Source organism: Argopecten irradians, chromosome 7, assembly GCF_041381155.1.
Source record: "Argopecten irradians isolate NY chromosome 7, Ai_NY, whole genome shotgun sequence".
Taxonomy (NCBI): Eukaryota; Metazoa; Mollusca; class Bivalvia; order Pectinida; family Pectinidae; genus Argopecten; species Argopecten irradians.
Window position 1 is genome coordinate 949664 of NC_091140.1, and position 121896 is coordinate 1071559.

The following is a 121896-nucleotide window of genomic DNA, read 5'->3' on the forward strand; positions in this document are numbered from 1 at the left end:
AGATATCTTATATAATTACCGGGTATACCACACACTAGGTGATACGTTTGACACGCCGTACATCGTCTACCATTGTCCTGTTTTTACATAGATATCTTATATAATTACCGGTATACCACACACTAGGTGATACGTTTGACACGCCGTACATCGTCTACCATTGTCCTGTTTTACATAGATATCATATATAATTACCGGGTAAACAACACACTAGGTGATACGTTTGACACGCCGTACATCGTCTACCATTGTCCTGTTTTACATAGATATCATATATAATTACCGGGTATACCACACACTAGGTGATACGTTTGACACGCCGTACATCGTCTACCATTGTCCTGTTTTACATAGATATCATATATAATTACCGGGTATACCACACACTAGGTGATACGTTTGACACGCCGTACATCGTCTACCATTGTCCTGTTTTACATAGATATCATATATAATTACCGGGTATACCACACACTAGGTGATACGTTTGACACGCCGTACATCGTCTACCATTGTCCTGTTTTACATAGATATCTTATATAATTACCGGGTATACCACACACTAGGTGATACGTTTGACACGCCGTACATCGTCTACCATTGTCCTGTTTTACATAGATATCATATATAATTACCGGGTATACCACACACTAGGTGATACGTTTGACACGCCGTACATCGTCTACCATTGTCCTGTTTTACATAGATATCTTATATAATTTACCGGGTAAACGCCTACACACTAGGTGATACGTTTGACACACGCCGTACATCGTCTACCATTGTCCTGTTTTACATAGATATCTTATATAATTACCGGGTAATACCACACACTAGGTGATACGTTTGACACGCCGTACATCGTCTACCATTGTCCTGTTTTACATAGATATCTTATATAATTACCGGGTATACCACACACTAGGTGATACGTTTGACACGCCGTACATCGTCTACCATTGTCCTGTTTTACATAGATATCTTATATAATTACCGGGTATACCACACACTAGGTGATACGTTTGACACGCCGTGCATCGTCTACCATTGTCCTGTTTTACATAGATATCATATATAATTACCGGGTATACCACACACTAGGTGATACGTTTGACACGCCGTACATCGTCTACCATTGTCCTGTTTTACATAGATATCATATATAATTACCGGGTATACCACACACTAGGTGATACGTTTGACACGCCGTACATCGTCTACCATTGTCCTGTTTTACATAGATATCTTATATAATTACCGGGTATACCACACACTAGGTGATACGTTTGACACGCCGTACATCGTCTACCATTGTCCTGTTTTACATAGATATCTTATATAATTACCGGGTATACCACACACTAGGTGATACGTTTGACACGCCGTACATCGTCTACCATTGTCCTGTTTTACATAGATATCATATATAATTACCGGGTATACCACACACTAGGTGATACGTTTGACACGCCGTACATCGTCTACCATTGTCCTGTTTTACATAGATATCATATATAATTACCGGGTATACCACACACTAGGTGATACGTTTGACACGCCGTGCATCGTCTACCATTGTCCTGTTTTACATAGATATCTTATATAATTACCGGGTATACCACACACTAGGTGATACGTTTGACACGCCGTACATCGTCTACCATTGTCCTGTTTTACATAGATATCATATATAATTACCGGGTATACCACACACTAGGTGATACGTTTGACACGCCGTGCATCGTCTACCATTGTCCTGTTTTACATAGATATCATATATAATTACCGGGTATACCACACACTAGGTGATACGTTTGACACGCCGTACATCGTCTACCATTGTCCTGTTTTACATAGATATCATATATAATTACCGGGTATACCACACACTAGGTGATACGTTTGACACGCCGTACATCGTCTACCATTGTCCTGTTTTACATAGATATCTTATATAATTAATTACCGGGTATACCACACACTAGGTGATACGTTTGACACGCCGTACATCGTCTACCATTGTCCTGTTTTACATAGATATCATATATAAATTACCGGATATACCACACACTAGGTGATACGTTTGACACGCCGTACATCGTCTACCATTGTCCTGTTTTACATAGATATCTTATATAATTACCGGTATACCACACACTAGGGTGATACGTTTGACACGCCGTACATCGTCTACCATTGTCCTGTTTTTACATAGATATCATATATAATTACCGGGTATACCACACACTAGGTGATACGTTTGACACGCCGTGCATCGTCTACCATTGTCCTGTTTTACATAGATATCATTATATAATTACCGGGTATACCACACACTAGGTGATACGTTTGACACTCCGTGCATCGTCTACCATTGTCCTGTTTTACATAGATATCATATATAATTACCGGGTATACCACACACTAGGTGATACGTTTGACACGCCGTGCATCGTCTACCATTGTCCTGTTTTACATAGATATCATATATAATTACCGGGTATACCACACACTAGGTGATACGTTTGACACGCCGTGCATCGTCTACCATTGTCCTGTTTTACATAGATATCATATATAATTACCGGGTATACCACACACTAGGTGATACGTTTGACACGCCGTGCATCGTCTACCATTGTCCTGTTTTACATAGATATCATATATAATTACCGGGTAACCACACACACTAGGTGATACGTTTGACACGCCGTGCATCGTCTACCATTGTCCTGTTTTACATAGATATCATATATAATTACCGGGTAATACCACACACTAGGTGATACGTTTTGACACGCCGTGCACATCGTCTACCATTGTCCTGTTTTACATAGATATCATATATAATTACCGGGATATACCACACACTAGGTGATACGTTTGAAACGCCACATCACTACCATTGTCCTGTTTTACATAGATATCTTATATAATTACCGGGTATACCACACACTAGGTGATACGTTTGACAACGCCGTACATCGTCTACCATTGTCCTGTTTTACATAGATATCATATATAATTACCCGGGTATACCACACACTAGGTGATACGTTTTGACACGCCGTGCATCGTCTACCATTGTCCTGTTTTACATAGATATCTTATATAATTACCGGGTATACCACACACTAGTATACGTGACATACGTCATCGTCTACCATTGTCCTGTTTTACCCGTACACGTATATGATCGTCTACCATTGTCCTGTTTACATAGTATCATAGATCATATATATAATTTACCGGATATACCACACACTAGGTGATACGTTTGACACGCCGTACATCGTCTACCATTGTCCTGTTTTACATAGATATCTTATATAATTACCGGGTATACCACACACTAGGTGATACGTTTGACACGCCGTACATCGTCTACCATTGTCCTGTTTTACATAGATATCATATATAATTACCGGGTATACCACACACTAGGTGATACGTTTGACACGCCGTGCATCGTCTACCATTGTCCTGTTTTACATAGATATCATATATAATTACCGGATATACCACACACTAGGTGATACGTTTGACACGCCGTACATCGTCTACCATTGTCCTGTTTTACATAGATATCATATATAATTACCGGGTATACCACACACTAGGTGATACGTTTGACACGCCGTACATCGTCTACCATTGTCCTGTTTTACATAGATATCATATATAATTACCGGGTATACCACACACTAGGTGATACGTTTGACAACGCCGTACATCGTCTACCATTGTCCTGTTTTTACATAGATATCTATATATAATTACCGGATATACCACACACTAGGTGATACGTTTGACACGCCGTAGCATCGTCTACCATTGTCCTGTTTTTACATAGATATCTTATATAATTACCGGGTATACCACACACTAGGTGATACGTTTGACACGCCGTGCATCGTCTACCATTGTCCTGTTTTACATAGATATCATATATAATTACCGGGTATACCACACACTAGGTGATACGTTTGACACGCCGTGCATCGTCTACCATTGTCCTGTTTTACATAGATATCATATATAATTACCGTGGGTATACCACACACTAGGTGATACGTTTGAACAACGCCGTACATCGTCTACCATTGTCCTGTTTTACATAGATATCATATATAATTACCGAGTATACACACACTAGGTGATACGTTTGACACGCCGTACATCGTCCTACCATTGTCCTGTTTTACATAGATATCATATATAATTACCGGGTAAACCACACACTAGTGTGATACGTTTTGACACGCCGTACATCGTCTACCATGTGTACCCTGTTTTACATAGATATCATATATAAATTACCGGATATACCACACACTAGGTGATACGTTTTGACACGCCGTACATCGTCTACCATTGTCCTGTTTTACATAGATAGATCATATATATATAATTACCTAGGTGATACGTTTGACACGCGATGCAAACGTCACACTGGTGTTACATAGATAGTCTTTTATGATACGGGTAGATTTGACACAGGTGTGCTACGTTTGAAGACTCGCAGGTGCATCGTCCTACCATTGTCTCCTGTTTTACATAGATATCATCATATAATTACCGTGGTATATCCACACACTAGGTGATACGTTGTTTGACACGCCGTACATCGTCTACCATTGTCCTGTTTTACATAGATATCATATATAATTACCGGAAGTATACCAACACACTAGGTGATACGTTTGACTCGCCGTACATCGTCTACCAATTGTCCTGTTTTTACATAGATAGTCATAATTTGATTACCGGGTATACACACACACTAGGTGAGTAGCGTTGACACGCCGTACATCGTCTACCATATTGTCCTGGTTTGTACATAGTATCTTTTAGTATGATACCGGTTTTACCACAGACTAGGTGATACGTTCTTACACTTCGTATCATTACCGGGTATACCATAGATATCTAGTATATAATAACCGGTAAACAACACATAGGTGATACGTTTGACACGCCGTGCATACGTCACATTGTCCTGTTTTTTACATAGATATATACTTATTTATATAATTACCGGGTATTACCACACACTAGGTGATACGTTTGACACGCCGTACATCGTCTACCATTGTCCTGTTTTACATAGATATCATTATATAATATTACGGGTAATATACCACACACTAGGTTGATACGTTTGACACGCCGTGCATCGTCTACCATTGTCCTGTTTTACATAGATATCATATATAATTACCGGGTATACCACACACTAGGTGATACGTTTGACACGCCGTACATCGTCTACCATTGTCCTGTTTTACATAGATATCTTATATAATTACCGGGTATACCACACACTAGGTGATACGTTTGGAACACCGCCGTGCATCGTCTACTCATTGTCCTGGTATTTACATAGATAATCTTATATACATTACCAGGTATACGTATACGTACACACACTTGGATGATACGTTTAGACACGGCCGTGCATCGTTACGTCCGTACCATTGTCCTGTTTTACATAGATAGTCATTAGATAATTAACGGGTATACGCAACACACTATGGTGATACGTTTGACACGCCGTTGCATCGTCTACCATTGTCCTGTTTTACATAGATATCATATATAATTACCGGGTATTGACACGCCGTAACATCGTCTCCCACACACTAGGTGATACGATTTGACACGCCGTACATCGTCTATACCATTGTCCTGTTTTACATAGATATCATATATAATAATTACCGTGGGTATACAACACACTAGGTGATACGTTTGACACGCGCCGTACATCGTCTACCATTGTCCTGTTTTACATAGATATCATATTATTAATTACCGTGTATACCACACACACTACCATAGGTGATACGATATTCAAATATTTGAGTGTAAACGCCGTAGTGAGATACATCGTCTACCATTGTCCTGTTTTACATAGATATCGTCTTATATAATTACCGGGTATACAAACACACTACGGTGATACGTCGTTGACATTGTCCGCCGATACATACTAAAATTCGTATACCACACACATTGTCCTGTCATCGTTTACCATTGATATTTTACATAATTATCCTTATATAATACCAGGGGGTATACCACACACAAGGTGGTGATACGTTTGACACGCCGTACATCGTCTACCCATTGTCCTGTTTTACATAGATATCATATATAATTACCGGGTATACCACACACTAGGTGATACGTTTGACACGCCGTGCATCGTCTACCATTGTCCTGTTTTACATAGATATCTTATATAATACTTATATACACGTACTTAGGTCGTAACGTATAGTATACAACGGGTCCTTCGGCCCGTGCATCACACTAGTGATACGATTGGGACACGCCGTACATTCGTCTACCACGTGTCCTGTTTTAACTATAGAATATCCTATATAATTAACCGGGTAACAAATACCACAACACTAGTGAACATGAATAGCGTTATGACCACGCCGTGCAATCGTCTACCATTGTCCTGTTTTACATAGATAAGTATCTTAATAGTAATTACCGGGTATACCACACACTAAGTGATAGTTTTGACACGCCGTAGTCTCTCATCGTAGCTACACATTGTCCTGATTTTACATAGATACTCTAATACATAATTACCCGGAGTACCACACACGTAGGTGATACGCTTTTGACTACGCCGATGCATCGTCTACCATTGTCCTGTTTTTACATAGTATCTTATAATTATACTTAATATCGTACTTTAGTCCAACTGTTAGTAGCTACACGTGTCTTTTTTCTGATAGTATATGAGTACAACTCTTCAGTAGCTACATCGTGCTTTTCTGATAGTTCTAGTAGAAGTCCACTCTTCAGTAGCTACACGTGTCTTTTTCTGATAGTTATAGTCCACTCTTCAGTAGCTACACGTGTCTTTTTCTGATAGTTATAGTCCACTCTTCAGTAGCTACACGTGTCTTTTTCTGATAGTTATAGTCCACTCTTCAGTAGCTACACGTGTCTTTTTCTGATAGTTATAGTCCACTCTTCAGTAGCTACACGTGTCTTTTTCTGATAGTTATAGTCCACTCTTCAGTAGCTACACGTGTCTTTTTCTGATAGTTATAGTCCACTCTTCAGTAGCTACACGTGTCTTTTTCTGATAGTTATAGTCCACTCTTCAGTAGCTACACGTGTCTTTTTCTGATAGTTATAGTCCACTCTTCAGTAGCTACACGTGTCTTTTTCTGATAGTTATAGTCCACTCTTCAGTAGCTACACGTGTCTTTTTCTGATAGTTATAGTCCACTCTTCAGTAGCTACACGTGTCTTTTTCTGATAGTTATAGTCCACTCTTCGGTAGCTACACGTGTCTTTTCTGATATAGTTATAGTCCACTCTTCAGTAGCTACACGTGTCTTTTTCTGATAGTTATAGTCCACTCTTCAGTAGCTACATGTGTCTTTTTCTGATAGTTATATAGTCCACTCTTCAGTAGCTACACGTGTCTTTTTCTGATAGTTATAGTCCACTCTTCAGTAGCTACACGTGTCTTATTCTGATAGTTATAGTCCACTCTTCAGTAGCTACACGTGTCTTTTTCTGATAGTTATAGTCCACTCTTCAGTAGCTACACGTGTCTTTTTCTGATAGTTATAGTCCACTCTTCAGTAGCTACACGTGTCTTTTTCTGATAGTTATAGTCCACTCTTCAGTAGCTACACGTGTCTTTTTCTGATAGTTATAGTCCACTCTTCAGTAGCTACACGTGTCTTTTTCTGATAGTTATAGTCCACTCTTCAGTAGCTACACGTGTCTTTTTCTGATAGTTATAGTCCACTCTTCAGTAGCTACACGTGTCTTTTTCTGATAGTTATAGTCCACTCTTCAGTAGCTACACGTGTCTTTTTTCTGATAGTTATAGTCCACTCTTCAGTAGCTACACGTGTCTTTTTCTGATAGTTATAGTCCACTCTTCAGTAGCTACAGTGTCTTTTTCTGATAGTTATAGTCCACTCTTCAGTAGCTACACGTGTCTTTTTCTGATAGTTATAGTCCACTCTTCAGTAGCTACACGTGTCTTTTTCTGATAGTTATAGTCCACTCTTCAGTAGCTACACGTGTCTTTTTCTGATAGTTATAGTCCACTCTTCAGTAGCTACACATGTCTTTTTCTGATAGTTATAGTCCACTCTTCAGTAGCTACACGTGTCTTTTTCTGATAGTTATAGTCCACTCTTCAGTAGCTACACGTGTCTTTTTCTGATAGTTATAGTCCACTCTTCAGTAGCTACACGTGTCTTTTTCTGATAGTTATAGTCCACTCTTCAGTAGCTACACGTGTCTTTTTCTGATAGTTATAGACAACTCTTCAGTAGCTACACGTGTCTTTTTCTGATAGTTATAGTCCACTCTTCATTAGCTACACGTGTCTTTTTCTGATAGTTATAGTCCACTCTTCAGTAGCTACACGTGTCTTTTTCTGATAGTTTATAGTCCACTCTTCAGTAGCTACACGTGTCTTTTTCTGATAGTTATAGTCCACTCTTCAGTAGCTACACGTGTCTTTTTCTGATAGTTATAGTCCACTCTTCAGTAGCTACACGTGTCTTTTTGTGATAGTTATAGTCCACTCTTCAGTAGCTACACGTGTCTTTTTCTGATAGTTATAGTCCACTCTTCAGTAGCTACACGTGTCTTTTTCTGATAGTTATAGTCCACTCTTCAGTAGCTACACGTGTCTTTTTCTGATAGTTATAGTCCACTCTTCAGTAGCTACACGTGTCTTTTTCTGATAGTTATAGTCCACTCTTCAGTAGCTACACGTGTCTTTTTCTGATAGTTATAGTCCACTCTTCAGTAGCTACACGTGTCTTTTTCTGATAGTTATAGTCCACTCTTCAGTAGCTACACGTGTCTTTTTCTGATAGTTATAGTCCACTCTTCAGTAGCTACACGTGTCTTTTTCTGATAGTTATAGTCCACTCTTCAGTAGCTACACGTGTCTTTTTCTGATAGTTATAGTCCACTCTTCAGTAGCTACACGTGTCTTTTTCACGTGTCTTTTTCTGATAGTTATAGTCCACTCTTCAGTAGCTACACGTGTCTTTTTCTGATAGTTATAGTCCACTCTTCAGTAGCTACACGTGTCTTTTTCTGATAGTTATAGTCCACTCTTCATTAGCTACACGTGTCTTATTCTGATAGTTATAGTCCACTCTTCAGTAGCTACACGTGTCTTTTTCTGATAGTTATAGTCCACTCTTCAGTAGCTACACGTGTCTTTTTCTGATAGTTATAGTCCACTCTTCAGTAGCTACACGTGTCTTTTTCTGATAGTTATAGTCCACTCTTCAGTAGCTACACGTGTCTTTTTCTGATAGTTATAGTCCACTCTTCAGTAGCTACACGTGTCTTTTTCTGATAGTTATAGTCCACTCTTCATTAGCTACACGTGTCTTTTTCTGATAGTTATAGTCCACTCTTCATTAGCTACACGTGTCTTTTTCTGATAGTTATAGTCCACTCTTCAGTAGCTACACGTGTCTTATTCTGATAGTTATAGTCCACTCTTCAGTAGCTACACGTGTCTTTTTCTGATAGTTATAGTCCACTCTTCAGTAGCTACACGTGTCTTTTTCTGATAGTTATAGTCCACTCTTCAGTAGCTACACGTGTCTTTTTTCTGATAGTTATAGTCCACTCTTCAGTAGCTACACGTGTCTTTTTCTGATAGTTATAGTCAACACTCTTCAGTAGCTACACGTGTCTTTTTCTGATAGTTATAGTCCACTCTTCATTAGCTACACGTGTCTTTTTCTGATAGTTATAGTCCACTCTTCAGTAGCTACACGTGTCTTTTTCTGATAGTTATAGTCCACTCTTCGGTAGCTACACGTGTCTTTTTCTGATAGTTATAGTCCACTCTTCAGTAGCTACACGTGTCTTTTTCTGATAGTTATAGTCCACTCTTCAGTAGCTACACGTGTCTTTTTCTGATAGTTATAGTCCACTCTTCAGTAGCTACACGTGTCTTTTTCTGATAGTTATAGTCCACTCTTCAGTAGCTACACGTGTCTTTTTCTGATAGTTATAGTCCACTCGTCAGTAGCTACACGTGTCTTATTCTGATAGTTATAGTCCACTCTTCAGTAGCTACACGTCGTAATTATAATGAGACATACTGAGAGAACATAGTAAGCCGTAATTACTAGATAATATATAACTCTATTTTATGAAGTTCTCTCCTACACCAAGTTAAACTAAATGGTCAAATTATGTAAAGTTTTAAACCAAATAGGATGGGGACAAAGGCATGTAAATACTTCGTAAGTTGATAATACGTGATAAGGGGAATAACTCCACTTATTTAAACAAAGAACGAGCTGTGAGATAAGTCTTCAAGTATATCAGGGTACACGTATAAAAAACGCTATTAATCATGGCATAAGAAACAATCAAAAACGTTGTGACTCTGAAAAAAAATATAACTCTTCCCAACATACCAATAAACCTCAAATTAATTCTAAGCTGTAAAAAAGTTGTTCAAAATATATATACTGTTTTAATTAAAAATGAAGTTATACCTGCTGCTCAAAATAAATGGAATCAAAATTTTGAAATTGATCGAGATGGATGGGGAAATATTTATAAACCTCCTTTTAATGATACTACTAACTCCAAGCTTCGATGGTTACGATTCCGAATAAATCACAGATTACTAAATACAAAAACTTTTCTATTAAGAATTGGTAAATCAAACAACAATCTATGTACATTTTGTAAAACACATCCAGAAACAATCACTCATATGTTTTGGGACTGTGAAAATGTATCAAATTTCATTGCACAATTAATAATTTCTATTATTATTAATAATTTAAGTCTTAGATTTGAACAACAGGATTTTATTTTCGACAAACATCAATCTGATGAAAACACAGATTCTTATAACCACTCCGTTCAATATAGGATCTGAAAATATCCCATAAGGGGTCACGTCCATATGACCTTTATACCACGTGTACTTCAGAACAAATGCAGTTTCTACACCTTACAACATCAATTGAAAACGTCTTTTCGCCCCAGTATACTTATACAATTAGCTTTGTTGTGCACTTCGGGCGATATGACTGCATAAACGAAAATAATTTAGACAGCTTTTTCAAACTATTTCGTCCCCAGTCAAGATTCTGGCAGTGCAAATTTGATTGGCCATTTCATAATGTCATCTTGACGTGACCCCTAATGGGATGTTCTCAGATCCTCTTATCCAACGTAGTGATAATAAGGATCTGTATTTTAATCAGATTGGACAAACATGATAGTACAAAAACAAATTTTCATATTGAAAATTTAATACTGCTTCTAGTAAAACAATAGATTTACAACTGCAAATATCTAGAAAAAGAACTCAATTTAAACAGTCTAAAAATCATATTTTTGAACTAAAAGCTCACAGGATTATAATATCCAACAGTAGTTTAAAGCGGAAAACACAAACACTTGCAGAATTACAAAATTGGTTAAATGTATACTTGAAAGATGTGTGACCTAGGTTTACATACGTTGAAATATGCTATTTAAAATAATTCTTCAAATGTAACTTCTATTATACTTGTCTTTCATGTATCTTCTGTACATGTTGTGTTGTGTATATTTTTTGAAAAAAAATGAATAAAAAATAAATTTTAAAAAAAATCGCTAAAGTTGTCCGAGTATTTATCCGTTAATAAAGGTAATTTCACTGTTGACCGAAAATTGGCGAAAACTTTATATTTTGACCACAAAAAAAATTACATAACATTTTTATATGCTGCTCAACTGCAACAAATAAAAATTATGGAAAGGAATTTTTGAATTTTTCGATATTTTTGAACATTTCATCCAGGAAGGCCGCCAAAGTTGTAATAGAAATTGATAAAAGTATATTGCGAATATTATCTCAACCTGCTCTCATTTGAATAACTAATCAGCAACTCCCCAATGTTCTCACGTATTATCAAGGTGGTAGTCATATTGAAATTAACCACACATATTAAATTGACACAGTTTTCTTAAATATGGATCAAATGATAGATGAGGTATCAAAATGACACGAAAGACTGTGAGGATGTTACGATAGATACTATATACAGTGTATATCCTAGATAAAAGGCAAAATAATAGCCATACAATTTGTTTATATGTTAGATAATTTGATACGTTGGACACCTTCCTATGGTTAATTATGACAAAAGCGTTTTCATTTTTGTTAAGAATCAGTAGGTGAAACTATCCAGATGAATGACTAAAAATGATCAACATTAAATCATTCACATTCATGCATTGAAACTTACATGGATCCGTAGACTTTACACAATAGAAAGAAAGTGGAAAATATTGTGTATGTATAGGATAAACCACGGTGTAGAATAGGTTAGAGAAAACACACTCAGGTCATGACAATGAATACTAGGAAAACAACAATGAAAAAATGGTATAAAAATACACACAACACAGGTAAGGCGTTATAAGATTTCACAATTAGCAGATGACACCACTCTATTTTTAAAGTCCAAACAAGATATTCAAAAAGCACTAAATATTATTGAAACATTTGGAACACATTCTGGTTTGATCTTAAAAAGGGAAAAATCAAAAGGCCTCAGATTAGGAAACCAAAATATGATTGAAAATAATTTTGAAGACATTGACTGGTCAGAGACTTAAATTAAAGCCCTTGGGGTATATTTTGGATTAAATACAGAAGACATGATGGGAAAAAATCTGGCAAGAAAAAATAAAAAAAAAGTTAAAAAGACAATAAATATATGGAAAAAAAGAAATTTAACATTCATCGGGAGAATACAAATAGTAAAATCACTACTACTGCCACAACTAATTTATCTTTATTCAGTCATTTATATTCCCGCACATATTATTACAATTATTGAAAAGTTAATCTATGAATATGTTTGGGAAGGAAAGAGAGAAAAGATCAAAAGAAAAACAATGATAAGAAGCTATATTGAAGGTGGATTAAATATAATTGACATAAAATCACACATAAACACAATCAGAATTAGTTGGATTAAAAAATACATGACAGATAATAATGCTCCATGGAAATTGATCCCTAAATTGCAATTTGACAAAGTTGGTGAAGATTTGCTTGCATGTAAAATGAACTTGGACAACCTTAAAGATTAAAAAAAGGATGTGATATCACCCTTCTATTATGAAATATCGTCATCATTCATTCTAGTTAAAGAGAACAATAGTTCACCAAAAGACTACAAAGATATTCTATCCCAAATAATTTGGGGAAATAAGTATATAAAATTCAGAGGAAAATATTTATGTTTTAGAAAATGGATACAAGCTGATATCATAACTATAAAAGACATTTTAGATAACCATGGAAATATAAGCGAACAGATAATACTTGAAAAATTGAAATATAAAACCCAAGTGGATGAGCGAGATCAGTCAGATAAAGAAATCAATACCTACAATTTTGATAAAGAAAATTAAAGACAACAGTATTAGATTAGAAAACATACATATAAAAGAAGACAAGAAAATTACACTCTCTTACCAAAACATTTTAACTTGGACATCACAAAAAGCAAAAATATTAATAGAGGGAGCCATTTCATACATATTCTACCAGTAAAACCAATAGCATATCTGTACTGGATAAAGCCTTGGCATTACACAAAATCATCTTAAAAATGCCTGCGTATTTATCTTTAAAAAATTAAAAGACAACAAACTAAAATAATTTAGATGGAAGTTATTGAATAAAATATTGACAACAAAACAATTACTGTTGGATAGTTGAATAGAAATTCATTGGTTACAGAGGTAAATCATATTCATTCTATGCTATAATGAACACAAAAAGGTAAGGTTTATATATAGGTGCACGTGCATTCCATTCGTCATATCACAGTTACATTGTCATCGAATCAGAATGGATTGAACATGCAGCACTCATTCGTTACACACAATGATCCAAAAACGTTTATGTGATTTTTTTCTCGTTGATATCAAATGAAGATTTTAACACAGGAACACCATATTTTCAGCGATATATATAATGAAGAAATTATAAATTCCAAGGGAACAAAAGTGTTCATGGAATCTATTTTATGTTTGGAAGAAAACACAACTTTAAAGAAGAGTTCCAAAAGATAACCCTAAAATTGGATATAATTCGAAACCTTTACAACCCACTTATGGTGAAGTGAGGTGTGATACAGACACAAAGGAAATTGTGAAAGGATTCTAAAACCTGGATTATATTGTATGTAAAAATAGAAATCAATATTAACTTCATATTGAAATCAGTGATTTTCCAAACAAAAATATTTTGGATTTGTACTCAGTGTTCATTGTGCTTGAAGAATTATTTTCATATTTATTTATCACTTTTATTTATTTATTTATTTATTTTTTTTGCAAAAGTCTTCTTTTTTTTCTAACACGATATCTATACGTATATGTACAAGTATTGTATATTATAATAACATGTCTATCACAGTACAAGAATTCCACAGAAGTGGATGTGTCGCCTGCACAGCATCACAAAAAATAGTTATTTACAGTTGAAAATATTGTTAATAATTAGGTGAAGTCATCAAGTTATCAATAAATATTTCAAATATTGAGCATATTCCATTAATTTATCTGTTTTGACGACTTTAAAGTCTCATTACTCTTGTAAATATTAACATATTTTGACCAGTATCGAACTCATTCGAGATCTTATTGATATAAAGCAATAAACCAAATTTGGTTGAAATCGGACAATAAATATCTAAGTTATCGCACGGAAACCATTTCCCGGACGCCGCCGACGCCGACATAGTGATACTTAAGTGTCGCCCTTGCGTTGCAGGCGACACAAAAATTAACCTTTGTTTCAGTTTCTTTTATTGTTCCCAATGCTTAAAAATCATACTTATTCATCACTAGATCGGATCTGTTGGATATTGGACTATATTTGATATATAGTAAATCAAGGCATTACCACAGTAATAAGAACTTACCTCTCTCCTTATATATCCAACACAGTACTAAGCTATCCATATATACCTAAAAATTAAGAAATTCCTCTGAAGCATTTGTAAACCTGGTTCAATAGTTTTAAAAAGGAAAATTAACAACCAGTAAAAAATTTCAATACGTCGAAAACTTCAATTCATACATGGCTTTGTAAGTAATGTTATATAGTGAAGAATTCCGGGACCAAGTTCGATACTGCGAGAAAATCGATTCATCGAAGTTCGAATCATCGAAATTTGACTGTATACAATGTGTGTCAGGTGTATATTGTGTATTAGACTGACTATGACCGAATATAATGTATGTATGAGTCGAGATTATGAATATTTGGATGAAAGTGATTAGTTATGATGTCACGGTTAAGAGTAATTTTAAAAGACAACATTGGTGATGGTTAGGTCTAACTCTAAAATGTCTACAAATGTCACACAAACAATTGCTAGGAGGCTAAATATATATATATATATTCGTCATTTCACGTTTGTATTCAAATATTTATCTGCTTCCGTTGTATATTTTAAATGTTTATTTATTGGTGAAGTTCTTATAAAATGTGTCCAGCGGGCCGTCTTCATTGTAACAACAGCCATACCAGTATGATGATATATTCTTTAGTTGGAAACAGAAGTTAACTTGTTGAATATATATGAACGTCGTTATGCCTTAGTAATGTCACTGGAAAGGCGGAAATATATCATTGAACACAAGTTATATCTACAGAAAGCAGCAAAAAGATTTATTGAAAATGATTATACACAACAACTCATTTTTTATCAATTATAAAAGAAACGCAATGTAGATTTTTACATGTAAATAGACAAAAAACATGGCAAAATTGTAAGAAATTTGGCACCAGACTTTTTATTAAATCTTATCAAAATAAATTCTACAAATTATAAGTTTAGACAACGGCAGACTGCCACCATACCAAGGGTAAAGACGGAGAACTTTCAGGTTTGAGGCGGCCCGGGTGTGGAACAGTCTAACGAATTTCATGATCTTCGTTGTGCTAAAAACTAAAGGAATGTTCCGCAGACTGATCCGCAGCTTGGCTGGGACGGTAACCTGTATAATTGTAGGATCTGTACCCAGAAGTTTGTCTGTGTAGGACAAGTCTTGTACGTAGGAGCTGTCCAATCACTAGTTTGTCCTGTCCTTTGTGTGCCACATTACTAGCAAGGGAGAAAACCATTTTCATATTATTCATATTTTACTTGGGTTCTCTCCCCTCTGCTTTAGTTTGCCTTTTTCATTTCTTATTTTTGCTATTATATAATGTGCTCTTTTCTGATTTTGTTATCTTTTAGCTTATTAATCTTTGTTTTGTATATGTTTTGATATATCAGTTTTGATATTATGCTACATATATTATTTAATACTTCCCAGCTTCAATATAGATCCTGTCAGGTTTTACACTTTGCTATACATATATGTACAATAAACTCTCTAAGTGTTTTTTTATCTTTTGTTCAGAAATACATGTTTGATAACTAGTATTCTTTATTAACCTAAAAAATTAACCTATTTACTTTTCTATGATATTCATTATATGCGATGCTTCATTTTAGTCCGTTTTTTTGTCTTTAAACAACCTATACTTTATAATGTTTTATTAGTAATCTTACTTTGTTTGTGGCAATAATAGCTCTACAGAATTAATGTTGTTCTGTTATACAATATGCGACGTTAAATAACAATTTTTGTAACTTGTATAATCTTACATCTAACTTATAACTACAAACGCTCTATCCATTACAATTTACTACACATATTTCATCATTATTTTGTAACAATCAATCTTATGTACATGGTCTGCTCTGGTGAGGTTTTAGTCTCTGGTCCACAGCATACAAGCAAGTCATTCCAGGACTCTGGTCCTCAGAATACAAACAAGTTATTTCTGGACTCTGGTCCACAGAATACAAGCAAGTCATTCCAGGACTCTGGTCCACAGAATACAAGCAAGTCATTCCAGGACTCTGGTCCACAGAATACAAGCAAGTCATTCCAGGACTCTGGTCCACAGAATACAAGCAAGTCATTCCAGGACTGGCCAGAATGGTCTTCAGGACCTGTCCTCAGAATACAAGCAAGTCATTCCAGGACTCTGGTCCAGAATACAAGCAAGTCATTCCAGGACTCTGGTCCACAGAATACAAGCAAGTCATTCCAGGACTCTGGTCCCAGAATACAAGCAAGTCATTGGACCTGGTCCCAGAATACAAGCAAGTCATTCCAGGACTCTGGTCCTCAGAATACAAGCAAGTCATTCCAGGACTCTGGTCCACAGAATACAAGCAAGTCATTCCAGGACTCTGGTCCTCAGAATACAAGCAAGTCATTCCAGGACTCTGGTCCTTAGAATACAAGCAAGTCATTCCAGGACTCTGGTCCTTAGAATACAAGCAAGTCATTCCAGGACTCTGGTCCACAGAATACAAGCAAGTCATTCCAGGACGCTGGTCCTCAGAATACAAGCAATTCATTCCAGGACTCTGGTCCTCAGAATACAAGCAAGTCATTCACGGACTCTGGTCCACAGAATACAAGCAAGTCGTTCCAGGACTCTGGTCCACAGAATACAAGCAAGTCATTCCAGGACTCTGGTCCTCAGAATACAAGCAAGTCATTCCAGGACTCTGGTCCACAGAATACAAGCAAGTCATTCCAGGACTCTGGTCCCAGAATACAAGCAAGTCATTCCAGGACTCTGGTCCACAGAATACAAGCAAGTCATTCCAGGACTCTGGTCCTCAGAATACAAGCAAGTCATTCACGGACTCTGGTCCACAGAATACAAGCAAGTCATTCCAGGACTCTGGTCCTCAGAATACAAGCAAGTCATTCCAGGACTCTCTGGTCCTCAGAATACAAGCAAGTCATTCCAGGACTCTGGTCCTCAGAATACAAGCAAGTCATTCCAGGACTCTGGTCCACAGAATACAAGCAAGTCATTCCAGGACTCTGGTCCACAGAATACAAGCAAGTCATTCCAGGACTCTGTCCAGAATACAAGCAAGTCATTCCGGACTCTGGTCCACAGAATACAAGCAAGTCATTCCAGGACTCTGGTCCACAAAATACAAGCAAGTCATTCCAGGACTCTGGTCCTCAGAATACAAGCAAGTCATTCCAGGACTCTGGTCCACAAAATACAAGCAAGTCATTCCAGGACTCTGGTCCTTAGAATACAAGCAAGTCATTCCAGGACTCTGGTCCACAGAATACAAGCAAGTCATTCCAGGACTCTGGTCCACAGAATACAAGCAAGTCATTCCAGGACTCTGGTCCACAGAATACAAGCAAGTCATTCCAGGACTCTGGTCCACAGAATACAAGCAAGTCATTCCAGGACTCTGGTCCACAGAATACAAGCAAGTCATTCCAGGACTCTGGTCCACAGAATACAAGCAAGTCATTCCAGGACTCTTATCCTCAGAATACAAGCAAGTCATTCCAGGACTCTGGTCCACAGAATACAAGCAAGTCATTCCAGGACTCTGGTCCACAGAATACAAGCAAGTCATTCCAGGACTCTGGTCCTTAGAATACAAGCAAGTCATTCCAGGACTCTGGTCCTCAGAATACAAGCAAGTCATTCCAGGACTCTGGTCCACAGAATACAAGCAAGTCATTCCAGGACTCTGGTCCTTAGAATACAAGCAAGTCATTCCAGGACTCTGGTCCACAGAATACAAGCAAGTCATTCCAGGACTCTGGTCCTCAGAATACAAGCAAGTCATTCCAGGACTCTGGTCCACAGAATACAAGCAAGTCATTCCAGGACTCTGGTCCTTAGAATACAAGCAAGTCATTCCAGGACGCTGGTCCTCAGAATACAAGCAAGTCATTCCAGGACTCTGGTCCTCAGAATACAAGCAAGTCATTCCAGGACTCTGGTCCACAGAATACAAGCAAGTCATTCCAGGACTCTGGTCCACAGAATACAAGCAAGTCATTCCAGGACTCTGGTCCTCAGAATACAAGCAAGTCATTCCAGGACTCTGGTCCTCAGAATACAAGCAAGTCATTCACGGACTCTGGTCCACAGAATACAAGCAAGTCATTCACGGACTATGGTCCACAGAATACAAGCAAGTCATTCCAGGACTCTGGTCCTCAGAATACAAGCAAGTCATTCCAGGACTCTGGTCCACAGAATACAAGCAAGTCATTCCAGGACTCTGGTCCACAGAATACAAGCAAGTCATTCCAGGACTCTGGTCCTCAGAATACAAGCAAGTCATTCACGGACTCTGGTCCACAGAATACAAGCAAGTCATTCCAGGACTCTGGTCCACAGAATACACGCAAGTCATTCCAGGACTCTTATCCTCAGAATACAAGCAAGTCATTCACGGACTCTGGTCCACAGAATACAAGCAAGTCATTCACGGACTATGGTCCACAGAATACAAGCAAGTCATTCCAGGACTCTGGTCCTCAGAATACAAGCAAGTCATTCCAGGACTCTGGTCCACAGAATACAAGCAAGTCATTCCAGGACTCTGGTCCACAGAATACAAGCAAGTCATTCCAGGACTCTGGTCCTTAGAATACAAGCAAGTCATTCCAGGACTCTGGTCCACAGAATACAAGCAAGTCATTCCAGGACTCTGGTCCTTAGAATACAAGCAAGTCATTCCAGGACTCTGGTCCTCAGAATACAAGCAAGTCATTCCAGGACTCTGGTCCACAGAATACAAGCAAGTCATTCCAGGACTCTGGTCCACAGAATACAAGCAAGTCATTCCAGGACTCTGGTCCTCAGAATACAAGCAAGTCATTCCAGGACTCTTGGTCCACAGAATACAAGCAAGTCATTCCAGGACTCTGGTCCACAGAATACAAGCAAGTCATTCCAGGACTCTGGTCCTCAGAATACAAGCAAGTCATTCCAGGACTCTGGTCCACAGAATACAAGCAAGTCATTCAGGACTCTGGTCCACAGAATACAAGCAAGTCATTCCAGGACTCTGGTCCACAGAATACAAGCAAGTCATTCCAGGACTCTGGTCCACAGAATACAAGCAAGTCATTCACGGACTCTGGTCCACAGAATACAAGCAAGTCATTCCAGGACTCTGGTCCACAGAATACAAGCAAGTCATTCCAGGACTCTGGTCCTCAGAATACAAGCAAGTCATTCCAGGACTCTGGTCCACAGAATACAAGCAAGTCATTCAAGGACTCTGGTCCTTAGAATACAAGCAAGTCATTCCAGGACTCTGGTCCACAGAATACAAGCAAGTCGTTCCAGGACTCTGGTCCTTAGAATACAAGCAAGTCATTCCAGGACTCTGGTCCACAGAATACAAGCAAGTCATTCCAGGACTCTGGTCCTTAGAATACAAGCAAGTCATTCCAGGACTCTGGTCCACAGAATACAAGCAAGTCATTCCAGGACTCTGGTCCTCAGAATACAAGCAAGTCATTCCAGGACTCTGGTCCTCAGAATACAAGCAAGTCATTCACGGACTCTGGTCCACAGAATACAAGCAAGTCATTCCAGGACTCTGGTCCACAGAATACAAGCAAGTCATTCCAGGACTCTGGTCCACAGAATACAAGCAAGTCATTCACGGACTCTGGTCCACAGAATACAAGCAAGTCATTCCAGGACTCTGGTCCTTAGAATACAAGCAAGTCATTCCAGGACTCTGGTCCTCAGAATACAAGCAAGTCGTTCCAGGACTCTGGTCCACAGAATACAAGCAAGTCATTCCAGGACTCTGGTCCAGAATACAAGCAAGTCATTCAGGACTCTGGTCCACAGAATACAAGCAAGTCATTCCAGGACTCTGGTCCACAGAATACAAGCAAGTCATTCCAGGACTCTGGTCCACAGAATACAAGCAAGTCATTCCAGGACTCTGGTCCACAGAATACAAGCAAGTCATTCCAGGACTCTGGTCCACAGAATACAAGCAAGTCATTCCAGGACTCTGGTCCTTAGAATACAAGCAAGTCATTCCAGGACTCTGGTCCACAGAATACAAGCAAGTCATTCCAGGACTCTGGTCCACAAAATACAAGCAAGTCATTCCAGGACTCTGGTCCTCAGAATACAAGCAAGTCGTTCCAGGACTCTGGTCCACAGAATACAAGCAAGTCATTCCAGGACTCTGGTCACAGAATACAAGCAAGTCATTCCAGGATCTCAGAATACAAGCAAGTCTCAAGCAGAATACAAGCAAGTCATTCCAGGACTCTGGTCCACAGAATACAAGCAAGTCATTCCAGGACTCTGGTCCACAGAATACAAGCAAGTCATTCCAGGACTCTGGTCCACAGAATACAAGCAAGTCTTCAGTCATTCACAGGACTCTGGTCCACAGAATACAAGCAAGTCATTCAGGGACTCTGGTCCACAGAATACAAGCAAGTCATTCCAGGACTCTGGTCCACAGAATACAAGCAAGTCATTCCAGGACTCTGGTCCTTAGAATACAAGCAAGTCATTCCAGGACTCTGGTCCACAGAATACAAGCAAGTCATTCCAGGACTCTGGTCCACAGAATACAAGCAAGTCATTCCAGGACTCTGGTCCACAGAATACAAGCAAGTCATTCCAGGACTCTGGTCCACAGAATACAAGCAAGTCATTCCAGGACTCTGGTCCACAGAATACAAGCAAGTCATTCCAGGACTCTGGTCCACAGAATACAAGCAAGTCATTCCAGGACTCTGGTCCACAGAATACAAGCAAGTCATTCCAGGACTCTGGTCCACAGAATACAAGCAAGTCATTCCAGGACTCTGGTCCTCAGAATACAAGCAAGTCATTCACGGACTCTGGTCCACAGAATACAAGCAAGTCATTCCAGGACTCTGGTCCACAGAATACAAGCAAGTCATTCCAGGACTCTGGTCCACAGAATACAAGCAAGTCATTCCAGGACTCTGGTCCACAGAATACAAGCAAGTCATTCCAGGACTCTGGTCCTCAGAATACAAGCAAGTCATTCCAGGACTCTGGTCCTCAGAATACAAGCAAGTCATTCACGGACTCTGGTCCACAGAATACAAGCAAGTCATTCACGGACTCTGGTCCACAGAATACAAGCAAGTCATTCACGGACTCTGGTCCACAGAATACAAGCAAGTCATTCAAGGACTCTGGTCCTTAGAATACAAGCAAGTCATTCCAGGACTCTGGTCCACAGAATACAAGCAAGTCGTTCCAGGACTCTGGTCCACAGAATACAAGCAAGTCATTCACGGACTCTGGTCCACAGAATACAAGCAAGTCATTCACGGACTATGGTCCACAGAATACAAGCAAGTCATTCCAGGACTCTGGTCCTCAGAATACAAGCAAGTCATTCCAGGACTCTGGTCCACAGAATACAAGCAAGTCATTCCAGGACTCTGGTCCTCAGAATACAAGCAAGTCGTTCCAGGACTCTGGTCCACAGAATACAAGCAAGTCATTCCAGGACTCTGGTCCTTAGAAAACAAGCAAGTCATTCACGGACTCTGGTCCACAGAATACAAGCAAGTCATTCCAGGACTCTGGTCCACAGAATACAAGCAAGTCATTCCAGGACTCTGGTCCTCAGAATACAAGCAAGTCATTCCAGGACTCTGGTCCACAGAATACAAGCAAGTCATTCCAGGACTCTGGTCCTCAGAATACAAGCAAGTCATTCCAGGACTCTGGTCCTCAGAATACAAGCAAGTCATTCACGGACTCTGGTCCACAGAATACAAGCAAGTCATTCCAGGACTCTGGTCCACAGAATACAAGCAAGTCATTCCAGGACTCTTATCCTCAGAATACAAGCAAGTCATTCCAGGACTCTGGTCCACAGAATACAAGCAAGTCATTCCAGGACTCTGGTCCTTAGAATACAAGCAAGTCATTCCAGGACTCTGGTCCACAGAATACAAGCAAGTCATTCCAGGACTCTGGTCCTCAGAATACAAGCAAGTCATTCCAGGACTCTGGTCCACAGAATACAAGCAAGTCATTCCAGGACTCTGGTCCACAGAATACAAGCAAGTCATTCCAGGACTCTTATCCTCAGAATACAAGCAAGTCATTCCAGGACTCTGGTCCACAGAATACAAGCAAGTCATTCCAGGACTCTGGTCCACAGAATACAAGCAAGTCATTCCAGGACTCTGGTCCACAGAATACAAGCAAGTCATTCCAGGACTCTGGTCCACAGAATACAAGCAAGTCATTCCAGGACTCTGGTCCACAGAATACAAGCAAGTCATTCAAGGACTCTGGTCCTTAGAAAACAAGCAAGTCATTCACGGACTCTGGTCCACAGAATACAAGCAAGTCATTCCAGGACTCTGGTCCACAGAATACAAGCAAGTCATTCCAGGACTCTTATCCTCAGAATACAAGCAAGTCATTCACGGACTCTGGTCCACAGAATACAAGCAAGTCATTCAAGGACTCTGGTCCTTAGAATACAAGCAAGTCATTCCAGGACTCTGGTCCACAGAATACAAGCAAGTCATTCCAGGACTCTGGTCCTTAGAATACAAGCAAGTCATTCCAGGACTCTGGTCCTTAGAATACAAGCAAGTCATTCCAGGACTCTGGTCCTCAGAATACAAGCAAGTCATTCCAGGACTCTGGTCCACAGAATACAAGCAAGTCATTCCAGGACTCTGGTCCTCAGAATACAAGCAAGTCATTCCAGGACTCTGGTCCTCAGAATACAAGCAAGTCATTCACGGACTCTGGTCCACAGAATACAAGCAAGTCATTCCAGGACTCTGGTCCACAGAATACAAGCAAGTCATTCCAGGACTCTGGTCCTCAGAATACAAGCAAGTCATTCCAGGACTCTGGTCCTCAGAATACAAGCAAGTTATTCACGGACTCTGGTCCACAGAATACAAGCAAATCATTCACGGACTATGGTCCACAGAATACAAGCAAGTCATTCCAGGACTCTTATCCTCAGAATACAAGCAAGTCATTCCAGGACTCTGGTCCACAGAATACAAGCAAGTCATTCCAGGACTCTGGTCCACAGAATACAAGCAAGTCATTCCAGGACTCTGGTCCTCAGAATACAAGCAAGTCATTCCAGGACTCTGGTCCACAGAATACAAGCAAGTCATTCCAGGACTCTGGTCCTCAGAATACAAGCAAGTCATTCCAGGACTCTGGTCCACAGAATACAAGCAAGTCATTCCAGGACTCTGGTCCTCAGAATACAAGCAAGTCATTCCAGGACTCTGGTCCACAGAATACAAGCAAGTCATTCCAGGACTCTGGTCCACAGAATACAAGCAAGTCATTCCAGGACTCTGGTCCACAGAATACAAGCAAGTCATTCCAGGACTCTGGTCCTCAGAATACAAGCAATTCATTCCAGGACTCTGGTCCTCAGAATACAAGCAAGTCATTCCAGGACTCTGGTCCACAGAATACAAGCAAGTCATTCCAGGACTCTGGTCCTAGAATACAAGCAAGTCATTCCAGGACTCTGGTCCACAGAATACAAGCAAGTCATTCCAGGACTCTGGTCCACAGAATACAAGCAAGTCATTCCAGGACTCTGGTCCTCAGAATACAAGCAAGTCATTCCAGGACTCTGGTCCACAGAATACAAGCAAGTCATTCCAGGACTCTGGTCCCAGAATACAAGCAAGTCATTCCAGGACTCTGGTCCACAGAATACAAGCAAGTCATTCCAGGACTCTGGTCCACAGAATACAAGCAAGTCATTCCAGGACTCTGGTCCACAGAATACAAGCAAGTCATTCCAGGACTCTGGTCCACAGAATACAAGCAAGTCATTCCAGGACTCTGGTCCTCAGAATACAAGCAAGTCATTCCAGGACTCTGGTCCACAGAATACAAGCAAGTCATTCCAGGACTCTGGTCCACAGAATACAAGCAAGTCATTCCAGGACTCTGGTCCTCAGAATACAAGCAAGTCATTCCAGGACTCTGGTCCACAGAATACAAGCAAGTCATTCCAGGACTCTGGTCCACAGAATACAAGCAAGTCATTCCAGGACTCTGGTCCACAGAATACAAGCAAGTCATTCCAGGACTCTGGTCCACAGAATACAAGCAAGTCATTCCAGGACGCTGGTCCTCAGAATACAAGCAAGTCAAATTCCAGCAAGACTCTGGTCCACAGAATACAAGCAAGTCATTCCAGGACTCTGGTCCACAGAATACAAGCAAGTCATTCAGGACTCTGGTCCCAGAATACAAGCAAGTCTTCCAGGACTCTGGTCCACAGAATACAAGCAAGTCATTCCAGGACTCTGGTCCTCAGAATACAAGCAAGTCATTCCGGACTCTGGTCCACAGAATACAAGCAAGTCATTCCAGGACTCTGGTCCACAGAATACAAGCAAGTCATTCCAGGACTCTGGTCCACAGAATACAAGCAAGTCATTCCAGGACTCTGGTCCACAGAATACAAGCAAGTCATTCCAGGACTCTGGTCCCAGAATACAAGCAAGTCATTCCGGACTCTGGTCCACAGAATACAAGCAAGTCATTCCAGGACTCTGGTCCACAGAATACAAGCAGGACTCTGGTCCAGAATACAGCAAGTCTTCCAGGACTCTGGTCCACAGAATACAAGCAAGTCATTCCAGGACTCTGGTCCACAGAATACAAGCAAGTCATTCAGGACTCTGGTCCACAGAATACAAGCAAGTCATTCCAGGACTCTGGTCCACAGAATACAAGCAAGTCATTCCAGGACTCTGGTCCCAGAATACAAGCAAGTCATTCCAGGACTCTGGTCCACAGAATACAAGCAAGTCATTCCAGGACTCTGGTCCACAGAATACAAGCAAGTCATTCCAGGACTCTGGTCCTTAGAATACAAGCAAGTCATTCCAGGACTCTGGTCCACAGAATACAAGCAAGTCATTCCAGGACTCTGGTCCACAGAATACAAGCAAGTCATTCCAGGACTCTGGTCCACAGAATACAAGCAAGTCATTCCAGGACTCTGGTCCACAGAATACAAGCAAGTCATTCCAGGACTCTGGTCCACAGAATACAAGCAAGTCATTCCAGGACTCTGGTCCACAGAATACAAGCAAGTCATTCCAGGACTCTGGTCCACAGAATACAAGCAAGTCATTCCAGGACTCTGGTCCCAGAATACAAGCAAGTCATTCACAGGACTCTGGTCCACAGAATACAAGCAAGTCATTCCAGGACTCTGGTCCTTAGAATACAAGCAAGTCATTCCAGGACTCTGGTCCACAGAATACAAGCAAGTCATTCCAGGACTCTGGTCCACAGAATACAAGCAAGTCGTTCCAGGACTCTGGTCCACAGAATACAAGCAAGTCATTCCAGGACTCTGGTCCAGAATACAAGCAAGTCATTCACGGACTCTGGTCCACAGAATACAAGCAAGTCATTCCAGGACTCTGGTCCACAGAATACAAGCAAGTCATTCCAGGACTCTGGTCCACAGAATACAAGCAAGTCATTCCAGGACTCTGGTCCACAGAATACAAGCAAGTCATTCCAGGACTCTGGTCCACAGAATACAAGCAAGTCATTCCAGGACTCTGGTCCACAGAATACAAGCAAGTCATTCCAGGACTCTGGTCCACAGAATACAAGCAAGTCATTCCAGGACTCTGGTCCTCAGAATACAAGCAAGTCATTCCAGGACTCTGGTCCTCAGAATACAAGCAAGTCATTCCAGGACTCTGGTCCACAGAATACAAGCAAGTCATTCCAGGACTCTGGTCCACAGAATACAAGCAAGTCATTCCAGGACTCTGGTCCACAGAATACAAGCAAGTCATTCCAGGACTCTGGTCCACAGAATACAAGCAAGTCATTCCAGGACTCTGGTCCACAGAATACAAGCAAGTCATTCCAGGACTCTGGTCCACAGAATACAAGCAAGTCATTCCAGGACTCTGGTCCACAGAATACAAGCAAGTCATTCCAGGACTCTGGTCCACAAAATACAAGCAAGTCATTCCAGGACTCTGGTCCACAAAAAAACAAAGCAAGTCATTCCAGGACTCTGGTCCACAGAATACAAGCAAGTCATTCCAGGACTCTGGTCCACAGAATACAAGCAAGTCATTCCAGGACTCTGGTCCACAGAATACAAGCAAGTCATTCCAGGACTCTGGTCCTCAGAATACAAGCAAGTCATTCCAGGACTCTGGTCCACAGAATACAAGCAAGTCATTCCAGGACTCTGGTCCACAGAATACAAGCAAGTCATTCCAGGACTCTGGTCCTCAGAATACAAGCAAGTCATTCCAGGACTCTGGTCCACAGAATACAAGCAAGTCATTCAAGGACTCTGGTCCACAGAATACAAGCAAGTCATTCACGGACTCTGGTCCACAGAATACAAGCAAGTCATTCCAGGACTCTGGTCCTCAGAATACAAGCAAGTCATTCCAGGACTCTGGTCCACAGAATACAAGCAAGTCATTCCAGGACTCTGGTCCACAGAATACAAGCAAGTCATTCCAGGACTCTGGTCCACAGAATACAAGCAAGTCATTCCAGGACTCTGGTCCACAGAATACAAGCAAGTCATTCCAGGACTCTGGTCCACAGAATACAAGCAAGTCATTCCAGGACTCTGGTCCACAGAATACAAGCAAGTCATTCCAGGACTCTGGTCCAGAATACAAGCAAGTCATTCCAGGACTCTGGTCCTTAGAATACAAGCAAGTCATTCCAGGACTCTGGTCCTTAGAATACAAGCAAGTCATTCCAGGACTCTGGTCCTCAGAATACAAGCAAGTCATTCCAGGACTCTGGTCCACAGAATACAAGCAAGTCATTCCAGGACTCTGGTCCACAGAATACAAGCAAGTCATTCCAGGACTCTGGTCCACAGAATACAAGCAAGTCATTTCCACGGACTCTGGTCCACAGAATACAAGCAAGTCATTCCAGGACTCTGGTCCACAGAATACAAGCAAGTCATTCCAGGACTCTGGTCCACAGAATACAAGCAAGTCATTCCAGGACTCTGGTCCTTAGAATACAAGCAAGTCATTCCAGGACTCTGGTCCACAGAATACAAGCAAGTCATTCCAGGACTCTGGTCCACAGAATACAAGCAAGTCATTCCAGGACTCTGGTCCTCAGAATACAAGCAAGTCATTCCAGGACTCTGGTCCTCAGAATACAAGCAATTCATTCCAGGACTCTGGTCCTCAGAATACAAGCAAGTCATTCCAGGACTCTGGTCCACAGAATACAAGCAAGTCGTTCCAGGACTCTGGTCCACAGAATACAAGCAAGTCATTCCAGGACTCTGGTCCTCAGAATACAAGCAAGTCATTCACGGACTCTGGTCCACAGAATACAAGCAAGTCATTCCAGGACTCTGGTCCACAGAATACAAGCAAGTCATTCCAGGACTCTTATCCTCAGAATACAAGCAAGTCATTCCAGGACTCTGGTCCACAAAATACAAGCAAGTCATTCAAGGACTCTGGTCCTTAGAATACAAGCAAGTCATTCCAGGACTCTGGTCCACAGAATACAAGCAAGTCATTCCAGGACTCTGGTCCACAGAATACAAGCAAGTCATTCCAGGACTCTGGTCCTCAGAATACAAGCAAGTCATTCCAGGACTCTGGTCCACAGAATACAAGCAAGTCATTCCAGGACTCTGGTCCTCAGAATACAAGCAAGTCGTTCCAGGACTCTGGTCCACAGAATACAAGCAAGTCATTCCAGGACTCTGGTCCTTAGAATACAAGCAAGTCATTCACGGACTCTGGTCCACAGAATACAAGCAAGTCATTCCAGGACTCTGGTCCACAGAATACAAGCAAGTCATTCCAGGACTCTGGTCCACAGAATACAAGCAAGTCATTCCAGGACTCTGGTCCACAGAATACAAGCAAGTCATTCCAGGACTCTGGTCCCAGAATACAAGCAAGTCATTCACGGACTCTGGTCCACAGAATACAAGCAAGTCATTCCAGGACTCTGGTCCACAGAATACAAGCAAGTCATTCCAGGACTCTGGTCCTCAGAATACAAGCAAGTCATTCCAGGACTCTGGTCCACAGAAATACAAGCAAGTCATTCCAGGACTCTGGTCCACAAAATACAAGCAAGTCATTCAAGGACTCTGGTCCTCAGAATACAAGCAAGTCATTCCAGGACTCTGGTCCACAGAATACAAGCAAGTCATTCCAGGACTCTGGTCCTTAGAATACAAGCAAGTCATTCCAGGACTCTGGTCCACAGAATACAAGCAAGTCTTCATCCAGGACTCTGGTCCACAGAATACAAGCAAGTCATTCCAGGACTCTGGTCCACAGAATACAAGCAAGTCATTCCAGGACTCTGGTCCACAGAATACAAGCAAGTCATTCCAGGACTCTGGTCCACAGAATACAAGCAAGTCATTCCAGGACTCTGGTCCTCAGAATACAAGCAAGTCATTCCAGGACTCTGGTCCACAGAATACAAGCAAGTCATTCCAGGACTCTGGTCCACAAAATACAAGCAGGTCATTCAAGGACTCTGGTCCTCAGAATACAAGCAAGTCATTCCAGGACTCTGGTCCACAGAATACAAGCAAGTCATTCCAGGACTCTGGTCCTTAGAATACAAGCAAGTCATTCCAGGACTCTGGTCCACAGAATACAAGCAAGTCATTCCAGGACTCTGGTCCACAGAATACAAGCAAGTCATTCCAGGACTCTGGTCCTCAGAATACAAGCAAGTCATTCCAGGACTCTGGTCCACAAAATACAAGCAAGTCATTCAAGGACTCTGGTCCTTAGAATACAAGCAAGTCATTCACGGACTCTGGTCCACAGAATACAAGCAAGTCATTCACGGACTATGGTCCACAGAATACAAGCAAGTCATTCCAGGACTCTGGTCCACAGAATACAAGCAAGCAAGTCATTCCAGGACTCTGGTCCACAGAATACAAGCAAGTCATTCCAGGACTCTGGTCCACAGAATACAAGCAAGTCATTCCAGGACTCTGGTCCTCAGAATACAAGCAAGTCATTCCAGGACTCTGGTCCTCAGAATACAAGCAAGTCATTCACGGACTCTGGTCCACAGAATACAAGCAAGTCATTCCAGGACTCTGGTCCTTAGAATACAAGCAAGTCATTCCAGGACTCTGGTCCACAGAATACAAGCAAGTCATTCCAGGACTCTGGTCCACAGAATACAAGCAAGTCATTCCAGGACTCTGGTCCTTAGAATACAAGCAAGTCATTCCAGGACTCTGGTCCACAGAATACAAGCAAGTCATTCCAGGACTCTGGTCCACAGAATACAAGCAAGTCATTCCAGGACTCTGGTCCACAGAATACAAGCAAGTCATTCCAGGACTCTGGTCCACAGAATACAAGCAAGTCATTCCAGGACTCTGGTCCACAGAATACAAGCAAGTCATTCCAGGACTCTGGTCCTTAGAATACAAGCAAGTCATTCCAGGACTCTGGTCCACAGAATACAAGCAAGTCATTCCAGGACTCTGGTCCACAGAATACAAGCAAGTCATTCCAGGACTCTGGTCCACAGAATACAAGCAAGTCATTCCAGGACTCTGGTCCACAGAATACAAGCAAGTCATTCCAGGACTCTGGTCCACAGAATACAAGCAAGTCATTCCAGGACTCTGGTCCTTAGAAAACAAGCAAGTCATTCACGGACTCTGGTCCACAGAATACAAGCAAGTCATTCCAGGACTCTGGTCCACAGAATACAAGCAAGTCATTCCAGGACTCTGGTCCACAGAATACAAGCAAGTCATTCCAGGACTCTGGTCCACAGAATACAAGCAAGTCATTCCAGGACTCTGGTCCACAGAATACAAGCAAGTCATTCCAGGACTCTGGTCCTCAGAATACAAGCAAGTCATTCCAGGACTCTGGTCCACAGAATACAAGCAAGTCATTCCAGGACTCTGGTCCACAGAATACAAGCAAGTCATTCCAGGACTCTGGTCCACAGAATACAAGCAAGTCATTCCAGGACTCTGGTCCTCAGAATACAAGCAAGTCATTCCAGGACTCTGGTCCACAGAATACAAGCAAGTCATTTCCAGGACTCTGGTCCACAGAATACAAGCAAGTCATTCCAGGACTCTGGTCCACAGAATACAAGCAAGTCATTCCAGGACTCTGGTCCACAGAATACAAGCAAGTCATTCCAGGACTCTGGTCCTCAGAATACAAGCAAGTCATTCCAGGACTCTGGTCCTCAGAATACAAGCAAGTCATTCCAGGACTCTGGTCCACAGAATACAAGCAAGTCATTCCAGGACTCTGGTCCACAGAATACAAGCAAGTCATTCCAGGACTCTGGTCCACAGAATACAAGCAAGTCATTCCAGGACTCTGGTCCTTAGAATACAAGCAAGTCATTCACAGGACTCTGGTCCACAGAATACAAGCAAGTCATTCCAGGACTCTGGTCCACAGAATACAAGCAAGTCATTCCAGGACTCTGGTCCTTAGAATACAAGCAAGTCATTCCAGGACTCTGGTCCACAGAATACAAGCAAGTCATTCCAGGACTCTGGTCCCAGAATACAAGCAAGTCATTCCAGGACTCTGGTCCCAGAATACAAGCAAGTCATTCCAGGACTCTGGTCCACAGAATACAAGCAAGTCATTCCAGGACTCTGGTCCACAGAATACAAGCAAGTCATTCCAGGACTCTGGTCCACAGAATACAAGCAAGTCATTCACGGACTCTGGTCCACAGAATACAAGCAAGTCATTCCAGGACTCTGGTCCACAGAATACAAGCAAGTCATTCCAGGACTCTGGTCCTCAGAATACAAGCAAGTCATTCCAGGACTCTGGTCCACAGAATACAAGCAAGTCATTCCAGGACTCTGGTCCACAGAATACAAGCAAGTCATTCCAGGACTCTGGTCCACAGAATACAAGCAAGTCATTCCAGGACTCAGGCCGCCAGAATACAAGCAAGTCATTCCAGGACTCTGGTCCACAGAATACAAGCAAGTCATTCCAGGACTCTGGTCCACAGAATACAAGCAAGTCATTCACGGACTCTGGTCCACAGAATACAAGCAAGTCATTCCAGGACTCTGGTCCACAGAATACAAGCAAGTCATTCCAGGACTCTGGTCCTAGAATACAAGCAAGTCATTCCAGGACTCTGGTCCACAAAATACAAGCAAGTCATTCCAGGACTCTGGTCCACAGAATACAAGCAAGTCATTCCAGGACTCTGGTCCTCAGAATACAAGCAAGTCATTCCAGGACTCTGGTCCACAAAATACAAGCAAGTCATTCCAGGACTCTGGTCCTTAGAATACAAGCAAGTCATTCCAGGACTCTGGTCCACAGAATACAAGCAAGTCATTCCAGGACTCTGGTCAACAGAATACAAGCAAGTCATTCCAGGACACTGGTCCTCAGAATACAAGCAAGTCATTCACGGACTCTGGTCCACAGAATACAGAATACAAGCAAATCTCATTCCATGATGCTGGTCCTCAGAATACATTAGTATTTCGTATTAGAAGTCACTTCTATTTACAGTTATTCGTCGTTAATGATAATGTATGTGACTTTTATAGCAATAGTTAAAACCAGGTTTTCAAACTGCAATCTGTGACACTTACTGGCCCAGATAGAGACATGCAGTGTGTGTCTGTTACTGTGATTAATGTACTGATCACTTTTAGTAATTACTGCAAACTTAGTTCATATTTAAAAATAAATGTAACGACACTATATATTTATAGAAATAGCTGGATGTAAAAGTCCTGATCGATGAAGTACATGGGCCCCATTTATTAAAACGATGATAATCAGTTAATATAAAATAACTCGCTTCAATTAACTCCAATTTAAAAAGACTTAAAATTAAGAGTAAAACAGGCGTTAGTTTTGCTGACAAAAATATATGGCCTATACGATTTAGATATAACAGACGGCAGTGATGACAAAGTATAGGCATGTTATATACGCCGATGATTACACAACAAATGGCCTTATATCTAAATAAGGAAAAGGGACATACTTCTTTTCATGTAAGATAACTTCTCAATAAAAAGATGATAGTGGAAGAGTTTAGTGGTAATTAATCCAGTCATAGGTTGTTTGATGAAAATGGCAGTAGTAATCTCTGAACTTTTAGTTTAAACGGACAATTTAATGAACACGTTAATCTTTCTAAAAACAGTTTTCGTACTGAGTCTTAAGCGTAATTTTAAAAACAAAACCAACAGCAGTGATATAACTGTTATCATTTGAGCTGGAAATTATCATTGGGCAATCCATATGTTTATTTCAAAAGCTGGAAATCATATAGAATGAGGAGCTTTGATTTAGACCTAATACTTCTGTCGGTTAGTACGCCTAATTAGAACTTAGGTGAAGATTGTACAATTGTAGGTCTAATGTCCTTATATTACGACTCATTGAGTGAGGACACCAAGAACGTAGAGAGAAGTACCAACAGCTGGAGGCGTGGATGGACACCATAGACAGGAGTGGTCAGTCTGGGAAATACAAGGTCAGCATTTATCAACATGGCGTGCTACCTAGAATCCTTTGCTCTCTGTTAGTGTATGAAGTACCAATGCAGTCGAGGCAATGGAGCGGTTGGTTAGCAAATATCTGAGAAGATGGCTGGCAGTTTCTCAAAGTTTCAGTAGTATTGGGACAAAGTGACACTTTGACGTCACTGACAGAAGAATTCAAGGTCACCAAAGTCGGGCAGTAATTGCAGTAGTACAAGGTCACCAAAGTCGGACCGTTATTGCAATAGTACAAGGTCACCAAAGTCGGGCAGTAATTGCAATGGTACAAGGTCACCAAAGTCGGACAGTTATTGCAATAGTACAAGGTCACCAAAGTCGGGCAGTTATTGTAATAGTACAAGGTCACCAAAGTCAGACAGTTATTGCAATAGTACAAGGTCACCAAAGTCGGGTAGTTATTGCAATAGTAAAAGGTCACCAAAGTCGGGCAGTTATTGTAATAGTACAAGGTCACCAAAGTCGGGCAGCTATTGTAATAGTACAAGGTCACCAAAGTCGAGCAGTTATTGCAATAGTACAAGGTCACCAAAGTCAGGCAGTTATTGTAATAGTACAAGGTCACCAAAGTCGGGCAGTTATTGTTATAGTACAAGGTCACCAAAGTCGGGCAGTTATTGTAATAGTACAAGGTCACCAAAGTCGAGCAGTTATTGTAATAGTACAAGGTCACCAAAGTCGGCAGTTATTGTAATAGTACAAGGTCACCAAAGTCGGGCAGTTATTGTAATAGTACAAGGTCACCAAAGTCGGGCAGTTATTGTAATAGTACAAGTCACCAAAGTCGGCAGTTATGAAAGTACAGGTCACCAAAGTCGGACAGTTATTGTAATAGTACAAGGTCACCAAAGTCAGGCAGTTATTGTAATAGTACAAGGTCACCAAAGTCAGACAGTTATTGTAATAGTACAAGGTCACCAAAGTCAGGCAGTTATTGTAATAGTACAAGGTCACCAAAGTCAGACAGTTATTGTAATAGTACAAGGTCACCAAAGTCGGACAGTTATTGTAATAGTACAAGGTCACCAAAGTCAGACAGTTATTGTAATAGTACAAGGTCACCAAAGTCAGACAGTTATTGTAATAGTACAAGGTCACCAAAGTCCAGTTAAAAGTCAGGTCACCAGTTATTGTAATAGTACAAGTCACCAAAGTCGACAGTTATTGTAATAGTACAAGGTCACCAAAGTCAGACAGTTATTGTAATAGTACAAGGTCACCAAAGTCAGACAGTTATTGTAATAGTACAAGGTCACCAAAGTCAGACAGTTATTGTAATAGTACAAGGTCACCAAAGTCAGACAGTTATTGTAATAGTACAAGGTCACCAAAGTCGGACAGTTATTGTAATAGTACAAGGTCACCAAAGTCGGACAGTTATTGTAATAGTACAAGGTCACCAAAGTCAGACAGTTATTGCAATAGTACAAGGTCACCAAAGTCAGGCAGTTATTGTAATAGTACAATGTCACCAAAGTCGGGCAGTTATTGTAATAGTACAAGGTCACCAAAGTCAGACAGTTATTGCAATAGTACAAGGTCACCAAAGTCGGACAGTTATTGCAATAGTACAAGGTCACCAAAGTCGGGAAGTTATTGCAATAATGTTATGAAGAGATGAGCAAAGCTGGTCATCAGATATGTACGAAAATGAGGAACACCTGCGGATGAGAAGACACAGCTTGTACAAAAAGGAATCCGCCTGATGGAGGAACATACAAGAACGGTCCGTGCAACCAGCATGACGAAGAATGGCAGTTGGTTAATCTGGGAAGATGCTCTTCCAAAGCAGTTGACATGGAGTGATATCAATTCTATGGTCTAAGAACTGGATTGCAAACTCTGTTGCAAACAAGGAAATGTAGTGCACATTCTGTCTTAATGCTCAGTTGCGTTAGTAGATGGGCGATGTACGTGGCACCACAACAAGGTCTTCTCACGGATGCATTAAGGAAGACCAATACAGCACCAAGGAAGGACAAATCAAAGGGGACCTATTATTTGTAAACTCTGTTCGAGCAGGGGAACAGATTGCGAAGGATGGTGTGGAAGGGAGTGGGTTACTTGGTACAGCTGGGATTTGCAGTTGCGAGCAGATCGTGGAGGCCGAATGCAATTTCATCCTGAGACAACAACTACAAATCCAAGACCAGATATTGTTGTGTGGTCTTTGTCTACCAAACATGTTATGTTGGGGGGGCATACCGTGGGAAGAACGGAAACAGGTTATGTTGGCGGAGCCATACCGTGGGAAGAACGGGTGGACGCCGCTTATACAGTGTAAGAGGAAGCGAAGGAAATATTAGGATCTGGTAGCAGACTGTCAGCAAGGAAGATGGACAGTACGGTGGGACGAGGAGTTTTGTAAGGCAGTCTATGTGGAAGGCCATACGAATCATTTGTGCTGAGAGAGAGAAATGGCTTCATTGGGGCTGTGGAAGAAACGAGATGAGTTGTAGAGAGAAGGCTATTGACATCTCTTGGGAACATACCAAATTTGTTGTCACGATTCCAGATTTGCAACCCGGATAGCTGAGGGGTTTTGGTGCAAGTCTGGAGATTGTAGTATGCAGCGCCGAAACAACCAAGGAAGGAGGATCCATCTGATGATGGGTCCATTATGCGTCAACAACTGTATCATCTGCATCTGGCATATATAGTAGCCCCACACTCAAGGTCAAATACTGACGCCTCAAGCCTCTACGCAACAAAGGTCAAATATGGCGCCTTTAGATTTCATAAACCAAAGGTCAAATATTGGTGCTTCTACAACCAATGTCAAAAATGGCACAATTATATCAAACGGAGTTGACTGTTCTAATATATCATATTTACATTTTGATAGATGAGTATGAAGTTGGCAGATCGAGCCTTCAACAACAAGGCCGAGAACTCTTGTCTAAATAGGACAAAAATAAAGACAAGACCTTGGCACCTCCAAAATTCACACAATTCCACCCTACCAAAGTCGGCTTTCGCAAAACAATTGTGGAGAATAATCACTTTAGTCTTCAAACAGTCATGGTATAAAAATAATGACCTCTAGTCTTCAAACAGCCATGGTATAAAAGTAATGACCTCTAGTCTTCAAACAGTCATGGTATAAAAGTAATGACCTCTAGTCTTCAAACAGTCATGGTATAAAAGTAATGACCTCTAGTCTTCAAACAGTCATGGTATAAAGGTAATGACCTCTACTCTTCAAACAGTCATGGTATAAAAGTAATGACCTCTAGTCTTCAAACAGTCATGGTATAAAAGTAATGACCTCTAGTCTTCAAACAGTCATGGTATAAAAATAATGACCTCTAGTCTTCACACAGTCATGGTATAAAAGTAATGACCTCTAGTCTTCAAACAGTCATGGTATAAAAGTAATGACCTCTAGTCTTCAAACAGTCATGGTATAAAAGTAATGACCTCTAGTCTTCAAACAGTCATGGTATAAAAGTAATGACCTCTAGTCTTCAAACAGTCATGGTATAAAAGTAATGACCTCTAGTCTTCAAACAGTCATGGTATAAAAGTAATGACCTCTAGTCTTCAAACAGTCATGGTATAAATGTAATGACCTCTAGTCTTCAAACAGGCATGGTATAAAAGTAATGACCTCTAGTCTTCAAACAGCCATGGTATAAAAGTAATGACCTCTAGTCTTCAAACAGTCATGGTATAAAAGTAATGACCTCTAGTCTTCAAACAGCCATGGTATAAAGGTAATGACCTCTAGTCTTCAAACAGCCATGGTATAAAAGTAATGACCTCTAGTCTTCAAACAGTCATGGTATAAAAGTAATGACCTCTAGTCTTCAAACAGTCATGGTATAAAAGTAATGACCTCTAGTCTTCAAACAGTCATGGTATAAAAGTAATGACCTCTAGTCTTCAAACAGTCATGGTATAAAAGTAATGACCTCTAGTCTTCAAACAGTCATGGTATAAAAGTAATGACCTCTAGTCTTCAAACAGTCATGGTATAAAAGTAATGACCTCTAGTCTTCACACAGTCATGGTATAAAAGTAATGACCTCTAGTCTTCAAACAGTCATGGTATAAAAGTAATGACCTCTACTCTTCAAACAGTCATGGTATAAAAATAATGACCTCTACTCTTCAAACAGTCATGGTATAAAAATAATGACCTCTACTCTTCAAACAGTCATGGTATAAAAGTAATGACCTCTACTCTTCAAACAGTCATGGTATAAAAATAATGACCTCTACTCTTCAAACAGTCATGGTATAAAAGTAATGACCTCTACTCTTCAAACAGTCATGGTATAAAAGTAATGACCTCTAGTCTTCAAACAGTCATGGTATAAAAGTAATGACCTCTACTCTTCAAACAGTCATGGTATAAAAATAATGACCTCTACTCTTCAAACAGTCATGGTATAAAAATAATGACCTCTACTCTTCAAACAGTCATGGTATAAAAGTAATGACCTCTACTCTTCAAACAGTCATGGTATAAAAGTAATGACCTCTACTCTTCAAACAGTCATGGTATAAAAATAATGACCTCTACTCTTCAAACAGTCATGGTATAAAAATAATGACCTCTACTCTTCAAACAGTCATGGTATAAAAGTAATGACCTCTACTCTTCAAACAGTCATGGTATATAAAAGTAATGACCTCTACTCTTCAAACAGTCATGGTATAAAAGTAATGACCTCTAGTCTTCAAACAGTCATGGTATAAAAGTAATGACCTCTAGTCTTCAAACAGGCATGGTATAAAAGTAATGACCTCTAGTCTTCAAACAGTCATGGTATAAATGTAATGACCTCTACTCTTCAAACAGTCATGGTATAAAAGTAATGACCTCTAGTCTTCAAACAGTCATGGTATAAAAGTAATGACCTCTACTCTTCAAACAGTCATGGTATAAAAAATAATGACCTCTACTCTTCAAACAGTCATGGTATAAAAATAATGACCTCTACTCTTCAAACAGTCATGGTATAAAAGTAATGACCTCTACTCTTCAAACAGTCATGGTATAAAAATAATGACCTCTAGTCTTCAAACAGTCATGGCATAAAAGTAATGACCTCTAGTCTTCAAACAGTCATGGTATAAAAGTAATGACCTCTACTCTTCAAACAGTCATGGTATAAAAGTAATGACCTCTAGTCTTCAAACAGTCATGGTATAAAAGTAATGACCTCTAGTCTTCAAACAGTCATGGTATAAAAGTAATGACCTCTAGTCTTCAAACAGGCATGGTATAAAAGTAATGACCTCTAGTCTTCAAACAGGCATGGTATAAAAGTAATGACCTCTAGTCTTCAAACAGGCATGGTATAAAAGTAATGACCTCTAGTCTTCAAACAGGCATGGTATAAAAGTAATGACCTCTAGTCTTCAAACAGCCATGGTATAAAGGTAATGACCTCTAGTCTTCAAACAGCCATGGTATAAAAGTAATGACCTCTAGTCTTCAAACAGTCATGGTATAAAAGTAATGACCTCTAGTCTTCAAACAGTCATGGTATAAAAGTAATGACCTCTAGTCTTCACACAGTCATGGTATAAAAGTAATGACCTCTAGTCTTCAAACAGTCATGGTATAAAAGTAATGACCTCTACTCTTCAAACAGTCATGGTATAAAAATAATGACCTCTACTCTTCAAACAGTCATGGTATAAAAATAATGACCTCTACTCTTCAAACAGTCATGGTATAAAAGTAATGACCTCTACTCTTCAAACAGTCATGGTATAAAAATAATGACCTCTACTCTTCAAACAGTCATGGTATAAAAGTAATGACCTCTACTCTTCAAACAGTCATGGTATAAAAGTAATGACCTCTACTCTTCAAACAGTCATGGTATAAAAGTAATGACCTCTAGTCTTCAAACAGTCATGGTATAAAAGTAATGACCTCTACTCTTCAAACAGTCATGGTATAAAAGTAATGACCTCTAGTCTTCACACAGTCATGGTATAAAAGTAATGACCTCTAGTCTTCAAACAGTCATGGTATAAAAGTAATGACCTCTACTCTTCAAACAGTCATGGTATAAAAGTAATGAACTCTAGTCTTCAAACAGCCATGGTATAAAAATAATGACCTCTAGTCTTCAAACAGTCATGATATAAAAATAATGACCTCTAGTCTTCAAACAGTCACGGTATAAAAGTAATGACCTCTAGTCTTCAAACAGTCACGGTATAAAAGTAATGACCTCTAGTCTTCAAACAGGCATGGTATAAAAATAATGACCTCTACTCTTCAAACAGTCATGGTATAAAAGTAATGACCTCTACTCTTCAAACAGTCATGGTATAAAAGTAATGACCTCTAGTCTTCAAACAGTCATGGTATAAAAGTAATGACCTCTAGTCTTCAAACAGGCATGGTATAAAAGTAATGACCTCTAGTCTTCAAACAGGCATGGTATAAAAGTAATGACCTTTAGTCTTCAAACAGGCATGGTATAAAAGTAATGACCTCTAGTCTTCAAACAGGCATGGTATAAAAGTAATGACCTCTAGTCTTCAAACAGGCATGGTATAAAAATAATGACCTCTAGTCTTCACACACATGGTATAAAAGTAATGACCTCTAGTCTTCAAACAGGCATGGTATAAAAGTAATGACCTCTAGTCTTCAAACAGGCATGGTATAAAAGTAATGACCTCTAGTCTTCAAACAGGCATGGTATAAAAGTAATGACCTCTAGTCTTCAAACAGTCATGGTATAAAAGTAATGACCTCTAGTCTTCAAACAGTCATGGTATAAAGGTAATGACCTCTAGTCTTCAAACAGCCATGGTATAAAAGTAATGACCTCTAGTCTTCAAACAGTCATGGTATAAAGGTAATGACCTCTAGTCTTCAAACAGGCATGGTATAAAAGTAATGACCTCTAGTCTTCAAACAGCCATGGTATGAAAGTAATGACTTCTAGTCTTCAAACAGTCATGGTATAAAAGTAGCGCCTCGTTGCTCAACCGAGGTAATAAAATGGTCATCTAGCCTTCATAAAATCAAAGTAAAACAATTGGCGCGTCTAACCTTCTTGCAAAAGAAAATAATTCATAAACAATTGGCGTATCTAGCCTTCACATTAGTGATCAAATATTGGCGCATCTAGTCTTCATGTAATCATTGAAAATGTAAAAAAAAAGCGACTTTTTCATGACAAAACTATTAGATATTGCTATAGGTGTCTACCAGTTTTATTCTTGAATGGATTCCATTACTATCATACTCGAGGTATTATGGTTTCGTAGTAATGGGCGTTAATACTAATAGCAGGTAGAAGGATTTAGGTATTACGCATAAGAAAACCGCCACCTTTCAGTAAAGTCGTCATAAATCAACAAACCATACCAATCCGGAAAGTCAATTAGGAATATCCGCGTATTAAATGTACCGTAAAAATACCAGTTTAAGTCACTTTTTAATTAAAGGATCACGGATGTTAGTATCAAAGAAGCTCATTTCAATAATACGGTAAATTGAGTTTGAACATTAACCTGTGTCTAGATAGGGGACCTGATTGGTAAGTATGTACCGAACTGTGGACTGGGACCACTACAAAGTGTGACAATGCCACTCTCTGTCAGCGGCAATCTTAAAAATTCAAAGATGAACCATTTGAAACTATCTACATGTAATAAATTTACCAGTTTCATTATTTTCATAAATACTTCAACAATTGGTGTTATACCTCGACTGGTCCACATAAGTTATTTGGACAAAGAAATATTACGATGACAGAAATCTTCCCCGATAATTAATAGTGATGTCCCTCACCAATACACAATTAACTTGTTCACCATATCACGTCTTCTTACTGGCATTAATGGTTTGGTACGTATTTACGTAAATCAACAACGTCCAGGACATAATTAGAATTCACAAACAGATCTCTATAACACACTTTACCTGTACAGGTACAAGTGGTCAAGCACGTCCGGTCAACAAGCTGTTTAATGTATTGTTTATAAGGAACCGTCTAATAGGTTTATACTATTATAGAACTGGTAACACTTCAGGGAACAGTACACGGTATTAATAGGTCATGTTTACAAGTTCAAGTACACATGAAAAAAAATCCTAATATCATGACGTATTTCAATACCCAGAGTATTTCTATTTATAGATATGACAAACATATGATTTACCGTTGGCCATTCAAAGTCCCGTTGGAAATACCACGGTGTGGAATGTACGTCACAAACTAAGAGAACAACGTAATGGTTGCCGTGAGCCGTGAGGCCCACCTCACGGTAAGTTATCTTATCAATTGTCTATATCGTCTAAAGTATTTTTGATGCATTCAAGATCCATAGACTGTGAATAAAGTTCTTACAGAAATGGCCGTTTTTTCCAAACTGAACATTCAAGGACAAATATCGTACACTCGTAGATCTAATGTTAACTTCGTTAGGACTTATACATGGAAATACAGCAAATTACTCTAAAGGCTTTTTTTCTAGCATATTTTAATACAGTGCATTGTAAATTATTTGAAGCTGTTCCAAACGAGTTTGATATGGCTTACAATCATTCTAGAATATTGATATATGTAAGTAAGGGGCCTTAGAGGCAATTTGCTGTATTTCCACGTATATAAGTCCTAACGAAAACAACGTAAGATCTACAAGTGTACGATATTTGTCCTTTAATGTTTTAAAAAACGGTACATTATAATATTGATTAAATGATTTATAAAGATACATTAAATATGCCTGTATCCACATTGCATTCATACCACCGTAAACACAATAAAAAACATTTATATACAAAATAATGCACAAACACATGTAAACTTACCGTGAGGTGGCCAGGCCTCACGACAGCCATTACGTTGTTCTCTTAGTAATGTTTGTGACGTACATTCCCGGCCGTTAAACTTCCTGTTTTGTGTTCTTTTACCATTCCAAGAGTCTCGCCAAAACAAGGCACTACAGAATTTTTAAGATACAACTGGCGCAAAGCAGCAAAGAATGATAAAATACAAAAGTATAAATATTTTATTAGTTCTTATCTCAATTCAGTAGATTTTCCCAAAAACATACGCTCAACATCAGATATTGATATTTATAACGAAAGTTTGAAATCCGTTCTCCTACTAGCATCAAAAGAATGCATTCCGAAACGTAAATTCAAGAGCCATTTGAAACCCTATTGGAGTGACGATTTGACAAGTGATCACAAGCTTGTGCTTCGTAAAAGACAACTTTGGAAAGCTAATGGTAAACGTAGAGGAAACGATGTTTATTTCTTAGATTACAAATCTTGTAAAAGTATGTTTAGAAATAAGTTGAGATGTGCCTTTAACGAATACATGAGACGTCAATTTGAAGAAATTGATCAATCAGGCGAAGTCGACCAAGCTCTGTTTTGGCAATTATACAAAAATAAAATCAAGTAAACCCAAATTGGTTCAAACAGAACTCAAGTACAACGGACAAGTCTTTCGTGATCCAAAAGCAATAGCAAAAGCATGGGGTTCTCATTTCAGCGCTCTTTTCCAAAATAAACCTAATGAATTGTTCGACACGGAATTTTCAAACCATATTCTTAATCATGTAAAAGATATGTCTGAAAAAGCGAAACACGACAAAGATATTTTTCTAGACAGAGAATTCGGTATTAAAGAGGTTTCTGATATTTGCAAGTGTCTTAAGACAAACAAGTCTGGTGGATCAGATGGCCTTGTATATGAGCATGTAAAATACTGCAACAATCTTATGTTAAAACATATCACGTTTTTATTCAACCTTATTGTAAAGTACGAATATATTCCACAATCGTGGAAAGTTGGTACAATAGTCACTTTATATAAAGGTAACCGGAAACCCAAAGACGACCCTAACAGTTATAGAGGTATTACATTAATTCCAATATTTTTCAAAATATTTGAGTCACTTTTGTCTTCCCGTTTGAGTCCAGTTTTAGAATCACGGACATTTCCTAATAGACATCAATCAGCATATCGTAAAAAACTGTGTAGTTTATGCACCTCTTTTAACCTGCAGGAAAGTATAAATTATAACCTAGATAATGGATCAGATGAACTCGTTGCTTTTTTAGATAGTAATAAGGCTTTTGATTCTGTATGGCAAGAAGGCTTATTCTATAAACTTTATCAAATGGGTATCAATGGAAAGGTATGGATCATTCTAAAACAGATGTATTCCCGCTTCTCCAGTAATGTTGTCTTTAATGGTTTTATGTCGAAAAAAGTAATAATGGAAAGAGGAATCTTACAGGGTGGTTCTTTATCTGCAAAAATGTACCTCGTTTTCATCAATGACTTGCTTAATGAAGTAGAATTCAGCGGGAAAGGTTCGGTAATTAATTCATCGCGGGTAAATATACCAACCCAAGCCGACGATATATGTGTTATTAGCAATAATGTAGCTAACCTTCAATACTTACTTTCTATCTGTGAGAACTACAGTAGAAAATGGAGGTTCACATTTTCCGCTTCTAAATCGAAAATTGTCATATTTACTTCCAAAAATAAGCCAAATGTTTCATGTAATGTTACAGTTTATGAAAATAAACTACCAATTGTTGATAGTATTGTTCATGTTGGTATAACATTGAATGGTAAAAATAACAATGTTCAACGTACAGAACGTGCTTGTTCTAAATTAAAGTGTGGCGTAATGTCTCTTATTCGTTCTGGTGTTCACCAGTGTGCCCTGAATCCGTTGACCACTGCTAAGATTATTAAATGCAAAGTTTATCCATCTGCACTCTACGGATGTGAGTTGTGGCAATTAAAGAAAAATGAAGTATACATGCTAGAAAAAGCACAAAATTTCATTGTCAAATCTATACAAGGTTTTAATATAAGAACAAGGACAGATATGTCCACATCATTGATTGGTTGGTTTTTCTATTGAAGTGTATATTAGTATTAAAAAATTGTTGTTCCTTGGTAGAATATGTTCCATGGATATAGGAGTTTTAACTCGCGAAATTTTCATAAAACGTCTTTTCGATTTTAAATTGTGCAGTTTTAACAGAGGATTTATCCCTGACATTATCCAAATTTTGAAAAAAAATATGATTTGTATTTTGTACTGGATGGATTTTTAAAATGTGGTACATTTCCAAACAAATGCAAATGGAAACATTTAGTAAATACCCATGTTAAAAAATATGAACAGTTTCAACTTTGTGAAAGGATGAAAGCTGATAAAGATTTTTCTCGTTTTTCTCTTTTACATGAAAGAATAGAACCATATGCAATATGGAAACTTGCTTTACGTTTTCCACAGTATAGTTCATGCATTAAACGAATTGTTAAAATATGCGTAGAAATGCGCGATAATGAAAATTTATATTTGTGTCATTTTTGTGGTCTAATGTATAATGATCTCATATTGCACAGTGTACTTGAATGTAGCCACACTGAGAACTTGCGAGACCAATTGTGGTGTATTATCAGTACTGTGAAAGATATAGATTTTGTTTTTTATCTCAATTCAATGTCAAAATATCATCTACTGCATGTTCTTCTTGGTGGACTATTTAACTATCATTTATCTCAAAATGAAATGGAAGACTTCAGACTAAATTCAATTATTATTGTTAACAAAATGTTCGTACAAAGTGGTATCCATAACTGACCTTTTTTCTTTTCTTTTTATTTTTTTTTAGGCAAATATTTGATTGTATTAACTTCAACTGAAGTTATATGTATGCTTAATCTTGTGAACTCCAGAGTATTTGTATTATGTATGTTTTTGTGCTAGCCTTATATATAGACTTTTGATACGTATATATCTGTTATTACAAACTGTATGTATCATTTGTCTCGTCTACATATGTTTGTAGCTAATTATTATAAGCATTCTCCGCTATTAGATAATGGCGAAATGTAGTCGAATATCTAATGGTATTTTCTTGTATTGATAGATATGTATATGTGTGTGTAACTTGTGTATGTTAGAATGTTTCTTTCTTTATTTATGTATTATTTTCTGTAAACTCTTCAATATTGGAGGAAATATAGGAAATAATAATGGAAATACAGCAAATTACTCTAAAGGCTTTTTTTCTAGCATATTTTAATACAATGTATTGTAAATTATTTGAAGCTGTTCCAAACGAGTTTGATATGGCTTACAATCATTCTAGAATATTGATATATGTAAGTAAGGGGCCTTAGAGGCAATTTGCTGTATTTCCACGTATATAAGTCCTAACGAAAACAACGTAAGATCTACAAGTGTACGATATTTGTCCTTTAATGTTTTAAAAAACGGTACATTATAATATTGATTAAATGATTTATAAAGATACATTAAATATGCCTGTATCCACATTGCATTCATACCACCGTAAACACAATAAAAAACATTTATATACAAAATAATGCACAAACACATGTAAACTTACCGTGAGGTGGCCAGGCCTCACGACAGCCATTACGTTGTTCTCTTAGTAATGTTTGTGACGTACATTCCCGGCCGTTAATGTTCATGAAGGACGGGATAATAACGTACCACATCCTGATATTGTTTACTGTCATATATATGTTATACCTTTGGTAGGTTATTGTCAACACTAATCCTATTTAACAAAGTCTCCAATTAACTTTGAGGAAGTTTCTTAAATAAAAAACGAAACATGCTGTCTTAGTGTATATCTGACCAGGAACGGTCTTTCCAGGGTGGAGGCTTGAATTGTTTCAAAATATCAGATTAAAGTTTTGACCTAGCTTTTGATGATACTGACAATGTATCATTAAAGGTGAGATTTTTGCAGTCAGTCAAAAAACAAAAACAAAAACAAAAAAAACCCGAAGCGGGCGATAGCAACTTACCTATAGAACTGCCATCGATTTTATGTTATGACTGGTTGGTCGACTATAAAGAGAATGCTTCTATTTGTAAAATGTCAAATCGAGCGTAATGGTTAGAGAAAATTAAAAGACTATTGTTAGCGTGAGTCTGATAATTAGTTAAAGTTCTACATTGTATATACATTTGACCATCAGAGTGTCCATAGACAATCTTCAGAATGTGTAAGGGTTAATAGATGCAAAATTTCTTGGGATTTCTTCATAAAATTATAACCAAATGTAAATATAAGCATTGAACGGCTTTCAGTTGGCATTCAAAGCTAGCGTTTCATGTAGGATTTGCCTCTGTTCAGTTGGCATTCATATTGGCTGTGAATGCCAACTGAAAGACGTCCTTTGCATAAGTGGCGTATGGCAAATGTAATGGGGTTGGAGGGATTTCTCCTTTAGTTCAGTCAGTAACTACGGGGTCGTGGGTTCGAATACGAATGGCGACACACTATACTCTGTTACTACGAGTGTATCATTAGATAGAGTATGGTTTTTACCGATTCGTTTTAGCTACACTCCTAAATCACACAAAATAACTAGAGACAATAGGGGAATCATAGAAAACCTACAGTAAATTTGGACCGGAAATATTCTCTGTCGCCATCTTGGGAAAACATCTTTATCAGGTATTATTCAAGACAGCGAATCAATGAATTTCTTAGTAAAACAAAATGGAAAGGATATTTGGGATAATTGCACTTTGTGAGGGAGTGCAAAACATGTCACCCTGTGTTACATAGCGACATTCCAGCTAATTAAAAACTTGGTGGTTGTCCGTGCTGAAGTAAATGTGTGTTTACGTAGTCGGTGTACAATAGATTAGCTGTATTTGATAAAGTACAAACAAATATCGATACATTAAAAGCATTTTGAAGTGGGTTATTGACCGAGTGACTGACCTAAAAGTCACGTACTCCATGTCAACTCAATGTACAAGGCATGTACAGTCACAGGGACCTGAGAATCAGTTACAGTTTATAAATATCACTAGGAGTATATAACCGGAATGCCCATTGGCCATTTTACATGCGTTAGGGGTCTAGATCGAAATTCGGTAAAAATCAGTCTACATTGTATTATATTCTCTGGTGGGTCCACAAATATATAAACTGTTAAGAATCTCAGATCCCTGTGTGTACAGTATAATATTTGAACCTACCAGAGCAGTGTCCATGGACAATTGAGACAATCTAGCCTATACTCTACCATGTAGTCTATCAGAGATTTATATACTATCTATAAGTCTGTGGTTTTAAGTATGTAGGTTGCATGTAGATCGTATGTGTTTATATTTTTTGTTTGTTTGTTTTTACTCCAGGGGTTACTATAACTGACGTTATATCCACCCCTGGAATATAGTACAACTAATGGCAATAGAAGATACATATCAACAGAATTGAATAACGGTAGGCTACATGATGGTTGACTGTGTTCCTTTGAAGTTGAGCGTCGCTCTCTCTGTAATCGCTAAAAGAAGTCTCTTTGGTCAGTTGATTTCTCCTGAACTGCCTCCAGTTTCACTATTAGATAATCCAGTGGTGAATAAAATGTCAGTGATAGTAACCCCTGGCGTATCGAGGATATTAGATGTAAAACGTCTAAGATGTATATAATTTTTATGTGAAACAAAGCATACAAAGCATAATAGATATATACAATGTATAGGTTCAAATGAACCAATTCTAAAATTACTGTGATGTTGTCATTTGTATACGACCGCCTGGCATTTATGGATCATTGTTTTGACACGACTTTCCCACCATCGGTTATCAACATAATATAGGCCACCTAGAATACATCAATGATACATGGCCAGTGTATATTTTAAAACATAAGCTGCGGGTCAGAAAGAAAAAAATGTGTCTTTTTTCTATACTACAGTAAACATATTTATTTAACTTTTAGGTCTTTTTGGTTGGAAATCTGTTCCAAGTTCACGTGATGGGAATTATGAAGCTAAACACTAGTCTACTAAAGATAAATAAATAAATAAATCAGAAATTAAAAACAAATCTTGTTGATGAGAAAAAAGGTTGACGAAGCCTATGAGCCTACCGTACAACTTGTGAAATCCGAAACGTCATGGCGGGAAAAAGACTATTTTGAAGTCAATTCTCATTGGTCGATATATTTATAGCCATCCAATCAATGGCTACAATTGACAATCGCCTAACGTCATTCAAGATGGCGGACGGAGGCTGAAACAAAACATTGATATGACTTGTATGATATAACAGCATCATTATGTGAAACTTCGCTATCGTAAGATGGAGGTAATCTTATTTTTATGTATCAATACAATTAACATATACATATTTCATTGTTTGGTAAGGTAAAGTTTGTATATATCAGATGATTTATCAATGTATCAACGTTAAAACTGCAGTAGTCTGGTTGTACTGTACAGTAGACTAATCTACAGTAGGCCTATTCATGTGTTCATCTTAGAATAAAGCGACATTGTAGGCCTAGTGTCAAGATATTAGACCAACGTTTGAATATATACATAGAACTTAAATGTATGTCACAAGTAGCTCCACTGTGGTTCTCTCACATATGCATGCTTCAAAGTCCCAGTTTCAACAATATCACGATTATTTCTAAGGAAATATGACTGGCTCTCCATCTGTTACAAATGTACATGATTTTTTCCATTTAAGAACTTAAGCAATGATTTGGATATAAGTAGAAACTATACAAGAGCAATTAATTATTTTTTGAACTACAACAAATTATGTTGTGAACATTTCTTTAGTAGCAATTGCTATGGAGACTTCACAAAAATAGAGAAAAATCAATTATGTGTAATTTGTCATCAAGTTGGCCATTCTGTTTGCTGATTTGTTATATATGCTTGATGTACTGGTGATAAAGCCAGCTAATGCTTGACCAGGTTTTGCCCAGCATTTCCATATCTTTGTAAGGAATTCTGTCAACAGATATGGGTCATAGGCAAATCAGCAGCTAAACAAATCTATCTTGACAGCCAATCCCTATTTCTATTGAGAAGTAAAAATCTATCTAGACATGGGTCATACAGTAAATAGCAGCATAACTATTGAGCTTTAACATCATCCATCTCCATACGTCTTGATCCAACTTGGCAACAAGAATGTTTATTGATGTATTCAACAGTGTTAGCCACTTGGGTGCGTGGTTGGGCTCTATAAATGCTATGCTGGTCCTTCCAAATGAATATATTATGTACTTATTTTGAAGATGGCTTAAGCATTTTCCAGATTTGCATTTGAATATTTGATAAGTATCCGTGCCAAATCTTTTTTGTAGGAACCAAGATATTATGAATGCAATCATGCTTTGGATTTTATGATTGCCTTAATGAAGTGAAGACAAACAAGTGCTGTCTGTATCTGGAAATTATGAAATATGCTGCTTTATAGACAGGTAGGTCAAACAGGTAAGGACAGGTTATAGCCCACCCAGGTCTGATGTGTCCACATCATCTACAAAAGGCTTTATAGTATACTGTACAGTGAAAAGGTAATGAAGTTGCCATAAATATTGTTAGTCTGTTTCAATAAAAGTGTTAATCTTTAAAAATAGACTTCTTCTGTCAGGAATAACTCTGTGTAGTACTAGTAGTTTTCAGGCTAATGTGATTTGGAAGTAAGCTGTCGTTGTACAGAAGTTAGAATTTCTGTTTACAGCAAATGTCAGAACTGTAGGCCACACATTAAACCTTAATGTTGTTCATAAAACTGTGAAGCATAGGTACTACGTAAATTTAAAATGTTAACTGTTTGTTGTCAACATCAAATGAATAGACAAGGAAAATTGATCTGATTCTTTTGTATAAGCTAGAATAGGATAAAAACACGTTTTTATAGAGTATTGGACCAGGCATGGAAGCAGAGTCTCCAGCAATACAAATCTACGAATGTCTCTATCAAAGGAAACATAGAAGTATGTTTCATCACCTATATAGTGAAAGTCACTAAAGGAGTGAGTGTACAACTCTTCTTAGTGGCTTTCGGTACAAGGAATTTCCCTATGTGGAATTATTCTTTGTGTTGAGCAAATCGTAAGTTGTAGTCCTGTTGGTGACAAGGTTGTTTTCTTCATTAACTCCCTTATAAATTGGTTCCATTGATCATGAGATGTTTCTTAGGAAATGTCAAACCTGGGTGTCAACATTTATTGATTGTGTTGCTTGTTTTGTTTATTTTTAGATCTATGTTGCAACTACTGCTGAATTCTGCACTATTCATTTTGTGTATTTTGGTGTCAGAAAAGTAATATTTATAAACTGCTAAATTATTAACAACAGATCATATGTTAAAGCAATTCAAGCTACTAATATTTTTTTTCAAACCCATGATCGTAAATAGCCAGTTATGATTCCACAAAGTGTTTATGTACTGTGAAAAGTAAAATTTCAATGAGGTGGTGTTGATTCTTTCCCCTTAGAATGTTCAGGTTTAATCTAATCCTGCCTTTATCCTGTGTAATATAAAAATGTCTGAATTTGATCGTGTTTACCGATACTTTTATGTTTGTGAAGGTTCCCTTTCAGTTCAAACATTTTTATAAATAAATTGGCTATACTACATTAAATTATGTCTAAAAAAATCAAATCTCATCTGGTTGGTTGACGCCTATGATTTATGAGCTATGATCCAACATGAATTAAAATTGAAATTTCATGATACATAGTGGTGTAAAGCTTTTCAATTCTACACCTACAACTGGATTTACATAATATTTTGACTAAAGGACTGTCATGTTCACTTTTCATGGTCGCTGCAGGGAGAGCTTCTGTTGATGTACAATACCTGCATACACCCAGTATGCATGTGAAATAAGGTCAGGTTGATTTTGGACATCCTTCCATTAGCTCTGAACATTCAACCTGGAATTTTCTTTCTTTGTAGCACATAACAGTATCAGTTTTTGATTAATGGCCAAGGTTAATGAGAAAATTACAGTTTAGGAATGGCATGGTACACTTGCATTATTGGAAAAGTAATTTGTTAAAGAGTGATTTCTAATTGTGTGGGAAATCTAATTTTGTCTCCATGCAGTTTTCTGGAGTACTCAGGTAACTTAATGACCATACAGGACTTTATTCCTGTAACTTAGACAAATATCATATTAATTCATAACTAGCCTAATTAGTATGTCATACAGCCATGTCATAAATATAATATTGTAAGACACATGTATGAATAACACTATTGTGACGTCACAGGTAATAATGACATTATCATGAAAACACTTGTCTCTGTGGATGGGAATGTAAAATCGAAACCTGATTAGTGATTTCGTCACTCTGACATACATGAATATAGAAACGAAATTGAAAGTTTCGTCTGTATTTCCAATTTTCCATGAACACTAGTTATGTGATAGAATCTTGCACTCGTGGCTGCAGAATGTGATATTTATTAAACTCCTAAACGAACCTATCAAATTATTGAACTGATTAATAAATTTCATGTTACAAAGCCACTCATGTAAGATCCTCTATTTATGTGTCTCTGGCAGCTTACTTCAGTAAAATAGCACTGTGACAAAAGGCAAGAGTTTCACTATCACAAAAAAACGCAACATGAACATACTGCAGTCTCCCAAAAAAAACTATACTGCAGTCTCCCAAAAAAAACCATACTGCAGTCTCCCAAAAAACACATAGTGCAGTCTCTCAAAAAATGAACAAACCACATCCCAAAACATGAACATACCACAGTCTCCCAAAACATGAACATACTGCAGTCTCCCAAAACATGAACATACTGCAGTCTCCCAAAACATGAACATACCACAGTCTCCCAAAACATGAAAATACTGCAGTCTCCCAAAACATGAACTAACTGCAGTCTCCCAAAAAAACATACTGCAGTCTCCCGAAAAAACACATACTGCAGTCTACCAAAACATGAACATACCACAGTCAACAAAAACATGAACATACTGCAGTCTCCCAAAACATGAACATATCACAGTCTCCCAAAACATTAACATACTGCAGTCTCCCAAAACATGAACTAACTGCAGTCTCCCAAAACATTAACATACTGCAGTCTCCCAAAACATGAACTAACTGCAGTCTCCCAAAACATGAACATACTGCAGTCTCCCAAAACATTAACATACTGCAGTCTCCCAAAACATGAACTAACTGCAGTCTCCCAAAACATGAACATACTGCAGTCTCCCAAAACATGAACATACCATAGTCTCTCAAAACATGAACATACTGCAGTCTTCCAGAACATGAACATATCTCCCAAAACATGAACTAACTGCAGTCTCCCAAAACATGAACATACTGCAGTCTCCCAAAACATGAACATATCACAGTCTCCCAAAATATTAACATATTGCAGTCTCTGAAAAAACACATACAGCAGTCTCCCAAAACATGAACATACCATAGTGAACAAAAACATGAACATATCACAGTCTCCCAAAACATGAACATGCCACAGTCTCTCAAAACATGAACATATTGCAGTCTCCCAAAACATGAACATACTGCAGTCTCCCAAAATATGAACATACTGCAGTCTCTGAAAAAACCACATACTGCAGTCTCCCAAAACATGAACTAACTGCAGTCTCCCAAAACATGAACATACCACAGTCTCCCAAAACATGAACATACAGCAGTCTCACAAAACATGAACATACAGCAGTCTCCCAAAACATGAACATATCACAGTCTCCCAAAACATGAATATACTGCAGTCTTTCAAAACATGAACATACTGCAGTCTCCGAAAACATGAACAAACTTAATACACACAATACACTGTATACACTAGAGACCGTCCTTAAATGATCCTGGCTGTTAATAGGATGTTAATCTAATGAACTGTTTTCCACTTCATAACAGATATGGAGTAAGGAGTAAAATAGAATATTATCCTAATGTGTATGTGACATATTTTGTCTTTCTGCCTTGATTGGACTTTCTATTCAGAGGATCAGCTTTGGGTGCTAGGTTTCTATGTTCATGACACAACATCTCATTACAGATGGTAGGTATGTGATCTGCAAGATTTTACATCAACTTCATTATAGAAATAAGTCTTTGAGCTTTCATAGCTGTGTCAAACTGAATGATTATACTTTTACAGTTCATGGTATAGAATATGGCAGTAGTCGTAAACTAGAACATTCCTGAATGATATATGTCCATAATTGTTGATTAATTTTATAAGCTTTCTGTGGCCTTTATATTATCCTAATAGCCTGCAGTAAAATTGATTGTCGTTGTGTGGTATTGACTGAGGGTATGCCAGCCAAGTACTAATGGGATCAGAGCGATGTTCGTCTACTGTCAATGGACAAGTGGTGTAAGTTGGATCTAGGCCTGATGTTTATAGTCCATAAAAGGGCTGACAGTAAATAAGGTCTGTTAAGGGGGCACATTTTATACCAGGGGATTTAAGCAACAAGTATCAACAGACAACTTAGACATCAGATGAAGGTAAGTGTTGAGGAAGTTTGACCTGTACGAATATTGACAGTGCTGAAGACAAACTTCCACGCTCTTCATAGGTCGTTACATAAAACACACACCACCGTCACAATAAACATGTACGTGATCACACCATAAACAATGAACCAGGTATAAAATGAACAGCTCTCTCTAAGCTCCATTTATAAGGATACTTCACTAACCATGTAAGTTTGATTTGTTTTTCACCTCTTTCTTTTTGAATGAGTTCTTTGTAAAACTCTGCTAATTTGTGTATTGTATGTTAAATGATGTGTTGAAAGGTATATGATCTAGCCTAGCTATACTCACCATTGTTTACTTCTCTTTGATCAAATAATCCATCTGCAGTGTGACCATATCTAGAGGTTTTTGGAAAGATTTTTTTTGAAAGCGGTCCCTAAGCATTGTATAAGAAGCCTATATTTGGTTTGTCCCGGATACCGATAATTAGTTTGAACAATCACTTGTGCAGAGCTGTCTCCCATCTTCTTAACATGTTATATAGACCGAAAATACTGAAACTTTTCAGACAGCCAAGTTCCGAACAAAAACAAATGCTGAAAGTGAAAATGTGTCTGATTACATTTGTTTAAAGGCATAACCATAAATTTGTGATAAATCAAATCTGTTGTATTAGCTTATACTTAATATACACAGTATTCGGTAATGATTATTGGTATAAACAGATAAGACTGACGATGTCGGCTACTACTTTTGATCATATTAGCATTGTTACTTATATAGCAGGTTTTAATTGTACATAGCGATATGTTCACCTTCTATTTTTGCACTTTGGAAAATTTCCCTTTAGCTTAGTCGATAGAGCGGAGGACCAGTAAGTCTGGGGTTGTGGGTTTGAATCCCGCTGGCAGCACATGTACAGTTGGCATGCACACTACTGTACTCTCACCCTGTTACACTTGTTAAATGACCGGTCATCGATTGTCTCTGACAATTGCTTCTACACTATACATGACATAACCTTTCTGCTACTTGAGTTGTTGTTTATTTTGCAAGATCCTGTCTGCCATCTCTGCAACAGATTTGTACATCAAGTTGCTGTTTTCTGTGTACTTTCTTAAGGAATTATCATTTTCAGGCGATCAATATGTGCTGACAAAAATCAATCTGTATTTCCTGCCTCAATGACAATAAACTTGTGGCATTAGTATTCAGTCCCTGGTCAATATTGTTGTGGTGGTATAAAAGGCTACAGACTAATGATAGAAGTTGTTAGCATCCTACTTACAAGTAAGATTTTATATCTACCTGTAACTGACCACAGCTCCTACTTACAAGTAAGATTTTATATCTACCTGTAACTGACCACAGCTCCTACTTACAAGTAAGATTTTATATCTACCTGTAACTGACCACAGCTCCTACTTACAAGTAAGATTTTATATCTACCTGTAACTGACCACAGCTCCTACTTACAAGTAAGATTTTATATCTACCTGTAACTGACCACAGCTCCTACTTACAAGTAAGATTTTATATCTACCTGTAACTGACCACAGCTCCTACTTACAAGTAAGATTTTATATCTACCTGTAACTGACCACAGCTCCTACTTACAAGTAAGATTTTATATCTACCTGTAACTGACCACAGCTCCTACTTACAAGTAAGATTTTATATCTACCTGTAACTGACCACAGCTCCTACTTACAAGTAAGATTTTATATCTACCTGTAACTGACCACAGCTCCTACTTACAAGTAAGATTTTATAGCTACCTGTTACTGACCACAGCTCCTACTTACAAGTAAGATTTTATAGCTACCTGTAACTGACCACAGCTTATCAACCACAAAACAGGTGTAAATATGTCAAACTTCAAAACTGATGGTTGATTGGTAAACAGCATTTAAACAATATACTTTGTTTTGATTTACTGAGTAAAAGGGATAACTTTTGTACATAACCTTGTGTACTGACGAGTTTTATTGTGAATGTAAGAAGTAACCTGTCCCTTGGCAGTTTCCTTATATTGTTCAATATGTCATCCTTTTACTTTGTTGCTTTGAGAATTTACCAAATTTCTACATCAAATAGATATTTTAAAATTTCTTTGATGTTTAGTGATGCCAGCATTTTTAGGTCACCTGAGACGAAGTCTCAAGTGACCTATTCTAATCGCCTTTTGTCCGTCGTCGTGCGTCGTGCGTCGTGCGTCGTGCGTCGTATGTCCGTAAACAATTTACATTTTCGACTTCTTCTCCAAAACTGCTGAAGCAATTTCAATGAAATTTTGCAGAAACCTTCTTAGGCATAAGGCCAATCAAAAAATTGTGAATTGTATGGTCCCCACCCCCCAGGGGGCTGTGGGAGGGGCCAAAAGGAGTAAAATTGAGTAAAATTTCAAAAATCTTCTTCTCTACTCACAGATGTGGTAGAATCAAATACTCTTCATAGATAGAAAGGTCTTAAGGTCCTTTACAAAAATTGTGAATTATATGACCCTGGGGTCTCTAGTTTCCGCCTGGGGAGGGGGTTAAGTTTACTATAGTTTATATTGGGGAAAACACATTTTTGCGTATTATTTGGTCATGCATTTGTAATAGGAAATGAGTCAAATGTTGTCAGAATTATCAGTATGAGATGGCCATTTAATCCTATTAACAAATTTTCTATGACTGACCCCCAGGGGCCTTAGGGGCGGGGTCAAAAGGGGTCAAATAGGCTAAAACTTCAAAAATCTTCTTCTGAAATACTGGAACTGGTAGAATCAAATACTTTTCATATATAGAAAGGTCTTAAGGTCCTTTACAAAAATTGCGAATTATATGACCCTGGGGTCTCACGTTTCCCCCAGGGGAGGGGGTTAAGTTTACTATAGTTTATATAGGGAAAACACATTTATGAACATTATTTGCCTATTTTTCATAGGAAATTAGTCAAACTGGGTTAGAATTATTAGCCTGAGATAGCATTTTAACATAGATACAGATACTCTTGATAGATAGGAAGGTCTTAAGGCCCTTTACAAAAAATTGTGAATTTCATGGTCCTGGGATCTCAGATTTTCCCCTGGGGAGGGGGTCAAATTTACTATAGTTTATAAAGGAAAAACACGTTTAAGAACATTATTTGCTTAGTTTTCATAGGAAATTAGTCAATCTGGGTTAGAATTATTAGCCTGAGATAGCATTTTAACATCATATTCATATTGGTCTTGGCCGATCCCCAGGGACGAGAGGGGCGGGGCCAAAAGGGGTCCAAATGGATAACATTTCAAAAATCTTTCTTCTGAATTCACATAATCTTCATAGATTAAAAAGTCAAATTTATAAAATCACTGACTGACTTCAAGGGTCTGATGGGCCAATATATAGTGTTTATATGCATGTCTTTGTTTCATTCTGTATCTGAAATCAGGTGACCGTTAAGGCCCATGGGCCTCTTGTTAATAAATATCTGCCATCATTTAACAATAAATTGCTATGAAAATTTGTGATTAATTATATTATTGCTCTTGTAATGTTATACAGTTAAACACTAAAAAAGAGAAAAAAAATCAATTAAATACGCATTTTTCGACATCTGCGTTACACAAGTTTTTTCTGTAAATAGGGCAAAGACAATTACTGTTAAAAATTTTGATGTGTCTCAAAATGTTAAACTTCAGACAAACAAAGGAATTATCATTTATAATCAACTTAAGGAAACAACCTGATATGTATGCTATTGAGAGAATGTAGCAACGCCAGTGCTCATAATTTGATTGGCCACAGGAAGGAATTGTTGTCAGTTTTACATGACATTCTGTGTTTGTCAATATAAATGGTCATGTTTATTAGAGAAATAATCAATTTGTCCTCATTTATCAGACATTATAGAAAAGTCAAATGTCCAGAATTAATGATTCATGATGAGTAGGTTTGAATATCTACTTCAGGATGTTGACATATTAGAAAGTTTGTAAGAGGAATTGTGAAGTTATCAAATGTTTTGTATCCATTTAAATAGATTGATAAGTTTGTATATTTGTGTAGATAGTGTAATTGGGGGTGTGTATTGCCTACTGATACATGTGGAGTGTTGTAGGACCCACACTTAGTCCCATGCTGAGAAGAGCTGAGGTCCCTGGGTGTAACAAAGTGTAGGGGGCCTTGAGAGTTATTGTATTATATCATTAGAGTGTTTATACAACAAGTCCATCATCTTTCTTGGTCCTAACCGCCGGCACCATCCATTGCAAATTCCTTTTGCATTTTGTAGATGAAGTTTGAAAAGCAGTGAAAAGATCCTTTTTTCCATTGTCAGACATAGATCATACTTTGGTGGGTGCCAAGATCCCTCCAGGAATCTCTTATTTTTATACCCCCTTCTCACAAAGAAGTTAGGGGGTTGGTGGGTTATATGGATTTAGGTTATCTGTCTGTAGACACAAATATCGTACGACTACTCCTCCTAAACTACTGGAGGAATGAAAGCTGGTTATTATAATCCTTCAATACAGTGTAGATGTGTGTAATTGAAATCGGAAAAATACATATCACCACCTTTTTTTTTAAGAGTTATGCCCCTGGGTTGGAAAACAATTAGGGGGTTTCGATATCCCAAATTGACGTTGGTAAACTACAATTTACCGTTGATTAGTTGCGCCATCTGGTGGTTATGACGTCATCATTTGATGGGAGAATGGTGACGTCATAATCACCAGAAGATGGAACTAATTGACGGCACATTGTAATTTTCCCGAAGTCGTTTTGGGATCTCGAAACCCCCGTATTATTCAACTACTCCTCGTAAACTAATTATAAGTTGTAAGTAGACCTCCTGGATGACAATTCTTGGTTTAGATAGTCCTAAGTTGTGCTGAAAAATGAAACTCTTTCTGCGTTAGGGTCAAAGCTCCTTGGACATAGCCCCTATTACAAAAGCCCTAGAAATTTCCAAATGATGGTGAAAAAATATTATAGATGACTGATTAAGGATAAATTAAGCAACAGGAAAGGAAATGTTAATATGACATATAAATAATTAGGGACAACCACATTATCTGAGCAATTATGACATGAAATGTATGCCTACTGTACATGCAGACATGTTGCATTGTTTTCTAGTAATATAGAGGTTTACTGTTTATCATGATAAACATTTTATATGTATTTATATGTTCATATAAATTTATTGGATTCTATACCATTCTGTATGTTTGTGTCATTTTATTGCAGATTTTTATGCCAAAAAACTTTTGCTTGTTTATGACTGCTTGAGAATGTTAAGAAGCCAGGAGTATCTTAATCTAAAGGAATCTTTTCTCTATTAAATGTTGACATTTTAATATCACTTCATGTGGTCTGTACTAAGTATGATCTCAAAGTCTTGCCAAAGATATTATCACTCAAGATACTTGAGTTTTATGACATGAATGTCTCAGATGGACAGCTCTTTATAGGATACTTTTGTCCTGTTTAGATCACCTGAGCCATAATGGCACAGCATGTCAATGTCCAGCCATTGTCTGAAGGCCACCCATCTGTTTGTCTGTCTAGCATCAACAAATTGTTCTTTCAGACACCCAGCTAGAAACCTTTAGCATGCTTGGATGAAGGGTTATGAAGTTTGTTCAAACATCTGTCAGTGTCCTTGACCTTTATTCAATGTCATATGGGTCAAATAGGGTTAAATCTTTACATGACTATGCCTCTGTAACTAAGAAGATAGCTGATATTGGGCTTACATAATTATAGCATGCTAGAATAAAAGACTTTAGCGTTTGTTCTAAGAAATGACCTTGGCATTCACAGAGGTCAAAAATGGTTAAATTTTTAAAGGACTATCTTAGAATCATGAGGTAGGAAGTGAGCAGTTGAATGTCATTGAATGTCTTTTATACATATACTGCAGATGTTGTAAGCTTTCTACTGTAAAACTTACTATTCAGCCAATATATGTTTGGATGAACTTGTATTTGTAATCTTTACATGAATCATATAGTTTTAATGACTGTAAAATCAAACAAAGTGGTATTACTTCAGGTATTGGTGCTACTTTAATTTGATTTTATAGCAGATTAACGCTGTAGTGTAAAAGTTTTGGTCAGGGAAACCCTATGGAAATGTTTCTATTTTGGTTAATACAACGTATGAAGGAAATCCTGAATCTGTCTGATCCTATTACTGTATATTATTTGTTGTGTATGATTTCTATTTTGATAATTAGTGTTTAAAGCCCTATAATGACCTCCTGTTTACATAGTCCCTGGGTGTGACCACGCTACTTGTTTTCATTCATAAGACTTCTGATTACATTTCCGTCACTGACCGAAGCTTAACCACACACTGCGTGTTAGAATGACCACTTTAATCCGTGCGGGGTTTTTACCTGTGAGGGAGACTCTCTGTGTGCCTACTGTTGATTGTACTGGTAGTGTGATCCAAACCCTGGTATATATAAGAGAGCAGATTGATTGATCCTGAAAGTTTGATGAAGTCAGGTAGCATGGGAGTGTTTGCATACAGCCTTACCGTTAACGCTCTGATACCTGGCAGTTGTGTGATTTAACTCACTCAGGTAATTTCTCTTTACAGAAAGCAATAAGTCACTGGGGATTGATAGCGGCCCACTAGACTTATAACGGGAGGCAGGCATACCATCCCCCGAGAGATTGTATCGTAACCTACGGGTTAGACCTAACTTAGATTGATTGACAGCTTCTGTCGATGAGCAGAACCAATCACACGCTACTGTTCTAATCCAACCTGGTGGAGACGGCCCGTAGAACATCATCAAAACATGTCACCAACAGCTGAAACTTATACGTACTCCTTACCCACACGCTCCAGTCAGAGGTTTGCTCAGCAAGGCAGCTCCGCCAGTTTCCAGACGGCCTCCCGTCATGTTACTGTAGGTGAAGACATTAGAATGAAGAGTAAGATGTCAGCAGAATCTGTTGGTATTCCCCGAGGTAAGGAGGAGGAAGAGGAAAATGGAATTGACGAGGATCGTCTGGATCTCGATCCAGAACTCCGTGCCCGCTTTTTCCAAAAAGAACCTTGCCTGTATAGTCATCAGTGTTACCTGAAGGCTGCACGAGTATTTTCAGCACTCAAACATGACAGTAAGGAAGTGAGAGAAAACCCTTACCTAAAACGGAGAAATCATGATGCACTGAAAAGTAAAGTACAGGACATACCAGAACTAAACTTCCAGGACGATACAGAAAAAAGGCTGTCATTTGAACTTGCCTTTAAAGCCTTAAAATGTAAGTAGAAAAGTTTTCATTTTGTTTTTATTTTTTTGATTGAAACATTACCATGAATATTTAAGTATTGACAATAACCTTTTGAGTTTATTGGAAATAACAATTTTTTAAAATGTCACTGCTATACATATAATGTAGTGTTTTATTGTCCATAGAGTTTTAAGATATTATTAGTACAGCATGGATACGATTGTTGTTGTCTTACGTACATTAGCACTGTATGGATACTGATTGACAGTGTTGGAAAGGAATACTTAGGGAGAAGTACATTTATTAAATAAGTGGGGGACCATACTATAGTCTTACCAGAATTATAATGTGTCTGATTTCTATAGCTACATAATAAATTATTAAAATAAAATTCATTGGTACAAATTAATTGAATGTCTATAGAAATTAGCATTGTAATTATCCCTACCACAGTGAATGATACACTGTCTGGATCCACATGTGCCATGTCCCAGGACGTACATATTATAATTACAGCGGAGCAGTGACTGATATTAAGCTGCTTCGTGTATGTCCACTACACCTACTCAATTAGCTTTAATGATTGACTGTAATGTCGAGATTTGCTTAGGTGTGCTGAATATTAAAACTGGATTGACATACAATTCTCATTCATTCTATTCATAACCTCATTCAGCCAACATGGACATTAAACTCTATTGCAAGTGGTATTCAAATCAGATGACTTCAAAGAGTTTGACTTATTGATAAAAGAATAATTGATAATCCTGTAAATGTAGATTCATAACAGTATATTTGAAGACCGCGTTGACTTTGAATCCTAGATGAGTCACCTGAAAGCTTCACAAACACAGATTTTGTTAATGGATTGGAAATTCAATTACTGCCTAGTCCATTACATGGGTAACCATTTTGTATAAATCAACATTTTGATGTTTTTATTTTAATCTAAAGTAATTTTGAAATTTTGTTTTTGATTTTAAAGCGATAGTGACACCCATCTTCTGTTACTATAAACGCATTACAATCAGTACATAGAGATTGTACACCTAGTGTTATGGGGGTAGAGTTTTGGCAGGTGTGACTATACAATGTTTTGTGTAGGTAAACTGTTAAGTAACTTGTATGACAAGATAAAGCGGTTATTTCTAGGCTAAGGATGTTTACTTGTGTTACTTTCTATTGTACAATGAAATGCAAGTCATTTGTCTGAGTGCATTAATTTTATCCATTAGTGTGGATCTATTCAGACCAGTGTCTGTGGTACATTAGTCAGCATAACTGGCATCAGATATAACAGTTATAACTTTACGTAAGTGTCTGCTGCGTAAACACGTACAGTTAACCTAGAACATTGACCTCTATCTCAACTCTGACATCTTCTGTAAGGAATTTCTACTGTTATAATGTAACTGTGTCTGAAGATGGCACAGACGACCTTGAACTTTGACCTTACTCAGCTTGTAAGGAAGGATGTAAGAAAGCGAGACAACTTTCTCTAGTTGTATTACAAACTTTTGGAAAAACAAACTGGCTCAAATTCTCCTGCCAAATTGTAAAGTAAATGTAAAGTAAAGACATATGTTGATTAGACTGACGGTGTAATATGGAGTTTGGACCAACAAGCTATATTTTTGTAAATTAATGTTTTCACATCAGAGAGTTCTTTCTATATTTAGTGTATCAAAGCAAATATCAATTCATATAATTTCTCCATTTTATCTCAATACATCTTCAGTCTGAATGAAAAGTTGAAACATTAACTTTTTTTTCTTTATCAAACAGATTATTCAATATTTATTTACAATGAAGCTATATATATGTTAATCAGACTGAAGTAATACCAACTAGCAGGTAACTAAACAGTTTTAGATATTACTATTTTATATATTACCTTAATATGCTATTAACTTAGACCTATAGATAATATTCAGTCTTTCACAGAAAACTTAACATCAAAAAGCATTGCAATAAAAGCAAGAAAGTAATTTAAAAGCGCTGAGTCCTAAATGTCCATTATGTAGAAGTATGAAGTTTATAATTTATATGGTTTTGACTGACAACCATTTATCGGCTATTAAACCATATACATCGAAATGGTCGATCATCTCTTTATAGGTCCATCAAGCGTGTAATGAACACCTTTTTGGTCAAGTAGACATGAAAGGGATGATCTGGCCATAAATATGTGGACTTTATTGGACCTGATAATGATTGGTTTCTACCTTAAACATCAATAAAGTCAACGTCTGTTCTATCTACGTTAAACATCAATAAAGTCAACGTCTGTTCTATCATCAGGAATTAATTTGGTTATTTATATTTTATAATAGTTTGTATGATACAAGCAAAACAGGAAATTATATAGATACACCTGAACTAGAGCCCATGTGTTTGTATGATACAGGCAATACAAGAAACTAAATAGATACACCTGAACTAGAGCCCCTGTGTTTGTATGATACAGGCAATACAAGAAATTATATAGATACACCTGAACTAGAGCCCCTGTGTTTGTATGATACAGGCAATACAAGAAACTATATAGATACACCTGAACTAGAGCCCATGTGTTTGTATGATACAGGCAATAAAAGAAACTATATAGATACACCTGAACTAGAGCCCCTTTGTTTCATGTTTGTATGTTACAGGCAATACAAGAAATTATATAGATACACCTGAACTAGAGCCCATGTGTTTGTATGATACAGGCAATACAAGAAACTATATAGATACACCTGAACTAGAGACAATGTGTTTGTATGATACAGGCAATACAAGAAACTATATAGATACACCTGAACTAGAGCCCGTGTGTTTGTATGATACAGGCAATACAAGAAACTATATAGATACACCTGAACTAGAGCCCTTTTGTTTGTATGATACAGGCAATACAAGAAACTATATAGATACACCTGAACTAGGGCCCATGTGTTTGTATGATACAGGCAATACAAGAAACTATATAGATACACCTGAACTAGAGCCCATGTGTTTGTATGATACAGGCAATACAAGAAACTATATAGATACACCTGAACTAGAGCCCCTTTGTTTGTATGATACAGGCAATACAAGAAACTATATAGATACACCTGAACTAGGGCCCATGTGTTTGTATGATACAGGCAATACAAGAAACTAAATAGATACACATGAACTAGAGCCCCTTTGTTTGTATGTTACAGGCAATATAAGAAACTATATAGATACACCTGAACTAGAGCCCATGTGTTTGTATGATACAGGTAATATAAGAAACTATATAGATACACCTGAACTAGAGCCCATGTGTTTGTATGATACAGGCAATATAAGAAACTATATAGATACACCTGAACTAGAGCCCATGTGTTTGTATGATACAGGCAATACAAGAAACTATATAGATACACCTGAACTAGAGCCCATGTGTTTGTATGATACAGGCAATACAAGAAACTATATAGATACACCTGAACTAGAGCCCATGTGTATGTATGATACAGGCAATACAAGAAACTATATAGATACACCTGAACTAGAGCCCCTGTGTTTGTATGATACAGGCAATACAAGAAACTAAATAGATGTTAATCAGATGCACCTGAACTAGAGCCCATGTGTATGTATGATACAGGCAATACAAGAAACTATATAGATACACCTGAACTAGAGCCCCTTTGTTTGTATGATACAGGCAATACAAGAAACTATATAGATACACCTGAACTAGAGTCCATGTGTTTGTATGAATACACCTGAACTAGAGCCCCTGTGTTTGTATGATACAGGCAATACAAGAAACTATATAGATACACCTGAATTAGAGCCCATGTGTATGTATGATACAGGCAATACAAGAAACTATATAGATACACCTGAACTAGAGCCCCTGTGTTTGTATGATACAGGCAATACAAGAAACTATATACCGTATTTTCCCTAATGAGGTTGCCGGGCGTGGGTAAATGGCCAAAGGGGGCGCTGTAATTTGAGACCATTTTTAGATGTTTTTTCTGAAACAAACTATAGTCATCTTGCTTTTAGTTTCGTATTTTTCTGAAACTACTATAACCAACTTACGTTTTGAAGTCAAATAAGTGTTGAAATTACATAATTATGAAGAAATGTATGCACCAGAATTATCAAACATTGGTTAAATATGTCTGTTTCACGGAATTTTGGCATTTCATGCTAGCCTGTTTGTTTACCATGCGTACACAAAATGGCGAACGGTGCTTTGGATCGCTACTTTCGTTTTGTGGCAGATGGAAATTACCGACAAGAGCACACAATAAAATACTTAGAAATGATAACATTCCTGTTATTTAGGAACCTTTATCATAGATATACAGTAAGTAATCATAAAACCTATATAGACATCGCTAAAATGTTGTTTCCAGTTAGTCTTCATCCATACACTTGTGTGGGGCATTCAAGTGACACGTTTTATTTTGAACATGGCGTTTTCGCTGTTTCTATGTGTAAACACTTGGCAAAGATGTCCTAATTTGTCCAATGCAATAAATTTAGTGCTTATAAAAGCTGATCTGATATCTGTTAAGCATCAGATTGATGTGAAACAGTATTTTTTTAGCGTCTGCAAAGACAAATCATCACAATCTGGCACAAAAATTGTATGAAATTAGTTGATTTTTTTCAGCAAAAAACGTGGGGGCGCCCTTATTAGAAGAGGCGCTCTTAATAGGGAAAATAAGGTAGATACACCTGAATTAGAGCCTCCGTGTTTGTATGATACAGGCAATACAAGAAACTATATAGATACACCTGAACTAGAGCCCATGTGTTTGTATGATACAGGCAATACAAGAAACTATATAGATACACCTGAACTAGAGCCCATGTGTTTGTATGATACAGGCAATACAAGAAACTAAATAGATACACCTGAACTAGAGCCCATGTGTTTGTATGATACAGGCAATACAAGAAACTATATAGATACACCTGAACTAGAGCCCATGTGTTTGTATGATACAGGCAATACAAGAAACTATATAGATACACCTGAACTAGAGCCCCTTTGTTTGTATGATACATGCAATACAAGAAACTAGATAGATACACCTGAACTAGAGCCCCTTTGTTTGTATGATACATGCAATACAAGAAACTAGATAGATACACCTGAACTAGAGCCCCTGTGTTTGGATGATACAAGCAATACAAGAAACTATATAGATACACCTGAACTAGAGCCCCTGTGTTTGGATGATACAAGCAATACAAGAAACTATATAGATACACCTGAACTAGAGCCCCTTTGTTTGTATGATACAAGCAATACAAGAAACTATATAGATACACCTGAACTAGAGCCCCTTTGTTTGTATGATACATGCAATACAAGAAACTAAATAGATACATCTGAACTAGAGCCACTGTGTTTGGATGATACAGGCAATACAAGAAACTAGATATTGTAGCAGCAGACTTAAAGGTACAGGTGACAATGTAAGATTCTGCTGTTTAAGAGTAATTATGTTAGGACCACAATAGTAGGATGTTCTGTTGTCATACTGCTAGTGTGATATAAGGTACGTCCCAGACAATTACATGTAATATTGTACCAGCTAACACATTCTATTCACATAGCATGTCAATTAAATCTAATAAGTTGCCTCAAAATACAGACGGTATAAGTCACTTGTGAATCCCACCACATCAGTAACGTTAAAGGTTGTGTTTGTTGATAGTTTGGAGGCCATCTATAATACGTCTGGTGTCTTTCTGATAGCCCCTGGTACAGATCAATTCTTATAGCCAAGAAATGACCGAGCCATCGCTGATTCCACAACATCAAAGACATTTACCTAGCCGCTATTGATTGAGTAATCATTATGGAATCCAAAAACCTTTAATCAATTGTATTCCAAGATTTTACTATTTTTCTCTATCGTACATCATTTTTTTGATTCGGTTTAATTTCAGACAAGAACAGGTTTTCTCATCAGCTGCCTGTCTGGGAGTTAGATAATGGGGAACTGCTGATAAGAATTTGATTGCTAATTGTATGGAACATCAATATTGTCACCATGCAGAACTCTTTATAACGCTAGTGTTCTATATATGGGAGGAAGAGAAAATTAGGCCATGCACTTTTAGTTTTTTTTCATCACTGAGATAAATTTGCATGTATAATTTTTTGGAGCATGAATCATTGAATTTCACACGTGCTGTAATTGGGATTAGCATTTCTCACGTAAATTCAGCAATTTTTTGTTGTAAAGCATAAAACAGAAGTAGTTAACAGAACAATTTTGACATTGTTACATTTATAGATCTAGACTAAACTATACTGTATAATAGTGTTTGCTTCTCTGACTGTAGGTGAAGTGGTGATTTGGAAGTTAAAACATCAGTGTTTGTAAATTGAAGTCAAACTTTGAGTACAAGCTTAGGACTGACAGACTTTGAGTGACCACTCCTTTGCTGAAGTAGATTAATTTTATAAATAAGTCTGGCACGGTCTGGTACTATAGATCTAGTTGACCTGATCTAACATGGAAGGGTAAACTTAAGTATCTTCATATTATATAAATAGCTTAAACTCCAATGTTGTCAAACAGAAGTAACGCAGGGTCATCAGTGTTGATAAAATGTTTTTAAAATTGAATGGATGAATATGATAATTATTTGATAGAAATATTAAATTCTAAACAAATCTAACTGAGAAAAAAATAATTTAATTTTAGATAATGTACCTTTGTATAATTTCTTTTACCACAATGTATACTCAAGATATTAGATTTTAACCTTTTGTAATTTTTTTCATAAATCAAACTTCTCGCTATTGAAATGTAAAGAGACAGGTCCCTACTATGTATAATGGTACATTGTGGTATACCTGTAATTACCTGTGGTGTATTTACCTTACACACAGGTGAGAGTGAGGGTGGGACCTGCTAAATCGTTCCATTTGGCTGGTTATTGTTTCCAGCAAACAATACTTTTGTTTACACTTAGTAAGATAGGGTTACTTGGTTCTCCGTCATCAACAAATCTGTCCGCAGGTCCCTACAACTCCCGCTGTGTCACCTGTGTAGAAGTTCTGGAAGTTCCGCAGACTTTAATAGACCAAAGATAATTTGATAAGGGCACGGTCACTATCAATACAAACTTGGATAAACCACCCCTGGAAATCCAGTGCTGTTTTACATTTGTTTCAATTTGTTGCCCCCGTTTATATGGTGAATTGTAAACAGCCATCTGTGTTTGTGCAAACAAGATTCCCCAACAATGTAATAAAACTTGATTTTGTTTTTTGTACCACAGACTAAATCTATAGCCTTTAATCCTGTTGTATTCTACTTGTGATGCCATGTTGGGGAAGTTCTGGAATCATCCATTTGGCAATCTTTTCTGTGTAATAGTGATGGCTACCATTGTAAGAAAATTCAGTTTGGATAACGTTGATCTGTGATATTTGAGGAGAAGTTGTTACAACCTGAACACCTGAATGTAAGGGTGATAGATATTAATGTTGAACTTTTGTGTAGATATGTTATGAAGATCTACCCTAAACTAGGTGTGAACACTGATAAATACTCGTATCATTGTTCATTTATTGACATTGGTGATTTACTCTGGTCATTCAACGGTCAAAAGTGTGAACAAACTTGAGCTGTTTTTATCCAGGGACACCCCTACAGAATACATTATCACAAGTACTATACAAGTCTGTTTACTTAACCATTCTGTTTAAAATTCCTAATTGATGGTCAAAGCCCGTTATCTTTATCAGGTCCGTATACTCCTGTTACAGTGGGGAGGAGAAGCTTTGACAGTGTTCTTCCTGTCCTGTCTTGTTTCCATACAACTGGCTCACTTCAGAGCCTTACTGCACTTTTAATTACTGATATGTTACCTACCAAACTCAAAATCACTCTTCATACCAGCTTGATATGTCTATAGTTAAACAATTTTTTGAACCAAGCTTTCCAGAGGGCTTCCACATCCTACTGATTTTCTTAATGTTATGGATGCTCTCCACAGTTTCTAAAATATTAAAGAAAATCATTGATATACTGTGGAATCTGATACGATGTGGCTTTATTGGGTGTGAAATCTGGCGGGCCGCATTATTTAACCTACTCCCATATAGGTCTGTGTAAACAGGCCTATACATACTCTTTCTCCAATTACTGTCCCCACAAAGAGGTGATTTACACATTGTTAGTAGGTGCCAACAGCCCCCTGGTCTAAAACACCTACTACCGAGGGTAATCAATTTTCTTCTAATCGCTGGTGATGTATGGAAAACATTAAAACCTAATGATTATATTGGCGGTCAGAAATCCACTGGTAATGGCACACTTATTTGTTCACCTTCAATTCTAAATGGATGCTTATAGATCACATTTCCCTATTATGTCCTAATTGAAATATTGTTTGCTTGCTCTTTTCTCTGCAATTTAAAAATATCACAGTGTTTGAGTGAGAACAATACATAAAGACCGGCAGTTGGCTGTCTATAATGTATTAGGTCCAATGGCACGAACAGAGTCACGGTAATGCTGACTTATGTACATGCTTATGACATTAGCAAATATATTGCCTGCACTTTGGATTGTCCCTATCCAAACTTTATCACAGTTAGGTACGTACAGCTAAGTACTTCTGGCTCAAGTACATGTCAATTCTCTGTGTATTTGTTATATTATGTCTGCTGACGTCCTCAATGAATTAAATAATCATAGCTAAGCCAATTCAATTAGAGAATAAAATGGTCTGAAAATTAAATAAAAACATGCGACTAAAGGTTACAAATGGTGTTAGTAGTTAAATGTATGCCAGGTCCTACACCTAGGTCTGTTACAGATAAAGAAAATCAGAATAAATAAGTAACATGATTAATGATATCATCTGAATGATACAAATGAAAGTACATCAGAATAAATAAGTAACATGATTAATGATATCATCTGAATGATACAAATGAAAGTACATCAGAATAAATAAGTAACATGATTAATGATATCATCTGAATGATACAAATGAAAGTTCATCAGAATAAATAAGTAACATGATTAATGATATCATCTGAATGATACAAATGAAAGTTCATCAGAATAAATAAGTAACATGATTAATGATATCATCTGAATGATACAAATGAAAGTACATCAGAATAAATAAGTAACATGATTATAATATCATCTGAATGATACAGATGAAAGTACATCAGAATAAATAAGTAACATGATTATAATATCATCTGAATGATACAGATGAAAGTACATCAGAATAAATAAGTAACATGATTAATGATATCATCTGAATGATACAAATGAAAGTACATCAGAATAAATAAGTAACATGATTAATGATATCATCTGAATGATACAAATGAAAGTACATCAGAATTAATAAGTAACATGATTATAATATCGTCTGAATGATACAAATGAAAGTACATCAGAATAAATAAGTAACATGATTAATAATATCATCTGAATGATACAGATGAAAGTACATCAGAATAAATAAGTAACATGATTAATAATATCATCTGAATGATACAGATGAAAGTACATCAGAATTAATAAGTAACATGATTAATGATATCATCTGAATGATACAGATGAAAGTACATCAGAATTAATAAGTAACATGATTATAATATCATCTGAATGATACAAATGAAAGTACATCAGAATAAATAAGTAACATGATTACAATATCATCTGAATGATACAGATGAAAGTACATCAGAATTAATAAGTAACATGATTAATGATATCATCTGAATGATACAGATGAAAGTACATCAGAATAAATAAGTAACATGATTATAATATCATCTTAAGTAACATGATTATAATATCATCTGAATGATACAGATGAAAGTACATCAGAATAAATAAGTAACATGATTAATGATATCATCTGAATGATACAGATGAAAGTACATCAGAATAAATAAGTAACATGATTATAATATCATCTGAATGATACAGATGAAAGTACATCAGAATTAAATAAGTAACATGATTATAATATCATCTGAATGATACAGATGAAAGTACATCAGAATAAATAAGTAACATGATTATAATATCATCTGAATGATACAGATGAAAGTACATCAGAATTAAATAAGTAACATGATTATAATATCATCTGAATGATACAGATGAAAGTACATCAGAATTAATAAGTAACATGATTAATGATATCATCTGAATGATACAGATGAAAGTACATCAGAATTAATAAGTAACATGATTAATGATATCATCTGAATGATACAGATGAAAGTACATCAGAATTAATAAGTAACATGATTATAATATCATCTGAATGATACAGATGAAAGTACATCAGAATTAAATAAGTAACATGATTATAATATCATCTGAATGATACAGATGAAAGTACATCAGAATTAATAAGTAACATGATTAATGATATCATCTGAATGATACAGATGAAAGTACATCAGAATTAATAAGTAACATGATTAATGATATCATCTGAATGATACAGATGAAAGTACATCAGAATTAATAAGTAACATGATTAATGATATCATATCTGAATGATACAGATGAAAGTACATCAGAATTAATAAGTAACATGATTAATGATATCATCTGAATGATACAGATGAAAGTACATCAGAATTAATAAGTAACATAATTAATGATATCATCTGAATGCTACAGATGAAAGTACATCAGAATTAATAAGTAACATGATTAATAATATCATCTGAATGATACAGATGAAAGTACATCAGAATTAATAAGTAACATGATTAATGATATCATCTGAATGATACAGATGAAAGTACATCAGAATAAATAAGTAACATGATTATAATATCATCTGAATGATACAAATGAAAGTACATCAGAATAAATAAGTAACATGATTAATGATATCATCTGAATGATACAGATGAAAGTACATCAGAATAAATAAGTAACATGATTAATGATATCATCTGAATGATACAAATGAAAGTACATCAGAATAAATAAGTAACATGATTAATGATATCATCTGAATGATACAAATGAAAGTACATCAGAATAAATAAGTAACATGATTATAATATCATCTGAATGATACAGATGAAAGTACATCAGAATAAATAAGTAACATGATTATAATATCATCTGAATGATACAGATGAAAGTACATCAGAATAAATAAGTAACATGATTAATGATATCATCTGAATGATACAAATGAAATTACATCAGAATAAATAAGTAACATGATTAATGATATCATCTGAATGATACAAATGAAAGTACATCAGAATAAATAAGTAACATGATTAATGATATCATCTGAATGATACAAATGAAAGTACATCAGAATTAATAAGTAACATGATTATAATATCATCTGAATGATACAGATGAAAGTACATCAGAATTAATAAGTAACATGATTAATAATATCATCTGAATAATACAGATGAAAGTACATCAGAATTAATAAGTAACATGATTAATGATATCATCTGAATGCTACAGATGAAAGTACATCAGAATTAATAAGTAACATGATTAATAATATCATCTGAATGATACAGATGAAAGTACATCAGAATTAATAAGTAACATGATTAATGATATCATCTGAATGATACAGATGAAAGTACATCAGAATTAATAAGTAACATGATTAATGATATCATCTGAATGATACAGATGAAAGTACATCAGAATAAATAAGTAACATGATTAATGATATCATCTGAATGATACAAATGAAAGTACATCAGAATAAATAAGTAACATGATTAATGATATCATCTGAATGATACAAATGAAAGTACATCAGAATAAATAAGTAACATGATTAATGATATCATCTGAATGATACAGATGAAAGTACATCAGAATAAATAAGTAACATGATTAATGATATCATCTGAATGATACAGATGAAAGTACATCAGAATAAATAAGTAACATGATTATAATATCATCTGAATGATACGGATGAAAGTACATCAGAATAAATAAGTAACATGATTAATGATATCATCTGAATGATACAAATGAAAGTACATCAGAATTAATAAGTAACATGATTATAATATCATCTGAATGATACAGATGAAAGTACATCAGAATTAATAAGTAACATGATTAATGATATCATCTGAATGATACAAATGAAAGTACATCAGAATAAATAAGTAACATGATTAATGATATCATCTGAATGATACAAATGAAAGTACATCAGAATAAATAAGTAACATGATTAATGATATCATCTGAATGATACAGATGAAAGTACATCAGAATAAATAAGTAACATGATTAATGATATCATCTGAATGATACAGATGAAAGTACATCAGAATAAAATAAGTAACATGATTATAATATCATCTGAATGATACAGATGAAAGTACATCAGAATAAATAAGTAACATGATTATAATATCATCTGAATGATACAAATGAAAGTACATCAGAATAAATAAGTAACATGATTAATGATATCATCTGAATGATACAGATGAAAGTACATCAGAATAAATAAGTAACATAATTATAATATCATCTGAATGATACAGATGAAAGTACATCAGAATTAATAAGTAACATGATTATAATATCATCTGAATGATACAAATGAAAGTACATCAGAATAAATAAGTAACATGATTAATGATATCATCTGAATGATACAAATGAAAGTACATCAGAATTAATAAGTAACATGATTATAATATCATCTGAATGATACAGATGAAAGTACATCAGAATAAATAAGTAACATGATTAATGATATCATCTGAATGATACAGATGAAAGTACATCAGAATTAATAAGTAACATGATTAATAATATCATCTGAATGATACAGATGAAAGTACATCAGAATTAATAAGTAACATGATTAATAATATCATCTGAATGATACAGATGAAAGTACATCAGAATAAATAAGTAACATGATTAATGATATCATCTGAATGATACAAATGAAAGTACATCAGAATAAATAAGTAACATGATTAATGATATCATCTGAATGATACAGATGAAAGTACATCAGAATAAATAAGTAACATGATTAATGATATCATCTGAATGATACAAATGAAAGTACATCAGAATAAATAAGTAACATGATTAATGATATCATCTGAATGATACAAATGAAAGTACATCAGAATAAATAAGTAACATGATTAATGATATCATCTGAATGATACAAATGAAAGTACATCAGAATAAATAAGTAACATGATTATAATATCATCTGAATGATACAAATGAAAGTACATCAGAATAAATAAGTAACATGATTATAATATCATCTGAATGGATACAAATGAAAGTACATCAGAATAAATAAGTAACATGATTAATGATATCATCTGAATGATACAGATGAAAGTACATCAGAATAAATAAGTAACATGATTAATGATATCATCTGAATGATACAGATGAAAGTACATCAGAATAAATAAGTAATATGATTATAATATCATCTGAATGATACAAATGAAAGTACATCAGAATTAAATAAGTAACATGATTATAATATCATCTGAATGATACAAATGAAAGTACATCAGAATAAATAAGTAACATGATTATAATATCATCTGAATGATACAAATGAAAGTACATCAGAATAAATAAGTAACATGATTAATGATATCATCTGAATGATACAAATGAAAGTACATCAGAATAAATAAGTAACATGATTAATGATATCATCTGAATGATACAGATGAAAGTACATCAGAATAAATAAGTAACATGATTAATGATATCATCTGAATGATACAAATGAAAGTACATCAGAATAAATAAGTAACATGATTAATGATATCATCTGAATGATACAAATGAAAGTACATCAGAATAAATAAGTAACATGATTAATGATATCATCTGAATGATACAAATGAAAGTACATCAGAATAAATAAGTAACATGATTATAATATCATCTGAATGATACAGATGAAAGTACATCAGAATAAATAAGTAACATGATTAATGATATCATCTGAATGATACAAATGAAAGTACATCAGAATAAATAAGTAACATGATTAATGATATCATCTGAATGATACAAATGAAAGTACATCAGAATTAATAAGTAACATGATTAATGATATCATCTGAATGATACAGATGAAAATACATCAGAATAAATAAGTAACATGATTAATGATATCATCTGAATGATACAGATGAAAGTACATCAGAATAAATAAGTAACATGATTAATAATATCATCTGAATGATACAGATGAAAGTACATCAGAATTAATAAGTAACATGATTATAATATCATCTGAATGATACAAATGAAAGTACATCAGAATAAATAAGTAACATGATTAATGATATCATCTGAATGATACAGATGAAAGTACAACATCAGAATAAATAAGTAACATGATTATAATATCATCGGAATGATACAGATGAAAGTACATCAGAATAAATAAGTAACATGATTATAATATCATCTGAATGATACAGATGAAAGTACATCAGAATAAATAAGTAACATGATTAATGATATCATCTGAATGATACAAATGAAAGTACATCAGAATAAATAAGTAACATGATTAATGATATCATCTGAATGATACAGATGAAAGTACATCAGAATAAATAAGTAACATGATTAATAATATCATCTGAATGATACAGATGAAAGTACATCAGAATAAATAAGTAACATGATTATAATATCATCTGAATGATACAGATGAAAGTACATCAGAATTAAATAAGTAACATGATTATAATATCATCTGAATGATACAGATGAAAGTACATCAGAATTAAATAAGTAACATGATTAATGATATCATCTGAATGATACAGATGAAAGTACATCAGAATAAATAAGTAACATGATTATAATATCATCTGAATGATACAGATGAAAGTACATCAGAATAAATAAGTAACATGATTAATGATATCATCTGAATGATACAAATGAAAGTACATCAGAATAAATAAGTAACATGATTAATGATATCATCTGAATGATACAAATGAAAGTACATCAGAATAAATAAGTAACATGATTAATGATATCATCTGAATGATACAAATGAAAGTACATCAGAATAAATAAGTAACATGATTAATGATATCATCTGAATGATACAGATGAAAGTACATCAGAATAAATAAGTAACATGATTATAATATCATCTGAATGATACAGATGAAAGTACATCAGAATAAATAAGTAACATGATTAATGATATCATCTGAATGATACAAATGAAAGTACCATCAGAATAAATAAGTAACATGATTAATGATATCATCTGAATGATACAGATGAAAGTACATCAGAATAAATAAGTAACATAATTATAATATCATCTGAATGATACAGATGAAAGTACATCAGAATTAATAAGTAACATGATTATAATATCATCTGAATGATACAAATGAAAGTACATCAGAATAAATAAGTAACATGATTAATGATATCATCTGAATGATACAAATGAAAGTACATCAGAATTAATAAGTAACATGATTTATAATATCATCTGAATGATACAGATGAAAGTACATCAGAATAAATAAGTAACATGATTAATGATATCATCTGAATGATACAGATGAAAGTACATCAGAATAAATAAGTAACATAATTAATGATATCATCTGAATGATACAGATGAAAGTACATCAGAATTAATAAGTAACATGATTATAATATCATCTGAATGATACAGATGAAAGTACATCAGAATAAATAAGTAACATGATTAATGATATCATCTGAATGATACAAATGAAAGTACATCAAAATAAATAAGTAACATGATTAATGATATCATCTGAATGATACAAATGAAAGTACATCAGAATAAATAAGTAACATGATTATAATATCATCTGAATGATACAAATGAAAGTACATCAGAATAAATAAGTAACATGATTAATGATATCATCTGAATGATACAAATGAAAGTACATCAGAATAAATAAGTAACATGATTAATGATATCATCTGAATGATACAAATGAAAGTACATCAGAATAAATAAGTAACATGATTATGATATCATCTGAATGATACAAATGAAAGTACATCAGAATAAATAAGTAACATGATTAATAATATCATCTGAATGATACAAATGAAAGTACATCAGAATAAATAAGTAACATGATTAATGATATCATCTGAATGATACAGATGAAAGTACATCAGAATAAATAAGTAACATGATTAATGATATCATCTGAATGATACAGATGAAAGTACATCAGAATAAATAAGTAACATGATTATAATATCATCTGAATGATACAAATGAAAGTACATCAGAATAAATAAGTAACATGATTATAATATCATCTGAATGATACAAATGAAAGTACATCAGAATAAATAAGTAACATGATTATAATATCATCTGAATGATACAAATGAAAGTACATCAGAATAAATAAGTAACATGATTAATGATATCATCTGAATGATACAAATGAAAGTACATCAGAATAAATAAGTAACATGATTAATGATATCATCTGAATGATACAGATGAAAGTACATCAGAATAAATAAGTAACATGATTAATGATATCATCTGAATGATACAAATGAAAGTACATCAAAATAAATAAGTAACATGATTAATGATATCATCTGAATGATACAGATGAAAGTACATCAAAATAAATAAGTAACATGATTAATGATATCATCTGAATGATACAAATGAAAGTACATCAAAATAAATAAGTAACATGATTATAATATCATCTGAATGATTAACATGATGCTTGTTTGTCATTATAGTTCAGATGCTGTATGAAGAAATCCTGGATGACTGTGCTTTCTTCACATTGTACCCAGAGGTGAGTTTCTTCATTAATTAGCCAAAATATATGTTATACATGTGTATGTTACTGGTAAAATTATCACAGTTATGGCCCTTGGATGTGTATGATGATAATGAGAACGACCATTGAGAAATGAACTAGATGCGCTTGGTTTACATGAGCACAGCGTTTTCCAGGTGAAATAGAAACATAAATACTGAGATGTAATTTGATTGGATTAGGAGTGGTGGACTACTATATTGGCTAGATTGTGCAGTGGTATATGTGTCTATATAGACTGACTAATGTCACCAGAGGTCCCACTAATGGATGGTTTTGTCACGAATAGAAAGGAGCTTAAAAAGTGGAGTAGGGAGTGTTGTATTACATGTGTGGATAAAACTTGGGTGGAACATCAAAACATCAGTAATGTACTATTTGATACGTGTCTTGGATCATACTTCATAAGTCTGTGGTTTATAAGAAAGGAATACCAAGATGTTTAGATATAATATACGCTCACAGTCAGTCAAACACTGGTATAAATACAAACAAAATTTCTACTAACATAGTGTAATTAGTGGAACCAGATGTTCCAGAGGAGTGAGCATTCTTTGCTTTGTCAGCAACTTTGGCTGTACATATCATTGAATGTTGTTTAATTTGTGATTAACTGTAGAAAAATATACAAGAGGCATCTATGTTAATGTCAGTAAGAGTTAACATGGTAGTTAAAGCTTATATCATATTGTACAAGGTATTTGTTCAGAGTTAAATTCTCTGATATCTTTGGTTGACAGAAATATTGTGGTATGCTATAGTGCCTAAATGCCATTGAATTGCAATACATACGTTCTCAATACTAAATTATGTGTAAAGCCATAAGGACACAGACCTGGATTTTAAAGCTGACCGATATTTCCAATATCTTTAGAACTACAATGTTTGTGTATTTGGCTAAGATTATTTCTGCCGTGATCTATGTGTTTTTCATTACCTCCCTCCATTCATCAGTCTCTTGACATATCCGTAATTGATTCTTGTGTGAAAATGTGTAGGTAGCAACCAGATGTTTGTTCTTGACAGTCAATGACGTCAGATTTCCTGGTCTTTTCTTTTCAGTTTGTCTCTCAGATATAAAGCTGTTGACTTTGAATGCTATGTTGAATAACATTATTGTAATAAAAGTCCTAACCATATTGGAAGTGTTGAGCTTATCTACTTATCTTGATACTGATTGTCCTGTCTCCTTCATGTCACTGTATTCTGCTGTGATGGGGGTAGCTTACAACTGGCGATATGACAGCAGAGCCCTGTATATTTTGATAAATGTTGGTTTTGATTGAATGCCTGACTTTTTACTTTTGTGAATTGATAATCCTGACAAATGCCATCTTACAATGTCTGTGCAGTCAAATTCCCTCGTGTCTCTGCACATAGGAAAGCATTTTGGACAATACCTCTTCTGTCCTTTAAATTTTATGGATCAGATACATATTCATTAGACAGCTGGTATTTGTAGGATTCTTGTCATTCATGAGTTAGTATAGATAAGTAAATCATTCTGATTTTGCTATTGAAATGTTGCTTAAATTCAATTTGCCAAGCAAGGTTAGAGATATCAAACCACAACACCTACACACCATAGCTTTATAATGCTCTGTTTCAATATGTTTTGAAGGGTAATTATTCCATTTGGGGAGTTGTTGCATTCTTAGACATTTGGGGAGGCCATTACATTCTTAAACATTCTGGGTAGGTCATTGGATTCTTGGACATTTAGGAAGGTCATTGAATTCTTAGACATTTGGGAAAGTTATTGCATTCTTAGATATTTAGGAAAGTCATTGTATTCTTAGACATTTGGGAAGGTCATTGCATTCTTAGATATTTGGGGAGGTCATTGCATTCTTAGACATTTGGGAAGGTCATTGCATTCTTAGCCATTTGGGAAGGTCATTGCATTCTTAGACATTTGGGAAGGTCATTGCATTCTTAGATATTTAGGAAAGTCATTGCATTCTTAGACATTTGGGAAGGCCGTTGGATTCTTTGACATTTTAAACATGGCATTGCATTCTTAGACATTTGGGAAGGTCATTGCATTCTTAGATATTTGGGAAGGCCGTTGGATTCTTGGCCATTTTAGATAGGCCATTGCATTCATAGACATTTGGGGAGTTCATTACAATCTTAGACATTCTGGGTAGGTCATTGGATTTTTGGACATTTTAGATAGGCCATTGCATTCACTTTTAGACATTTGGGAAGGCCATTGGATTCTTGGTAATTTTCGACAGACCATTGCATTCATGGATATTTGGGGAGGTCATTACATTCTTGGACATTTTAGACAAGGCCATTGCATTCTTAAACATTTGGGAAAGACATTGGATTCTTAGACATTTGGGGAGGTCATTGCATTTTTAGACATTTGGGGAGGTCATTACATTTTTGGATATTCTGGGAAGGCCATTACATTTTTCAATATTCTGGGGAGGCCATTGCATTCTTGGGTATTTTGGGGAGGCCATTGCAGTTTTTAACATTTGGGGAGGTCATGGCATTCTTGGACGTTTTTGGGAGGCAATTGCATTCTTGGACATTCTGGGGAGGCCATTGCATTCTTGAACATTTTGGGTAGGTCGTTGCATTCTTGGACGTTTTAGGCAGGCCACTGCATTCTTGGACATTCTGCACAGGTCATTGCATTTCTGGACATTCTTGTGAGGCCATTGCATTCTTGGACATTCTGCGCAGGTCCTTCTATTTCTGGACATTCTCATCAGATCTGGCAATAAATGTATTCTAAGGAATTTTGACAATCTATGGACATTCTATACCATATAGAAAGATCATACCAGTTTTAGCCAAGCAGCTGGGGTCGCGATGGCCGAGTGGTTAAGATGTCCCAACCTATTACCACAAGCCCTCCACCTTTGGGTCCCGAATTTGAATGTGGGGCAGTTGCCAGCTGGTACTGACTGTTGGTCGGTGTTTTTTTCTCCGGTTTACTCTTATTTTCATCCACCATCAAACCTGTTGCATCGTTACATGACACTGGCTGGTAATAAGACATCAAACTAAACAAACCAAACCAAGTTAGCCAAGCAATTCTTGAACATAAAGATTGACTTTTGCATGTTCGATTGATATTTGGTGCAAATGAAATGGCATTATATTTTTCTGTCATATGTCATATGTTTTTAGATTTTTTTTAATTATGTTATTTTGAAAATCAATTTGACATATAATTTTTTCAAATTCAAGGTTTGTTTTACCATTGGGAAATAGAAACTTGTAGAGGCAGATAATTTAGGAATACAATAAAACCATTTGTCTTCATCTTGTCTTCATTACAGTCAGCTGTATCTCTGTTTTATATTCCAGTTTAATTTTTAATTTCCTAATTTGTGGTTGGTTTGGTATACTGTGATAGAATGTCTAAGGTACAGACAGACACTGATTGGCCTGTGGTTCGTATAAGGTGTAAATGATGCATATATCTTCACTTTAAAATGCTAATTGACTTAGATAGGTAAACAAAAAACTAGTGTGTGGCCTTGATTTCAAATCATCTATGGTTTCATCTTGTCTATAAATGTATCAGTTTACTATCGATTTTATAGAAGTGTGGGTCGACTGTCTTGGTCATGCCTACAATGATATTGGCATGCACTCACAGAAACACATTTTAGTTTAATTTTTATGACTGTTTCGTCTGTTTCATGATTACATCCAAATTGATGAATTATCAAGTAGGCCTCCATTATTTGTTTAAAACATATGAACAGTATTTCTAATTTGGTCAAGGTCATCATGGCATGCGAATTGGCCAAAGGTCAAGGTCATAACATATACTTCTGTTTTTCCATCATATCACCCAAAAAAATAAGGGAAGATGTTCAGAGACTACTAGGTTTGATATCTGTAGATTTTATGGTATTTCTTAATCTACTGGATCCAATTTTGACATTTACAGACAGTCTTTGAGGAATCTGTACCACTGTGGTACACGGAACAAATATACTCACATATGGTACATGGTCAAGATTTTTATACTTTCACTGTATACTGTAATACTCACGTGGTACGTGTACAAGATTTTTATATTATATAATGCTCACGTGGTACGTGTACAAGATTTTTATATTATATAATGCTCACGTGGTACGTGTACAAGATTTTTATATTATATAATGCTCACGTGGTAGGTGTACAAGATTTTTATGCACTCGCATGGTACATGTACAAGATTTTCAGTCTCGTTTTTATACCTTGAATCATTTAGTTTACCTGAATAGAATGTCATTTAATAATAATTCTTTAGATGAACTAAAGTCTGTCCCAAAGTCATAAAGAGATTTCCTGGTGTTGATAAAAATTTTAATAATTTTTTCACTGGATTTATACGCAATATCTATCGGCTTACTGTACACTAGATGCGTGTGACTTGTATCTGAATGGAACACTTTAAAGGCATTCAAGTTTAAAATTAAAACAAAAACAAATTAAAGTGAATAGTCGGGCAAAGAAAACCAGTCTAAATGCGTTCATTGGCCTTCGAAAAGTTCTCACATATTAATACGACGGCCAAGTTCTGCTTAGTTTCCCAGTTCTGACCATTAAAGTAAAGAAAAGTTGAAAGCATTGAAAGTGAGGCTGCGTGGAAATGTAACCACGGACATAGTGAGCCGGGAGGACGTTTAAGAATTCCCAAACTTTAAATCAATTTCTTCGTACGCAGACAGATTTTGACGAGAGATTTTATTTTTCCATTTCATAAGAAATTATACTGGATACATTCACACCGTTTTTACAGACTTTAGCCATTCTTGCCCGACTGTTCACTTTAAGTTTCTTTTTAGTGCTGTTAAAACCTAGAGAACCTACAAAGTATACCAGACAAGGGCAACTTTGGTTTCAGGTTTAAACAGTAAGCCTTTAATACTGGTGTTCTTCTTTCAATATTTAAAAATATATGTCTATGCATCTTTTGGTGAACTAGAAAGGGTTTGGATGTATAAGTTAAACATCTTGTAGGGAAAAGTATCAAGACATTGATATCAATAAATGTAATGATTGGCCATGTAAGATCATTGTAATGAATTAAATTGAACATTAATTAGACACTGCTCTTAGAACCATGAACAATGATTTAAAGTACACTTGATATTGATATAAACTTAATATGACTAGTTTGATGTTTAAACTGCTCAGTGTTAGACATACATTGAAAGTGTTGAATAATTAGATGAATACACACTTAGGTACTATTGGCATATTTAGCTAGTAAAATATTGATTAGCATATTAATATCACGATTCATATCTGATCTGGTATGAATTTCTGGACAATCTAAAATGAGTATTTTTATTTCAATATTGACACAGTCGTATAGGACTGTTGAAATACTAGCTTACATGGGTTACTTTATAGGCTATTCAGAAAGATCAACATTTGCAGTTTCTCAGATGACCATCAAATATAAAAACATTCTTATAGGTGTTGGATTGTGTTTGCCTGTCAAGAAACAGAATGATTAACCATAGGAGCCTATAGACATACAGGTACAAACGGATCATATATAGATTGATTGTCTTTGATCTACTTATTAGTGATCAGCTAAGAAATCCGTCCAGAGTTTCAATGACACAAAGGAGACATTCAAAAATTTAAGTCACTGATAATTTTTTCACTATTGCCTTATTTAAGTCAGTGTTCTTAGATAGCCTATTTAAGTCAGTGTTCTTAGATAGCCTATTTAAGTCAGTGTTCTTAGATAGCCTTATTTAAGGCAGTGTTCTTAGATAGCCTATTTAAGTCAGTGTTCTTAGATAGCCTTATTTAAGTCAGTGTTCTTAGATAGCCTATTTAAGTCAGTGTTCTTAGATAGCCTTATTTAAGTCAGTGTTCTTAGATAGCCTATTTAAGTCAGTGTTCTTAGATAGCCTTATTTAAGTCAGTGTTCTTAGATAGCCTTATTTAAGGCAGTGTTCTTAGATAGCCTATTTAAGTCAGTGTTCTTAGATAGCCTTATTTAAGTCATCAGTGTTCTTAGATAGCCTTATTTAAGTCAGTGTTCTTAGATAGCCTATTTAAGTCAGTGTTCTTAGATAGCCTTATTTAAGTCAGTGTTCTTAGATAGCCTTATTTAAGTCAGTGTTCTTAGATAGCCTTATTTAAGTCAGTGTTCTTAGATAGCCTTATTTAAGTCAGTGTTTCTTAGATAGCCTTATTTAAGTCAGTGTTCTTAGATAGCCTATTTAAGTCAGATTCTTAGATAGCCTATTTAAGGCAGTGTTCTTAGATAGCCTATTTAAGTCAGTGTTCTTAGATAGCCTATTTAAGTCAGTGTTCTTAGATAGCCTTATTTAAGTCAGTGTTCTTAGATAGCCTTATTTAAGTCAGTGTTCTTAGATAGCCTTATTTAAGGCAGTGTTCTTAGATAGCCTATTTAAGTCAGTGTTCTTTGATAGCCTTATTTAAGTCAGTGTTCTTAGATAGCCTATTTAAGGCAGTGTTCTTAGATAGCCTTATTTAAGGCAGTGTTCATATGATAGCCTTATTTAAGTCAGTGTTCTTAGATAGCCTTATTTAAGTCAGTGTTCTTAGATAGCCTTATTTAAGTCAGTGTTCTTAGATAGCCTATTTAAGTCAGTGTTCTTAGATAGCCTTATTTAAGTCAGTGTTCTTAGATAGCCTTATTTAAGTCAGTGTTCTTAGATAGCCTATTTAAGTCAGTGTTCTTAGATAGCCTTATTTAAGTCAGTGTTCTTAGATAGCCTATTTAAGTCAGTGTTCTTAGATAGCCTTATTTAAGTCAGTGTTCTTAGATAGCCTTATTTAAGTCAGTGTTCTTAGATAGCCTTATTTAAGTCAGTGTTCTTAGATAGCCTATTTAAGTCAGTGTTCTTAGATAGCCTATTTAAGTCAGTGTTCTTAGATAGCCTTATTTAAGTCAGTGTTCTTAGATAGCCCTATTTAAGTCAGTGTTCTTAGATAGCCTATTTAAGTCAGTGTTCTTAGATAGCCTTATTTAAGTCAGTGTTCTTAGATAGCCTATTTAAGGCAGTGTTCTTAGATAGCCTTATTTAAGGCAGTGTTCATAGATAGCCTTATTTAAGTCAGTGTTCTTAGATAGCCTATTTAAGTCAGTGTTCTTAGATAGCCTATTTAAGTCAGTGTTCTTAGATAGCCTTATTTAAGTCAGTGTTCTTAGATATCCTATTTAAGTCAGTGTTCTTAGATAGCCTTATTTAAGTCAGTGTTCTTAGATAGCCTTATTTAAGTCAGTGTTCTTAGATAGCCTATTTAAGTCAGTGTTCTTAGATAGCCTTATTTAAGTCAGTGTTCTTAGATAGCCTTATTTAAGGCAGTGTTCTTAGATAGCCTTATTTAAGTCAGTGTTCTTAGATAGCCTTATTTAAGTCAGTGTTCTTAGATAGCCTATTTAAGTCAGTGTTCTTAGATAGCCTTATTTAAGTCAGTGTTCTTAGATAGCCTTATTTAAGTCAGTGTTCTTAGATAGCCTTATTTAAGTCAGTGTTCTTAGATAGCCTTATTTAAGTCAGTGTTCTTAGATAGCCTATTTAAGTCAGTGTTCTTAGATAGCCTTATTTAAGTCAGTGTTCTTAGATAGCCTATTTAAGTCAGTGTTCTTAGATAGCCTATTTAAGTCAGTGTTCTTAGATAGCCTTATTTAAGTCAGTGTTCTTAGATAGCCTTATTTAAGTCAGTGTTCTTAGATAGCCTTATTTAAGTCAGTGTTCTTAGATAGCCTTATTTAAGTCAGTGTTCTTAGATAGCCTATTTAAGTCAGTGTTCTTAGATAGCCTTATTTAAGTCAGTGTTCTTAGATAGCCTATTTAAGTCAGTGTTCTTAGATAGCCTTATTTAAGTCAGTGTTCTTAGATAGCCTTATTTAAGTCAGTGTTCTTAGATAGCCTTATTTAAGTCAGTGTTTTTAGATAGCCTTATTTAAGTCAGTGTTCTTAGATAGCCTTATTTAAGTCAGTGTTCTTAGATAGCCTATTTAAGTCAGTGTTCTTAGATAGCCTTATTTAAGTCAGTGTTCTTAGATAGCCTATTTAAGTCAGTGTTCTTAGATAGCCTATTTAAGGCAGTGTTCTTAGATAGCCTATTTAAGGCAGTGTTCATAGATAGCCTTATTTAAGGCAGTGTTCTTAGATAGCCTTATTTAAGTCAGTGTTCTTAGATAGCCTTATTTAAGTCAGTGTTCTTAGATAGCCTTATTTAAGTCAGTGTTCTTAGATAGCCTTATTTAAGTCAGTGTTCTTAGATAGCCTATTTAAGTCAGTGTTCTTAGATAGCCTTATTTAAGGCAGTGTCCCAGTTTGTTCACTTAATAAAAATGGGTATTTTTTAACATAGATATCAGAAATTAAGGAATTCAGAGTTTGTATAAACATGTTTATTTAACACTTGCATACTGTATTCTTTTCTTGCACAGCAAATGTTGATAAAGGAAGTAATTGTTCAGATCACATTAAACAATGAACTTAGATATTTATAAGAGAAACTGTTGAATTAAAAGGATAACATTACTTATGATTAAGCATATATACACTGTATTATAGGGCCTAATATAAATTGGACTGATAGGTACACCAAACCTGATATAACCATTGTATGCATTCATGTCAATATGGTTTCTTATATACAAAGGGACTGGTTTAATAAAAAACCTGACGGATCAGACTCGGTCAGCAATGGAAGATTAATGGGTAAATAACATTGATATTACTATGGGGTACTGTGGAACCTTCTTTATATATGTTTCAGGAAAAAGTTAAATAGATCTGTAATTAAAGATATGATTGAAGATGGCAAACAAAAGTCTGTGTCGGCCGTTATAGCTTTCCTTCCTCTCTAACATATCACAAATTTCCTGTCTTTCAATCTAACCAAATTTTCATTATGACCCGGATGTTTTTCTTTGGTCTATAAACATCAACAGGTTTTCTTTCCTTTATGATACCATGTATACAAGTTACAAAATTAGTTTGGTAAGAGTTGATACAATGAAACCAAACATCAAAGTCTTTTGCATTGTGTAAGAAGGTTTAATATTTGTTGTACCAGAACTAGCATATCATTCTTATTGAACAAAGAAAGGTTGTACTGTGAGCTATCGGATTGATGGGAAACTAGCCGTTAGATAAGTCATATCGCTGAACCCTGTCCGAGCCATGTCCCCAGTTAGTGCCAACACTTACTACAATGGTACTCTGTTCAGATTTAATAAAAAAGATAAACGCACCCTTAATATCTCGTCTTAAACATTATCACACATACGAAACATGGCGTATGTACTTAGGAACTGTTGACACATGGTCATTCTCATATGTACTTATCCTTTTAGGATGAAATCTATATCTGATGGAGAATGGTCCTATATTAAAAGGTTGTAAATTGTGGCACCTACATTATAGTGGGTCCATGTTTGGTTGTAAATTGTGGCACCTACGTTATAGTGGGTCCATGTTTGGTTGTAAATTGTGGCACCTACATTATAGTGGGTCCATGTTTGGTTGTAAATTGTGGCACCTACGTTATAGTGGGTCCATGTTTGGTTGTAAATTGTGGCACCTACATTATAGTGGTCCATGTTTGGTTGTAAATTGTGGCACCTACGTTATAGTGGGTCCATGTTTGGTTGTAAATTGTGGCACCTACATTATAGTGGGTCCAGTTTGTTGTAATTGGCACTATTTAGTGGGTCCTGTTTGGTTGTAAATTGTGGCACCTACGTTATAGTGGGTCCATGTTTGGTTGTAAATTGTGGCACCTACATTATAGTGGGTCCATGTTTGGTTGTAAATTGTGGCACCTACATTATAGTGGTCCATGTTTGGTTGTAAATTGTGGCACCTACGTTATAGTGGGTCCATGTTTGGTTGTAAATTGTGGCACCTACATTATAGTAGGTCCATGTTTGGTTGTAAATTGTGGCACCTACGTTATAGTAGGTCCATGTTTGGTTGTAAATTGTGGCACCTACGTTATAGTGGGTCCATGTTTGGTTGTAAATTGTGGCACCTACGTTATAGTGGGTCCATGTTTGGTTGTAAATTGTGGCACCTACATTATAGTGGGTCCATGTTTGGTTGTAAATTGTGGCACCTATGTTATAGTGGGTCCATGTTTGGTTGTAAATTGTGGCACCTACGTTATAGTGGGTCCATGTTTGGTTGTAAATTGTGGCACCTACGTTATAGTAGGTCCATGTTTGGTTGTAAATTGTGGCACCTACATTATAGTGGTCCATGTTTGGTTGTAAATTGTGGCACCTACGTTATAGTGGTCCATGTTTGGTTGTAAATTGTGGCACTTACGGTATAGTGCAGGGTCCATGTTTTGTGTGTAATAAAACCAGATAGGTTGTAACATTGTATGTATAGGTATTCATTATGAATTTCTGAAATACACTGTACCAAATCGTATGCAATTCGACAAATCATCACTGTTTATTTCGTGTACATCAAACATAAAATAACATGGTTAATGCCCTTCAGAATGTTTGTTTATCTACTGGTATGATAACCTTGTTTCTAGGAGTTAAAATGACAATTATATAAAGGTAGTTTTATATTATTTATGTGTTAGTAAGACAAAAACAATTGTCTGCAATAGGCAACATGAAAATGTACCATGCCAAAACATACTGTCAAGGTAACTGATATTTACAAGTATAATGTACAAATAAACACTTCCTAAAAAACAACAATTGTGGATTTAGTAAACCACATGATTGTAAAAATATCAATCTGTGTGAAAAAGAATTGTTTAATGACCTAGATACAGTTCCATTATGTGATTGAGAATTAGACTGGTGGTGTCCCTAGGTGCTATTGACATCAGGAGTCTTCATCTGGTGATACAGTCATGCTTCAGCTGTTCATACTATTACAGATCTTATCTATTGATATCAAACCTTTTTGTGTAGGCTTTGTAATCAAATGGAATCGTTAATTTTGCAGCATGTGGAAGATATGGGTCTTGTCATGGTGGTTTTGTGTGATTACCAAGGGCGGAAGTTCCAGCAACGAAGCCCCACCCCGGGGGAGGAGCTGGACGCCGTGGCTCAACAGGTGGAGGATGCTATATCAGAATGTAAGACCAAACTCAACGCCTGCTTCGCCCGACATCGGATCAAGGCGTCAGCACCGTCTATAGAACATTTACTACCAGACCTAGTCAGGTCCAAGGAGGAAATCCGCTCACAGATGCCGATGTATCTGTGGGTGAACCAGACTAAACTCAGGTAAATCAGTAATAAACTCAGGTAAATTAGTGATGTTACAGTAAACTCAGGTAAATAAGTAATAAACTCAGGTAAATCAGTGATGTTATAGTAAACTCAAGTAAATCAGTGATGTTACAGTTAACTCAGGTAAATCAGTGATGTAAAGTGAACTCGGGTAAATCAGTAATAAACTCGGATATCAGTGATGCTTCAGTAAACTCAGGTAAATCAGCGATCAAGGACCCTCTGAACACTAGCCAAGTGCTCAAACCAACTGAGCTAACCTGGTCACCGATGATCAACCCAGTCCAATCCTGCTGCACTCCTCCCTCCTTTCTTGAAGTCTTCGCCCTTGAAGACATACGAGACCCTTCCAAACACCACCACCATGGGTTCTTTAGTTGGGCATCAATTCTGTAACAGGAGAGGAGAAAATGAAGCGGCCATACCGGGATTTGAACCCAGGACCCTCTGAACACTAGCCAAGTGCTCTACCGACTGAGCTACCTGGTCACCGATGATCAACCCAGTCCAATCCCGCTACACATTGTTTTATTAAATGTAGTATTGAGGTACTGGGTACCTTCCTGCCTTTCCTTTGATGTGGTCACTGAGTGTTTTATAAAATGTAGTGTTGAGGTAGTGCTGGTTACCTTCCTGCCTTTCCTTTGATGTGGTCACTGAGTGTTTTATAAAATGTAGTGTTGAGGTAGTGCTGGTTACCTTCCTGCCTTTCCTTTGATATGGTCGATGAGTGTTTTATTAAATGTAGTGTTGAGGCACTGGTTACCTTCCTGCCTTTCCTTTGATATGGTTGATGAGTGTTTTATTAAATGTAGTGTTGAGGCACTGGTTACCTTCCTGCCTTTCCTTCGATATGGTCGTTGAGTGGTTTATTAAATGTAGTGTTGAGGTACTGGGTACCTTCCTGCCTTTCCTTTGATATGGTCGATGAGTGTTTTATTAAATGTAGTGTTGAGGCACTGGTTACCTTCCTGCCTTTCCTTTGATATGGTCGATGAGTGGTTTATTAAATGTAGTGTTGAGGTACTGGGTACCTTCCTGCCTCTCCTTTGATATGGTTGATGAGTGGTTTATTGAATGTAGTGTTTAGGTACTGGGTACCTTCCTGCCTTTCCTTTGATTATGGTCGATGAGTGGTTTATTGAATGTAGTGTTGAGGTACTGGGTACCTTCCTGCCTTTTCTTTGATATGGTCGATGAGTGGTTTATTGAATGTAGTGTTGAGGTACTGGGTACTGGTACCTTCCTGCCTTTCCTTTGATATGGTCGATGAGTGGTTTATTAAATGTAGTGTTGAGGTACTGGGTACCTTCCTGCCTTTCCTTTGATATGGTCGATGAGTGGTTTATTAAATGTAGTGTTGAGGTACTGGGTACCTTCCTGCCTTTCCTTTGATATGGTCGATGAGTGGTTTATTGAATGTAGTGTTGAGGTACTGGGTACCTTCCTGCCTTTCCTTTGATATGGTCGATGAGTGGTTTATTAAATGTAGTGTTGAGGTACTGGGTACCTTCCTGTCTTTCCTTTGATATGGTCGATGAGTGGTTTATTAAATGTAGTGTTGAGGTACTGGGTACCTTCCTGCCTTTCCTTTGATATGGTCGATGAGTGGTTTATTAAATGTAGTGTTGAGGTACTGGGTACCTTCCTGCCTTTCCTTTGATATGGTCGATGAGTGGTTTATTGAATGTAGTGTTGAGGTACTGGGTACCTTCCTGCCTCTCCTTTGATATGGTTGATGAGTGTTTTATTAAATGTAGTGTTGAGGTACTGGTTACCTTCCTGCCTTTCCTTTTATGTGGTCGATGAGTGTTTTATTAAATGTAGTGTTGAGGTACTGGGTACCTTCCTGCCTTTCCTTTGATATGGTTGATGAGTGGTTTATTAAATGTAGTGTTGAGGTACTGGGTACCTTCCTGCCTTTCCTTTGATATGGTCGATGAGTGGTTTATTAAATGTAGTGTTGAGGTACTGGTTACCTTCCTGCCTTTCCTTTGATATGGTCGATGAGTGGTTTATTAAATGTAGTGTTGAGGTACTGGGTACCTTCCTGCCTTTCCTTTGATATGGTCGATGAGTGGTTTATTAAATGTAGTGTTGAGGTACTGGGTACCTTCCTGCCTTTCCTTTGATATGGTCGATGAGTGGTTTATTAAATGTAGTGTTGAGGTACTGGGTACCTTCCTGCCTTTCCTTTGATATGGTCGATGAGTGGTTTATTAAATGTAGTGTTGAGGTACTGGGTACCTTCCTGCCTTTCCTTTGATATGGTCGATGAGTGGTTTATTAAATGTAGTGTTGAGGTACTGGGTACCTTCCTGCCTTTCCTTTGATATGGTCGATGAGTGTTTTATTAAATGTAGTGTTGAGGTACTGGGTACCTTCCTGCCTTTCCTTTGATGTGGTTGATGAGTGTTTTATTAAATGTAGTGTTGAGGTACTGGGTACCTTCCTGCCTTTCCTTTGATATGGTCGATGAGTGTTTTATTAAATGTAGTGTTGAGGTACTGGTTACCTTCCTGCCTTTCCTTTGATATGGTCGATGAGTGTTTTATTAAATGTAGTGTTGAGGTACTGGGTACCTTCCTGCCTTTCCTTTGATATGGTCGATGAGTGGTTTATTAAATGTAGTGTTGAGGTACTGGTTACCTTCCTGCCTTTCCTTTGATATGGTTGATGAGTGGTTTATTAAATGTAGTGTTGAGGCACTGGGTTACCTTCCTGCCTTTCCTTTGATGTGGTTGATGAGTGGTTTATTAAATGTAGTGTTGAGGTACTGGGTACCTTCCTGCCTTTCCTTTGATATGGTTGATGAGTGGTTTATTAAATGTAGTGTTGAGGTACTGGTTACCTTCCTGCCTTTCCTTTGATGTGGTCGATGAGTGTTTTATTAAATGTAGTGTTGAGGTACTGGGTACCTTCCTGCCTTTCCTTTGATATGGTTGATGAGTGGTTTATTTAATGTAGTGTTGAGGTACTGGGTACCTTCCTGCCTTTCCTTTGATATGGTCGATGAGTGTTTTATTAAATGTAGTGTTGAGGTACTGGGTACCTCCCTGCCTTTCCTTTGATATGGTCGATGAGTGGTTTATTAAATGTAGTGTTGAGGTACTGGGTACCTTCCTGCCTTTCCTTTGATATGGTCGATGAGTGTTTTATTAAATGTAGTGTTGAGGTACTGGTTACCTTCCTGCCTTTCCTTTTATGTGGTCGATGAGTGGTTTATTAAATGTAGTGTTGAGGTACTGGGTACCTTCCTGCCTTTCCTTTGATATGGTCGATGAGTGGTTTATTAAATGTAGTGTTGAGGTACTGGGTACCTTCCTGCCTTTCCTTTGATGTGGTCACTGAGTGTCGATGAGTGGTTTATTGAATGTAGTGTTGAGGTACTGGGTACCTTCCTGCCTTTCCTTTTATGTGGTCGATGAGTGGTTTATTAAATGTAGTGTTGAGGTACTGGTTACCTTCCTGCCTTTTCTTTGATATGGTCGATGAGTGGTTTATTGAATGTAGTGTTGAGGTACTGGGTACCTTCCTGCCTTTCCTTTTATGTGGTCGATGAGTGGTTTATTAAATGTAGTGTTGAGGTACTGGTTACCTTCCTGCCTTTCCTTTGATATGGTTGATGAGTGGTTTATTAAATGTAGTGTTGAGGTACTGGGTACCTTCCTGCCTTTCCTTTGATATGGTCGATGAGTGGTTTATTAAATGTAGTGTTGAGGTACTGGTTACCTTCCTGTCTTTCCTTTGATATGGTCGATGAGTGGTTTATTAAATGTAGTGTTGAGGTACTGGGTACCTTCCTGCCTTTCCTTTGATATGGTTGATGAGTGGTTTATTAAATGTAGTGTTGAGGTACTGGGTACCTTCCTGCCTTTCCTTTGATATGGTCGATGAGTGGTTTATTAAATGTAGTGTTGAGGTACTGGTTACCTTCCTGTCTTTCCTTTTATATGGTCGATGAGTGGTTTATTGAATGTAGTGTTGAGGTACTGGTTACCTTCCTGCCTTTCCTTTGATATGGTCGATGAGTGGTTTATTAAATGTAGTGTTGAGGTACTGGGTACCTTCCTGCCTTTCCTTTGATATGGTCGATGAGTGGTTTATTAAATGTAGTGTTGAGGTACTGGTTACCTTCCTGCCTTTCCTTTGATATGGTCGATGAGTGGTTTATTAAATGTAGTGTTGAGGTACTGGGTATATTTACTAGGGCTGCCGCGATACAGCAGAAGCGTACCACGATATATTGCGATACACAACAACTGTATTGTGATATGTATTGCAATATTTTGACCTTAACATATGTGTTGTCTATTTTGTATATATTCCATAGTAAAAACACCCATTACATTATACAAACATACAGTGCTATGTTATGTAGTTTTACATCGATTTGAACCATGTTGTTGAGTAACAAAAATGTTCAAATGTGTTCTTGTTTTAAAAAAATACGAGTCTGTTTGTGAAAACGCTAGGCTAACTGTTACAGACGATCTTAACCTAATAATGCAATAACTAAACATGATAGTGTCTGCAAATATTTACACTTTTGAACCTAAATGATGAACAAATTTACGTACAATTGTCCTGGCAAAATAAGCTTACGATCGTGATTAAACTTCAAAGGGCTGACCGGCTTGCAGTGTTGTTTTGTCACGTGTAGGAAATCGAAAATGGCGGCGGACGATGAAGCCTGAAAAAGCTGGCAAAATCCCTGCAGCCATGTATTCACCGGGCCTTAAATGTGTTTAGAGAATTAGATATTCCGGTATTGTTGATTGATGGAGCGAATCAGCTTGATAATATTTCAGAAACTAGCCTAATGTCATATTGTTTATATTCAACGTCATGCAAATGTTTGAATCATTTGAACATTATACACGTTAGTTTACAAACATTTGACCGACATCTGAATCGAATGAAAACGCAAAGGATACCCACAGTATGGCTTCATATTATCGGAAAGGAAAACAAATACAACTTGCTGGTTTTGTTTTAATGACAGGACGTTTTGATTATATCAAATTAATGAAATTATGATACTAAGAAAATATATCGTAAAAAAACCGGTACAGGTAAACTGTATCGCGGTACAATATTTTTTGGTGGTGTATTGCAATACCCCAATATACCGGTGAACCGCGGCAGCCCTACTGGTTACCTTCCTGCCTTTCCTTTGATGTGGTTGATGAGTGTTTTATTAAATGTAGTGTTGAGGTACTGGGTACCTTCCTGCCTTTCCTTTGATATGGTCGATGAGTGTTTTATTAAATGTAGTGTTGAGGTACTGGTTACCTTCCTGCCTTTCCTTTGATATGGTCGATGAGTGTTTTATTAAATGTAGTGTTGAGGTACTGGGTACCTTCCTGCCTTTCCTTTGATATGGTTGATGAGTGGTTTATTAAATGTAGTGTTGAGGTACTGGGTACCTTCCTGCCTTTCCTTTGATATGGTTGATGAGTGTTTTATTAAATGTAGTGTTGAGGTACTGGTTACCTTCCTGTCTTTCCTTTGATATGGTCGATGAGTGGTTTATTAAATGTAGTGTTGAGGTACTGGGTACCTTCCTGCCTCTCCTTTGATATGGTCGATGAGTGCACTATTAGCACAGTAATATCCCAACAGATGTAAGCTCTGATAAAACCCATGTCAATTTAGAAGGCTTAGCGTAAGCTCTTTGGAGAGAAACAATGGTGTCACGTGATTCCATCTGTTATTGTTCACACAGTGTAGGAAGTCATCACAACCATAAACATTGGTTGATCGGCACCAACAGGTCATGGTGGTGATGGACCCCAGACATGCAGACCAAATCTTAGTTTATAGACAACTCGGCAATATTTCACAGTGCCATAATTTCAAAGAATCATGTCATTAAGAGCTTTCAAAACTGTATATAAGACCAATATTACAATGGCTGTATATGTACGATACATATCAATCTACGGGCTGTAAATACCTGGTAATTCTGTAGCAACAAATTGTGAGTAACTGTCAAATGGCTGTGTCAACAAGTGGAAAGCAAAGAAATGTATGGCCATAAATATTGGGAAAGCACTTGGCTTTGGAACGATAACTGTTGTTTGGAGTATAAAACAAACAGATAATCTTGACAACAGATTTGGTGGCTTGGTTACAGAGTTAGATTGTTGAGAGCAGCAGATTTATACACTGACAAGTGTTTACCTTGTATATCAATAGCTGATAAAGTCAAACCATTACTGCTCTGTATTACTGTTAAATCAAATTGGAGCACTGTCTCCATATAAGCTTTCGGGACAGATGCACATATCAAACAGTTTGTAGTGGAACAAATCTGCAAAAATCATTTGTGATTAGCTCAATTTAATGCTGAAATTATCATTCTTAGAGTATCAATATGACATAGGCTGCAGTGTTGGTCAAGGCTTTGGATTAGAATGTCCAAGTGATATATTTGATATCACCAAGGTCAAATGTCATTAGGGTGGAAAGTCTGTGTAGCGGGATAGCTACATTTTCTCCTCTCCTGTTACATCTGTCTCAGAGTTTGGATATCATCGGATCAGATTGGTGCCTTGCTGACCATTGTATTTGATCAGTAGCCCTGGCTCGGGACTTTATGGCCTGTTGTCTGACCATTATACCTTAGGTCATCCCCACATCTCCTCACCACAGGGCAGTAAATAAATAATGAAGTGTTTAATTATGAGGTGGAGAGATAACATGCTTTCTTATTGATTCTGGCTGAGAAGCATCAGTAGAAGGCTAGTGTGTTTCACCGACCAGCCGATCGGGAACGTAACGTGTTCTCAGTTTGACTTGGCACACGGATCTGTTTACTTATAATGTGATATTGGATGTTAGTAAACGCTACTGTCTAAAGATCTGATCACATTCATCTCTGGTCCATATAATTATTTGCGGTCATGTCAAAATTTGGTTTTTGTAATGTGTTATATTCCTTGTTTTAGAAGCTGACAGGACTTTTGACCAGTGAGCTCCCTGATAAAGCTAGATACTGGGCCCAGTAGTAAATTACACTTTGTAGATTAAAATCCAATAAACTGCTGTTTATTGAAGTCACAGTGCATAAGCCAGATAGAAATCCAACTAGATATTTATTACAGTCAATGGTATTTTGATTTGGTTTTATTACCGTGGTAAGATCTAGGCTAATACTGGTGTTTAACTACCAGTACCTGACTGATATTTACAGGTGTTATATAAGAATTACCAGGTGAACATCCATTGTCTTCATGTAGAATTAGGGGGAGTTATCTATACAATAATAAACAGTTCTGGCTGACTTTCCAATTATCCCACATAGATAAGTGATATTACCAGCTTATTTCCAGATAGATTAGATGTTTTACAATGTATTTAGGGTAGTAGTGTCACACTGCTATTTATCTACTGCTATCTACTTTAAAAAGTTTCCAGAATACTGTTATAAATATTGATATTAGAATCTATCCAGCTTAACTATATTCTGTTGTAATATTATGACATCATGTAGTGTTTTATATCCACCCCTGGAATATGTCATAGCCAAGCTGTAGGCATTTCAGGACAACTGACCATTCAGAGGTCTTCCTTTGAAGATTGCAGAGAGTGACGCCCACTTTCAAAGCCATACATGTATCATTATTGAATTCTATTGATGTATATTAAATGACCAAACTATCTGCCTTATCTTGGACAAACACCTTCAGTTTTGCTTTGCCATAATCCAAGGGTGGATATAATGACAGAGTTAGTAACCCCTGGAATATCAGAAGTGATGGAGCTGTTTAAAGACGATGAGTTGACGTTGGTGGGTTCTGATGACTTTTATTTCTGTTGACAGTGTATCAGAAGTAATGGAGCTGTTTAAAGACGATGAGTTGACGTTGGTGGGTTCTGATGACATTTATTTCTGTTGACAGTGTATCAGAAGTAATGGAGCTGTTTAAAGACGATGAGTTGACGTTGGTGGGTTCTGATGACTTTATTTCTGTTGACAGTGTATCAGAAGCGATGGAGCTGTTTAAAGACGATGAGTTGACGTTGGTGGGTTCTGATGACTTTATTTCTGTTGACAGTGTATCAGAAGTGATGGAGCTGTTTACAGACGATGGGTTGACGTTGGTGGGTTCTGATGACTTTATTTCTGTTGACAGTGTATCAGCAGTAATGGAGCTGTTTAAAGAGGATGGGTTGACGTTGGTGGGTTCTGGTGACATTTATTTCTGTTGACAGTGTATCAGAAGTAATGGAGCTGTTTAAAGAGGATGGCTTGACGTTGGTGGGTTCTGATGACTTTTATTTCTGTTGACAGTGTATCAGAAGTGATGGAGCTGTTTAAAGACGATGGGTTGACGTTGGTGGGTTCTGATGACTTTATTTCTGTTGACAGTGTATCAGAAGCGATGGAGCTGTTTAAAGACGATGAGTTGACGTTGGTGGGTTCTGATGACTTTATTTCTGTTGACAGTGTATCAGAAGTGATGGAGCTGTTTACAGACGATGAGTTGACGTTGGTGGGTTCTGATGACTTTATTTCTGTTGACAGTGTATCAGCAGTAATGGAGCTGTTTAAAGAGGATGGGTTGACGTTGGTGGGTTCTGGTGACATTTATTTCTGTTGACAGTGTATCAGAAGTAATGGAGCTGTTTAAAGAGGATGGCTTGACGTTGGTGGGTTCTGATGACTTTATTTCTGTTGACAGTGTATTAGAAGTGATGGAGCTGTTTACAGACGATGAGTTGACGTTGGTGGGTTCTGATGACTATTTCTGTTGACAGTGTATCAGAAGTGATGGAGCTGTTTAAAGAGGATGGGTTGACGTTGGTGGGTTCTGATGACTTTATTTCTGTTGACAGTGTATCAGAAGTAATGGAGCTGTTTAAAGACGATGAGTTGACGTTAGTGGGTTCTGATGACATTTATTTCTGTTGACAGTGTATCCGAAGCGATGGAGCTGTTTTAAGACGATGAGCTGTTTTAAGACGATGAGTTGACGTTGGTGGGTTCTGATGACTTTTATTTCTGTTGACAGTGTATCAGAAGTGATGGAGCTGTTTACAGACGATGGGTTGACGTTGGTGGGTTCTGATGACTTTTATTTCTGTTGACAGTGTATCAGAAGCGATGGAGCTGTTTAAAGACGATGAGTTGACGTTGGTGGGTTCTGATGACTTTATTTCTGTTGACAGTGTATCAGAAACGATGGAGCTGTTTAAAGACGATGAGTTGACGTTGGTGGGTTCTGATGACTTTATTTCTGTTGACAGTGTATCAGAAGTAATGGAGCTGTTTTAAAGACGATGGGTTGACGTTGGTGGGTTCTGATGACTTTTATTTCTGTTGACAGTGTATCAGAAGCGATGGAGCTGTTTAAAGACGATGAGTTGACGTTGGTGGGTTCTGATGACTTTATTTCTGTTGACAGTGTATCAGAAGTAATGGAGCTGTTTAAAGACGATGAGTTGACGTTGGTGGGTTCTGATGACTTTATTTCTGTTGACAGTGTATCAGAAGTAATGGAGCTGTTTAAAGACGATGAGTTGACGTTGGTGGGTTCTGATGACTTTATTTCTGTTGACAGTGTATCAGAAGTAATGGAGCTGTTTAAAGACGATGAGTTGACGTTGGTGGGTTCTGATGACATTTATTTCTGTTGACAGTGTATCAGAAGCGATGGAGCTGTTTAAGACGATGAGTTGACGTTGGTGGGTTCTGATGACATTTTATTTCTGTTGACAGTGTATCAGAAGTAATGGAGCTGTTTACAGACGATGAGTTGACGTTGGTGGGTTCTGATGACTTTTATTTCTGTTGACAGTGTATCAGCAGTAATGGAGCTGTTTAAAGAGGATGGGTTGACGTTGGTGGGTTCTGGTGACATTTATTTCTGTTGACAGTGTATCAGAAGTAATGGAGCTGTTTAAAGAGGATGGCTTGACGTTGGTGGGTTCTGATGACTTTATTTCTGTTGACAGTGTATTAGAAGTGATGGAGCTGTTTACAGACGATGAGTTGACGTTGGTGGGTTCTGATGACTTTATTTCTGTTGACAGTGTATCAGAAGTGATGGAGCTGTTTAAAGACGATGAGTTGACGTTTGTGGGTTCTGATGACTTTTATTTCTGTTGACAGTGTATCAGAAGTAATGGAGCTGTTTAAAGACGATGAGTTGACGTTAGTGGGTTCTGATGACATTTATTTCTGTTGACAGTGTATCCGAAGCGATGGAGCTGTTTTAAAGACGATGAATTGACGTTGGTGGGTTCTGATGACTTTTATTTCTGTTGACAGTGTATCAGAAGTGATGGAGCTGTTTACAGACGATGGTTGACGTTGGTGGGTTCTGATGACTTTTTTATTTCTGTTGACAGTGTATCAGAAGCGATGGAGCTGTTTAAAGACGATGAGTTGACGTTGGTGGGTTCTGATGACTTTATTTCTGTTGACAGTGTATCAGAAGTAATGGAGCTGTTTAAAGACGATGAGTTGACGTTGGTGGGTTCTGATGACTTTATTTCTGTTGACAGTGTATCAGAAGTAATGGAGCTGTTTAAAGACGATGAGTTGACGTTGGTGGGTTCTGATGACTTTATTTCTGTTGACAGTGTATCAGAAGCGATGGAGCTGTTTACAGACGATGGGTTGACGTTGGTGGGTTCTTATGACATTTATTTCTGTTGACAGTGTATTAGAAGTAATGGAGCTGTTTACAGACGATGAGTTGACGTTGGTGGGTTCTGATGACTTTTATTTCTGTTGACAGTGTATCAGAAGCGATGGAGCTGTTTACAGACGATGAGTTGACGTTGGTGGGTTCTGATGACTTTATTTCGTTGACAGTGTATCAGAAGATGGAGCTGTTTACAGACGATGAGTTGACGTTGGTGGGTTCTGATGACTTTATTTTGTTGACAGTGTATTAGAAGTAATGGAGCTGTTTACAGACGATGAGTTGACGTTGGTGGGTTCTGATGACTTTTATTTCTGTTGACAGTGTATCAGAAGCGATGGAGCTGTTTACAGACGATGGGTTGACGTTGGTGGGTTCTGATGACATTTATTTCTGTTGACAGTGTATCAGAAGTAATGGAGCTGTTTACAGACGATGAGTTGACGTTGGTGGGTTCTGATGACTTTTATTTCTGTTGACAGTGTATCAGAAGTAATGGAGCTGTTTACAGACGATGAGTTGACGTTGGTGGGTTCTGATGACTTTTATTTCTGTTGACAGTGTATCAGAAGTAATGGAGCTGTTTAAAGATGATGGGTTGACGTTGGTGGGTTCTGATGACATTTTTTTCTGTTGACAGTGTATCAGAAGCGATGGAGCTGTTTACAGACGATGGGTTGACGTTGGTGGGTTCTGATGACATTTATTTCTGTTGACAGTGTATCAGAAGCAATGGAGCTGTTTAAAGAGGATGGGTTAACGTTGGTGGGTTCTGATGACTGTGTAGAGGGAAACACTTTCTGTGTGGATTCCATGTGTGGTGATGTGTTCCAGTTTCCACCAGACAAACGCGAGTACCTTCTCCAGCACGACCTTGTTAAAGCTGGCAAGGTCGTTTTACAGGTAACAAGGTTTACACCTGGGTCTCAGATTAATTATACAACAAACCAGGCGTAATGCAATCAACGTTAATGGAATTGTCTAAATGTACTCATTCTAAAGCCAAGTTTTGATCTTTTTCACAAGAGAAGCATTCTTACACATTAATAATTAGTTGAATTTCCTTCATTGTAAATATAGATTTCACACTGCCATGGCTTACTATACTAAAGTACCATTTGGGCTCTTATGAACTTTCTCCTGGCCAAGAACAACTGTACAGACACTTATGTGTTGTTGAATGTCTGGCAATGAGATCACAGTAACTACCTTATTTGTCAAGATGAAGTAATTTTTACTTAAAAAATTGATGAATTATGATTCTAACTTGACATATTTGTGTTTCAGGACAAGTCTAGTAGTATAGCGCCCCACTCTGTAAAATACCTTATAGGGGAGGACAGTGATGTCATTCATGTTAACGTGGGATCAGGGATGACCACTGCCCATCTGTCCAGTCTCATGCAGACCAGCTCCGGACATGTGTGGGCATTTGGTAACCGAACATCATCTTTACAATTCCAAAAGAATATGGAGAAACTAGGCCTTAAAGGTAGGAAACTTGTCCTGATAATATGAGTTAATTCAGGAGCAGGTTCCCCTCTCCTATATCTTTTTTGTTGAGCTTGTCAACGTCTGTCTCTACACAAATAGAACTTTATACAACAATCCTAGTTTTGGCTGATAGTGACTTTAGAGGCAAACATATATATAGCTAGTTTACTGTAGGGAAATCCTTGTCTGGGCCGGTCGCAGCTGATGAAATCGCTCAATCACTGTCCATCTAGATTCTGAAGAGTCCCAGGTTTGAACCCCTGAATTAGATAGACATTTTTGTTGCATAGTTGTCATAGGTCTTGAAAAGAAATACTGTTCATCCATTAAAGGGTTGAATCTTGCTTTGGTTGATTTCATGGGGTAATGAATTGAGTTCCTCTTGAAACAAATTGAATGAAGTGTGAGGCAATTCATGTTAAATTTGTTTCAAAACAGTGCATTCAATTTGTTTCATTTCAATTTATTATATATTTATTTAGAAACAATTATCTTATCAGTGTAATCCAGATGAAAAATAAAAACAGTAATATAGATTCAGAAAATGTTGCAAAAATCGTCCGCCAAAGCTGCAGAAGGATGTAATGTCTAGACTGTGTGATACGGTTGTCTCCCGCTTCGATTCAAAATGGAGAGTCACCCTAAGGTGATGGGACCGCATTGTTCTGGCCTGGCCTAGTGTTTTATGTACCCTTTAGGCTTGATACAAGTTAAAATACTGATTAAAGGTAAATCAATATTCATTGACTTTCATGAAACGTTTCTTATCTTCGTTTCACCTTCATCACTTGCTTGTTACAGAGATGTTCATAGTTTTGATACACTTCACACAGGGACATGGCACATTTTATCCTTCTTCGGTACTGCAATGTTGTCGACTCGAATGATAAACATGGGTTTAGGGGCTGGAGTTGTGGAAGTCTTTTGAGAGATTTAGTGGCTAGAGTTGTGGAAGTCTATTGAGAGATGTTCTGGCTAGAGTTGTGAAAGTCTATTGAGAGATTTAGGGGCAGGGGTTGTGGAAGTCTATTAGGAGATTTAGTGGCTAGGTTCATGAAAATATATTGAGAGATTTAGTGGCTAGAGTTGTGGAAGTCTGTTGAGTGATTTAGGGTCTAGAGTTGTGGAAGTCTATTGAGAGATTTAGGGGCTAGTGTTGTGGAAGTCTGTTGAGTAATTTAGGGTCTAGAGTTGTGGAAATCTATTGAGAGATTTAGGGGCTAGTGTTGTGGAATTCTGCTGAGAGATTTGCTGGCTAGAGTTGTGGAAGCATACTTGCCAACCCTCCCTATTTTGGAGGGAGACTCCCGATTTTGGACCCCCTTTTTAGGCCATTTTAGCATGTCCAAATTCTTTAATATTCAAAATGTCAAAAATCTGACTATACCATCAGAAAGAATAGGTCAAACTATGCAAAAATCAACCTTTAATTTCTTCATAGGGGGTTACAAAGTAGACTTTCTTGAGGTCGAAAGTTTAAACACATGAAATTACCCCCATGGGAATTTCAAAAAGTTGGCAAGTATGTGGAAGTCTGTTGAGAGATTTGCTGGCTGGGGTCGTGGAAGTCTATTGAGAGATTTAGTGGCTAGGGTGGTAGAAGTCTTTTGAGAGATTTAGGGGCAGGGGTTGTGAAAGTCTATTAAGAGATTTGCTGGCTAGAGTTGTGGAAATCTATTGAAAGATTTAGTGGCTAGAGTTGTGTAAGTCTATTGAGAGATTTAGCAGATGGGGTTGTGGAGGTCTTTTGAAAAATTTATGGGCTGGGATCAAGGAAATATTTTGAAAGCTTTTTGTGGTTTTGGAAATATCTTGAAAGGTTTAGAAACTGGGATCAAGAGAGTATAAAATGACAAGAGATCCCAGAGGGATCTTGGCGCCCACCAAAGAATGATCTATGTCTGACAACGGAAAGAGGGATCTTTTCCCTGCTTTTCAAACTTTTTCAAACACACGACATATAAAATTTGAGACAGATCGCTATAGTACTTTCTAAGAAATAGTGGTAACAAACTTCAACAATGAAATCTAAGATGGCGGCCGGTTGGCTATCTTGTTTACCGATCAGTCCCGAAAGGCATTATGCATCAGTCCTAAAAGGTACTATGCACAACTAGGGTACAAGGGGAACCTACACATAAAATTTGAGAGAGATCCCTTCAGTACTTTCTGAGAAATAGCGGTAACAAACTTAAACAATCGAAATCCAATATGGCCGTCGATCGGCCATCTTGTTTACCAATCGGTCACAAATAACAATATGCACAACTAAGGTCCTTGCATGGGGAACCTTCATATGAAATTTGTGAACGATACCTTCAGTACTTTTTGAGAAATAGCGGTAACAAACTTTAACTATCAAAATCCAAGATGGCCGCCTGTTGGCCATCTTGTTGACCGATCGGTCCCAAAATGCAATATGCAGAACTAGGGCCCTAGGAAAACCTATATACGAAATTTGAGAAAGATCCCTTCAGTACTCTTTGAGCAATAGTGGTAACAAACTTTAACTATCAAAATCCAAGATGGCCACCTGTCGGCCATCTTGTTCACCGATCGGTCCCAAAATGCAATATGCACAACTAGGGTCCTAGGGGAACCTGTATATGAAATTTGAGAAAGATCCCTTCAGCACTTTTTGAGAAATAGTGGTAACAAACTTTAACTATCAAAATCAAAGGTGGCCGCCTGTCGGCCATCTTGTTGAACGATCGGTCCCAAAATGCAATATGCACAACTAGAGCCCTAGGGGAACCTATATATGAAATTTGAGAAAGATCCCTTCAGTACTTTTTGAGTAATAGCGGTAACAAACTTTAACTGTCAAAATCCAAGATGGCTGCCTGTCGGCCATCTTGTTCACCGATCGGTCCCAAAATGCAATATGCACAACTAGAGCCCTAGGGGAACCTATATATGAAATTTGAGAAAGATCCCTTCAGTACTTTTTGAGAAATAGCGGTAAATGATAATTAAAATAACATTTTAATTTACTTTATACATGCTAGGAGTTGACGTTAAACGTAATCGTAAAGTAAGCTTAAGGTGTAAAAGTTTTTTCGGTGATACAGAAGGGGGAGATGGGTAGGAGATTTATAATAGTCATTATGCATGCGCATCAGAGCTGCGACAGAGAAACAAAGAAAAGAAGGACGTTTTTCAAGGTCAGTCAGTTTTTTGATTTGTTACGTTTTTAACAAGTTGAATTGAAAGCATAAGTACTGATTGGTGTGACATTTTAGGTATAATGATAGTTATATAGCACAAGTACTGATTGGTGTGACATTTTAGGTATAATGATAGTTATATAGTACAAGTACTGATTGGTGTGACGTTTTAGGTATAATGATAGTTATATAGCACAAGTACTGATTGGTGTGACATTTTAGGTATAATGATAGTTATATAGCACAATTAAGTACTGATTGGTGTGACATTTTAGGTATAATGATAGTTATATAGCACAAGTACTGATTGGTGTGACATTTTAGGTATAATGATAGTTATATAGCACAAGTACTGATTGGTGTGACATTTTAGGTATAATGATAGTTATATAGTTCAAGTACTGATTGGTGTGACATTTTAGGTATAATGATAGTTATATAGCCTAAGTACTGATTGGTGTGACGTTTTAGGTATAATGATAGTTATATAGCACAAGTACTGATTGGTGTGACATTTTAGGTATAATGATAGTTATATAGCACAAGTACTGATTGGTGTGATGTTTTAGGTATAATGATAGTTATATAGCAAAGTACTGATTGGTGTGACGTTTTAGGTATAATGATAGTTATATAGCACAAGTACTGATTGGTGTGACGTTTTAGGTATAATGATAGTTATATAGCACAAGTACTGATTGGTGTGACATTTTAGGTATAAAGATAGTTATATAGCACAAGTACTGATTGGTGTGATGTTTTAGGTATAATGATAGTTATATAGCACAAGTACTGATTGGTGTGACATTTTAGGTATAAAGATAGTTATATAGCACAAGTACTGATTGATGTGACATTTTAGGTATAATGATAGTTATATAGCACAAGTACTGATTGGTGTGATGTTTTAGGTATAAAGATAGTTATATAGCACAAGTACTGATTGGTGTGATGTTTTAGGTATAAAGATAGTTATATAGCACAAGTACTGATTGGTGTGATGTTTTAGGTATAAAGATAGTTATATAGCACAAGTACTGATTGGTGTGACATTTTAGGTATAATGATAGTTATATAGCACAAGTACTGATTGGTGTGACGTTTTAGGTATAATGATAGTTATATAGCACAAGTACTGATTGGTGTGATGTTTTAGGTATAAAGATAGTTATATAGCACAAGTACTGATTGGTGTGATGTTTTAGGTATAAAGATAGTTATATAGCACAAGTACTGATTGGTGTGACATTTTAGGTATAATGATAGTTATATAGCACAAGTACTGATTGGTGTGACATTTTAGGTATAATGATAGTTATATAGCACAAGTACTGATTGGTGTGACATTTTAGGTATAATGATAGTTATATAGCACAAGTACTGATTGGTGTGACGTTTTAGGTATAATGATAGTTATATAGCACAAGTACTGATTGGTGTGATGTTTTAGGTATAAAGATAGTTATATAGCACAAGTACTGATTGTGTGATTTAGGTAATGATATGCAGTTGTGTGACATTTTAGGTATAATGATAGTTATATAGCCTAAGTACTGATTGTGTGAGTTTTAGGTATAATGATAGTTATATAGCACAAGTACTGATTGTGTGATGTTTTAGGTATAATGATAGTTATATAGCACAAGTACTGATTGGTGTGACATTTTAGGTATAATGATAGTTATATAGCACAAGTACTGATTGGTGTGACGTTTTAGGTATAATGATAGTTATATAGCACAAGTACTGATTGGTGTGACATTTTAGGTATAATAATGATAGTTATATAGCATAAGTACTGATTGGTGTGACATTTTAGGTATAATGATAGTTATATAGCACAAGTACTGATTGGTGTGATGTTTTAGGTATAATGATAGTTATATAGCATAAGTACTGATTGGTGTGACATTTTAGGTATAATGATAGTTATATAGCACAAGTACTGATTGGTGTGATGTTTTAGGTATAATGATAGTTATATAGCACAAGTACTGATTGGTGTGACATTTTAGGTATAATGATAGTTATATAGCACAAGTACTGATTGGTGTGACATTTTAGGTATAATGATAGTTATATAGCACAAGTACTGATTGGTGTGACATTTTAGGTATAATGATAGTTATATAGCCTAAGTACTGATTGGTGTGACGTTTTAGGTATAATGATAGTTATATAGCACAAGTACTGATTGGTGTGACATTTTAGGTATAATGATAGTTATATAGTTCAAGTACTGATTGGTGTGATGTTTTAGGACTACTTAGCTAGTGTCAATCAATAACACAGCTGTAAAGTTTTTTATCTGTCTAAAGAAATACTCTAGTTAATAACTCATATAACATTGATGATTGATGTTCTAGGTGAAGAATTTGTAACTCAAATATCTCAGGTGGAAAGTCACTTGAGCACTTGTTTATTTACAATAGTGGATTTACGTCATTGATTTACTTATCCAATAAAAACTACATACTGAATTGTTCACATTTTACATTTCCTGAACACATGGTGTATTGTTAAGGCCCAGTTCTTTACTTTGTGGGTAGCATGTTATTTATAGGTAAAATTTTCCATGTCAAAAGATTCCAAAACGATATTGATCACACTCCATTTTCCTCCCAGCCATTAGGATAAGGCTATTATTCCATAGCCTATGGCAGGAAATTGACTTCAGAATTTAAATCCTACATAGATTATTTGGAGGTTGAAATTCTTACATGGATCGCTAGTAGAAATGTCAAAGCTACTTAACTTTTCCTATTACAGAGCCGATTCTCCTTTCAAGTTGCACTGCCAGACATTATAACTGGGGCTCCGATACCTTTAGTTGTCTGGCCAGGCATAACTCTTAATGGAGGATCAATTCTGTAGCAATAAGATATCAAAGCTAGGCTTGGGGGTGGTACACATTCTGGGCGATGGATTTACATATACATAATCTGGGCGATAAATTTACATGTACATATTCTGGGCGATAGATTTACATGTACGCATTCTGGGCGATGGATTTACATATACATAATCTGGCCGATAAATTTACATGTACATATTCTGGGCGATAGATTTACATATACATAATCTGGGCGATAGATTTACATGTACATATTCTAGGCGATAGATTTACATGTACACATTCTGGGCGATGGATTTACATGTACACATTCTGGTTGATGGATTTACATGTACACATTCTGGGCGATGGATTTAAATGTACACATTCTGGGCGATGGTTTTACATATACATAATCTGGGCGATAGATTTACATGTACATATTCTGGGCGATAGATAACATGTACATATTCTGGGCGATAGATTTACATGTACACATTCTGGGCGATGGATTTACATGTACACATTTGCACATTCTGGGTGATGGATTTACATGAAATACTAAATAATTTTCAGGGTTGTACATATTTTGGGCAATGATGAAGATAAAGATCTTTTTACAGTGATCAATCTACATGCGCATCACGAGTCCTGGAATCACAGAATTTTAAAAGGACCCATGATATTTCTGGGAATGGGTATCTATAACACTGTGGGACCCATTGTTTTCACAAAAACCATTGAAAAGGACCCACGAAAAATAATCGTAGATTGAACACTGTTTTTACTTTATGGTATGCATGTAAAGGAAATTTTTAAAGTACTTTTGCTAAATGGAGTATTTGTAGACATGAATATTAAGATTGTAACTTTGTAACTTTAGATGTCTGAATAAAGTGTTGTTAGATATGTTATAACAGGACAACTATTGTTTTGTTTTTTTTATCTATGAAACATGAAGGAAAACATGCAGGAAACAAGAACAATATCAGCACTGTCTGAATTAAGCTATGATGGCCTTTATGTAAAATTACTGGTTCAGACAACACTGTATTTAACCTCAGTGTAGTTGTGTATAGATGTTAAAGGTAGTTATTAAACATCAAGACCATCCACCACCGTTACATGGGGGAGGGACTACGTCCTGGTTAGGGCCAGGCCAGGTCACTGGAGCTGGGTCACTTTTTAAATATGAACCACTTTACTGATAGGATAATGTTTCCATCAGATACAGGTAAAAATAAGACTTCTTTGTGAAAATATCAGACTCACTGCCAACTGACCCATTTTATACACAAAATACAAATGTTTGATAAAGCCTTTTAATGTCATAAAAATATTTCTATTAAGTTCAGTTTCTAAAGGTCGGCGTGATCAGACACAAAGTTTATTGTAAAAGGAAGTGACTACATGTTTGATTACCATGTCTAACAGTTTATTGTAAAAGGAAATGACCACGTGTTTGATTACCATGTCTAACAGTTTATTGTAAAAGGAAGTGACCACGTGTTTGATTACCATGTCTAACAGTTTATTGTAAAAGGAAGTGACCACGTGTTTGATTACCATGTCTAACAGTTTATTGTAAAAGGAAGTGACCACGTGTTTGATTACCATGTCTAAAAGTTTATTGTAAAAGGAAGTGACCACGTGTTTGATTACCATGTCTAACAGTTTATTGTAAAAGGAAGTGACCACGTGTTTGATTACCATGTCTAACAGTTTATTGTAAAAGGAAATGACCACGTGTTTGATTACCATGTCTAACAGTTTATTGTAAAAGGAAATGACCACGTGTTTGATTACCATGTCTAACAGTTTATTGTAAAAGGAAGTGACCACGTGTTTGATTACCATGTCTAACAGTTTATTGTAAAAGGAAGTGACCACATTGATATTACCATGTCTAACAGTTTATTGTAAAAGGAAATGACCACGTGTTTGATTACCATGTCTAACAGTTTATTGTAAAAGGAAGTGACCACGTGTTTGATTACCATGTCTAACAGTTTATTGTATGACCACGTGTTTGATTACCATGTCTAACAGTTTATTGTAAAAGGAAGTGACCACGTGTTTGATTACCATGTCTAACAGTTTATTGTAAAAGGAAGTGACCACGTGTTTGATTACCATGTCTAACAGTTTATTGTAAAAGGAAGTGACCACGTGTTTGATTACCATGTCTAACAGTTTATTGTAAAAGGAAGTGACCACGTGTTTGATTACCATGTCTAACAGTTTATTGTAAAGGAAGTGACCATAGTGACCACGTGTTTGATTACCATGTCTAACAGTTTATTGTAAAAGGAAGTGACCACGTGTTTGATTACCATGTCTAACAGTTTATTGTAAAAGGAAGTGACCACGTGTTTGATTACCATGTCTAACAGTTTATTGTAAAAGGAAGTGACCACGTGTTTGATTACCATGTCTAAAAGTTTATTGTAAAAGGAAGTGACCACATGTTTGATTACCATGTCTAACAGTTTATTGTAAAAGGAATTGACCACGTGTTTGATTACCATGTCTAACAGTTTATTGTAAAAGGAAGTGACCACGTGTTTGATTACCATGTCTAACAGTTTATTGTAAAAGGAAGTGACCACGTGTTTGATTACCATGTCTAACAGTTTATTGTAAAAGGAAGTGACCACGTGTTTGATTACCATGTCTAACAGTTTATTGTAAAAGGAAGTGACCACGTGTTTGATTACCATGTCTAACAGTTTATTGTAAAAGGAAGTGACCACGTGTTTGATTACCATGTCTAACAGTTTATTGTAAAAGGAAGTGACCACGTGTTTGATTACCATGTCTAACAGTTTATTGTAAAAGGAAGTGACCACGTGTTTGATTACCATGTCTAACAGTTTATTGTAAAAGGAAGTGACCACGTGTTTGATTACCATGTCTAACAGTTTATTGTAAAAGGAAGTGACCACGTGTTTGATTACCATGTCTAACAGTTTATTGTAAAAGGAAGTGACCACATGTTTGTCATCATTACCATGTCTAACAGTTTATTGTAAAAGGAAGTGACCACGTGTTTGATTACCATGTCTAACAGTTTATTGTAAAAGGAAGTGACCACGTGTTTGTCATCATTACCATGTCTAACAGTTTATTGTAAAAGGAAGTGACCACGTGTTTGATTACCATGTCTAACAGTTTATTGTAAAAGGAAGTGACCACGTGTTTGATTACCATGTCTAACAGTTTATTGTAAAAGGAAGTGACCACGTGTTTGATTACCATGTCTAAACAGTTTATTGTAAAAGGAAGTGACCACGTGTTTGATTACCATGTCTAACAGTTTATTGTAAAAGGAAGTGACCACATGTTTGTCACCATTACCATGTCTAACAGTTTACACATGTTTGATTACCATGGCTAACCTGGTTAGGTCCCCTTATTTCTCTATCACAAACCAGATTGACTTCATCGTTAATGAGGGAGAAAGTAAGCTCTATCACAAACCTGATTGACTTTATTGTTAAAGAGGGAGAAGGTAAGCTCTATCACAAACCCGATCAACTTCATCGTTAACGAGGGAGAAGGTAAGCTCTATCACAAACCAGATTGACTTCATCGTTAATGAGGGAGAAAGTAAGCTCTATCACAAACCTGATTGACTTTATTGTTAAAGAGGGAGAAGGTAAGCTCTATCACAAACCGGATTGACTTCATCGTTAATGAGGGAGAAAGTAAGCTCTATCACAAACCAGATTGACTTCATCGTTAACGAGGGAGAAGGTAAGCTCTATCACAAACCAGATTGACTTCATCGTTAATGAGGGAGAAAGTAAGCTCTATCACAAACCTGATTGACTTTATTGTTAAAGAGGGAGAAGGTAAGCTCTATCACAAACCGGATTGACTTCATCGTTAACGAGGGAGAAGGTAAGCTCTATCACAAACCTGTTTGACTCCATAATTGACAAGGGAGAAGGTAAGCTCTATCATAACCCGATCGACTTCATCGTTAACGAGGGAGAAGGAAAGCTATATCACAAACCTGATTGACTTCATCGTTAACGAGGGAGAAGGTAAGTTCTATCACAAACCCGATCGACTTCATCATTAACGAGGGAGAAGGTAAGCTCTATCACAAAACCGAATGACTTCATCATTAACGAGGGAGAAGGTAAGCTCTATCACAAACCGATTGACTTCATCGTTAACGAGGGAGAAGGTAAGGTCTATAACAAACCTGATTGACTTCATCGTTAATGAGGGAGAAAGTAAGCTCTATCACAAACCCGAATGACTTCATCGTTAACGAGGGAGAAGGTAAGTCTATCACAAACCTGATTGACTTCATCGTTAACGAGGGAGAAGGTAAGCTCTATCACAAACTTCATCCGTCTATACAAACCGATGACTTCATCGTTAACGAGGGAGAAGGTAAGCTCTATCACAAACCTGATTGACTTCATCGTTAACGAGGGAGAAGGTAAGCTCTATCACAAACCTGATTGACTTCATCAAACGAGGGAGAAGGATTGTCTATCACAAATGATTGACTCATTAACGAGGGAGAAGGTAAGCTCTATCACAAACCAGATTGACTTCATCGTTAATGAGGGAGAAAGTAAGCTCTATCACAAACCTGATTGACTTTATTGTTAAAGAGGGAGAAGGTAAGCTCTATCACAAACCGGATTGACTTCATCGTTAACGAGGGAGAAGGTAAGCTCTATCACAAACCTGATTGACTTCATAATTAACGAGGGAGAAGGTAAGCTCTATCACAAACCTGATTGACTTCATCGTTAACGAGGGAGAAGGTAAGTTCTATCACAAACCCGATCGACTTCATCATTAACGAGGGAGAAGGTAAGCTCTATCACAAAACCGAATGACTTCATCGTTAACGAGGGAGAAGGTAAGGTTCTATCACAAACCTGATGACTCATCGTTAACGAGGGAGAAGGTAAGCTCTATCACAAACCCGAATGACTTCAATGTTAACGAGGGAGAAGGTAAGCTCTATCACAAACCGGATCGACTTCATCGTTAACGAGGGAGAAGGTAAGGTCTATCACAAACCCGATCAACTTCATCGTTAACGAGGGAGAAGGTAAGCTCTATCACAAACCTGATTGACTTCATGGTTAACGAGGGAGAAGGTAAGCTCTATCACAAACCAGATTGACTTCATCGTTAACGAGGGAGAAGGTAAGGTCTATCACAAACCTGATCGACTTCATCGTTAACGAGGGAGAAGGTAAGTTCTCTATCACAAACCCGATCAACTTCATGGTTAACGAGGGAGAAGGTAAGCTCTATCACAAACCTGATTGACTTCATCGTTAACGAGGGAGAAGGTAAGTTCTATCACAAACCGTGATTGACTTCATCATTAACGAGGGAGAAGGTAAGCTCTATCACAAACCTGATTGACTTCATCGTTAACGAGGGAGAAGGTAAGGTCTATCACAAACCTGATTGACTTCATCGTTAACGAGGGAGAAGGTAAGGTCTATCACAAACCTGATCAACTTCATCGTTAACGAGGGAGAAAGTAAGCTCTATCACAAACCTGATTGACTTCATCGTTAACGAGGGAGAAGGTAAGCTCTATCACAAACCAGATTGACTTCATCGTTAATGAGGGAGAAAGTAGCTCTATCACAAACCTGATTGACTTTATTGTTAAAGAGGGAGAAGGTAAGCTCTATCACAAACCTGATTGACTTCATCGTTAACGAGGGAGAAGGTAAGCTCTATGACAAACCTGTTTGACTCCATAATTAACAAGGGAGAAGGTAAGCTCTTTCATAACCCGATCGACTTCATCGTTAACTAGGGAGAAGGTAAGCTCTATCACAAACCTGATTGACTTCATCATTAACGAGGGCGAAGGTAATTTCTATCACAAACCTGATTGACTTCATCGTTAACGAGGGAGAAGGTAAACTCTATCACAAACCAGATTGACTTATCGTTAATGAGGGAGAAGATAAGCTCTATCATAACCCGATCAACTTCATCGTTAACGAGGGAGAAGGTAAGCTCTATTACAAACCCGATCAACTTCATCATTAACAAGGGAGAAGGTAAGTTCCATCAAAAATGCTACAAAATAAATCTTTCATGAAGGTTTTTACAAAGGTGACAATTTTCTTTGTATATACATGTATTTTATATAGTTTACTGTATTAAGGCTGTAAAGAATTTGATATATTTGACTAGCTGTGTCCTCCATTTGAACACACTTTGTAGCCATTCATGTCAATGTCAGATATCAAGAATCTTGGTTACTGAGCCTACAATGTAAACTAACTATCCTGTGGACAATGAGTTAGATAAAACTGATGATTTTGTTTACAGACATGAAAATCCTCAAGGACTTGTCTGTTGGAGAGACGGATGAGAGCAAACTGGGAGAACTAGCCGGTCAGCACAATGAACTTCTTAAACACGCCATGAAATGTAAGTCACAACGTGTCATTTTAGATAACACTGACGATACCACTTGGATAAGGCCTCAATATGTAACAAAAAGTGTATTGTAGTACTGTGAAACAAAAACTTTGGTACTAATAAACCTGCATACGTATATATTTATATGCCTTGACTTCATCTATAATGTAACATTAAAAGGATATTTCTAAACCTTTTTGTTAGAGTAGTGTAATAAGGTTTCGACTATTTATTTTACCAAGTTGCTGTTTTTTTACAGTTAACAAGACACAAGCAGTAGTGTACATGACACGGTCTGTACATGAGTTGGAAAACGAGAATGTTGTCTCCAAGTCGATAGAATACATCAACATGGTCCAGAAACGGTCATTCCCATACAGAGTTGTCCCCCCTGTCCTTCCTTTCACCGGCGACGCTATAGAGAACAAGACCGGGATACACGGGAAATTTGTTAAGTTCTTCCCTACAGATAAAACAAGTGGATGTTTTGTTACTGTGATAACGAGAGAGGTCAGTACAGTCCACAGTCTTCTATAAATCATCTGATAAACTAGTATTTATATAACTACATACACTGTAGGATAAAAGTGTATGATCAAGTATTGTAGTATTTATATAACTACATACACTGTAGGATAAAAGTGTATGATCAAGTATTGTAGTATTTATATAACTACATACACTGTAGGATAAAAGTGTATGATCAAGTATTGTAGTATTTATATAACTACATACACTGTAGGATAAAAGTGTATGATCAAGTATTGTAGTATTTATATAACTACATACACTGTAGGATAAAAGTGTATGATCAAGTATTGTAGTATTTATATAACTACATACACTGTAGGATAAAAGTGTATGATCAAGTATTGTAGTATTTATATAACTACATACACTGTAGGATAAAAGTGTATGATCAAGTATTGTAGTATTTATATAACTACATACACTGTAGGATAAAAGTGTATGATCAAGTATTGTAGTATTTATATAACTATACACTGTAGGATAAAAGTGTATGATCAAGTATTGTAGTATTTATATAACTATACACAGTAGGATAAAAGTGTATGATCAAGTATTGTAGTATTTATATAGCTATATACTGTAGGATAAAAGTGTATGATCAAGTATTGTAGTATTTATATAACTATACACAGTAGGATAAAAGTGTATGATCAAGTATTGTAGTATTTATATAACTATACACTGTAGGATAAAAGTGTATGTTGGCTTCATAGTATAATATAAGTATCTCTAAGTAGCATATTTTTATTAACTCTGCATAGATACCATTCAGAAATGCATGTTTCCATTTCCAAAGTGTTCACCTATTCTCAAAGGACTTTTTTACACAATCTGTAATGCTATAATTTCCTTATAATTCAGCCTGAAGATGCTAAGGAAGCTGCAAAGGATGTATTGGCTCGAGCTCAAGCTAAAGGTCTGCTGAGTGGTAAGAAACCGAAGGAACGGAAGGACTCATTGGAGCATGTGAACGGGGAGGCCACAGAAGGTCTGACCAATGGCCACAGTGATATTGACAGTAAACTGCTGCACAAACGCTCAAGGAAAATGCAGCGCCGTGTTCAGGTTCGGGGCACTGTATCTGCACCTCAGTACAACAAACTGCCATCGTATTCTAAACCTCACGCCTCCAGTCCCATCCATAGTTATATAACCTCTCCCACCAAACAGCGTACCGCCAGCATGCCACATAATACCACTCGCTCTGCCATCTCTATAGGCTCACGTCTGTACCATGCCACCACCAAAAACTCGGGATCGGAGCTGGCTAAACGTAGTAAACCTATAGTGGCAGAGCATGTCAAGGTCGTCAAACATCCGGCTCCGTTCCGGTGAGGTCACATGTCACACACTCACTCGCGTTCATTATTATAATGCATGACTTGGCCATGTTTGTTCACAACTTTGTATGTATAAAGGCAACAAATGGATGACTTGGATGTATTCACCAAATTTTCATTGATGATGGAAATTTGTGCATGTGATAATATTTGTTTATTGATATTTAAAGTGCATATATTTATGATTCTTTTTATGAGCCGAATTGCCGCCCAGGAGAGTTGGATGGTAACGAGAAATGTTTATTTAAGAGATGACATTGTGTACTATAAGTACAGTTACTGATGTTATTGTTGATGTTCATATGATATGTGATGTTTTTGTTTCCTGGTCGATGTTAGTAGTATTTAAAACTAGTCTATATTTAGAAGTTATTTTTGATACGCGGTAAAGTCGTGTTTGTAGATGTACAAAAGGTGCTAAAATAACCTACGTAGTACTGCTATATCTCGGGTAGGGCTGTAGTGCTGTACTGCTGAATTGTTTATATCACAAACTTGTGGCAATATAATTATCATTTCTAATTTTCTTTAGAATTCTGTCCCCAAACATCTCCCTGTCATCTGTTTGTAACATTTTCAGCCCAATGTTTCCTGTTTAGAATGATTTAACCCGAAGTGTTCCCGACGTTGATCGTCTTCCTTTTGTTCCTCTCCACCCTATGTTTTATGACTTGTGGTGTATTCTAGTGCTATTGTTCACTGAACTTCAGTCACCAAAATTTTACTGTTCAGTCCAGCAGTTCAGGTTAAAAGATGTTCTTAATATCCATACCAGAGAACAGTTTTATTGAGTTCATTTGTTGGTTAATTAACAAACGGCTTTTTGGATGTTCATTGGAATAACAAAGTTTTAAAAAGTCATATCTTTCCAATTGTTTTTTTCCCCTTCTTAAAGTCAATTTGTTTGAAATATTGAACATTTCATGTCCGTCCAAACACATTTTGTGCTTCTTTTTGTGATAACTTACCTTTTTTGAATAAAGAGGGTTTTTATTGTGTATATGAAAATGTTATAGTTTGTGTGTTTTTTACAAATCTGAAGTTGTAAGTATGTAGTTAAATTGTTGCTTGATTTTTTAAACTGTTAAATTTTAATATACTAGATCAATTTTGATCGATGCAATGTTCATGGTTAATGTAAATTATTTATTATCAATGTATACTACTCCCATTTACATTCCATCAGATATCTTTTTAAATTCATTTAAACTTCAAGGAAAAAAAGGAAAATGTTTTCATCAATTTCACATGCACTGAAACTGTAATTTGTTTGTCATTTTATCTGAAGTTTTTTGCAATATATAAACATTGATGACATTTATACAAACTATAATTGTGTATTATGTTGTCTGTATGATTCAGCGCTCACTATACAATGTTGGTCATTGTGTGTCTAGGATTTGTCAGAGGATTACTGTGCATGCTTGCATGAGGTATGGTAACACCATGGTCACAGTAGAAATGTCACTGGCTCGACATATTGTTGTATACACACTGTCACGCATTATTATGTAATTTCATTAAAATGTATTAAATGTTGTTTGGTTTCACGCCTTTTTATTGATCACTATAAATATGAGTGTAGACATCTTTATCTTGACATGCTCCAATTTCAGCACATTACGAGGTTATTTAGTGCAAGATTACAATATTGACATATTCACTTGACTCGATGTCTCTCTCAAAAGTGATGAAATAAGTCTGCAGACTTCCTCAATTGCAACTTGCTCTTATTTAAGAAAAAAAAAAGTTTATTATTCAAAATTTGATAAAAGTTATACATAAATGTGACCTGACTGTAAAATCCTGAATGAAAATCACCACTATTTATTACCATGATTTTAACACAAAAAATGTGTTTCAGAAAGTCCAAATTACAATGTAAAGATCAAATTAGCATAACTGCAAGACATTGAATTTGTAAACAACTTACTAAAATTGTTTATACTTAAACTATTACTTTAATATCATTAATAAACTATTACTTTAATATCATTAATATAGCAAAGTCGAGAAAATCAGCGAGGCAGACGTCAAAAAACTGAGAGTGTCCGAATAATGCCACTTACATAGATGGAAGATTGAACCTGTGAACACTTTGTCAACCATTCTGTTGTGGACAGACGGACAGCAAGGATCTCAAAAATGATTATTATCCACTGCAATATATCTCAGACTCAGAATAGACTGCAATCTATAACAGTATTATATAACAGGATCTTTTGTTCAGACTAGAGATATAATCTCCCCATGTGTACGCTGGTCGGCTCGAGGCCTATGGTCAATTGGGAATCAAATCTAATGTCAGAATTTCATGTTTCGTAATTTATGGTAAAAAAGAAATTTGAATGTTGGTGCCAGGAACCTGGCGACTTTCTGATTCTCTAACAGCTCAACGTAATGGATTGTTGGGAGGCCACCATGTGAATTACCGGTATGTAAAGTGTGAATACACCTGTCTGACTGTGATGGTGATGTCATTGTCTTAGGTCATTGCTGGGTCTACAATCTACAAAACCTATATCAACAGACTGATCGAGTCAATATGTAATTAGAAATGGTGTCCCGTCATGGCGACTTTACATGAGTGGATCTCTACTACAGTGTTGCCTGGAAAGAATGGGTCTTTGCTCTAATTAATTGGTCTTGATATTCATCATCGAAACATGAAAAACAGTCAAGTACTGAAGTATATAAACATAAGTTTGAATTAACAGAGTTTAATTGTACAAGTCATTGAAAGCTTGTAATATCTCCTACCCAATACTTAATGGTTCAAGACAGGACAGAGAAGACACTTGAGGACTTAAGCTGGACAGTCAGATTGAGGTCAGCAGAATAAAATCATCAGCTACATATCTTCGGGGTTGACAGGAATATTGGAATATTTTAACGCCTGTTCTCCCGCCCTGATTGTTACATAACTTTAGTGTTACATAGAAAGGTCTGTTTGTAGCTTGTAACACCTTTTTTCTCCTACCCAATACTTAATATTTCAAGCTACAGACAAGACAGAGGACTCTGAGCATATGTTTGAATTTCCTGTTAAAATTGTACTTAGTTGATGATATGAAATATGTGTACAATTTGTATCCATGTACATTGCCATCCTGGAATTCAGATAATCTAATTGACAATTTCCACAGTGATCATGTCAGCATATCGAACCGACTATCACTTCGTCATTGAAACGTCCTTTTTTGAGGAAGTGGATGTGGCGCAGTGGTAAAAGGCACAGGTATGTTTGGCTAGGTGATTGGGTGCTGTAGATTGTGAGTTCGAGGCCCGGGCGCGAGTCAATAAATTGTCATCCTTTGTTAAAGTGTGGTTCTTTGATATGTCATAATTACTAAACACAATGTATCATATGCAATATGTGTTGTTGATCCAAAGGTTTAATTTGAATTTCCTGATGAAATTGTTCTCCGTTGACAATTATATCCATGGATGGTCACACATATTTAAAGGGAAGTAACTGGTACATTATGAATCCACTTTGCTAGTGAACTGCACATATCCCTAAATATGTCACATACTACAATTACCTTAAAGTATTATACTCCTATGATTACACAAGTTTACAGCACTATTTCTGTGATGTTATACATAGGATTTTAACTGCATTTGACAAATATAAAATGTTATGGGGGAGCTGAAGGGGCCATAGTGATTATCATTACAATTATGTAGTATCAGAATCAGTTTTAGCCTAGCTTGAACCCACCGCTAAACTTATTTATAAACTCTTCTAAGACTGATTATCTGACTGGACCTATAGTCATCATACTTTTGTTGTTTGTCGTTGTACATAAACAGATTCTTCTTCAAGGTCACAGGGGTCAAAAAGTCTTTAAATGAATTCTTATGAATAACTAAGAGGCCTAGAGACCTGATATTTGACCTGTAAAATGCCGGGAGGAAGAACTACCCAATTGTGCAAATGAATGACCGTGACCATCGTTCAAGGTCACAGGAATCAAAAAGGCTAAAAATTTTATACAACTTCTGATCAAACACTAAGAGGCCTTGAGAACAGATATTGGGGATGTAGCATACTAGAATGAAGGGCTAGCAATTTTTTTTTAAGTGAATGACCTTGGCCTACTTTTAAGGTCAAAGTCATCAAATATATTATAGATTCAACTAAAGAGTTCCTTGTATTAGACGAATCGCCAGCTGTCAATCAAATCACAATTTACTTTACATTTTGTATTGTGTATGTTAGGATGTTTGCTCTGACATTGAATAGGTACATGTGCGTTTACGAGTATGACGCGTGGCTATATAACACCTGGCAATAGTCCGATGACTGTTATAGAGCCTTATAGGGCTGTTGTATACGTGCATAATTTAAGGGTTTGAAGATATTAAAATGATACGAGCCTAGTAAAACATAAAAAAATATGTAAAAGCATGACGTTACAATTACCAGAAGGTAGAACCAAAATTTTGTTGATAGTTATTGTACCAAAATAGTTTTTGTATCTGAAAACTGACAAATGACCATGGTATAATGTTACACAAATGTACAATAAAGCTGTTGATTTTATCCCGCAGTTGTCTTCTCCTGTCTACGCTTAACTATTGCAGTGACTAAAGGGCAGTAACTGTAACCATTTGGTTTCATTTACATGTAAATGTATTGAGGAGGTTAGATGGTGTTTCAGGTCCAATCTATACCTGTGGTCATTCAAGGATGAACTAGGATTTAGTTTGAAACTGGCCTGGTCTCTAAAAATATACCAGTTACAATGATTTCAGGAGACTAAATCGACATGTTTTAAAGGTTCCAAGTGGGAATTAATGTATTTATCACCTCGTCAGCTTGATTTCCAGTCACTTAGCCTAACAATTTTGCACGTAGTAGACATACTAAGCATCTTACATATGACCTAGAGTGATTTTCATTGGCTGTGTTTGGCAGGAAATTCGTGTGATCTACAGAATGATATAAACTCTAGACAAGAAACAAAATAAGATGATCTCTGGGCTCTAGAAGTCTGATAAAATGGCATTTCTACTGGATTTGATTTCAATCCATTTTGAAAATTTTCAATGCAGGGAGTTTTGCATATATATGAGATTTTATGAAATTTCAAAAATAAAAACTTATGGCTGGTTTCTTAAAATCTCGCTGCTAAATAAATCTACAGTTCAAAGTAATAAAATAAAAGAATTAATTAAGTGACATTAAATGAAATTATTCAATATCCTACACATAGACATGTGTGTATATAGAATCAGTAAACACTGAACTCCAGCAACATATGGCTGATATATGATGTACAAAAAAAAACCAACACTTCTGATTGATATGGGAAACTGATTTTATTCCACATTTTGGTTCTCTCCATGGTATTGTTGTGATCATACACAAAACAGGAAGCTGTATCAGACATTGCCATGACAACACAAAATGGTGGTGAGAGAAGCGTTGTCCTTAGCGACAAGAAGTAGCAGAATGATGATGATAACAATAAATACAGACCTAGAGCAGGTATTCTATAGATAGAACAAGTAATTACGAATAAAAAAAAAGTTTCCTTAATAGGAAATATAGTTTTGTAAAATAAATTTTGATGTGTGTTTTTTGTTGTGTTTTTTTAAATCGGCACTCAATTTCATGATGATATTCAAACTTGTGATCAGATTGACAAGGGAGACAACTGCTCTTTGATGAGAAAATAAATGTCCTACTTCATGAAATAGTTGTATCATTGCTTATAGATGAAGAGTTCACTACTGATATATTTATATACGGCATATCTTGATATAATGGAAACAAAATGATTAACATAAACATATCAAATAATATAATAGATAACAATACTGGCCGACAAAGCATTTCAAAAGACCATGGTGTTGTAGCCATGGTCAGTCTAACGGCCAACACAGCAACAAAATCCAGTAAAACTTCAATAGGCAACAAAAGTAGATATTTCAAAGAACAACCTCTTTTTGTCAAAATTAGGCCGAAAGAAGACAAAAAAATCTATTTGTTTTATTCTTAAAGGAGTGAGTTTAGGATATCGTATCTCAAAAAGGTTTCTGAGAAGGAGATAAACTTTAATAACATAATCATATAAAAAAAGGTTTATAATTTACTTTAATCATTATGCATAAAAGTAAGTTTAATTAAGATTCAAAGTGAAGGTAAGGAATGTAAAGATGCCAAATAGACTGGTAACACAATACAGGGATTATAGAAGGTCCATTATAACTGGCCATTTCAAACTACCAGTAATGGAAACTAAATCCATCTGTATTTCCATATACACTGTCAGCGTTTCCATGAACACTATCAGCGTTTCCATGAACACTGTC

At 36.6% G+C, this 121896-nt stretch overlaps 1 protein-coding gene across 1 annotated transcript; it reads left to right on the top strand.

The window, feature by feature from the left end:
• The first annotated feature begins 48498 nt into the window (after positions 1–48498).
• On the top strand, positions 48499–117111 carry LOC138326783 (putative methyltransferase NSUN7). Its single transcript, XM_069272786.1, has 12 exons — positions 48499–48615; positions 49631–49747; positions 60350–61023; positions 77805–77863; positions 88831–89114; positions 100498–100681; positions 101066–101270; positions 101563–101635; positions 112426–112502; positions 113609–113710; positions 113961–114211; positions 115094–117111. The coding sequence occupies exons 3-12, from the start codon at positions 60555–60557 to the stop codon at positions 115565–115567; spliced, it is 2178 nt and encodes a 725-aa protein (XP_069128887.1). The 5' UTR covers positions 48499–48615; positions 49631–49747; positions 60350–60554; the 3' UTR covers positions 115568–117111.
• The last annotated feature ends 4785 nt before the right edge of the window (positions 117112–121896 follow it).

Coding starts and splice junctions, on each gene's coding strand:
- LOC138326783 (XM_069272786.1), top strand. CDS start 60,555: ATGTCACCAACAGCTGAAACTTATACGTACTCCTTACCCACACGCTCC. Junction 100,682..101,065: donor CTGGCAAGGTCGTTTTACAG/GTAACAAGGTTT, acceptor TTTGTGTTTCAG/GACAAGTCTAGTAGTATAGC. Junction 112,503..113,608: donor CATCGTTAACGAGGGAGAAG/GTAAGTTCTCTA, acceptor TTTTGTTTACAG/ACATGAAAATCCTCAAGGAC.